Genomic DNA, 118,244 nt, shown 5'->3' with positions numbered 1-118,244 from the left:
CCTAGGAACGGGACATGGAGGCCTCCCAAGGGTCCGAGGGTCTCGCAGCGGGGCAGCAGGGGCCTGGGGTCCCAAGGTGATTCTGCTCCAAGGCCAGCTCAGGACAGAGGCCTGGCACTCCCCAAGGGGGCAGGGTGTCCCCAATTCCTCATCTCCAAGTGGCCTCCAAGTGTCTGTCTGCGTGGAACTAGGCCAGCACCCACAGACTCTTAGCAGGGCCCCCCAGGGAGCCTGGAGTCGGGCCAAGCCCAACCTCACATCCCAGAGGAGCCTCTGCCTCAAACCCTCTGCCATCTGTCCCAGCCCTGCCTCTGGCTCCCTGCTCCCTCCCCCTATGCTCCTAGGAGCACTCCCTCACCACCTCCTGCCCTACCAGGAGGACCTCCTGCTCTTATTCCTGGGGACCAGGACCCTTGTGGTCCACTGGCCCACCCTGATCCTCAGGACCAGGACCCTTGTGGTCCAGTGGGCTGCCCTGACCCTTGGCCAGCCTCTGTGTAGCTTCTGCCCACTGAGGCCCGCAGACTTCCTGACTGTCTAACCTCCCATGTGTTAGACAGACCAGCAAGCAAGGAGGGTGGGCCAGGTACAGAAACTCGCCAGGGCAGAAAGCCCCGGATGCCTAACAAGGGGGAAAACTGGGAAAACAAGGACCTTGTCCCCTGGGTAACCTAGCCCCCCCTAGCATATATTCCTCATGCCATTTAGACCCCCTGACTTTTCCACCCTAAAGATAACATCTAGGCCTCAGCTGAATTTCACCTCCAGGCCCAGAAAAGCAGCAAAACCACACAAGTGGCACCTCAGAACCAACTACATTGACTAATGACCCCCTGCCCTGGCACCAACCGATCAGTGGCGGCTGACTCTGAAAATGCACCCCTGGAAAGCCCATGAATATTCTATTAAGACACTCCCCTGAGACTCCCCTAAGATTTCCCACCTGCAAGAAAAAGGTAAATACGCTCAGGACAAAGGACCCAGCGAGCCAGCGTCATCTCCTTCCCCCTTCTTCCCTCCGAGGGGACCCCACGAGACTTGCAACCAGGGGAGCAATGGACAGCAGCAGCTCATCCCGGGCTTACCCCCTGAGCCTGTCTCCAAGGCCCCTTCTCTCTCTGGCTTCTCAGTGGCCAGAGCAGCCCAGCCTGGGCCCACCTGTTACTTCCATGCCCCTCCTTGTTTCACCATCCTAAGTATATCTCAGCTGCCGTCATGGATCCAACACCCATTGCTGTGTAGCCCTTCCCTTCAGATATCCCCACCCCCCATCCCCTTTGCCCTAAATAAATTCAATTTTTCTTTATTCGCTGTGTGAGATGGCTATTGAGCCTGCCCACGCACCACCCACCTTAACCTTTCGCCATGCATTTTCCCCCATTCCTGGAAGCTCCGCCTCATTCCTGGAAGCTCCACCCCAAGCCCTTCTGCTCTGTTGGGGGACCCCGGGAGCACATGGCCATTCAGTTCCTTGACCTCTATGGTGGCCTTTCACGTCATCTCAGCCACCAACTCTCAGGGCCACAGCTGTGCCACATGCAACTGGCCCACCTCTGAAACCTGAAAATCAGATGCCCCTCTCCCAGACTGGACCCTGCTGTCTTTCCTGCTGTCCCTAAAGTTTTCTTCCTCCAGTCCCTTGTCACCTTCCTCCTCTCCCCACCTACTGGCCCCTCCTGGCTTCACCGACCTCCCTTCCGAGCTGCATTCACTTCTGCATCCCTGGCCCCTACCCAGTCACCTTCCATTTCCTCCCAGCCCCTGACATCAGCTGAGCTTGCTGCCCAGGGATGGGGACAATTCAGACCACCACAGCCTGGCACACACACCTCCACTCCTGCACCCAGCATCCCTAAGTGGCAGCCACAGATTATCCCTCCCACTGGAGCAGGCACTCACCTTCCAGCATCAGAGACAAATGTTTCCATCAGGGCTCTGTGTCTCCCCCTCTTGCCTCCCCAAAAACCCTGCTCCAGGTGTCCCCCTCTTTCCTTGGTCTCCACTGGATCCTGGCCCTCAGTCTGAAACCATCCTGGTCTCCCTCCTGTTAGAGACACTGACAATACCCCTCCATGGACAGGTGGCCCCTCTAGTTCCCACCCCAGACAGACACAGGTCACGACGCTGCCAGCCACTAACGCGCACACACTGTACATTTCTATTTATATGTAATTACAAAAAAGGCCAAACTAATCTGTGCTATCTGTGCTGTTAGAAGTGAGGATAGTGGTTACCCTGGGAGGAGGGACAGGGACTTCTGGGGAGGCTGCTCACGGTCTGTTTCTTGATGTGGGTGCTGGTTATGTGGATGTGTCCTTATGATATGTGGGCATGTGTATGTGGATATTCCATTTCAAAGTTGTTTTTTAAACACTAAGGTGATGAGACAGAGATGGGGGTGGCTTGATGCTATAGGTAGAAAGATCAGGGAGGACTTCTCGGAGGAAGTAAAATTTCATCTGAGACCTGTGGGTAAGAGTCAGCCTAGGCACACACTGGGGAAAGCACTCCAAGCACAGGGCCTGGCACGCGCAATGTCCCCAAGGCTGGACAAAGCTGGGCACGGTGGAGGAACAGCAGAGGCCCATGTGGGGGGCCTTATAGGGAGACTGGATGATCGGGCACAGCCTCCTGGTCAGGTAAGGGGTTGAGGGTTTTACTCTAAGTGGAGTAAGATGTCATGGAGGGTTCATACGGGAGACACGCTGTGATCTGATCCACCTTCTGGCCTCTGAGGGGAGAAGAGATCCTGGGCTGAAGCACCGAAAGTCACACACGAATGAATGAAGATGGGACACGCTCAGAGAGCGTGAGGACTGCGGGGCCTTTCAGGCCCTTTCCCAGGTGAGAAAACCTCTCGTTCACCGCAGGGAGGCCTTCAGCGCACTGGGGACGATGTGGCCTCTGAAGGAGGGGGAAGGTGCCACAGTATGTGGGGCTGAGGGCTTTCCCTCGTTACTTTGGTGACTGTTATCACCAGGTATCATTACCGTCCCTTACATATGGGCAAGGGGACCAGACACACAGCTGGGAGTGACATAAAGGGGACTACAGCCTTCTCCTTCCCTGGAAACCCTCGCACCTTGAACCCGGCCCCCTTCCTTGAGCCTCCGGCCTGTCACTCAATCTGTCCCATCTCTGTGAGCCTGTGAAGTAATATGTAAATGTATATGGTCCCATTTTGAAGTCCTACTCTTGTTTTACTTTGTTTTTTCTTTCTCATGATTTGTGTGTTTTTTTAAATAACCCTTTTTTGTGATAACACATGCATTTTAGGAAGTTAGAAAATAAAGACAAGCAAAAAAATTTTAAAGTAAAAACAGCATTCCTACCACCCAAGAATCAAATATTAATACCTTACTATGTGGCCTTCTTTTTACTAAGTGATAGATTATCTGCAATCTGCTTTTTCAGTCATCTGCACTTTTTCATTACAGTAAGTTTTCATCTCATCTAATATTCAAACTATATTCAAGTCTCCCTGGTTGACCCCAAAACCACTTTTATAACTGATTTACTCAGAACGACGTCCAATCCAGGATCATGTATTGCGTCTGCTTATCGCGGCCCTCTGTTTTTTTTAATCTAGCAAAAGTCATTTCTAAAAAGATAATACATGTAAGAAAAAAAAAAGATAATTCTTGTTTAAGACCCTAGGCCAGCTGTCCTGCAGAACATTCCACCTTCTGATGTCCTGTTATTGCTTCCTTGTGGCGTCACTCCTCTGATCCCTCAGCCCTCTTAATTTTCTGTGAAACGTTTTTTTTACTAGAATAAATAATTACCACTGATCTTGTTACTTCATATAACACTACTGAAGACACACCCTCTTGCTAAACATTAGGAAACCACTAGCAATCCAGTTCCTCACCAACTATTAGTGTAATGGTTTAACAACTTGATAGTCCTCACTTATTAAGGGTATGACAAATTATGCTTTTTTTATTTTTAATTTTTCGCCCTGGTGGGTGTGGCTCGGTTGAGTGTCCTGTGCCCTGAAGGGTTGGGCTTAGATTCCCCTCAGGGGTACACGCCTGGGCAGGGGGCGTGCAGGAGGCAACCTCTGGATGTGACCCCTCTCAAAGAGATGTTTCACCCTCTCTCTAAAAAAATCAACAACAAAAAATCTTAAAAAAAAAAAAAAATTAGGCTTTCTAATCCTCCATGTTTTCGTTTTCATTTTTTTTTCTCCCCTACAAAGCAGAGCGCTCCCTTATCAAATGGGACTCTTTGGTGATCCAGAGCTGAAGTTCCTTCTGGAAAAGCAGAGCACAGCTGCAGCTTTTCATTTTAAGTGGGGACCCTTTGAAATAATGTCCCCTCCCACACCGGGGTGCTACCAGTCTGGGGCATGCACATCCTTCGGTTTTGCGCGTGAGCTGTGGGGTGTTTCCCGCTGATTGCAGAGCTTTGCGGGCCCCTTCTGTGGGGCGAGTGGGGCCACGGCTCAGTTGAACCACCCGGGAAAAAAAATTAAAATCCGGGGAACCTCAAAGCCACAGGGGGCTGGAGAGGCCAGCTCGGCAGCCACGCTCTGGATTCGCGTCTTTTCGGCAGGGAGCCCGGGCTTTCCTGCTGCTGTCGCGGGCACGACGCCCGGGATCGCGGCGTGAACAGGGGACCCCCCCTCCCGCCCCCTCGGGGCTCGCGCCCGGTCTCGGCCGGGGGCGGGGCCAGGCGCACCCGCCCCTTCCCCTGCTCACCGCTAGGGGCCGCCCGCTCGCGTTTTACTAAACGGGACGTTCGTGCGCGCAGAACGGGACTTGAAACCCACATTCCAGAGCAGTGAGAAACTGGGCTCCAAAAAACTGTGAAAACAACAAAAAATCTGATGCAAACATGTCAGCCTCGGAGCAGGTTAAAATAACCTCTAGCCTTTGAAGGGACCTAGAGGAAAAGGGGTGTCACCGCCTGCCCTCCCGGCTAGCTCAGTCGGTAGAGCATGGGACTCTTAATCCCAGGGTCGTGGGTTCGAGCCCCACGTTGGGCGGCTCCTCCCTTGCTTTTTTTAAATTTTTTTCCCTCTTTCCTTTTTTTTCACCGGTTCGATCTCAGGCCTCATCTGGAGTTTCTTCTTTTCAAACAAGTCGAGACATAAAAAAAAAAACAAAAAACTATTAAGACTGAACTGGTTAAAAAAATAAAATAAAATAAAATTAAGTAAAATAAATAAAAAATAAAAATAAATTTAAAATAAATTTAAATAAATAAATAAATAAATAAATAAATAAATAAATAAATAAATAAATAAAAGACTGAACTGGTTAAAAGAGGGAAACACGAAAGGAGAGGGCAACTTCATCTTATAAACACACAAAGGTTAACTGGTGCAGAAAAATATTTGTTTCGGAGAGGCAGTGTTAGAGCCAAAAGCCATGGAGTAAGAAGACATAAGCATTTATGAAATTGTGGAGTTCATAAATATTGCTGAGGCGATCTCTGTCCAAACCTTTGAAATGTGTGTTTTTAACTTCATGCTATGGGATATTGAAGGTTTGGAGATCAGCTCTGCTTCGCATTGTTTAACTATGCATATTAATTTCATATCTGTAAATTTCTTTGAGTTCATGTACTTTCTGCCTGTGGGAAGGGATAGTGATCATTGTGGGCTGTTCAAACCATGGTAAGATTGGTTTAATGACTAATCAGGTAGCTCTGGTGACTTTTTTATTCTTTGTTTTCCCTAAATTAGGGATGTTTTCCTTTGGCCATTTTAGTCTCAAAACATATCTCAAAGCAAATAATTATATATTTCCTAAAATAATTCAATTTCTCAGGACAAAACTTTGCTTTTATGTTAACATCTGCAAATTCTTTCCTTGTCCTTAATATTTTCCATCCTTCCCAGCAATTCTCAAACATTCTCCACAATTACCATATATTGTTATTATCAGTTCAAGATGCAGTTTCAGACTTTGAAAGAAACACATGGAAATTTTCAGCATCAGAAATGAAGGCCCCTAAATACTCCATTTACTACAGAGTAGAACTTAGAGGAGATCTCTAAGTTGATGAGAAGTCAATTAAGATATCATACCTCCGTCTCAAATTAAAGATTGATGTTATGGGTTGAACTGTGTCCCCCTCAAGTTCATATGTAAAAGTCCTAACCTCTAGTGCCTCAGAATGTGACCTTATTCGGAAATAAGGTTGCTGTAGATGTAATTCGTTAAGATGTGGTCATACCAGAGTAGAATTGGCTCTTAATCCAGTATGACTGGTATCTGGGGAAATTTGGAGACAGACACACACAGGAGAAGGCCATGTGAGGATGAAGGCAGAAATCTGGGTGATGCTTTTACAAGCCAAGAAACGTCAGGGATTGCCATGCCAGCAAACTACCAGAAGCTGGGGGAGAGGCATGAAACAGATTCTTCCTCATGGCCCTCAAGACAATGATTTTGTTGTGTAAGCCAGTTTGTGGTGCTCTGTTATGGTATCACTAGGAAACTGATACAATCAGTGTTCTACTGGGAGGCAATTTTGATTTGAATGTTTTTATACCTCATATTAAGTAATCGTTATCAAAAGTCTTAGGCAAAGCAGTGGGGAATGGGCAGATAAGGGACTGAGGTGGGAAAGGGACTTTTCACTGTCTTCATTTTTTTGTTTTGTTTAAACAGATTTTTTTGCCAGTTGGAAAACAGGAGGAAAGGCATTTTATTTATTTTTTAAATATTTCTTTATTGATTTCAGAGAGAGGAAGGGAGAGGGAAAGAGAAAGAAACATCGATGATGAGAGAGTCATTGACCGGCTACCTCCTGCACTCCCCCAACTGGGGGTCCAGCCCGAAACCCAGGCATGTGCCCTGACCGGGAATCGACCACAATCTCCTGGATCATAGAGGCCAATGCTCAACCCATTAGCCATGCTGGCCAGGCGCTCACTATCTTCATTTTTATATTTTTTAAAATTTGAATTGAAACCGGACAACGAATTGGTCCAGGCTACCTGTCACTATTTAAGCCGATTAAGCAGAGATAGGGTTGAATTGTATATGAGCGTTTATTATAATAATGCCGGCACTATAGGAGAGCAGGAGGATCATCCACATAAAACCTGCTCTTCTCACCCCCACATAAGCCAGCCGCTTATATTGGGTAGACGGACAAAGATTACATGGGAAAGTAGGAATTACAGGCCTGGGGGAGTAGGCAAAGTATAATGCTAACAGGTTACAGGCAATTCGGGCTGGGGGTTGCAAAGGGTGGGCGCCTCCAGAACCCCATTGTTTCGGGAACAAGGTTGTTAATCTTTCCAAGACGATAGGCAGTTCTCAGAGAAGGAGAATGGACTGCACCCCAAGGTTAACTTCCACGTCCGGGGCGTACAACTCCCAGCCAGGTTCGAATGTGCTTTCTCTAATCAGAACAGAACAATCCTGGTTAACAGGGCATGATTAATATTTCTTTATAACTACAGCTAGTCTCCACTATTCTGTTTCTGCCCTTAAGAGAGTGATTGATTATTGAATTATTTTGAAGTATTTGTGTTCAAAAAAGTTTTAAAGAGTTTACTGGGGTCACAAAGAGGCTCCGGCCCCTTTTTGGATATTCTGAGGACTGGGACAGACAAGATGGTGTTTAGACAGCTGGAATGAGGGTTCTTGGGCGTCTGTGTTCAACGAAGGGCTTGTGTTAAATGGAAGATTGAAGGACGAATTGGAGCCAGAGAAATCCAGAGGCGTCTGGAAGTGGTGGGGGTGCAGAGCAGTTGAGAGGAGGGTTTAAGAAAGCCATGGAAACAAGAGTAAGGCCTAGAGGAGGTTGGGACCACTTGTGGAAGCACTTTGGGGCACGTTAATATGAGAAGCATTCAAACCTGCAGAGAATTTTTTATAAGTTTATTTGAGCCAAACTGAGGACAGTTGCTGGGAAGCAAAATCTCAATTTTGGATTGAGAAAATGCTCTGGGGAACGGCTGTTTTGCAATTTATTTTATGCATTACAATCAAGGGAGGAGGCGCAAGGGGGTTAGAGGAAATCCTTTGATGACAGATTAGGGAGGTAGGAGAAAGCAAAGCAGGAAAATCTCTCGGATTAGATAAAAGGTAAATATCAAATAAAACACAAACTTCTTTCATATTGGTGGGTATAGGATAATTAACACAATAACAACAATGAAGGGTTTTGTGGTCTCTTGGATGGTGCAGTAATTGTGCCCTGAGGGGGTCTGGAAAAAAAAGGAAATTACCCCACATTACAAAGATATGTTATCTCAGGTGCAAAAGAACAATAGGTTCAATTATGGTAAAGATTGCCTTCTCTGGGAAGATACCAGCCTAGGGCGGGACTACTAGCCATGACTGGCTTTTAGCAACAAAGTTTTAATTTCGCACCATCCTATGTGGTTCCTTTCAGAGTTTGAGGCCACCACCTTGCAGGCCTCCCCGAGCTTGCCAGGTTTAGTAAGGGGCCCCTTTTTATTTTATTTATTATGATTACTTTTTAATGTTTTTAATTGATTTCAGAGAGAGGGAAGGAGAGGGAGAGAGAGAGAAACATCAGCGCTGAGAGGTCAGGTGCCGCCTGCACGCCCCCGACCGGGGATGGAGCTGGAAGCCCCGGCACGTGCCAGGACCAGAATCCCAGCGTCACCTCCCGCTTGGTGGGTCACCGCGCAAGCCCTGGGCCACGCCGGGGCAGTGCGCCCCCTCCTTTTATCCTCCACAGGCTTTTATTCTCCTGTCCGTTGGTCAGGCACGTAGCCTTTCCGTGCAGTTCTCCCTGTACACCGGTGTGCAGCTGAGTGTACGCCCGGTAACGATTCACAGCACTGGGTGCCCGGGGCTGCAGGAGCGGGCGCAGCGGCGCCCCACTTGGGTGCTGTGCTCGGTGGCAGGCAGCGCTCCATGGTCTCCAAGGCCGAGCTCGCGCCTGCACCCTGCGGGGTCCGATCTGACCCCTGGGGTCCGCAGGCCGGGAGGACCAGCAGGGGCCGGCGGATCGCGGCCGGGCCGCGGGGCCACAGCGCCTCCCCATGCGGACTTTTCCTCGCAGGCCGCCTCCCGCCCCATCATGGTTGCCCGCGTTGTCCGCCGGACTGCACAAGGCGCCTTTCCCGCTCTGCATCGCCTCCCGCGCCGCCTCCCTCCCGCGCTCGGACACCGCCTAGAATCCATCCGGGCTTCACCCACCCCAAAAGGATGGGGGATGGGAGCGGATGAAAGGGGGACTCCTCCCAGCACGCGCGGCTGGGAACTACCGCTCCCGGCATGCCCTGGGCGGCGCGGCGCAGAGGCGCATGCGCGGCTGGGAGCGGTTGGCAACGCGGCTGCGCACTCGCGGCGCTGTGAGGTGTTTGGGCGCCGGCAAATCGCGCCCGGGATGTAGAGCTGGTGCTGCCCACGGCGTCTGACGCGGAGCTGGGTGGGGTAGCGAGTGGGGGGCGGTAGTCGGGGTGGTGGGAGAAGGAGGAGGCGGCGGCGAATCCCTATAAATGGCGCCGAAGCAGGACCCGAAGCCTAAATTCCAAGAGGGTGAGTCTGGGCCTTGGGCGAGGCAGCTAACGGCGGCGGGGCGGCTGGGCGGCGGGCGGGCGGGCGGCGCGGGGCTGGCGGCGCTTTGTGCAGAAGCGCATTGCGGCGCGGGCGGGTCTGGGCGCGGCCGGGGAGAGCGCTTTGTGAGCTTAGGGCGGTAGCGGCGCTGGCGGAGCCGAGGAGGCGCGGGCGCGCCGGGCCTCCCTCGGCGTCTGTTGTGAGGCGGCGGCGCGGCCGAGGGAGCGGCGGTGGGAGGGCCGGGCGCCATGGCGGCTGAGGCGGCGTGGGCGCGGGGAGGGGCGCGGGCCCGCCGCGGGTAGACAACGGCTGGCGCCGTGGGCGGCCGCGAGCCCGGGGCGGCGGCAGCGACGGGGAGGCGCGGGGCCCGGGCGGGGCGGGGGGGCGCGGGCGGGCGGGAGAGCCGCGCCGTGAAATGGCCGCCGCAAGATGGCCGCCGGCGTCTCCCCGCGGCCACCTCGGCGGGCGGGCGGCGGCCCGGGCTTTGTGCTGTCTGCGGGCGACGCTTTGCGCTCGGGACCGCCGAGGGCGCGCTCGCGAGGCTGCTGCTCGTAAAAAGATGAGGAGAGCCACTTAAACGCACTGTTACGAGGCCTCCGTTTACAAGTCCCGTTGCCTTCCTGCCTCTGTGTTAAATACCCCGGTTGATTGGCTAATTGCAATAACGTTTGATGAACAGTGATTTTTTTGAAAGCCCAGTCAGTTTGTATTAATTGGCTTTTGATCGACGAGGCTTTTGGCTGACGGTAGAAGAGGCTGCCGCCCCCCCCGGGGGGGAGGGAGCTCTTTAATTTCACAGTTACCGCCTCCGTTAGTGTGTATTAAAGGGGAGGCCTCGTCGTAGACTAAAATGGAAGTAAAAGGCTTTAAAAGTCCCTTCGTTGCTATGGTGGAGGTATGTGCTAGTTACCGTAAGTATTCAGACGCCTGCAAAAATTTTTTTGTAGTAGAATTTTCAAACTTGAATGTGCTTTAGAATTACTTAGAGAGTAATATATCCCAAACCCAAGTATATTATGACTCTATGGAGTATTTAAGAATTTTTTGAGGGCTTTTTTTAAAAATAACGATTGACCCTTTTTTTTTTTTTTTTAACTTCTCACCCGAGGATATTTTTTTCCATTGTTTTTCGGAGAGAGTGGAAGGGAGGGGAGAGCAAGGGAGGGAGAGGAGGAGAGAAACAAACATGGATGTGTCTCGCGTAGATTGGCTGCCTCCCCCGTGCCCCCCCACCGGGGCTCTTCAGGCCGAAGGCCGCGGCTCGGGAACGATGGACTCTTAATACCTTTCTTCACCTTGAGAAGCTGCCTGCCTCCTATGGATTTGTTTTTCTTACTAGGTGTTTCAGACCAGGGGTTCTTAATCTTTAGTCAGTGGGTGTAATTCAGAAGATTCGAGAACTTGGGCGGGAAAAATAATTTATTATCTAACATTGAATATTTCAGTTAGGGGTGAAGCGCTCCCCCCCCAAAAAACAACAAAAAACCCCAGTAGTAGTAGCAGTATGTGTTGGTATTCCGGCTTTGCAGTTGTGGAATATACATGCACCCCATGACTTCAAATTACTCTTATCAACTGAGTTCACGTAATGTCATAAAACATAATATTTAAAATGCTTTACTAACAGTTTCCGTATAGTTAGTTCCCTTTGTAATACTTTTTTTTGGTGTATTTATAAGAACATTCTGGGGAAAGGCCTGTAGGCTTCACCATACTGTCAAGGGTGTGACACAAAAAGTTAATATCCCCCCCCCCCCCCCAGGAGGAAAATCGTCTGGCCTTACCATCACTTTCCAGATGTTTTCTACTCTTGTGTCAAAGCTGAGTTGCTTAACCATCATTAAGAAATTATAATTATTTATATGACAAGTTCAGAGGATGCCTTGTAAGGAAAAAGGAATAGCCTGGCAGAATTGTAATGAAACACTGCAGCAGAATTGAGCTTATGTAATGGTGGAAATATGAATTAACAGAAATAGTATTTTTTTCATAATTCCTTTAATTCGAAAGTTTTTCTCATTTAATAAAGGTATAACATGTTATATAAGTAATTTTTAAGCACAGTGACTGTTTTGCACTGGACTTGGTCTTCCACTTGAAATTCCGTCAAACCATAGTGTAAAGAAAACTGTTGGGCATCTAGCCCATTGTCAGAGGGAGGGCCTGTTGCCTTGTCAGGAATTAAGAGACTGGCTGAAGCTGGCTTTGAGTGATAATCCTGGTAAGGGAGGGTGGTGAATTGGAATTTTACTAACCTTGAACTTGAGAGCATTGGGCAGTTACCTTTGTTCTTAGATATTAGAAAGGATTAAGAGTGGAGAAAGGTTTTTAAAAAACATATCTAATACAGTGGTTTGTTCTTTCCCCAATTACCGGACTTTTTCTCCACTTCATGAAAATCAGGCATTTGTTATCCTGGATCATACTCCTCTCAGCCAGCCTTATATTTTTTTCAACAGAATATTAGGGCCTTGTAGCCAGAATGGAGGTCTAAGGCCTTTAGCCTCAGTGCAGTTGTCTTTGGCAGCAATAGCCAAAAGGATGGGGGAGTAAGGCCATTTTTAGGGTGCCTTTAAAGTTGCCTGCAGAGAAATTAAGAGACACAGATCTGATCTTTGGTGCTATTAACTCTGTACCTTATCTGTATCCCCATGGTCTCCTTGCCCACGGTACTCAACAATGGCTCTAGCCCAGATCTCCTCAGGTCCAGACGTGTACTCAACTGCTTACTAGATGGCTCCTTTTTGGATGTACTGTAACCACTGACATATTCCAGGATTGATCTGAAACCCCCTCCCTCCGTTTCCTGTTCTGGTTAATGCTCCCAGCAGCCTGGAAGTCATTCTAAACTCTGTACATTTGCTTAGCTGTCCTTTTACTTCTGACTACTTTGGGTTCAGGCCCATTTAGCTTACCCCTGGTTGACTGCTTTCCCTTTTTCCAGTCTCGAGACCACTTTAAGCTCTGCATAGGCTTAGCGACCCCAGGCGGTGGTTCTTCAGAATGGACCTATGCAGTAAAGGCAGCAGTAATTTTTTAAAACAGTGAAACTTCTATAGTCTTCAGAATTGAGCTGGGTAGGCTGTTTTAATTTGATTTTAGAGGTAAAAGAGCTGACTGTATTGGACTGCTTTTGTTGCCTTGTGGGTCTGTTGAAACCAAGTGGAGAAATGTTTCTACTACAATAAAATGTAATGTTTAATGTTGAAGTACTGCAAAGAATTGCCTGCTTGATTGGTCTGGCTAGCAGGTTGGCTTCCAGATATTAATTTGGTCTCTTACATATTATTTAGTCTTGGAAGTCTTAATGGTAGGTTCAACAGAGAGTGCAAGTTCCACAGATTAGAATTATTGTGTAATTCTTCGTTCACTGAAGCAGCCTTGTGCCCAAAACGTCGTTGAACACACTGAAGTCATGAATACGAACCTCTTTAAAAACAAAAGGCACCCAGCCGTTTCTCATGCACATTGAAATTTTAATGTATAGATTATTATTTTTTAATTAATAAAAGGGTTGGAAGTGGAGATACAGATTGAGCATATGGTTTTAAACTTGGGATACATCTTTAAAGTTGTTTTTGCCAATATACATTGAAAAACAAAACAAAACCTGCCAATAGGTAGTTACAGTAGGTTTTATTTGCTTAGCGGGTAACAGATGGTTTGATGATTTAAATAGATTGACATTCCAGTACACTGTTTTTGTTATTTACATCAGATACTAGGGTGTTTTTGTTGTAGGGTACTTACTGTTGAAGTTTGATCTGAAGTGTCAGTCCATACATAGCCTTTCCCACTTTCCTGATTTTGTGAGGAAATACCATAGTTCACGTGTGGTAGCTCTCAGGTGTGAATTTTCTATGTGAAGGGAAATTGCAGTTAACCCATTACTCTTACTCTTACAGGTGAGCGAGTGCTGTGCTTCCATGGGCCTCTTCTTTATGAAGCAAAGGTATGAAACCTGTTTTCCTTTAGGAAGTTACGTGAAACTGCTGGTTAGATCTGACTTTACAAGTTACCTTTTCAATAGGTTTGTGGAGTTCCTCACCTTCTATTACTGGGTGTTCTACTGCTTGCTTCTGCTTGCTTAGGGTATCAAATAAAGCATGCTGTCTTGCCCCATTCACCCAGTAGTTGGAAATGACATTTGAGGGGAAAGACAGAAGATTGATTATTGATGGGAGCAGTAGCATTGTGTAGTTAATGACTTGTGAGAAAACACTACCAATGCCAATTTTATATGCAATTGCAGTACACTGAGTAAGCTCTGAGCTGATTAAATTGCGTTAAAGGTAAAGGCTAACATTAAAAATGAGTATATTTAGCTTTCATTTGTTGGTTTGTATGGCAAAGTTTGAGCCCTGAGGGGCTCCCTTTCTTCCATTGGTGTGTGCTCAGATTATAAAAAACTGATTTTACATTTAACCATAGGTGAATGGGATAATGCATCCTAATGTAAAAAATATTTCTAGTGTTTTCTTTCTGTTAACTTTTTTAGGACAAATATTAGGACTTGACTCCAGGAAGGGAAAGGGAGAGAGTTAGAAACATCCATGAGAGAAACATTGATCAGTTGCCTCCTGCATGCCCCCTGTTGGGGATGGAACCTGCAACTTGGGCACGTGCCCTGACTGGGAATTGAACCAATTACCTTATGCTTATGGTGCTTTGCTTTGTTGAACTGACAATTTGTGACAATTTGGCAATTTTATAACTCTTAATACTTACACAAGTTTAAATAATGTTCTTTTAGAGAGTCACATTTTGGGGGGTTCATTTTGACCACCAAAGAGTTTAAGTTTCAAGAGTGTCTTTGAAAGATTGGATATTTTAAAAATCATCCAGGTAGTCTCTCTTCTTTAATATTTCTAAGTAAAATTTTTTCTTCTTTATTTCAGTGTGTAAAGGTGGCCATAAAGGACAAACAAGTGAAATACTTTATACATTACAGTGGTTGGAATAAAAAGTAAGTATTAGATCTTTGAAAGCAGTCTTTTATTTATAATCCACAAAGTAACTTATGTCATAGACTGGCACAAGCATATGCTTCTTAATTCTTGTACAGTTTTAACATACATTTTGCAGCAAGGGTGAACCATTTCATTTGAGTATGATGGAAATGCAATAGAAATTAGGGGCGTGCAGCCATTTTATTTTAAAGTCTTTGGAGTATTTCTTGTGTTCTAGTTTAATGCCTGATAATCATTAGTCAACCAACTGCTTTCTTTTATTGGTTTTGGTGTATCTTATTTTAATTTTTCCATCACCATTTACTCTCTCTATGCCCATTCCCACCACTCCCAGGATCACCACACTGTTGTCCATGTCCTTGACTTACTTTCTTTTTTGCTCAATCCCTCCACCCCACTCCCCCAACACCTCCCGGTTTTGGTACATTTTAGGACAGCTTGATGTTTTTAATTTTTTATTTTTGCCTTAGCACAAACTCAGTAACTATGTATGTTCTATCAAGCCGTTATACTCAAAGCGAGTTGGATTTTTCTGCCTTGAAAGGGAAGGATGAAGGTTATCTGATGTGGAAGTGTGTTCCAAGCTTATGTTCTAACCAACTTATGTTCTGAACTTTAAAAAAATTCTTTTTAAATATGTTTTTACTAATTTCAGAGGCTGGGGGCAAGGGGGGCAGAGAAACATCAGTGAGGAGAGAGAGACATCACTGGGCTGCCTCCTTCGTGCCCCCTACTGGGGATCAAGCCTGAAATCTGGACATGTGCCCTGACCAGGAATCAAACTGGGACCTCCTTGTTCATGGGTTGACGCATAAGCACTGAGCCACACCGGACTGTTCTGAGCTTTGGGAACATAATTATTGCTGACAGAATGTGATTTCATTAGTTTCAGGTTTTTTTGTTTGTTGGTGTGTTTTTTTAAATCCTCACCCAACGATGTTTTTTCCATTGCTTTTCAGAGAGAGAGGGAGAGAGGGAGGGAGGGACAGAGAAAGACAGTGAGAGACATTGATTGGTTGCCTCCTGCCAAGGATCGAGCCTGCAACCAAGGTACGTGCCCTTGGCCACAATCGAACCCAGGACCCTTCAGTCCTTGGGCCAGTGCTCTAACTACTGAGCCAAACTGGCTAGGGCATATGTTTCAGTATTTACCATATGGTTTAATACTGATACAGGAATTTAATTGCAGGACTTAATTTTCCACCCTGAAGAGTTTAGAGTGTTTGTGTTTGTTTTTTTTTAAATGTTTTTTTTATTGACTTCAGAGAGGGGGGCAGAGAGAGAGAGAGAAACATCAATGATGAGAGAGTCATCAATTGGCTGCTTCCTGCACTCGTGTGTGTGTGTGTGTGTGTGTGTCTCTCTCTCTCTCTCTCTCTCTCTCTCTCTCTCTCTCTGTCTCTCTCTGTCTCTCTCTGTCTCTCCCTGTCTCTCCCTGTCTCTCCCTGTCTCTCCCTGTCTCTCCCCGTCTCCCCGTGTCCCCATTGAGGTCGCAACCGGGGCATGTGCCCTGAATGGGACCACCTGATTCATAGGTTGATGCTCAACCACTGAGCCACCCTTGCCAGACTAGAGTATTTTTTTTTTTTTAAGTAGTGGTGTATTGATTTGTTACTGGGAGTGGACAATGTACAGAATGGACACACTGCAGAATATCCAGCTAGTCTAGTGGAGCTCTTTTTCAGTGATGGGTATTTCTTCTTGGGGTCCACAAATACCACATCTAATAACTTAGTTTTGGTGCTTATAATTGAACATCCTGTGATTTTTACTATGAGAGATTTTAAATTACTTTTATTAATGGTGTTTTATCCATCAAAGATAGCTTTGCCAGAAAGTATAGTTGTTTCGGAGTTATTTTCTAGCAACTTTTAATGCTTTGTGTTACCTGAGCTGTGCTTTTGGTACCTGGTTCTCCATGTGAGCAGTGCCATCTGATTTGTCTAGTACTTTTGCTGTGAAAGGAGGTTTTCTCAAAAATGGTTACTGACTTTGGTCTTTTTTCTTTTTTTAAAAATTTATCTTTATTGTTGGGAGTATTACAGATGTCCCCTTTTTTCCCCCATTGACCCCTCCACCCTGCCTGACTTTGGTCTTGTTTCATGCAGTTCCCTACCCATGTGACCAACCCAGCTGGTTATATCTGTTAGAAAAAATTTTCACAAATGCTTTTAGCAAAATAATAAAAAAAAAAATCAAACTCTTAACTTTTCATTAGTATAATTGTAGAAAGGTGGAAATTTAAACCTGTAAGAGCACATTCTTACAACTTACGGATCCCCCCCCCCCCCGTTAATGATAATTGAAATATTTCTAACTTTGATAGGTAGGTAATACTGGTAACTCAATACTGTTAGATATGGACATAGCTTTTGGGCTTAACTCTTTCATGTGTAATAGATATTTTGCGTAAAACTACGTGTGGATGTGTGTATAACTTAAAGACTGGGTTTTAAGTGGCATTTACAGTTTGTAAGAAATTGTGAAAATATCAAATTCTTGTAGTTTCTCATTTCACTGCTTCAAAATAAACATAACATTTTTTTCCTTTGTAATATCATAGTTCACTAACACCAGTAAATGATAGGCTGCATAGATTTTGTTTTGTTTCCAACTAATTTTATATTAAATAATAATTGGCCCTAGGAAAAAGAAGAAATGGCACTAAATATTAGAGATCTTTATTAATATCTTTGTAGATATATTGAGGAATATTAATATACTGAGGTGTATGTTTTGTCATTGATTTGGTATGTAGACAAATATATGTAATTTTGAAAATTTTCATTTTAGTATTTAGGGAACCCTTTAAATAAACCCATTTAGCAAGCGGGGGAAGTCATTCCAATGCCTTGCATGTGTGTCAGGTTTTTATTTAGTGCTGTGTAAGCAGTACAGTGAATCGTGGCTTTGGGAATTCCTTACAGGCTACCTCTATCTAGTTAGCTAGCTAGCTAATTAATTTTTAAAATCCTCACCTGAGGATATTTTTTCCATTGCTTTTCAGGGGGGTGAGGGAGAGAAACATAGATGTGAGAGAGGCACATCGATTGGTTGCCTTCTGCACATGCCTGAGCAGGGCTGGTGATCAAACCCCACAACCCTTTGGTGAGATGGGCCCATGCCCTAACCATTGAGCCACACCAGCTGGGGCCAAGCTACCTTTAGAAAATTCTGTGATTCTTTTATGCTTAATCTATACATAAAAATTTCTGAATGTTTGGCCTTTACTGCCCTAGTAGTGATGGTCCTCAGAGCAAAAGATGTCACTTAATTTCCCTGTGGTTTAGTAAGAGTTTTCAGCTCCTGGCATAAAGAAACTCTAGAATTGATTTGGGTTTTAGATCAAGGTACTTTTTTCATTAAAATTTTTTTTTAAAATTTTTAGGTTGGGAAGAGAGAGAAACATCAGTTAGTTCTTCGACTCATCTATGCATTCATTGGTTGATTCTTGTATGTGCCCTGACTGGGGATCAAACCCCCAACCTTGGCATATCAGGATGGTCCTCTTAACCAACTGAGTTACCCAGCCAGGGCCCAAAGTGCTTATTTAGATGCATTCTATGTCAGGGGGGTAGTTTCTAAAATGAACTTTGTAATAAGTAAAAATTGACATTACATAGTCAATTATTCTCTCCCTTTAATTGAGAGAGAGTTGGAATAAATATAAGTAGATACATAAATAAAATCCTCATTATGAAAATGGTTTGTAGGATATCTTTTAGAAAATTATACAACAAAAGCTCAGTCTCCAAATTGGAGTTTTCTTAAACTTCAGTAAATTTATATATGGTTTTTAAAAGTACAGTAGGTAAGAGATGTCTAAATTTTCAAAAACCTTATTGCAATTTGTTGACACAGACATTTAAGTAATCCATTTGTAAATAAATCTTAAAGCTTAAGCTAAATTCTGCACCTAGTTTACTGAGATTACTTTGTACTGTGCTGTCTGTATCAGAAGTGCTGTGAGGCCCAGGCGCTCTGAAAAAACTTTGAAGACACGTGAGGATATTGTAGCCCTTTTTCCTGTTCCTGAAGGAGCTCCCTCAGTACACCACCCCCTCCTGACCTCTAGGTAAATGCATGTTTTAAAGTTTTTTTTAGGAAATCATATTGAGGATTGCTTCTTATTTATTCTTCTTTTGACTATCTTACATAAGAGGTCAGAGGTGGGAAATCATGAGGATACATCTAGTTGTGTCACTAAAGGAGCTCCATCAGCAGGAGGAAAGAGTTGCTTTGTGTGAGAAATTAAGCATTCCCTAAGAAATAATCTTGTTTTGTTTTCCCCTTTGGGAAAACAGACACCAGAAGTAATGTTTTTTTTTTCGTTTTTTTAATCCTCACTTGAGGATATGTTTTCTCATTGATGAGAAACAAACAAACTGATTGGTTGCCTCCTGCATACTCTCCAACCCAGACTGGGGATCACCGCCGCAACCCGGCTGTGTGCCCTGACCGGGAATTGAACCCGAGACTCTTTGGTGCATGGGACGGCACTCTTAACCACTGATCCACACAGACCAGGGCTGAAATCCTGTTTTGAAGGAGCTTTTATCTAACTGCTGGAATGCCTTAGAAGGTTGATATTTTAACAGTGGGTGGTTCCTACCTTTTGATGTTTACAAAGCCATCTTTTCGGTTATGCTTGGAAGACAGCGTATCCATTTGCAAGTGAGTGAAGGTTAAAGATGGTGTTGTCTGATAAGCCGTTGTGTGTAATGACTTAGAGTCCTAGCCGAGTCCCTCTAGATGGGAGAGTGTTGTATATCTCCTAATATGTTTCTGGCATACCTTGAGTGTTTGTTTATTTTTGTGTCAAACTCTGAAGTGTTTTACGTGTATCACATAATGCTTATAACAGTCCTGTGGCATTGGTACTATTATTCCCATTTTACAGGTGATGAAACTAAGGCACAGAGTTCTGTAACTTTGCTGTTACACACAGCTAAGTAGCCAGTTAGTTTCAGTTTTTCAAAAAGTCAGTTTATTGTCTCCTGTGCGTCTTTGTTTGAAATTAAAATTCTTTAAGGTATATTTATTCTGTAAAGATAATTTTTTAGGGACTCTTCTGTTAAATGCCATACTCTTACGCACTTTTGAAAAATGATTTGAATAATTTGCTTTTGGACTCTGGCAGTTTAGATTTGGACTGTTGCTTTTGAGAATATGAAGTTTATTTCCTTTATAGAAGAGAGATTTTTATTTTAGTTGATAGTGAATTTGTAGCTCCAGTTTATCCCAAGTCGTGTCTCGTGGATCTCTAAAAATAATTAGAGGACAACAGTCTGAGTAAAAATGAAAATATTTTTGAATGATGTTTTAACTTTTCTCTCTTTCAGTTGGGATGAATGGGTTCCAGAAAGCAGAGTGCTCAAATACGTGGACACCAATCTGCAGAAACAGCGAGAACTTCAAAAAGCCAATCAGTAAGTTTATCTTGCAACATGAATACAAGGAAAAATGCCTGTAAATTATTTTTTTTAAATGGGGTTAACAATAGAAATCATGTTGGCTGCCTGGCTATAAAATGATTCCTGACACTTGTCAGTTGCTGTGTTATGACCTTGACTTCAAGTAATCAGAGAAGCCTTTCCTAGGAAAACATGTAGCACACCTGTTATTTCTTGAATCTGTCCTAAGAGGTAGGTAGAAAACAATGTTAATTGAAAGTTCAGTAATTGGCAAACTCATTGCCATCTTCTCTCCTGGGCTCTGTGGAAGGTATAGTTGTGAGAGGGGGCAGAACAAGGACAAGAGGCATCCCCATAATTGTCCCTCATTTTTGGAAGCACATTGAGGAAAGGAACCTAGAAAGACTGGGTGGTCTGTAGGGTAATTGTTTTCTTTTAATTTCAAAGCTGAAATGTATGTCAAAATTGAAATGACAGAAGAGGTCAAATAAAATGTTGGGATTAGTGAATTCCAAAACACAAATGAAGTTTCCAGTTATGTGAGACACTATCTATTATAATCATTTTTTACTACGTTTATTTATTTATGTAAAAATTTTAAAAAATATATCTTTATTGATTTCAAAGAGGAAGGGAGAGTGGGGGAGAGAGTTGAAACATTAATGATGAGAGTCATTGATTGGCTGCCTCCTGCATGCCCCCTGGCTGGGGTTCCGGCCCGCAGTCCCGGCATGTGCCCTGACCAGGAATCGAACCTCGATCTCCTGGATCCTAGGTTGATGCTCCAAGGCTGGACCATGGCCAGCTGGCCTACGTTTATTTTAATTTTGCTAGATAAACAGAGCCAAATCTTCCGTCTTTTACTCTTCTTGAATTGTTTCATTTTTGTAAATATATCTAACTTGTTAAAAACCATGTCTCAGAATATATATGTATAGGCTTGGGACCTTAATTGGAATATAAATTTCAAAATGGAATCATGCTGCCACAATTTATTTATTCTGTGTGAGTACTCATTTTGTGATGACTATTGCAATTATTTTTGAAGGGAGCAGTATGCAGAGGGCAAGATGAGAGGGGCTGCCCCAGGAAAGAAGACATCTGGTCTGCAGCAGAAAAATGTTGAAGTGTAAGAAACTCTATCTTTTGTTTTGATTTTGCCCACTGTTTCTAAGTGAAATTCAAATACTATATCAGGATTTATTGAAAATAGAAACTGGAATATTGTAACTTTTTTTTGTTTTGTTTTGTTTTTGTTAATCGTCACTGGAGGATTTTTTTCCTTTTTTTTTTTTAAGAGAGTGGAAGGCAGGGAGGGTAGAGAAGGGGGAGAGAGACAGACAAACATCAACGTGGAGGGAGATGTGATTTTAACCAGCTATCAATGAAAATCCTCTGTCTGATCAGGAAACTTATTTGTTGCCTGATTTTATCGTTCAAGGCAGTATTTCTCTAGGAATTTATCCCTGATAAAAGGGAATTAGAAACAGGCAGTTTTACTAGCAATAATTATTTATTTTTCTTTTTTCTTTTCAGGAAAACAAAAAAGAACAAACAGAAAAGTAAGCATATTAATTGTTAAAAATATTTTATCTTTACAATACTGAATTTTAAATTGACTTAAAATTAAGTTATAAAGTTTAGAGTAAGCTTATGTTTATCGGTGGTCTCAAATATGAATCACAGCATTATGATAGTTATATAGTAGTGCAAACCTAACTGATTTTTTTTGTGTGTTTTGTTTTGTTTTTGTTAATCCTCACCCAAGGACATTTTTTCCACTGCTTTTCAGAGAGACAGCGGAAGGGAGAGAGAGAAACATCGACGTGAGAGACATCGATTTGGTTGTCTCCTGCACGAGCCCTTGACTGGGAATTGAACCCGAGACCTTTTGGTGCGAGGGTCGATGCTCTAACCCCTGTGCAGCGTTGGCCAGGGCGATACTCTTTTCACCATGGAGAAACCTCTAAGCATTTATTATTTTCATGTTCTTAATTCTTAATGACTAACCCTGGAGATAACTTTTTAAAAGAGATGTAAGGTGGCTGTATTAGAGCTGTGCATGAAAGTTGTTTTTGGTAGGAATAGGATTCTTTAACATAGATTCAAGTAACACCTATGTAATGGAAAAATGAAAGGTAGGGTGTGCTATGAGACACTATTTTTCTTAAAAATTTCTCATTTAAAAATCTCTTCCTCACTTTCAAATTTTATAGCACCTGGAAATGGAGATGGTGGCAGCACCAGTGAGACACCTCAGCCTCCTCGCAAGAAAAGAGCTCGAGTAGATCCTACTGTTGAAAACGTGAGATTTTCCTTAACTTTATGAATAGCATGTTAGAATTTTTAGTCTCACTCGTGTTACAACACAATAAATACTCAGAGCTTTGAGTCTCAAAAGCACTGCTAACATGGTTAGCTACTGAAATGAAAATATTCCTTTTGTTTGGCTACAGGATATATATACACATACATACAAATATATTTTTCTACTTGTAACACTAGGTATGTCCTTGTTAGATATCTCCCCACCCCCCAGCTTATCATCAGATACTTGTTTATGAGCTCTGTATTCATGTACAAGACAAGACTAAGTGTTTCTGTGGTGTTGAACTGGGCATCAGTTCCTTGAATAATGTAGTTTTGTTCAGACATTGTAGAGATGCCGTAGGAACTTAACTTTTGTTTATATCAATTAGCCTGTGGTCCAATTGGTTTTATTATACGTAGTTTTGCTTTGAAATCAGAGAACATATTGATGCCATTGAGAACTTGCTGTATAGACTTATCAGGTCGCTTTCAATGGCTTAGTGTGTCCCAAGGTAACTTAATAAATCATAAAAAATTCCATGGAAAACTATTCCATGTGTGTGTCTGTATGTGTGTGTAATAGCTTTGAGTTCTTACTGATAACCTTATTTCTTATTTATTATAACTTCCAAAATTATGAATTGTAACTTTGAAAGCAGGGTTATTATCTTTAACTGACATTTTATATTTCTGAAGCTGAGGTTATAAAGCAGTGGCATACTTATAAAGTGGTATGTTCTGAAAATCAGGCACCTTTGAGTAGTTATTGAAAACTTTAAAGTCGTAACTTTAAGATAGTTGTGTTTGGCATAGTCATTGAATATCAACAAATATGGAAACACTAATAAAAGCACAACAAATGAATACTAAAAGAGTGGTCATTTAAAGGAGATTTGTTAAAGAATCTTTGCCTTTACATGAAAAAGGCACTGAATAGATCAATTTTCTATAAGATGTTCCCATTTCCCATAGCCAGCTTTATGGTCTTGTCACAGTTTTGAAATGATAATGAGGCAGCCTGTTGGAGTAACTAAAGAATTTATACCTAGTTCCTCAAGGTTGAAAAAAGCCCTTTGAAAGTAGCAATTAGCAAGAAAAGACATTTTAAAATACTTTCCCATTTTCCAATTAGGAGGAAACATTCATGAACAGAGTTGAAGTTAAAGTAAAGATTCCTGAAGAACTAAAACCATGGCTGGTTGATGACTGGGACTTAATTACCCGCCAGAAACAGGTAACTTGAAAGCTGCACTGATTATAATCTGTATGTGTTCTTTCTAGTTTGAAAAAAAACTTTTAAAGGGAAAAGTTGTATAGACTAGAATATTAAAGAGATGACTGATGAGTTTTAATTCAGAGATTGACCAGTGTTATCATCAGGTAGAGTAACTTGGAGAGGAATGAAACAAAGGACAGATATAAAAGTCCTTGAGTTTATAAATGATTAAAAACAGGAGGGGATAATTCATTTTTGGAAGCTGTTAGAGCAGGAATCATCATTCTGAAAATTGGTAAAGACAAAGAAGCGTGTGTTTCCTGTTTTACTATCATCAGAAAGGGGGCATCCTCACATGTGTCCCGGCTACTGGAATGTAATAGGAAGCACACAATGCCACCTGCAAGGTATTCTCGGCCTCCCAAAGAACCAGTCGAGTTCCTAGGTCTAATTATTCGTGTGCAGGAAATGGGGGCATTGTGAGGTGCCTGTGTAACACCACAAGGGTACTCCAGAATGATAAACTCTGAGACAAATGAACCATTGTCTTAAATGACATGGGCAGGGCGGGGAAGAGTAGGGCCTGCTTGAGTATTATGAGACTTAAGAGAATGGTCATGTACAGTATGTGGACTTCATTTGATCCTTGATTTGGGTCTGGCTAAACTGCAAGAATTGAAACCTTGGCTCTACCGTTTACAATCTCAGTTAGCACAAGTTAGGTGTATTTTAGTTTCCACATTTAGTGGGGTAATGACACCTACCTCAGAGTTGATATGAGGATGAAAAGAAATTGTTCATGCTTCAGACAGTCTGGCACATAATACACACAACAGTAAATGATTGATAAGGTGGAGGTAAAGTTATGTGGTGCGTTCCACAGATAGTGGTGGTTTATGTGTGTTCAGTAGGTCACCAGTCTTTGGAGCTGTGCTATTCAATATAGCGGTCGTTAGCCATGTTTGGCCATGTAAGTAAAATTAAATTTTTAGTTCCTTGGCCACATTAGCCATGTTTCAAGTGCTGAACAGTGCTTTTTCCTATTTCATAATACTATTGGGTGATTTTTAATCATTAAAGCTTTAGAAAAATTACATTAAAGCATTAAAGCGTCATCAGTGTGATTTTTCTTTTAAAACAGAATACTAGTATTCAAGTGTGTTTTTGTTTTTATAGCTCTTTTATCTTCCTGCCAAGAAGAATGTGGATTCCATTCTGGAGGATTATGCAAATTACAAGAAATCGCGAGGAAACACGGATAATAAGTAGGAATATACACGTTTGAAGTATATTCAAAGACACCTTTTTTCTAAATATTCTTATTTTTAAATTATCTGAAATGTGTACCTACCTTAAAACAATACTATCAAACACTAGCAAAGTAGAATACCATTGTTTGACACGGGTTTAGCTGACAAACTTTTTCTTACAGGGCCATATAGTAACATTTCAGATAAAATTGAAGCTATTGTATGTAAATACATATATAGCCATTTAAAAAACAATCCTTTCAAAATGTAAAAACTGCCTGCTGGGCGTGGCTCAGCGGTTGAGCGTCCACCTAGGATCCAGGAGGTCCGGAGTTCGATTCCTGGTCAGGGCACATGATCCCCAGCCAGGGGCATGCAGGAGGCAGCTGATAAATGACGACACTCTCATCATTGATGTTTCAACTCTCTCTCCCTCTCCCTTCCTCTCTTTGAAATCAAAAAAGATATATTTAAAAAAATCCTTTAAAAAAAGTAAAATGTAAAAACCACTTTTAGCTGAGGGCTGTAGTTTGCTCAGTATTAATTTTTTTTGCAGAGTTGTGGTTTTTTGCTCTTGTTAAATCCCTTTTTAAAAAACCTTCAGTAAAGATTCATCCTCATTATCAGTTCAACCTTTAACTTAATCCCTTATACTCATGTTGGTTGGATTAATCCTCATCTCAGTTCTTTTCAGTGACTATTTTGGAAGTAAATTATTTTTCCCCAGCCAGTGTGGCTTAGTGGTTGAGCATCGACCTAGGAACCAAGAGGTCACTGGTTTGATTGCCAGTCAGGGCACGTGCACAGGTTGCAGGCTTGATCCTTAGTAGGAGGCGTGCAGGAGGCAGCCAGTCGATGCTTCTCTCTTACTGATGTTCCCCTCTCTCTCCCTCTCTCTTCCTCATTAATCAGGGAGTATGCTGTTAATGAAGTCGTGGCGGGGATAAAGGAATACTTCAATGTAATGTTGGGCACTCAGCTGCTCTACAAATTTGAGAGACCGCAGTATGCTGAAATCCTCGCAGACCACCCTGACGCACCCATGTCCCATGTGTATGGAGCGCCACATCTACTGAGATTGTTCGGTAATATGCCATTTAGAAAACAATTCAACTTTTTTCCTTTGGGCCCTTAATATTCTTGTCTTTCCTTATTGATATCAAGGAGTAACATAAAATAACATTCTGAAACATTGCATTTCAAGTTGAACTTCCATTTAAAATGACAAATATCGAACTTTAAAAGTTAAGAGTTTCTAAAATCACATATTTTAAAGCAATTGGTGATGGTTGCATTTGCTCACATAGTTAAAATATGCTTATAGTGCTACCTTAGATGTAAGTTTGACTAAATTATTTTGTTTAAATAGTTCGAATTGGAGCGATGCTGGCCTATACACCTCTGGATGAGAAGAGCCTTGCTTTGTTACTGAATTATCTTCATGATTTCCTAAAGTAAGTCTGAGGGTTTGCTTGACATTAAAAACAAGAATTGGTATAATCTACTAAAAATTACTCTTATGATAGATTGACACTATAGATACTAAATATAAAACAATGCATAAAACAATGGTATTGGTACAGGAGTAGATATGTTAATGGAACAAATTAAGTGCAAATGTATGGGAATATCACTCATAGTGGCATTAGTAATATGGGGAATGGTGGAGTACTCAAAAAATAGGAACAACTGACTAGTCTTTGGAAGAAAACAAAATTAAAGAGCCACACTGCTGTCATGCATCAAAATTCTAGATGAATCAAAAATGTAAACTATTAAAATAATGAAGGAAAATGTAGGGCAATATTTTTATGACTTTTGTAGTGAGAATGGTCTTTCTAAAAATTAAACCTAGTGATGGAGGAAATGATTGATAAATTTGACTACAAATATTTAAAATTCTATGTTATAAGAATATGCTCTTAAAAATGACGGGACTAGATGTTCCATATATGATAAAGGACCTGGTACCTTTAATACACAAAGAAGAGTTTGCAGTAAGGAACAGATGAACAAAGCACTGATAAGTAGGACATTAGAAATTCAAAGACATTGAAGTACAAAAAAATGTTCACTCTGACTGGACAGTTATGCTTCTGGGAACTTATCCTGTAGAAACACTTAAATGCACAGTGATTTCCAAGCAGGTTGTAATGGAGAGTAGCTGTGATCCCCCTCATTTGTAGAGAAACGTTTTCAATCTTTGGAAAAGGTCTAGAGAAGTCTGGTTTATCCTTAGCAATGGGTATTTCTTGTGTGTGGTACTGGGAGGAAAGGTTGAAGTTTTCCATTTCTTCTTGACTCATTTCTGTATTTGAGTTTTCTTAAACTAACACCACATATTTTATAATAAAATATTTAAAACTGCAATGTGAGCCTGGGAATCAGCTTTATAGTCTTAAAGAGCTAAAGAAAACACCAAAATGTTATTTGAGGGTAACTCCACCTGTTTTCTTAAAAGATAATAGTCTCAACTCAAGTCAGTATCCTGAAGATAACTCTTCTCAGTGTTTTGAAATACGGGGAGTGATTCAGGACTTCGTTCCTTTATGCGTTGTCATCTGGTGTATCACACTATTATCTGAGTTGTAATTACATCATTTTACTGCAAGGTTGTGATTATTTTCGTATAAAGAATGTTTTGTTTGGCTTGTCTGTCAAGGTATATTTCTTTTTTATTTGTAATGAATGACATTTTATTTTTAGATACCTGGCAAAGAATTCTGCGACTTTGTTTAGCGCCAGCGACTATGAAGTGGCTCCCCCTGAGTACCACCGGAAAGCTGTGTGAGGCGCTTACTTAGCTTACGTTTGGATCTGTGACACGTTTCTGTTCTTAGTCCTTCTCTTGTACAAATGATGTACTTTGAAAATGTTAGTGTATAACAGAATCGATGTTTGTTTCTGTTTGATTTTAAACAGAAAATAAAAGGGGTTACAGCTCCTTTTTCTTTCCCTTTTTTTCATTTCAAAGTTGCTACCAGTGTATTGATGGACAACGGAGGGACATACTGTAGAGTGTTCTATTGCCTAGTTGACAAAGCTGCTTTTGAATGCTGGTGGTTCTACTCCTTTGACACTACGCACTTTTATAATATGTGTTAATGCTATATTACAAAATGCTCTGATTCCTAGTGCCAAAGGTTCAATTCAGTGTATATAACTGATCACACTCATCCATTTGTACTTCTTTTTTTTATTGGTGCTTACAGTAAAGAGCTTATCCTTTGCAAGTCATCCACATTGTTCCTTAGGCATTTTATCTTTGCTCAGATTGTTGAAGAGTGGTGGCTTGTTTATGGTTTTTGTATTTTTGTCTAATGCACGTTTTAACATGATAGACGCAATGCATTGTGTAGCTACAGTTTTCTGGAAAAGCCAATCTTTTAGGAATTGTTTTTCAGATCTTCAATAAATTTTTTCTTTAAATTTCAAAGAACAATGTGCTTGTGTGGATGCATTACACAACCTTTGTATATTGTGTATTCCCTCTTGTATTTAGACTGATCTCTGAGGTGGTGGCTTGATTTTCTTGTTTGGCTTTTATGCAATGAGAAGTTTGGCTTCAGTACCGTCCTCTAATCTCAGCAGTTTTGGCAGTTTGCTCTCAAGTTCTGTTAAGTTCTGGCTAAGAAGTTAGAGGTTCACACTATGATTATTTTTCCTAAACTATGATTAAATTTGAGCATTAAGGGAATTTTCACCTGTGACAACTTTCTGTCAATAATTGTTTAGTTAGGGTGTTTATCAACATTCACAATGCCTAAAAGTCAGGGGTTTTAATTATTTATTAAGATCCCCTCCCCCCTTTAAATACAGCACATAAGTAGAACATGAAAGATTTGCCCCCCATTGATGCTAAAGAAGGCATTATCATCCCCAGACATTAAATACGTGTTTTTTAGTATTTTTTATTTAGTAGTAATTTTTTCTTAAATCGATTTTTAGACGGGGAGAGAGAAAGATGCATCAATGTGAGAGCATCCACTGGCTGCCTTTTGCATGTCCCTTACTGGGGATCGAGCCTGCAACCCATACAGGGTGGGGCAAAAGTAGGTTTACACTTGTTTGTATGGACAGTAATGCAATCATTAATAAATAATAAAAGAAGCCTTGGTCAGTTTTTCTCAGTGGTTAGAGCGTCAGCCCATGGACCAAAGAGTCATGGGTTTGATTCCTGGTCAAGGGCTTATACCTGGGTTGCAGGTTCAATCCCCCGCCCTGGTTGGAGTGTGTGTCAGAGGCAACCAGTTGATGCGTCTTCCTCACATCGATGTTTCTCTCTCCCTCCCTCTCCTTCTCTAAAAAATCAATGGAAAAAGTACCCTGGGTAAGGACTAACAACAACAAAAACAAAACAATAATACAAGAATAAACTGTTTTCACATACAGCTGTAAACCTATTTTTGCTTCACCCTGATTTTATAATTATACTAATATGCAGTTTTTTAAAGTTAAGTTTCCAAACCATTGTTGCTAAAATGGCACGTTATGTAATGCTTTAGTACGGTCTTAGTAGCACTCAATATATACATGTATGGAGAAATAGATTTATGAAGTTGTAGGCTTTAAGTTTATTATTAGGGGTAACATATACACATGTGAAATAGTTGTGGAGCTTTGGCACACCCATCCATTTGTGTGTATCATTACCGTGCCAGTCCCTTGTTTACATGTTAGGCATTTTAAAAAAAATTTTGTCCTATTTAATCAGTTGTGATTATTTTCACGGTTTTGAAATTAGTTCCTCAAAATTGAGACACTTTGCTCTTGCCTATTCCCTCTCCTCTTTTTGGCTTTTGCTGAGTGTGATTTTGTGCAGCGCTGTAACTGCCGTTGGTCTTATAGGCATTTGTTACTAGCCGCCACTTTGCAGGGCGCATTACAAGCAGAGTCAAGGTTGCCTAGGTCACCCCTAACCCCTCCCATTCTCCAGCCACACAGACATCCGTTCATTCTCAGAGTCTTATTAATTCTCAAATAATTTTCCTTTCTATCTCCCCCCCTGGTGTCTATCAGAGTGTGTTTTTTAATAGTTTCCTAGTCTTTACATTTTCCTACTGCCCCCCACATTCGTTCTCCTACTGCTGCCAATATTGTTTAACACAATTGTGCTACTTCACTCCTTAAGACTTTGTTTTCTCTTTGATAGTGTTTGAATTATGGGAGTGAAGTTGGGTTAGGTTAAGATTCACTCTTAAATAATACCACCTTTTTCTTCACTTGACTGTGGTGTTGTTGTTTGACTGTTGTTTTGTTTGTTTGTCTCTAGGCTTGTTTTCAGATGCTATTCAATGCAAAAAGCAAGTGGATAACACTATTACAGTGTATTAAAAATACCATATTTCAGGGATTATGTACATACGGTGGTTTTTTTTAAAAGGTCTGGAGACTTGTTTCAGAGCAGTATAGGAGTTGCAAATGTGTCATTTGAAAACTCCCACTACAGAATGCGTAGAAATGCAAGATCAATTATATTACTTCCTTGTAAATATGTAGATGGGCACAAAAAGAGACTAAAAAAGTTCAAACTCCCAAAGTTTGTCTACCCTAAATCTAGATAACAGGAATATTGTATATAACGCCTCTCTCAAATAATTGAAGAGAAAAAGAATTGTAAACATGAGAAAAGGAATGAGAGAGACTTCACAAAGGCACCATTGTAAAGTAATGGCACACTTGGTTATTCAGGCCAACCTACCACTGAGGATTCTAGGAAATGTGCAGAATTGTGAAATGTGCGTGAAGACATTGGAGACATATGAAGCTGGGGAAGACTTGATAGGCCAGGATCTGAGGGAAGACAGTCCCAGGGATGGAAGCCCATGTTTAGTGCTGCCTTTATCTTGCAGGTGTTAAGGTCATTGTGCGCCTGACAGACTGACTGGTGCTTTTGACAATCTCACTTGGGCTAAAGGACATGAAGTCGGGGGCCTGCCAAGGAATTAGGACCCCACAAGGTTATACCTTAGGGATATGGGTGAGTGAGATGTCATTATTTCTTCAAAGAATTCACAAATATAATGTTCACATAAGAACAAAGAAGTATGTGAGACAAAGAATAAAGAACAGAGTCTCTGAGAAACAGACTCAGGATACCAAATGATCCTCGAACACCCTGAGTCATTTTTTTAATAAAAGTTATTCACATATTGGAGTTATAAGACACTTTAAAGAACGATGCCTACCATATTCAGAGAGAGGTATCACAGTTGAGAATTTCAGCAGATAACTTAAAACTAAAAAGGAGCCAAATGGCAGTTATAAAACTGGAACATAGAATAGCTAAAATAGGGATTTAATAGACTAGACGCAGCTGAAAAGAAGTACACTGGAAGATAGGTCAGCAAGAAATAAGTATGTAGAGGGCCAGAGACAAAAAGCTGGAAAATAAGGTGATAAAGGACAAAGAACGTGATAAACCGATTTGGTCATGTCTAAGGTGGTAAGGGCTACATAGAGAGAGAGGGGCAGAGGAAGAATAGAGATTGCTGCCAATGTCAAGTCTAAAGATTCAAGAAACCCTCTGAATTTTTTTTATTCCCCAAATTCTAAACGCAGGAAACATTGTTTAAGAACTAAAAAGTTTCAAACAAAGCTGGAAAAATAGATCAGAATTTACAAGCAACGGAAACTGGGGAAAGATAATACTAGAGGATATAGTATAGAAAGTTGGGGAATTGCATAAAGAAGTAAAGCTCAGAGAAAATGATAAATACATGGGACTTTAATGTTACTGTATAAAAGTTATCTCTCGTGTTACTCTAACACTTAGTTGACTTAAAATGGATTTATTTCTCATGATTCTAGGGTTTTGCTGGGCTCAGCTGAGCAGTTCTGTTGTGGTTTTGTGGGGTCACTTTTGAACTAGGTGATCGGAGATAAACCCATGAGAATTCATGGGCTTGCTGCCACTTCGGTGATTTTTCTAGGGGTGCAGTGGTCTGGAGCAAGTTGGGATGTTCCCATCCAGATTGATAAGCCAACCTGCTGCTGCTTGTACTGCTCACCATGACACCTAAGGCAGGGCTTACGTGCTGGACCTCTTTGTGTTGCGAGGCTTCTCAGACCATGTTTGAGTGTTAGTGTTCTGATGACCTACTGAGGAGAACCGAAAAGGCTGCCTAGAAAGAGTTCTCAACAAGGACTCTAAAAAGCTTTTGTTTATGTGGGTTATATATGTTGATATTTACCATGTTAAAAATTAAAGTGAGAAATTTAAAAAATTTGTGAAATACACACTACCATAAATAGCATATTTGTCATTATTTTCCAAAAGAAATTCAGGAGAGAAAGGGCATTGTTCTATGTTTTTGCAAATAATAGACAACTCTGTCCTGCATTCATTGTTTTGGTTGCAGTACATTGTTTTGGCTGAGATACCTGAAGAAAATGCAGCCTTACACAAAAAAAGGAGTATTTTAATAGTTGTTTCAGATAATTGGGATATTCTTTGAGACTGCACCAAAGCTAAACAGTTGGCCATTTCTTAATGTTTCTTAAAGGTTAGCTGCAATGGGGAATGTGAAACCCTGTGAATTTTTTTTGCTCTATGTTGAAATCCTTTAGTCTTTGGATGCTAAACTTATTGTTTTATAACTGCATTGGTCACTTAGAAAATATTGGTTCACTGAGTTAAGAAAATTTTCCAAATGTTGACAGCTCTTTATACAATATGGAAGATTGGTGCAAGCATTTCTGGGTAAGAGTTATGTAGATGGGCCTCTGAATACATCTAGAGTGAAGATACTTGTGTCTGAGGGTTCACTACAGGGCATCTATGATGGACTGGGTTCCATGTGTCATCCCAGGTAGAGAGCACTTGTAGATGTCTTAGCCACAGTCCCAGCTAAGGCCTCATCACTGCCAGACGTGAGTGAGCGAGCCTTGTGATGACCATAACCCCTGCCTTCCACCTTCCCAGCTGATGCTGGATGGAACAGATGAGCTGCCCCCTCCCAAGTCCTGATGCCCAAATCACAGATTTGTGAGCAAAGTAAATGTTAATGTTTCAAGTGACAAAATTTTGGTGTGATTTGTAATGCAACAGTAGGTAAACTGAACACCTGGCTACTCTCCATTACTGGTTGCTGTGTCTGCCAGCCCCTGGTGAGATGCCGTCCTCTGGGGTTACCATCCGGTCACCTGGCAATGGGGCGATTACTTTGGATCTTTTCCATCATGGAGGGTGCCCCAGTTTATCCCCACGGGAACAGATGTGTGCTCTAGGTGTCTAGATACGGGTTTGCCTGCTCTGTAACCCTTTCACCATTGTCATCTGTGGACTCGGAGATCTTTACTTGCTGCCCATGGTATTGTGTACGACGTTTCTTCTGACAGGCCGCGTCAGCCTGAGGGTGGTGGAATGAGATACTGAAGCCTCCGGTGTGATGCTACTTGGGAGCGAGATCTAACTTTAAGGAGGTGTGGTATGTGCTGGTGATCTCAGAATACACAGGACTGGGAATTCATGTTGGGATAGTAGTGGCCTCAAAAACCAAATGTTCGCTTCCCATTCCTGCAACTTTGGGTTCTGCTGGTTTGGGGGATTTGGTTCCCCAGGAGAAATGCTCTCTCCAGGGGACATGATGGTTCCATTGGCCTCGATGGTGAGCCAGCATTTGGATTCCTCATCCACTGAACCACAGGTCAAGAGGGGCTGCTGTACTGGCTGGGTGATTGGCTTTGGTTCAAGGAGCAGGTGGGGCCAGGGAGGACCATGTCAGGGCCCCAGAGGAGTCTCTGGGCACCTCTGAGTACTTACACACCTTTAGGAAAACTTAAATAGAAAACTACAGAAAACTACAAAAGATAAGACCATTGAGGATTGAGACTGGTAAAAAAAAAAAAAAGCAGCTGAGAGGCTGGCAGAGAGCAAAGGAAACAATAGGAAGAAGTTTTAAAATACCAGCTATGGCCTTGTGAGAACTATAGAAGTGAGGACAAGGACAGCAGCGATGTGCATTTTCTTATGTTACGGAAGGTTGAGGTGGGACTATTTGAGTTAGAGGGGTCATTAACACGGCACCATGATGGGTGCAAGGGACTAGTTAGTTCACTGCCGCCTCTGGTGGCGAGGGCCAGTGTCTTCCTTGGTATGAAGGACATGGGCATCTCGCAAGTGGAAAGCTTGCAGTGTTGGCTGTTACTGTACCGTGGTCACGTGTGTTTCTGGTCAGGGGTGTGGATGCTGAGTATGAAGGGGAGGATGGGATTGATTGGTTCTGATACTGTTGGGTCTCAGCTCTGTTGGTTTTCAGATGCTGGGCTTGGGGCTCTAAATTTGGTTTCTCCTTTCTTGACTGGCTGCTTGTTAAGTTCTCCCAGTAGGTGGCATTAGAGGAGGCTAGAAGGTGAGAGTCAGGGCGTAGGATCTTTCCCTTCCTGGGGACTGGATTGAGGGCACTCCTGCTCCTTCAGGTACCAGCCCAGTCACAAAAGCAGTTCATGCTTTCATTCTGCCTCTTTGCTGCTTGTAACTCATATAGGCCACTTCTTGGGGATAGAACTGCCCACATTGAAAGGTATTTTCCTATAGTTATTAACTGTGTATTTTTTCCAGATGGGGAAGGATTATAAAAAAATAAATAGCCATGGGGTCATTCCTATCATGGAATATTACCCAATCATTATGGACAAAACAAGAAATTAAATTTGTAGAAGTTGATTTGTTAAGATTTAAATGATTTATTCAGGTAAAAACTGACAACATAGGAAAGTGCATAATCTGATCCTAGCACCTTGGAAACTCACGCATCAGACCTCCCCTCACCTTTCCTCATGACCCCTCACTTCCCATGACTGAGGATTTCAGTGCCTGGCCCTCTGCTCTCCTTTCCACACATGGTGCTGTCAGGTTGCTTAGAAACGCGCATCCTCATGGGGAATCCGTCCAGATTCTTGACCTCAACCTCCCGCCTGCCCCAGGGGTTCCAGACTTGTAAGTCCCAACTCCAGCAGTCCGGGGGCAGCTGCTGCCAGCTGGTCAACTCTCTTGGCCAGTTTTGGGGAGGAAAGTTGTATCTCCCCAACTTCCTATGGACACAAGGTGACTTAATTTGATTTGAATGGCAAGAAGGTCATGGCTTGGGCTAGCTTTGGCTCTGTCTGAAACACCCATCAAGCCTGAGCTGGGGTGAAGTTCCCCCTTCTCCCCATGACTCCTGCCCCTCTGTGTCTGCAGGTGTGACCCGTGGGTCCCCTGGGTTCCCAGTGAGGTGAGGATCCCTTGACTGTGAGGTCCAGCAATAAAGCGAATACACTATTTTCATCCCAGCGGCTCCTGTGCCCCAGAATACGAGCAACAATAGGGTGTGTGCTTTGTTGAAAGAAAGTCAGATAACCCAGAAGCGTGTCGATTCTTCTTCCTCACACCCGTTCCGGGCCGAGCACTGTTCACGGCGCAGGGCAGGTCCTCCCAGACCGCTCCCCGGGGTTGGGGCTGAGGGGAAGGTCACTGTTGCCGCTCCTGCCGTGGCACAAACGTTCACCTGTCCTGCCTGCGCTGATGAGCCCGACTGTCAGGTGGGGTTTGTGGGGCTGGGCTGGGCAGCGCCCTTTGGGGAGAATGTGGTTGGGGAAAGAACAAAGTTTCTTTATGTGTGTTGCTTGCTTGCATTTCAACATATAGAACATTGGAGAATGATACTAGAAAAGTAGGAATTGAAAACGAAGAAGAAAAGAGAGCTGAAGGGGGTGGTTTCAGAAGAACAGATGGATGTGCGTTCAGCCTTGAGAGGGACAGAAGGCAGCAGAGCGGGGGCCATGGTTCCTGCTACTGGGTGGGGGTGGGGCACACGGGTGTTGTGTCCAGGGCTGATTAAGGACAGACACAGGCACGCACGCGCACACACACTGTTGAGGCTGTGTGTGTGTAAGGAGAAGGGGGATGTTTGGTCTGTCCTTGACCTGTGCTCTCTGGCATGAGCTCAGACTACCCTGTGGGCCTAGCGATAGTACTGGCATTGCTGACCCCCTGCCCCCACCCCCGGTCAGCCGGAGTACCATGCTTATGACATAGGTGATGGCTCTAAGCTTTATTCAGGGACTGAATCATCCTGCCCTTCTTGGTCCCAGAGCAGAGACGCAAAGATGCCAGTATGGAGGACCGGTCTGGGACCTCAGAGGTTCCCGATGTGATCTGTGTCACCAATGTGGGACGCACTCTTTCACTGCTACTTCCCAGGTATCTGATAAGCACGGGGTCTCATTCGTCATTCTTGACTACCCCTCTGTCCAAGAATTTGAGGGGCCAGTCCTTCTACAGCCAGACCGAGAGACCAGACAGGTGTGCACAGTAAGTGGTCGTCGTGGCCACTGGTGTCGCTCTTTTAAGGGTTTCCCTACAGTCTATAGGCCTGGCCCACCCTGGGGCATCTGCATAGGGCGTCATGGCACCCCGCACTCCAGTACCCTAAAGCTGCTCCTCGGCATCATGTGTTCGGCCTTTTTCCTCAGAGCAGGATATCCTCCAAGGTCCCTAAGCCCTGAGGGGCTTCAGTCCATACTACCCTCTGTGGGACCCTGTCCCCATGGACCTTTGGATTCCGGACTTGGGTCAGCCTTCGGATCTCCTCTCTTCCCCTTGGGGAGTCCCCTATGTGCCTTTCCTGCCATGAGCCTGCTTACTCCATGGCGGTCCCTTGTCCCTGCCTTCACCTGGGTTCCTGGGCACACTGGCTTCCCCACACCTTGGGTCACATTGCTGAACTACACGCAGCCAACCAAGGATCGCGTTTACCCCCTTGGAACAAGCAGCTCGTCTTCCATTCACACGGCCACGGGAAGCTGGTCAAAGTGTGGCTCCATAATAATGAACGTCTTCTGTCTTTAGCCCAGATTCAGTTCTCTCACTTGATGTTAGAACACTTCCTTTAAAATACTCAAAAATATATATACTAAGAACTGTAAAAAAAAGAAGTTCATCTTAACGGTGGCGGGAGGGAAACCACAGGACAGATGGTGTCAGCTGCCACCCCTGGGCCTATATTTGAATTGCTTTGGAAAGGAGGCAGCAGAGGGGAGGGGCCGAGAGCCAACTCGAGCGAATCCTAACTGCCACTGGCTGATTTCTGTGGTTTGGGTATGTTGCTTAATCACACTCTGTGCTTCAGTTTCCTCATCTGAAAATGGAGTGTCTGCCTCAAAGGGGTGTGAGGAGCGGACATACTGGGTGTGACGAGATGGTGCCTGACAAGTCATGTGTAATAAAACTAGTAAGAAAGTGTCAGTGGTGAGGAGCCCACGTGAACTGCACAGCCACCACGAAAGGAGGCCACTGACTCCCACGTCCCTGGGCTCGGCCCCACCGGGGCTGTAGGGAAGATTCAGTCTTACCACCACCTCTCCCTCCCCCCGGGCACAGGAACCTTGGACTTGGCAGGCCAGAGCGCTCTGGAAAGATCCTGTCTGTCCCTCTGCACAGCTGTTTCCAGGAGGCCTGGTGATCCTTCTGAACCAGTCCCAGTGACACAGCCTCCTGCTGAGACTCATGTGAAATTGGGAGTCCGCTTGCCCCTCCCAACACTTTGGATGCTGAAAAACAGTCATTAAAAGTTTAAACTTCATTTGAGTTCAGAAAACTTCCTGAATGAAGTGACCGCTGGTGGGAATCAGGCAAACCTTCCCTTTCACACCCTCTCTGCATTTGATGTGTTGTCAGGAGACCCTCAGGGGATTTTTTTGTGATAGGAAGTTCAGAGTAAGGTGGCTTATTTGTTTAATGAGTTTCTGTACCAGAAATATTTATGTACCAACTCACGGGAGTTGGTGTATTTGCACACGTTAACTCATGTCTGTAGAGAAAGAAGCATTTGAAAAATAATAACTGGATTTTGGCCTGTTGGTGGTTTTGTGAAATAAACTAAACTCGACAGGGTTTACTGTGGAGGTGAGGTTCTCGCTGGTGGGCTGTAGTGGTGCTCGTGGGCTGGGCAACACAGTGTCTATGCTATTGTCCCAGCGGCGCAGGGAGGTGGCGGGAGGTAGGACATGTGAACCCCCAGGCCCCTTACCCCGTCAGAAAATGCTCTCCCCCCTGGGTCCCCCACCTGGCACCCACACTGTCCTCCCAGCCAGACACCTGGGCAAGCTCCACGATGCCTCCCTCTTGGGAAACCTGGGCCCCAAGGGCAGGCCCAGTCTGGGTTGCCTTTAGTCCCAAGCGCACAGCACACACAGCACTGGCCTGGCCTGGGGAGGTGCTCACAGAATGTTTATTCAATCAAGGCCACAAAGAGTCACGAGTGCTCTCCCCTCTGGAAATAAAGAACATTCTTGGTGGGTACGAGTCAGTTAAAAACAAGGCCTAAGGCACATGGCTGGTGATCACGTTTGGTCAGGAGATGAGGTGGGCTTGTTGCTGGAATTCCTCCTCCCGGAGCGAGGGCCCTGGGTGGCTCCCCCCACATCCTCTGGAGCAAACCGCCTGCCAGCGGCCCAGGCTGCCTGGGGTCCCTCCTTGTCTCCACCAGCGGGTCACTGCTGCGTCGGGGCTCACACCAGCGGGATGGGGTAGGAGGCGCAGGCGGCCAGCCCACACATGTTCTTCCCACGCTCAATGAGGAAGTACCTGGGCGGAGAGAGCGGGCTGAGGCCTGGTGTGCAGCTTCCTCACCACAGACCTTTCCGCAGTGTCTGGCTGCTCACCAAGATCTGACTCCAGGGATCAGCCCCCTGAATTATTCATAAAGCAGTGGCATCGGGCTTGTTTCTCTCCAGGAGGTCACAGGGCTGACTGTGAACTCGATCCATTTCTCATTTCTCCCGGGAATTTCCTGAGGGCCCCTGGTGAGCCCTTCCTGGGCCCTCATATAGTTATTTAGTCACCACTGTGTCTCCCCACCCCCAAAGGACGGACACGGAGTCTGGGAGGACACACACAGAGAGGGTCACCTCAGGATATGTGCCCAGGCCACATGGGTTCAGCCCCTTTCCCTCAGAAGGAGGGGCTCTCAACCATCAGGGACAGACTTGCTGCCTTGGTTTCCCACCAATGGACCCTCCCAGATGGTGGATTAGCCTGTTTTTCTAGCAGTGGCCGTGGGTCCTGTGGAGCCAAACGGACTCCTGTTCTGACTGACTTGTTAAGGCCTGGGGCCTAGCAAAGGAAGGGGGCTGCTGGAGGCGTCTCTGCATGGAGGTCACATTCTCACCCCACCCCACCCCCCACTCCCTGGCCTGGGCTAGGGCTCGGCTGAACCAGCTCCTTTCCTTTTTTTTTTTTTTTTTTTTTTTGGTTAATCCTTGCCCCAGGGTATTTTTCCATTGATTTGTGTTTTGTTTTTTTTTTTTTTTTTAGAGAGACTGGGGGGGGGGGGCAGGGGAGCTAGAGAGGGAGAGAGAGACATTCATGTGAGAGAGAAACATGGATTGGTTGCCTCTGGCCAGGGATGGAACCTGCAACCCAGGTACATCCCCTTGACCAGAAATCAAACCCGCAACCCTCTGGTACGTGGGCTGCCGCTCTGACCACTTAGCCACATTCTTGGAAGCTAAATGTGGCCCGTCTGGGGCTCCCAGACCTGAGTAATTCTGCCCCTGCCCAGCACAGGGTCCCGGGCACCACTTACCCGTTCATGCCCCACTGGGGGCCCCAGGAGTTTTTCACGATCCAGTAGGGTTTCCCATTTTCTTCTCCGTATCCAACAGCCAGTACGGCGTGGTTTACTTTGTCTGGAGTTTTATGGCAGGAAGTACTGGAACACAAAAATAAAAATGGTTTGAAAATATGGGAGGGATGAACGTGAAGTCATTCACATCCAGTGTCTCTGAGTGCTTCATGCAGTGTTTCCAGAAGGGAGGCCTTTAAGGTGAATCAGCTCTCCTTCCCTCACGGTGCAAGGGACGTGTTCTCTTAGTTGTGCTCACGCAACAGAGCCTTGGTTATCGACGTACTAGCCTGGCTCCCACCCTGACACTTGCCAAAGTCTCTCCCAGCGAGGAGAGAGGGGCCCTCCCAGTGAGAGCTGTAAGTGCAAAGGCTTTGTTGCCCTGGGACTTATTTTTAAGACTACCTGTATTTAAGGCAAATAACAGGTTTTCCACTGACAGTAGTGAACTAGTTTCCATGAAGAAATTTCAAGAGGTTCCAGAGGACAGACTTCTGCCGGGATACGTGTTAATTCAGCTGATGTGTATGTAACTGAGTTCCTGGTATGGGCTGGGCCTGGGACAAGGCACCGGCATGCAGAGCCCTGCTCCTGCCCTGGGGGAACCTTCGTTTGGCTACTTCTACACAGTGCACTGAGGGCCGGGACAGTGGGAAGCTGAGGGAGCCCGGAGGAGGGGATCTGACTCGTGGAGTACAGGGTGGGTGGGTCAGGAGGCTCCCCAAGAAGGGGACACACGTGGAACTAAAAGCTTTGGTGCAGCCGGAGCGGTGCATGGGGGAATGGGAGGATGGGGTAGGTGGTTGTTTTTTTCCCATTGATTTTTAGAGAGAGGAAGGGGGAGGGAGGGAAAGAGAGAGAAACATTGATGTGAAAGAGACACACATCGATTGGTTCCTCCCGCACATGCCCCAATCTGGGCCGGGGGTCGAACCTGCAACCCACGTATGTGCCCTTGAACAGAATCAGACCTGAGACCCTGAAGTGCACGGGCTGACACTCTAACCACTGAGCACACCAGCCAGGGCAGGATGGGGCCGTTTTGGTGGAAGATGAGCTTGGAGGTAGACAGATCAGCCGAGCTAAGGCTGCGGACAGTAGGGAAGGCTGACTTGGCTCCGAGGGGAGGACGGCAGGGCACAGGGACAGGCCAGTGAGGAGGCAGCTACAGGACAGGCATAGTGAGCTGGGGCAGCAACTCGGGGAGGTGACAGCGGCTCTGAGCACCGTTAACCGGGCAGTGTCCAAAGATGGGGAGGAGACACACAGGACCCGAGGCCATCCAGTGGGAAACGGCAGGTGGGTCTGCTGCCGGGCATGGTCGGACCCCACGTGGAAGTTCCCAGCAAACAGCGGGCTGTGGCGGTGGGGAGGGGAGAGGGCTGAGGTCAAAGCCCTGGTGGACAAGCCAGCATTTTGGGAGCAGCCGGAGAGTGAGAGGGTGACGGAGGTGGCTGGGCAGCTGCGGGAAGGGGCTGGGGGAGCCGAAGCGTGTCCGACGGGCTCAGGAGCCTCGGGGAGGTTCTGTCTGCAGAGGCCCGCTGTGAGCTGCTAGCTCAGGGCTCCGTCGGAGCAGCTACTCTCTCTTCTCTGTTTCACAGCTTTAGAATATTGAGCCTGGATCTTCCCTCAGAGAGACAAAAGGTCAAATTCTGTCCCTGCGCCTGGCCTGGCCTGACCTCCCTGCTCTCTGCGTCAGCACGGTGCGGGGGGATGGTGGGGACTGAATACGGTGCCAGCACGGGGCGGGCGTGGAGGAAGGGTCTCACCTGGAGTAGATGCCCTTCCTGTACAGCATAAAGTCACTGGTCACCTCGAAGGCAAAGCTCACGGGGTTGTACAGGGCCACTGCTTCCACCATGGCGTTCTCGTCATTCTGCGGACAGACAGGAAGACTGACAGGTGGACACATGTGACCCCTGTCCCCTCCCCACCCCACCTTCAAAATGTGGCTCTCTGCCCCGAGGTCGAGGACAGGCCCAGAGCAATGCAGATGTTCAGGAGGAAGGAAGAGAAGGCTGTTGGTTTTAGACCAAAAAGCAGCTGCCCCACACAGCAAATGTTGGGGGTAGTATGGGGACCCCCACCCTCCTATGTCGGAATGGCCAGGAACCCCTCTGGATTTTCTCTTTGGCTTACAGGTCCCTCCTCCCAAACCCTAGCCCCCCTGTGACCGCCCTGCCTTGACTAGCCTGGTCTGTCGGGTCATCTCTCGTCTCCTCCCTGCTATGTTCCTTGGGAACTCTGCACCCTTTGGGATAGCACCCCACTCACTTGTAACCATTCGCTGGGGTCTCATGAGCCAGAGAAGGGTGACACCCCCCCCACTCCATCCCTGAACCGCCCCTACCCCCACCCCCACCCCCAAAGCCAGGCTAAGGAGCTTTCATGGTGGAACACAGGGTTAGGAGTCCGTGAGCAAATAAGACCTAGCTGTTGGTGGGACCGAGAGCAGGCCCAGCGAAAGGCTGTGTGCCCAGGGAGGACTCGTCCCCTCTAGCCGGGAAGGCGGCGGGGGGAAATCAGAGGCTTCCGTGCACAGCGCGGCCCAGGTAAGAGCAACAGCCCAGGTAAGAGCAACAGCCAAAGCTACCTGGGGAAGTTTTAAAAAGGCCCCGGGGCTGCCCTGGCTGCAGCGCAAACTGTGACATTGGTGTCTTGAGTGGGTCCCAGGCGTTTATTGAAAGTGTCCCTGCTGGGAACCCACCAGTTTAGGTGAGCTAATGAGGCCATTCCTCTGGCCCTGGACCTTGGGGAGTGGACTTGAGGGTGGAGGTTAGGTGAGCTGAGACCAGGGCTCGGCTGAAGGGAAGGGGCGCCTGAGGGAACGGGCACCCAGCCTGCCCTCAGTCCTGCCTCCCTGGAGGGCTGGGCAAAGACCCAGCTGCAAAAAGCAAACAGCTGATGTCAGAAAAGGCCATGAGCCCAGACAGGCCGGGGAAGATGGAGGCAGGGAAGGCAGGAGGCTTGCCTGGCAGGAGCATGTGCCCACATTCCTGCCCACATTCCCGAGGCCATGCCAGAGAGGCCTGGATGCCAGTGCTGGCGGGCTCATCAGGGCCCTGCAGGCCACTAACAAGGCTCCCCTGGGAACCAGACAAAAGGGATTCCTTCGAGCCTCAATTTGCCAGTTGGTAGGATGTAAGTGGCCCCGAGCCAGGCAGGCCTTGGTGGGTGTGTCTAAGGGAAACTGGCTGTTTTCTAAAGATAAATTCAGGGCTGGCACAAACATCTGTGTTATGTGACACAGGTTCTGGGATGATATGATCTCAGCTCAAATCCGGCAGAGCTCTGTGACCTTGGGCAAGTGACCCAACCACTCTGAACCTGTTTCTTCCTCTGAGATGAAGGTAGTCATGACACTTATCTCCCAGGGCTATGTCGTCTGACTGAAGGAGATTATATGTGTTAAGTGGTTGGTATGGCACCTGGAAGTGCTCCATGCACTTCATCTCGTCACTGCTGCTGAGCAAGCGCTCTGCATGGACTCCATCCATGTGGTGGCCACTGCTACTGCACAGATAGGAGCTGCACACATCTGTGGACATGCATGTAGCCGGCCTCAGGCTCCCGAGTACACACATCACACCTGCATGCCACACCCCTGGAGACGCTCTTTGCCTTTACACACATCCTCACACACCCCGGGGTCACCAAGGCCGCTCCCACCTACTGCAGCTCTCCTGGAGAAACGGGAAGTCTGTACTTCCCCACCCACTTGGGGTTAGGCCTGACTGTGAGACTTGACAGTCACGATTGACCCCTCTTGCCCTCCTCTGCCTGGCTCCTGGCATAGCCCTGCCTCTATCGAGGGACCGGTCCTACAGGAGACACTGGAACTTAGCGTTCAGCCATTCAGGTCTGTGGCACAGTTACCGCATTGTAACCCAGCTCCTCCTAACTGGTGTATTCTGCTCAGTGAGGTCACACCCGGTGACATCACACATGCTCACACCCTTGTTTAATTCTTTACAAGAAAACAGGAAATGAGCGGGAAGACCTGTGCAGACCCAGATCAGAGTGGCTGTCTGTCCCTCCAGTCCCACCAGTGGTCCTTCCTTCAGGGGACTGAGTCACCATTAATCAAGTGACCTGCTGCAGGGAACGGCTGCCTGCCTCTGAGTGGGAGAGGGAGGGGCCGGTACTCACGAGGGTGATGTTGGCCACGTCCTTGACGAAAGCAATGGCCTTCTCGGGCTGGAACTTGCAGTGGCCATCCTGTTCAGGGTGGCAAAGGGCATGGAGCACAGGTGAGGGCCACCCAGCTCCAGGCCTCCCCCACATAGTCCTAACATTTACAAAACCAAAGCTACATGTGCCTGGGCCTGGGGTCACTTCAGATTGCGTGAGAGGTGTCGTTTTCTCAGGGAGCTCACAGCCCAGCGGCAGGAGATGGTCCTGCACTAGCCAGGGCCTACGGAGGCGGGAGCCTGGGAGGGGCCTAACCCTGCCCAAGGAAACCGGGGAATGGAGCCCAGGAAGAGCCTGCAGGGGAGGGGAGGTGCCAGTCTCAGTCCAGGGCACAGAGGAAAGTCCCACGGAGGGAAAGGAGGTCGGGTGATGAGAGCAGGAACCAGCGCGCGGTTGTGGGGAAGATGAGGTTTGGGAGGGGGAATGTGAAGGCTGGTGGGGGTGGGGGTGGGGCAGGCCTCGGAGCGCAGGCCAGAGGCTGGACTTGATCTTGTAGCCCTGAGGAGCCTTTGAAGACCTCTGAGCCAGGCAGCAGGTGGTCGGCCAGGTCTGAGAGGCCACGCTGGCCACGCTGGCAGCCCCAGTGGATGGTGCCCGAGGGGAGGCTGCCCTCAGTGACCGAGTATGAAGGAAGCCAAGGCTGAGTGGTGGCAGGACCACGGAGGAACCGAAGGAGCAGGCATGAGAGGGCCTGCGGTGGCCAGAAGGCAGATTGAAGTGAGGGTCTCGGGGGGAGACTGTCCCCAGAACAGACCATTGGTGGCCCACAGGTTTTGGGGGAGGCTGGTGCTGCTCATCACTGAGGAGATATAGGCGGAGCCACAGGCTTGGGGCTGGGTTGGGCTGATGGCAGGCGCACCTTGGGCACAGTGGGTGCGGGCCCAGGAGAGTGTCCCAGGAGTGAGTCTAACTGCGTGGACACGCTCCCGACGGATGGCAGGAGGGAAAGCGGTGGGTATGGTGTGGGAGAGGCGAGGGGGAGCGGTGGGCTGGCACAGATGGTGGAAGAGGCCCTGGGCTTGCCCGCTTAGGTGGCAGAAGAGGTGGAGGAGTGGACCCGAAGAGGCAGAGAATTCTGAGGTTCCGGCGGGAGGGGCAGCCCTGCCCCCGCAGGAGGCAGGAAGGGGTGTGCTCTGGGGCCAGGGTGGGCCCGTGATGGGAGCGAGGGTGCCTGGAGTTACCTTGCCCGTGTAGGGGTAGGTGTCCTCCCCCATGATGCCCTTGTTGTAGTGGATGTACTCAAAGGCCTGGCTGGGGAGGCCCCTGCAAGAAACAAACACAGAGGTGTCACCTGGGCCATCTATACAGGTGGGCCTGCAGGCTGGAGCTCGCAGACGCTTCTGGGCCGAGTGCCAGGGGCAGAGGCCCTCCTGTCAGGGACGTACCCTTGGCAGCCGTGGTTGTTGAAGGCCTGGGCACAGTCTACCAGCTGCTGTTCCGCCTACAGGAGCAAACACAAACCCGTGAGCCGACGGCTGGGCTGACCCATCTAGATGACCGATAAGTTCCCCCGGGGCAGGGACCCTCCCTGTGTGTCTGAAGCGGCAGCCCGGCAGCCGGCAGGTGTCAGGAGGGGCTGAGGTGCCACCTGGCAGCCAGGCAGGCAGGTGACAGCGTGTGGGTGGCCCTGCTTATCCAGGTGCTGGGCTGTAGGTGTGCACGTGCGTATGGTCATGGGTCCCGTCATGGCACATGGCACAGGAAGGGGACAGACCCTGCTCCCCTGCTCCCCTGCTCCCCTGCTCCATGCCGGCCCTCGTCCCCACAGGAGGCAGGGGCTGGGCACTCCCTTCAGACATTCTCCCTCCCTCTGGGGGGCCGGGTTGAATGCCCAGCTCTTTCCTCTGTGAACGACCTGGGCAGCCTGGGCATCGTTAGCTGAAGCCCTAGAGCCTTCTGGAGAAAGCCCTAAAGGTCCAGGCCGGGCCTCCTGTTCAGGCCTCAGGGCAACTTGCAGCCTCTGCAGGAGGTGACCCCACCCCCATGGCCAGTTGCTTACCAAAGAGAGCATCTTCCCCGTTTTGATGGCTATCGCAGACTCCAGGGCCCCCGTGGTGGAAAAGGTCCAGCAACTGCCACAGCTGCCCTAAAGCAGGGAGGGGGTTCCGTAACTGGGCCCCGCGAGACGGCCCCTCAGAACCTGGGCTCCCGGCCCGCCTTGGTGCACTCTGACCCTCACGAGCTCCGTGAGGCCGGCAGCCTTCTCCCCATGTCGCAGAGGAGGTGCCTGAGGCTGGACGGGCGCCCAAGCACCCTCAGTGCTGTCTCCCATTGACCAATGCCCTCTGTCCCGCAAGGGCCTCCCCCTTCCAGCCCTTCCCTCCTGCTCTCCTGCTTCTGAATCCCATACTGATTCTTCTTCCCGCCCTTTCTCAGCGGAAGGACTCACCAAGGTCCTGTTTCTAGAACCTTCTCTCCCACCTTTCCACCTCCCATCTCATTTCACCCCTAGTCCTAACCTTAACAGTTCCCCCAAACCCTGCCTCAGGGCTGACCTCCTCCAAGGCCCAGCCGTCCTGTCTCCCAGATGCCCACACAGGGGACTCCACCTGCCTGGCCCCATCCATCTGTCCATCCCGGCTGCCACTGCCCTGTCACTGCCCCTGCCCGGCCTCCTCACTCACGGCACCTGCTTCTGGCGATGGCTGTGCGCCCTGGGCAGTTGTGTCCCCCCTCTAGCCCCGTTTCATTTGCAGAACAGAAGCAGGGTGCTTGCATCATGGGGCTGTTGGAGAGGTGATAAGACCCTGCCTGCCCAGCTAGTGGTTCCCCCACGGGCTTGCAGTGCTAGTGCTCAGGGTGGGGGTTGGCAGGCATGTACCTGATTTTTCACTTCTGAGACAAAGTGTCCTTTTTTCCGCCAGTCCACAAAGGATGGGTAGGGACCAGTACCGCGAAGATAGTTACCTTTGGTGGCCGAGCAATTCTGCAACAACAAATAGTTTTTTTCCAGTGAAAATACAAAACCAAACCTTTTTCACAGAAATGTGTGTCATTAAAATGAAATCTCCAAGAGAGAATAAGAAAGACTGGCAGCTGCTGGAACCATGCGGCCCCCATGTATTTATTTTTTAATTAATTAATTTTAATTTGCTTTATTGTTGAAAGTATTACAGCTGTCCCTGGCCCCCATGTATTGGCTCAAATGCTAAATGTTCCCTCTGAGAGCCCAGTCTTTAGTGAGTAAAGACATAGTTCCTTCAGTTAAATCTGAATTGCAGGTAAGTCAAGAATAGCTTTGTGGTATAAGTATATCCCATGCAAGGTTTAGGATATACTTATGCTAAAATATTAAGCTCTTTAAAATATATGTTTTTATTGATTTTAGAGAGAGGAAGAGGGAGGGAGGGAGAGAGAGAGAGAGAAACATCGATGAGCGAGAAACATCATTGATCAGCTGCCTCCTGCTGGGGATCGAGCCTGGAACTGGGGCATGTGCCCTGGCTGGGAACTGAACCAGTGACCTGTTGGTTCCTGGGCCGATGCTCAACCGCTGAGCAACACCAGTGAGGCTATTATCCATTTTTTATCTGACATTTTATTTCAATTGGGTATCTGTATATTTATCTGGCAACCCTAACTTCAGGGTCCGCATCACTAAGGCGGAGAGCATGGGCTGAGGAGCTGCTGGGAGCTGACCTCTCTGGCCCCCCAAGCACCTGGGGCACCCCATCTGTGGCTGGGCCCCGAGCCAAATCAGCCTGGAAGCCGAGTAGGCCATGAGGTTATTCCCAAGGTCTGAGTGAAGAGACTCAGGTTCGGTCACAACGAATGACACCTACCTGAGGCTCTGACCAAAGATACTTCTGTTTAAATTCAGCAAACGTCATGTCTGAAAATTGGTTTATTCCCACTGGAAAAAAGAAAAAACAAAAACGAAAATGAAAACAAAACAAAAAAAGAGCTCAATAAGTCACTAATAAAGAAATAGAGAAAAGAATGAAAGACACCCCATGTTTACTTGTGTCCTTTACAGCCATGGCATCTTGGCCGCTTTACATTTTTCATTGTCATAATTCAGTGTCCCCAGGTCAGTTCAATGCATCAAGGTCAAGCCTCGCTGTGGGAAAGAATTCCCAGGGGAGCTGCATGCATCCCAGACACGCAGGTGCAGTGGGTCTGGGGTGGGGCCTGGGCACCCACTATTCCAGAGACCCCACTGGTGAGTCTGATGGACTCCCAGGTATGGAACCTCTGTACCAGCACCAGCCAGGTGCCTCCCCATCTGCTATTTCATTCAGTTTCACCTCTTACTTTATGGCCGAGTTACATTTCAGAGGCCTTAACCCTGCCCCAGGTCACACAGCAATGAGATCCCAATTCAGGCTTCCTTCCAGCTTGTGCCTGTCACCCACATCGCCAACTTAGCTGACACTGCCATCCTTTGGTGTCCTCGGTGGACACCCTGTGTTGCGTGGATTTCTAGCGACGCTGACCTGCAGGGCAGGCAGATGTCCCTGGAGGTTGCTCTGCGGAGACCCTGCACCCACAGCCCTGCAGGGGCTCAGCATCTATCTGGGCAGCACCCTCGGATGGCAGGAGCGGGCGGGGACCTTTAACAAAGCCTCCTGGACATGTCACACTACCCAGCATGGTCCTAAATCTGCAACCCATTGGATCTCACGGAGAGTAACGGCAGAGTGGGATCTGAGCCAGCGGAATGAAGCTTCAGACACTGGGCCTCCCCCCTCTGCTCTGGGCCCTCACGGGGCCTTTAATGAGTGGGTGGCACTAACTGATTTCCTTCCAGCACTGAGATGCTCCCCTCCTCCCAAGGGCGAGAAGCCTGCAGCAAAAGCATCCTCAAGGTACTTTTAAACGTGTGGTTCCTGGCGTTGTGGGCGTTGATCTTCCTCCGGTTGCTGGCAAAGGTCTCTAGCCTGTGCTGGTACTGGTCTGCGCTGTACGTCTTTCGGTGCTAAAATAAAACAGTGGCATTAAGTCCCAGGAACTGGACGTGGCTCCCAGAAGGACACAGCTTTCTTTTGTAAGAAGATGACCGATGGAGCTTTTATTTTTTTTGCTGCCAAAGATTCTCAGGCAAAAATCCGTGGCAGTGGGTGCAACCCTGTCCTGGGTCTCAGCTGTTGAGACCCATCAGGAAATTACAAGGCAAACCCCCTGCCTCCAGGGACCTGTGGCGGGAATGGAGCCCATGAAGCTACCTGAACGTCCCCCAACGGCCCCAGAGGTTCCGGTGAAGAAACCTGCCAAGTGCAGGTCACCCCTGGGTACCACAGCTGGTGCTGGGTCAAGTTTACAGCCCCAAAAAAACAATCACCGTTTTTCAAAAGCACACACACTAGTGTTCTCCAATTGACTTTGCAGCCAGCACATAATGTGATTTGAATACAAAATATGGAATGAACCCCAAGGCTTGAAAGGCTGCCTGCCCACTTCGCTATTGGGGATCTCCAGGAAGGTGGTCACTCAGCTGACCCTTCCTGCTATTTGGAAAGACCTGGGAGAGCACCGCTGGAAACCCCCCCTTCACTGTCTCAGATCTGGCACAGCTTGTTTTGAGAACAGGAAACTCAGAGGAATGAAAAACTTTAGAAAGAAGAAGTTGGGCACTGACCTGCAGCATCCATGACTTAAAGTGAAATGTCTCTGCAAAAAAGAAAAAAAAGAAAAGAAAAATCATGCGTTGGCGCCTGGCGGTAACAACGGTGAGTCACTGCCCCAAGAGCCACTTTGCATTTTAGGAAACTAGGTTAAACATAAAGCCCTGAGGATGGTGTCACCTAACGCGCAATACAAAAAACCGAATGCAAGCAAGCTGGTACTCAAATTGACTTTGAAAAGCCATGTGCCATTGACCTCTGGTGTCAAAGCCAGGAGAGCGGCTGCTCTTGGGGACACAGAAGGGGCTGCTGGAGTGCTGCTTGTGGAAATTCACTGAAATGCACGCTTAATAACCTGTGTACTTTTCTGTACGATAGTATATGTCAATAAGAACTTAATTTTAAAAATCTATAGACCCCCCTGCCCGGCCGGGCGTGGCTCAGTGGTTAAGCGTCGACCTAGGATCCAGGCGATCAGGGTTCGATTCCCGGTCAGGGCACAGGCCCGGGTTGCGGGCTGCAGCCGATCAATGACTCTCTCATCATTGATGTTTCTCTCTCTCTCTCTCCCTCTCCCTTCCTCTCTCTGAAATCAATAAAGATATATTTTTTAAAAAAATCAAAAAAATCTATAGACCCCAACAGTGAGCAATTTTTTGTTAAAAGGACAGAGTAAGTATCTTAGACTTTGCAATCCTTATGGTCTCCGACACAGCCGCTCAACTCCACTCTAGTATTTGGAAAACAAATGAGCGTGACCGTGTTCCGATTAAACTCTATTTACAAAAACAGGCCGGCCAGTTGTTTGGGGACCTCTGCTAATATCTCCACCCCCTTGTGCATTTTTGTTATCTAAAAATTCATTTTTTAAAACATTTTTAAAGTGTGCTTTTTATTGATTTTTTTAGAGAGAGAGAGGGAGAGGGATAGAGTTAGAAACATCGAGGGGGGGCCCTATTGGGGATCAAGCCCACAACCCAGGCATGTGCCGATTACCAGGGACCTATTGGTTCATGAGTCGATGCTCAACCACTGAGCCACACCAGCCAGGCTAAAAATTCATTTTAAATGGAAACAGCTGCAAAGGATATGTCCCAGCTTATTGTCCATATCGACATTTTGAAATAAGACTTAATCAATCATTCTTTTCAAGCTATCCAGTGGAATCTGTGTACCGTGATTTAATGCCCACTATCAGTAACATGAACCACCTTTTCTAGAAGAGTCGGATGTGTTACATAGTTTCTTTTTCTCCTGAACCCCCATCTCCTCCACCCAAACCTCACAAAATTTTACCCTAAGGGAGCATATGTTTATACCTGATCCCCCTAACATTATTTTGTGCAACAAGTATACACAAAAAGTATACACTTGAATTGTTTCTACCCCCTGTGACCCGTATGTCTCTAAATATTATACACATTTATTCCGGATTGAGTAATCATCATCATTATTATCAATACCTGATTGGTTAAAACATTTCAAATATACATTATGAAAAGTAACTGTTAAAGAAAGTAAACATTTATTGGAAATGCATCTCTTAATTCGATAAATAGTAAACTCACATGGGTTTATATATTCATGGGTGAATATTACCTTTTTTTTTTTTTTTTTATGGGTCACCATGAATTCTGGTCTTTGTTCTTTTATAGGTCAAAGGCACGAGGAATCCTGTTCAAATAAGCTTATTGCTCACTTATTAATAACAATAAGCAATAAAAATATTAGTGTTTATTTGCTCCTAGGACCAGGAAGGCCATTTTTAGATCAGTGTTCCTCAGTGCCTTGCACTCCTTACCACACCCGGATCACATGGTGCCGGAATAACTCAACCATATTTCTAAGGCCCCGTCAGCTGACACCCGTGGGTCCTCCCTCCTTAATTTCAGTTTCCTTGAAGAACTGACAATGGCCTTGAAGGATCTGTCTCCATGAGCCTTCCTGTTTGCTCCCTCCATGTGTTTATAGCCCAGGGTTCAGATTTAGAACAAATGAAAGGGAAGTCCACCCCCCCCCCCCCCCCCCCCCGCCTTCAGGTCCTTTTTTGGAAGTAAAGAGTCTGAAAATTGATTCCCAGCCTGTGTCAGAATCCCCTGGAATTCCTTTGTGCCCCCCTGCGGATCCACACCCCCCAGTTTGAAGATCTCTGCTGTTCAGCATTTAGATCTCTCTTTGTGGGTCACAGACCCGTTCCAGAAACCTGCTGGAAAATGCATGTCCCCCCACACCTGCCCTATGACAGGTTTCAGTGGGAGGACTGCAGACTCTGCCGCAGCTGCCAGTCTCGGGAAGCTCAGGACCAGGGTTTGAAGCAGATGGAACAGGGGACAACTGACTGGCGTTTGCCTCTGTCTGGGAGGTTTCAAAAGCAACACACAGGAGGCTGGTTAGTGGAAGAAGCCAGAGATGACCCTGGGGTGGGGCTCCAACCCTACTAGATCCATTTCAACACACTGTGGCTCGTGGGAGAAGTATGGTCCTGGAAGCCGCGGGGTGGGGGGCTCTGCGAGGAGTATCTAGAGCAACACAGTCACCAAATTGGTCTGCTGCCTGTTTTTGTGCCGTTTTTACACTTTTGAACCGTTGGACGGGGAAATTACAGTTTGCGGTACCTGAAAATCATTTGAATTCAAATGTCAGTGTCCATAAATCGTGGCTTATGGGGACATTCTTTTGCATATTACTACGGCTTCTCTTCTGATTCAATGGCAGTTAAGTAGCCGCCGCAGAGACCACAGGGCCCACAAAGCCCCAAATATTTACTCCCTGGCCTTTTACAGAGAAAGTTTGCCGAGCCCTGCCCTAGAGGTAGGAAGGCTTCCTTTGCCACCCTCCCTGATGCAGGCCTCACCACCAGGGTGAGGCAGGACCCTCCCTGGGGACAGCTGGGTCATCCTCAGGCTGGGACTGACCCGAAGCTCAGGTGCTCTCCAGGTTTGCAAGACTGGGGTGTTTCTTGTATAAATGGGGGTCAGAGCAAGGCCAGATTCTGAGCAGACCACATCTAGCCCGATCTTGGTCCTGTCTCCAGGCTGGTTTTTCTGTCCCCAGGGGGAGGGGGAGGTGGTCTTATGAGCTCAGAGCTTGTGGGGGCTGGGCTGAGGGTGGGCGAACGGGAAGTCCTGGGGCTTAGCCTTGCTCCCCGGGCCCTTGGAACAAACACCCTCGGTTTTAGGGGCTAAACACCGCTGCTCCTCCAAGCAGGAGAGTCCCGCCCCTTGTACCGACTGACTCAGGGCACATACGGGATTCCCCGGGTGCCAGGTCCAGGAGAAGCTGCCAGAAGAGGCTGGGAAAGCCCCGCGCTCAAAGCGCTCCGTGCGCCCAGGTCGGGGTGGAGGCACCGGGGGGTTGCGGGCGCCTCTGGTGCCCGAGGCTCTGCATCCAGCTGGGCAGTGGGGCCCTGGACACCTGTTCCCCGCGCCTCGGGTCATGCGGACCCCCTCCCACAACGCGGGGTACTCCTCGGGGCGCCGACCCCGAGCCCTGGGCCCCGCTGTTCCTCCCGACCCGGTGTCCCCTCCCCGGTGCCAAGGGCGCGGAGGCTGGACTTCGGACCCCGGTTCCCCCCCTCCGCGCAGTACCCCCGCCACGCACCTGGGGGGCCCACGGACAGGCCGGCGGCGCCGCGGGCCGCGGGCCCCAGCAGCCAGGCCCAGGCGCAGAGCAGCAGCAGCGCGGCCCACATCGCGGCGGCGGCTCCGGACTCCGGCGGCGGCGGGGAGGGGGTGCCGGCCGCGCCGGGGCGGGCGGGGCGGGGCCCCGGGGGCGGGGCTCCCTGGGGGCGGGGCTCCCCGGGGGCGGGGCTCCCCGGGCACTGCCCTCGCACTCCCCTACCCTCCCGGCCGCTGCCACCTCCATTCTCGCCCCTCTCAGCGCGCACCGCCCGCCTGGCGCACGCCCCCCCCTTTCTCTGCAAGGAGGGCGAGCTGGACCGCGGGGGGGGCTGGCCTCGCCCCCTCGCCACCTGTCTCCCACCCCCAGAGCCCCCCCGCCCGTCATTTCCCACCCCTGCGACCCCCATTGCAGGTACGCATTGCCCACGTTCCAGGGCAGAAGGTTGTCCCTAGGGTAGGACGGACAGCAGCTGTCTTTGTGAAGTTTTGGGTTTTTTCCCTCCAAAACAAGCATTTTAGTCTTTCTGCTGAGAAAGTCCTGTCAGCAGCTGGAGGGGCATTTTCTCTATTTTTCAGTCTGAGGGAAGGAGCATGAGATGCAAGAGTCTGGTGTCTGAACCCTGCTTCTTTTTTGCATAGTAGGTGAGCAAAGGATTGGTGAGGTGGTTGCTTGATGATTGTCTGTAGGGAGGCATGTGTGGGGGGCTGGATAGAGGAGCAGGGGGGGATCTATGGGAAAATGGCTTTATGGCCGAAGGAATAAATGGATGATGGATGGATGGATGGGTAGATGGATGGATGGATGGAAGGATGGATGGATGATGGATGGATGGACGGATGGAAGGATGGATGATGGATGGAAAGATGGATGGATGATGGATGGATGGATGCATGAATGGGTGGGTGGATGGATGGATGGAAGGATGGATGATGGATGGTTGGATGGATGGAAGGATGGATGGATGATGGATGGATGGATGGATGGATGATGGATGGTTGGATGGATGGAAGGATGGATGGATGATGGATGGATGGATGGATGATGGATGGTTGGGTAGATGGATGGATAGGTAAATTGATGGATGGAAGGATGAATGATGGATGGATGGATGGAAGGATGGATGGATGATGGATGGATGGATGGATGATGGATGGATGGGTAGATGGATGGATCAATGGTTGGGTAGATGGATGGATAGGTAAATTGATGGATGGAAGGATGGATGATGGATGGATGGATGGAAGGATGGATGATGGATGGATGGATGGATGGATGGATGGATGGATGGATAGATGGATGGAAGGATGGATGGATGATGGATGGATGGAAGGATGGATGGATGATGGATGGATGGATGGATGGATGGATGGATGGATGGAAGGATGGATGATGGATGGATGGGTAGATTTATGGATAGATGGGTGCATGGACAGGTGGGTGGATGGATGGATGGATGGTTGGGCAAGTGGACATAGAGGTGATTGATCAGAGAGTTTGCAGAGTGCAAAAGGTAGTGAGTTCAGGAGGTGTGTAAGTCTGTCACCAGAGGCCTCCTGTAATGTATCCCTGTTTCATTTGTAACGCCTGCCACCGCCACACTCCTCATCAGCCCACAGGTGAGCGCCCTGTCCCACGCACAGCTCCACCTCCAGCCCTTTCCTGCTGCCTTGTCCTCTCCCCTCCACGGGAACTTCGTGAACATCCGAATTAACTCTCCCCACCACACACTGTGACGCCTCATCCCTCGCTGGGTAGGAGGGTGTGCTGTGGGGCTGGTTGTTTCTAGCCCGTTTATACCCCCTGGCTGAGCGGTCAGTGCCCATGCCATGCTCGTGGCTCAGCATTTTGAAAATCAGGTTTCCTGTATCTTGCCCTCCTCGGCGACATGGGGGTGAGAATACTTACAGGTGCTTGTGCTCAAGCACAGAGCCTGGCACAGTGTGAGGACCGTGTCAGTGACAGCAGTAGCAGTAGTTGGTGTTATTAGTTATTCTGAATCCTGTGGCATTGAAGGTGATATTTGAGGGGCTTTGGGGCCTGGATGGGAGCCGTGTGGAGGTGCTGTACTCACCTCGTGATGAGGCCTGTAGGTGCCAGGAGAGGACTTTGGAGACTTGGGTGGGAGGGTTAAAGGCAATGAAGGGACAGTAAGCAGCAGTTAGGGCCCCAGAGAGGGCCCAGCCCCAGAAGAGGCCAGGACCTGGAGAGGGTCAGCAAACATGCCTGGACCCTGCCTCTCGTGCCTGAGCGGGACATTCCTGACTTCCCTTCCGGGCAGTGAGAAATTCCTGGCAGCGAGAACTGGGCCTCGAGTGTTTCTGGGTCATGAGTCACTTGGTCTGAGTGTGGGTAATAACTGCCCGGTAATCACACGTTATTGCGTGTGCTGAGATAAGAGCTGATAAGGGGCTCGGCCGGAGGAACATGGAATCAGGTTGGGTGAGAAGGAGCCTGAAGGATTGCACCATCAAACTGTGTTGTGGCACCTGGGGGTGACTCCTCAGCCACCCAGCCACTCAGGGCCCTGCCAGCCCCTCCCACCCGCCGCCTCCCTGGGCCCTGCTCCCTGCTCCCTGCTCCCTGGACTCCTCACATCAACCCTGTGCGAAGCCATCACTCAGAGTCTTCTTCATCCGAGATACCCCTCCCGCTCCCTCTTCTCAGCCACAAACCCTGTTTCTATTTTTCTTTTTTAAAATATGTTTTTATTGATTTCAGAGAGAGGAAGGAAGAGGGAGAGGGAGAGAGAAACATCAATAATGAGAGAGTCATTGATCGGCTGCCTCCTGCACGCCCCCTGCTGGGGATCGAGCCCAGGAATCAAACCGTGACCTCCCTGTTCATGGGTTGACACTCAACCACTGAGCACACCGGCTGCACTGGCTGTTTCTGTTCCCCCCAGGCCCAATTAGAGACACTTCTCTGACCAGCACCCCCCACCCCTATTTTACTGTTGTTTTTTTAACTGGCGTGAAATCTATGTAACATACAATTAACTATCCTGAAGTGTACAATTCAGTTCTTCCATCAACTAATTCATCCCTGACCATGAGTCCTTTTAATGAGCAAAGATGGTTCCCTTCAGTTCTGTCCTGTATTTTTTTCTTGAGGTTCAATTCACATAACGTGCAATTAACCATTTTAAAGTGTATGGTTCTGGGGCATTGAGTGCATTCACAGTGTTGTGCAATCACCACCTACCTCTCTTTAGTTTAAAACTTACTCACCCCAAAAGAGCACCCTCACCCATTAAGTAACCACTCCCTTACTAATCTGCTTTTTTTTTTGACTTTTCACTTGAAAGGATCATATATAATTTCTGACCTTTATGACTGGCTTCTTTCCCTTGGCATAATGTTTTCAAGGCTCATCCAAATTACGTGGCATGTGTCAATATTTTATTCCTTCTTAAGCTGAATAATATTCTGTTGCAAATATATACCCCACACTTTGTTAATCCACTCATCTGGGTTTTTGCCACCCTTTGGCTACTGTGAACATTCATGTTCAAGTCCCTGTGTGGACACGAGTTTTCATTTCTCTTGGGTCTATCCCTAGGAGTGGAATTGCTGGGTTACATGGTAACTGTATGTTTTTGTTTCTTTGTTTTTTAAAATGTCTTTATTGATTTCAGAAAGAGGAAGGGAGAGGGAGAGACAGAGAAACATCAATGATGAGAGAGAGTCATTGATCGGCTGCCCCCTGCTGGGGATCGAGCCCGCAACCCAGGCCTGTGCCCTGATCGGGAATCGAACCGCAATCTCCTGGATCCTAGGTCGATGCTCAACTGCTGAGCCACACCGGCCGGGCCATGGTAACTATATGTTTAACTTTTTGAGGAACCACCAGACTGTTTTTCTCAGCAGCTGTACCATTTTACACGCCCGCCAGCTATGTATGAGGTTCCCGTTTCTGCTGCTTGGAAAGTTGTTATTTTCCATTTTTACTTTTTAAATGTTTATCGTAGTCACTTGAGTGAATGGGAAGTAGTGTCTCATTGTGGTTGTGATTTGCATTTTCCTGATGGCCAATGTTGAGCATCTTTTCATGTGCTTATTGGCCGTTTGTACACCTTCTTTGGAGAAATGTTTATCTAGTCAAGTCCTTCGCCCATTTAAAAAATTGATTTGTTGTCTTTTTTGTTATTGAGTTGCAAGAGTTTTACACTATATTCTGCATACTAAACTCTTTTTGAAAACATGATTTGCAAAAGCGCTTTCTCCCATTCTGTACGTTGTCTTTTAACCTCATATACCCAGGAGAGGGATTGCTGGTGGTGGTGGTATTTTTAAATGAATTACTAAGTATTTTTAAAGTTTCCCCAAGTTTTACTTTTGGATACACAACTCAGGAATACAATTATATTGATGGAGATATAACCCATGTATGTGGGCTTTTATGTGGGGTTCTCAATAATTTAACAAAAAACCCTCACCCAAGGATATGCTTCATTGATTTTAGAGAGGAAAGGGGGGGCAGAGAGAGAGAGAAACATCAATGTAAAAGAAAAACATCTATCGGTTGTGTCCCTTACGTGCCCCGACTGGGGATTGAACCCGCAACCGAGGTATGTGCCCTGCCCAGGAATTGAACCTGCAGCCTTTCAGGGTACAGGATGATGCTTCAGCTGAGCCACCCGGCCAGGGTGGTTCTCAGTAATTTTTTAAAGAGTGTAGAGGGGTCCTGTTGGCCAAAACGTTTGAGAACTGCTGGTACAGGGTGGTGGCAGAGGTGGTGGGCAGCTGTCACCTGGCTGCAGAGGTAACTAGGAGGATGACATAGACTGTACCCGGTGATTCTTTGGAGGTGGGGGTCACGGTGACCTCTGGGATTCCAGCTTCTGCAACCGGGTGGAGTGCTGGGAGTGAGGGTGTGGCTGGAAGCTGGTGAGGTCAGTGTGGTCCAGCTGAGTCTGAGGCGAAGGTAGGGCACCCACGTGGAGCTGGCTTCTGGGTCGTTGGCACTAAGGGCCTGGAGCCTGCAGGGCACGGTGGCCTGGAGATGGAACTGGGGGCCCTTTGCTTTGTGGGTTTCCAGTCTCCAGCCGGGGCATGAACTCTCGGGAGGTCAAGAACTCACGACTGGGGCCGGGAGTGTGTGGCCGAGTTGTGCACACACAGGGCCTGACAAATTCCTGGGTGGCACCTTCATGCTCCCGTGACAATAACAACCTGGCCCTCCCGCCCCCGTAGCCACCAGGGCCTCTGCAGGGCCACTGTTGGGAAAGAGACCATGATCATTAAGCACAGGGTGAGCTCTGGCTGGTGTGACTCAGTTGGCGGGACATCATCTCTTGCACCACAGGGTCGCGGGTACAATGCGGGGTCAGGGCACATACCCAGTTTGTTGGTTCAGTCCCCGGTCAGGGCACATCCAGGAGGCAACTGATCGATGTTTCTCTCTCACATCCATGTTTCTGTCTCTCTCTCTCTCTCTCTCCCTTCCTTTCTCTCTAGAATAAATTTTAAAAAAATTCTCTGGTGAGGATTTAAAAAAAAGCTGTTGCCTTAAAATGTTATTGTTATTAATATTGTGGGTGTGATGTCCTGGGACCTCTGAGGCGAGGTCATTAGAAGCTTGGCGGCCTCTGCCTGAGTCCCTTAGGCCGTCCTTCAGATCCAGCTGCCTCTCTGAGAAGCCCGGGAAGCCACATGTGGATGGTCCGGTCCACGGCCCAGCGGGGCTTCAGAGGGCCCCAGCTCCAGCTGCTGTGTCGCCTGACCTCACACAAGACCCCTCCCAAGACCTGCCAGCTGGGACCTGTCAGCCCACAGCACAGTGAAACATGAGAGCAACTGTTTTAAGCCGTTCAGTTGTGGAGCGATTCTTTCCGGGCACAGTAGATAACCGAAGCCACCTCCCTCGTGAGACTCTGAGTCCCCACAAGGCAGGGATTGTGTCTTTTTCATTTGGGGGTCTCCAGTCCCAACCCAGGGCCTACTAAGGACCAAGTGCTCCCCCAAAGTCCCCCCCCCCAAGGGGATGAATGAGACCCGCCGAAACTCACCTGTTCACCCTGAGATAGAATAGATTTATTAGCAAGAGGTAATCAGGAAACATATATTTTTACAAAAATGGAAATTTCTTTTTTTTTTTTTTTCTCCTCCCCCCCCAAACGAGCCGTACGTGGGAATTATTCTGTAGGACTTGAAATCGAATTCTCATACCGCTGGGTATTGCTCACAGCCAAGGGGGCCCGTGCGCGCCGTGGAGCATGCCCGCCGCGCCCGCCGGCCTGTGCCATCCGTGGGTCCCGGACAGTGTAGAAAACGGGCGCGGCGCCCACGGACGGGCACCGGGCGCTGTATTCCTGCTGGAGGGCGTTCAGACGGGGCTGCGGTGGGAACGCTCGGTGGTTGGTTTCCTAAACGCTACGTGGGAACTGTTTTCACAAGGCATACAGACTCAGAGAGCATCTCAACGCGTCAGCTGGGGGGCACTGGGGGGAGGCGTCTGAAGGGGGGGGCAACCTTGTTTCGTGAGTGTTCAGCGGTTGGTGGGCGGGAATCGGCTTCATGTTACGATTTCTGTTTCCCTCGGCGAGGGCCAGGGCCCCATCCAGCTGGACTGAGGCTGCCGTCCGCGGGGCCGTCTGTCTGGTGTGATTCCCAGAGCAAAGGTGCCCCGACGGGGTGGTGGTGTTGGCGTCGAGGGGCGTGGTTCTCCGAGGAGAGGACCCCCCCCCTTCCGTCCAGGTGCTCAGATTCTGGCTGACAAAGCTGCTTTGGACATCAGGGTCACCATCCGCGGGAAGATCTGTCGATGGCTGGACTTCAGGGTGCGGACCCCCTCCCGCCTCCCCCCACCCCCCACCCCGTTATAACGATACAGGAGACATGCTGGGAGGGTGCTGGTGGCCGCTCAGCCCAGGGCCTGGGCTGGGGAAGGACAGAAGCGGGACGTTTCCTAAGATTCACATGTGCAAGGGTTCTGCCCCCCCTCTGAGGAGAGCGAGAGGGGCCGGGCAGGCCAGGCTGGGAGACAGTCTGTTCAGGAAACAGGCGCTGCGGGTGGTGGGGCGCTGGGGGGGCCGGAGGGGGAGTCGGAAACGGTGCCGAGAGTCATAGTCTGGTTCTACAGGAATCTAAGAACGGGAACAGGTCTGTATTCTTGGAGAAGCACATACTGAAGAAAAAAAATCCAGAGAGACCGAACGAGTATGTACAGTATTAACATAGCGCGTGTCCCGTGGGAGCGGCCGGCAGGGCCCGGGGGGCCCCCTCAGGTGGGGAGTTTGGGTTCTCTTCGCAGAGAAGACTCGTAGAGGCTTTCTTCGTCCATGACAAAGGACTGGTCCAGTAAATACTGGGTCACCTGAGAAAAGAAAGAGGGAAACAGGAATGTCGGGGTTCTGAGGCCTTCAGAACACTGCGACTGCGGACACTGGTGTCTGCTGGGAACCAGGCTCTTCTCCCCCCCCCACTTCACACTGCCCCCCAGACTTTTCTCCGAACTCCTGCGCATCAAAGGGACGGGGAAGGGTCGGAGCCCAAACCTTGAAGGCGGCAGCCCCAGCTTCAGAAAGAGCCTCCGAGGCGTGTTTGTTTCGCAGTTGCTTGGAATCAAAAGATTCAGTGCCCCCTGACCCCCACTCCCGCCCCCCAGAATCCCAGAGCAGAAGGAGGACAAAAATTATACTTCTAATCACATATCTGGGAACCTTCTGAGAGCTGCTTGAGAAAAATCAAGTCTCTTGAGTGTGTCTGGCTGGCTGCCCTGGGCGGGGTGGGACCCGAGGTCTCGTGTGCTGATTATGAGCCACAGATAAATGATTATGGTTCTGACCAGTGGCTCACGTCAGCCCCTGAAGGAAGAAGAGGTCAGATACCGCAGTCCAGAGGAACCCGTCCCCCGAGTTAAGGCAGGGCGCTTCATGGGAGACAGGCTCGTCTTTTAAAAAAAAATATATATATATATATAGATATATATATATATATCTATATATATATGTTTTTGTTGATTTCAGAGAGGGAGAGGGACAGGGAGAGAGAGAGAGACGCATCAATGAGAGAGAAAATCATCAATCATCTGCCTCCTGCACGCCCCCTACTGGGGATTGAGGAGCCTGCAACCTGGGCATGTGCCCTGACGGCAATCAAACCGTGACCTCCAGGCTCATGGGTTGACGCTCAACCACTGAGCCACACCAGCCGGGCAGACGCATCTTTTATGCCTCACCAGTAGCTTCACAGGAGCAGCCCTGTCCCAGAGCACATAAATCTGGACCCTCCCGACCGTTCCTCATAGTGAGCATGCTCAAGATCAATGTCCCTCTCAAGTGTTCTGCTTTAGGGGGAGACTGGCAGCGACCACCACCCCTCGAAGCTGTCAGTGATAGCATCTGAAGAGCAGGGACATTAATTTTTACCAAACATTGGAGCTCCAGGGAGAGTTTAAGGACAAGGGACCCAAGGTTCGACACAGCGCCTGGCACATAGTTGGTGCTCAGTGAACATTTGCTGAATGACAATAAATGAACAGCAAGGAAGAAGGGGCCCGGTTGGTTAGGCCAGCGATTTTCAACCTGGGTGCTGTGAGAATTTTTCAAACATGCAATACTAGCCCTGGATGGTGTGGCTCAGTGGTTAGGAGCATTGACCTGTGCACCCAAGGGTCGTGGGTTCGATTCTGGTCAGGGGCATGTACCTGGGTTGCAGGTTCGATCCCAAACCCCAGTCAGGGTGTGTGCAGGAGGCAACCAATTGATGAGTCTCTCACATCGATGTTTCTCTCTCTCTCTCTCTCCCCATCCCTCCCTCCCTTCCACTCTCTCTAAAAATCAATGGAAAAAATATCCTCAGGTGAGGTTTAATGAAACAAAACAAAACAAACAAAAAAACCCCCCTGCAATACCTGACTATTTAGTCAGGGGCACTGATCACTTTTCCCTTAGAATTTCAAATAAAAAAATGACAACAGCCAATACAACATCAGCCTGGTGTGAACAAATAACAATTATACCTACTTTTTGTTAGACTGGCAGATTTTTTGGTGTGCCACAGAATTTTAGTAATTCGTTCATGTGCCGTGAGGCGAAAAGCGGTGGGTGTGGAGGGGAAGGGGGGAAAGGGGGACATCCAGACAGAGCACACGGGTGCAAAAGCGGGGTGCCAGGCATACCTTCGCTTGGTGGTCTATTTTGTAGGCGGTTTGTTGAAACTGGCGAATCTCTCGGATAATGTGGGATATCTGTGGGAAGGAAGCGGAGGTCTCGATGAAGCCAGGTTCCTCTCTCAGGGCCACCTCCCACTCCACAGGACAGAAGGGCACCCACGGCCAAGGCCGCAGGCAGGATCCTGATTCCCTGACTCATCAGCAAAGGTCAGAGGCATCTGCCTTGCACCCTAAGTGCTTACCGTGTGCAGGCTCCCAGCCCGTGTCTGACAGAAAGACCCTTCCTATTAAAGAGAACCTCAGCCAAGCTGGTGTGGCTCAGTGGTTGAGTGTTTACTCATGAACCAGGAGGTCAGGGTTCGATTCCCGGTCAGGGCACATGCCCCGTTCGATCCCCAGTAGGGGGCGTGCAGGAAGCAGCCGATCAATGACTCTCTCATCATTGATGCTTCTATCTCTCCCTCTCCCTTCCTTTCTCTAAAATCAATAAAATGCACATTTAAATACCAAACAAAAGGCCTCAGGTGGGAGCCTGATGCAAACAGAGGCTACCTGGTGAAGGGAGGAGGGGAGAAGGGATGGGGAGCCGCAGGCTCCCTGCTCTGGGGTCCTCCTCTCCCCTCCAGGCCCCAGGTTTCTCGGGACATTTGAAACCTACTCACTCGGGAGGTGCGGCCACAGAAAGCGTGCATTCGCGTGGACAGGAGGGGACAGGAGGTGAATAAATGCATGGCCTTTGGACTCGGGCAGCCAGGGCTCCTGTCCCGGCTCTGCCCTTTACTGAGGGTTAACCCAGGCCACTCATGGGCCCTCCAGCCTCGGGGTGCCCATCCTTAAGGTGGAAGATACCAAGCCCACCTGCAGCTCAGACGGGGGGCGTTACAGGAGGAAGGGCAGGAGGGCTGGCTCAGAGGCCAGATGCCAACTGCTTGTTACCCAGAGCCACGGCTCTCACCCCCTAGAAGCCGGATCCAGGCTCCCCAATGGGTGCGTCCTACCTGGTGGGCCCAAGTCTGGGGTCTGGGTTCGGGGTGCCCCTGCCCTGCTTTGCCATGGGAAACGCACCATTCTCATCTTGGAGAAGTTGACCAGGCCGTCCTCCGTGTAATTGGGGGTCCCCTCTTCAATGAAGGCCAGGTCGGTGAGGTACATCCCCAGGTAAGGGACACACGGTGGGTCGCAACTTGGAAGCAAACAGCATGAACAGAAGTTTTCACTTAAAAACAGGAGCCCCTCTGAGCACACAAGACCCCCCCCCCTTTCTTCTCTGTCTCTCCACGGACACTCTCCACCCACACCTGACCCCGGAATCACGTCCCGAGGGCTTTGCAGCCCCCACCCCATTCCTGCCTGTCTCTTCCTGCCCCGTGGGGTGTCTTTAACTTGTGCCCCGCCGAGACCTCCTGCCGCCCCGCACTAGGGTGGGTGCCAGAGCTGGAAACCCTGCCCTCTGGAAGTGGTTGCTGGGGGGCAGCTTCCATGACTGGTACCTCTATGGGGATGGCATTTTGGGGAGATGGAGCTGTGAGTGACAGGCCCCTGTTACTGCTCCCTCGAGACCTGTCCTGGTGCCTCTGGGTGGGGAGCTAGGAAGGGGCTGATTCTGTGATGGGTGCATCCAGCTCCCTCAGGGGACTCCTCACACAGTGCTCGGCAGCCTCCTCTCGGCTCAGCACACAGATGCAGGTGGCCCCTGGTTTCTAGCCCACCCCGCCTCTGTCTCCTTGTGGCCCCTCGGCCATCCTGCGTGTCCAGAGGCGGGCGAGGCAGGGAGGACAGCTGCCGAGCAAGATCAGAAAGCTGGTCACTCGCTTGCTGTGTGACCCAGGGCCAGCTCTTTCCCTCGCACAACAGAACTGATGCTATGACAGTTTTCGGTGCTCTGAGAGTCGGTTTTAGGCGGTGCCCACACGCGATTAAATAACACTGGTTCCTACAGTAGAAACGCCGGATTGTCACTCTGGCCCATGCTCAAGGGGACCTCGCATTGGTGCTGGTCTGGCTTCCATACTTTCTAGCACTTAGCCATTCGCCTCTCACGCTTTTTTTTTCTTTTTAAACAAATAGCAGCAGGTCCGAGGACCAGAATGTTGCAAACATCAGGATCGGGCCAGAATTGGACAACAGTTTGTTTTTACTGTATTTGTTTAATATTAATGTTGTATTTATGGAGAACAACAGGCTGGTTTCCCAGTTACTTTCATGATATAGCATTTTTCCTTCCCACTTACATTTATTTTGGGGGGAAAGTGAGTTCATTTAAAGGAGACTGTGAAATAAACACAAGTAGGGTTGGTTACGTCCAATTTGTGCGAAGGGAGGAGCCTTGGGCGGGAGAGCTTTTAAAATTCTAGGTCTTGACCCTTTCATGGGTGTTGAAATCAATGTAGTGGGTGTGGACAGATTAAAAAAAAATTTCTTTTTTACAAAAGAAGTAGAAAATATCTGAGTTGGTCGCTTGGACCACAGGTACGTATTGCTTTGTAGATTTTTGTCACACACATGCACATTTGTATACAGGGCCACACTGTCACGTGATTATTTCACTGTGGGCTGTGACATAAATAAAAGAAAGGGTCATACTGGCCTTGGGAGGACACTCCGGTCCTCCTGCCCCACGCAGCCCTGGACAGTCACCCGCCCACGCCCACTTCCCGTCCTACTCATGCAGGCACGAGGCATGCGGATCCGATGGAGAAACAGCTCACACATCTCAGCAGCAACCTGCAGCTGGAGGGGGCGACCGCAGGTGCCCCCCACCCTCTGCTATCTCTGTGGGAGGCGGCAACTAGTCACCCTGAGGGCTCCCCGGAGACCTTACAGCGTCTCTCACCACCCGGACCAGTGAAAACACCTGAGGGTCCTCCAGTCACTTTGGGGGTTTTTCCTGAGCTGTGTGCTGAGGCTCACAATCCAGCTGTTTGCAGCTCAGTCCCCTCAGGTGGACGGCCAGCCCCAGTCCCCAAGTCTGTCCCTGTTCACCACCTTCCCAGGAGGGGCCTAGGGAACAGCACCCTCAACACACACACCCAGAGCCAAACCCAGAGCCACGCTGATAAATGTGTGGGGTTCCCCTGGCAGTGGCCTGTCAGATGGCCCCTAAAGGCCACCACGGTGGGGGACGGACTCGTGCTGAGCCTCTGAGGGCTTCCTGCAAGCAGTGTACCCATCTGCTGGCTCGGACGCTCACTGTGGGCACTTGACCCCGCTCCGGGGGGGCCCAGCCCGGGGTTAGGGCCCATCTCACAGAGTCGATAAGGGGGGTTTCCTCTCTTGGCAGCCCCCGCACATGCCTGTACCTGACGTCTTAGGAAGCAGAGAGAAGCTCCCACCCCATTCAAGAATTTGCTCTGCTTTGGGGGGCAGTGCCTGGGGCCCCCAGCATTGGGCCTCACCTGTGCTGTTTGGAGCCCCCAAACTTGATTTTCTCTCTACTGAGGAGTTCCTGCTGGGAGACTAGAGAGCAGCTAGTACCATGGCTGAAAGGTAGATGCAGTCACCTGACCAGCTCCCCTGCAAACCTGGGAACTGGGGACAAGCAGGCACCCCCTGTCCATGCTCTCTCCTCTCCTCCCCCGGCCCGCCCCAGCTGCGGACACACCGCTGTCTCTTGCAAGTCCCCGTGGGCACCTGGGGCTGGGCGGTGCGGGCTGGGACCCCTGCGGCCAGGGCACAAGGTTCCGGCACGCGCTGTGAGAAAATCAGGTGCTCAGATTTTGAAAAATATAAAAAATGTGACGAGGTGGGAAAAGGGGGAGGAGGGGCTCAGAGTCCTGTCCTGTTTTTGCCACCCGGACACTAGCTGCTCTGTTGTCTAGTTTAGCAGGAGACTGGCTGAGGGTGCAAGGGGATGGCCCGGTGGACAGCGGGCCTCTCCTCCACAGCTGATCCCCTCCTTAATTTCGGGGACACGGGGCGAAGGCTTTCCTTGCGGCAGCTGCAGTCGCAGCCTCTCCGTTTCCTATTTAAACTAAAAAAAGTGCAGATGTGCGAACGTTTTCTGGGTTGAAATGAGATGCAGACAGAACCGGAACCGACCCCAAAAGAGCCAGCCGGCGACCACATTTTATGGCCAAATTTAGCTCTTGGCCGAATTTTGTTGCAGGGACCCCGGGAAGGTTCTGATCTCTGGGAGGCTGAAAGGGGGACAGTGTCGTGGGTGTCCCATGAGTGCGGCTTGGGGAGGGAGAAGGGAACGTGCAGTCCCTCTCGGGTACTGGGGTGGAGGGCTGAAGGGGGCATTTAGAAGACAGGCTGGGGGAAGGGAGGGAAGGCTCGGGGTGCAGTCTTGGCTGGTAAGGTAGCAAGACCATTCACTGTCCGGATCCTGGCATAAGACTGAATATTCTAATGAAAGGCTGAAAAGGGGGTGGGTCAAGGAGTGGGGCCCAGGACCCACTCGGGGAGGCCCATCACAGCTCCCTGTCTGGGCCCACAGGTTGCCCCCCACGCCCTCTGCCCGCTGCCCCGCCTGGTGAGGCAGATGCCAGTGCTCCCAGGGCACACGCCCTGTGGCGCCCCGGTGGCCCCAACCTCGCCCTTCTCCGCAGGGCCAGCCCCAAGTCTCCAGGAGGCGAGAACCCGTCTGTGCCCACTGGCCCCCTGCGTCCCGCTTGGCAGGGACAGAGGCGTCTGGGAGAGGCACTGACACGGGCCCGCGGGCGACCTGAGAGAGGGAGGACATCCAGGATGGGGGCTCAGACAGAATGGGGCCACGGAGGCCGTGGAGGCGGCGGTTCGAGCGGCACGGGACCGGGAAGCCATGTGAAGGAGGCGGATGGAGGCGCCCCCGGGGGCGGACAGACAGTTGGCGAATGCACGGAGGGGCAGCTGCCCACAAGCACAGTCCACGGGGCTCCGGGAGCCCGGCGGGGGAAAGACGGCCGTGCAGCACACATGGGGGCAACGCTGTCGGGGGACACAACATGGGGATGGTCAGGCGATGGACACGGAGCTGGCGGGGGCACACCAGGGAGGCAGGGGAACAGGAGGGACCAGCGAGGCTGGCGGGAGGTGGGGGCGTCAGAACCACTGTTCCGGGCCCAATGCCGAAGGTCCTGTCACCAGGCCCCGGGAGTGCTGCGCTTAGGGGCCCTGTGTCCACAGGCACCCAGGGATCCCCGGGAGGACAGGAGAGGCGTCCAGGATTCAGGGTCTCCCCCTGTCTGTCCATGGCCCAGCCAGCAGCCAGCCAGGGGGAGCGGGCGTGTGCTCAGGGGCCCACGGGGGGCGCTGCGGACACTAGTGTGGAAACCTGAGTGCATGTGTAACGGGAGGGACGGCAAACTTGTTTCTTGTGACTGTGGCCACAGTGTGCGCCAAGGGGCCCGGCCGCTGCGGCCCTGACCCTCAGGCCCAGCAGAGCTCTGGCCTCAGGGGAGCCTGGGCTGAGGCTGGGCTGTCCTCATGGCCGTACATGAACCCTAAGTTCCTTGTCTGGAGACACTGGAGGGCGGACCCGTCCCACTGGTGGTTCTCTACCGGGGCAGGTTTGCCTCCCAGGGGGCGTTTGGCAATGTTCTGACACTTGTGGTTATTGTCACTCAGGGCAGGGTCGCTGGCATCTCGTGGGTGGGGGCCAGGCCGACTGCTAAATGCCCTACGGTGCACAGGACGGCCCCATGACAAGGAACTGCCTGGTCTAAGTGACAAGCTGCCTGACAGGCGCTGCATGCGCTGGGGAAGGGGGAGCGCTCTGGGGACCGAGGGGCAGTTATGGGTCAAATAGAGTTTCTTTGATTCTAAGATGCCATCGTCTATAAAGGCACTTCTGATGCCCAATTCCCAAGCACAAGAAGTAAACACACTCCTACTAAATAGACACATCGGCTTTAAGACACATCCCAGTGTCAGAAATATTAAAATGTAAAAAAAACCCCTAAAACGTGCATCTTAGAATCAAGGAATCAGGCACAGCTGCTATTATCACAGCTCCTAGGGCCTGTCCCAGGAACTGCCACCGAGATGGGAGACAAAGCTGACCCGCCCCCGGGGGATCTGGGGCATCTGGGGGGGGGGGTCTTGTGGCTTGACAGATGGACACACAGACAGACAGACCTCCTGCTCCACAGCCAGACGGGGGTTGTGAATGCCGCCGCAGTGCAGTTCGACACGCTAACGAAATAACGGTGACAGAATGACACACACTTACTTTTTCAGAGCTTCTCTCAGATTCTTAAATCTGCCCTCTGATGACACAAGCTTTTGGAGCTTATCAATCAAAGCTTTTGTCTAGAAGGAATTAGAAGCGTTTACTAGCACGCGGCACTCACGGGGGCCCACGGCGTCGGCCCACACTCCACGCACCTGCCTCCACGGCTCCAGAACCCGAACCACGTCCGCTTTGCCCCCTGCAGGTGGGTGGACTTGGGCACCTTCCTGGGTCTAGGAACCTTGACCCCAAACTCCCGAGGATCCTCGTGTCCGGTGCCTGTGCTCATGCACATGCCCTCCACAAACGCAGAAGTGGGGCGTGGGGCCCTGCATGTTGGGACCCCGAGACCCGGCGGTTGAGGAGGACCCGGTGGGTCACCCCTGGGGGCTGGCACCCAGAGCATAGAGAGTGGAGGGTGTTTCAGGATCATGATCTTTCTCATGAGCCACCCAAAGGATGTGACTGCTTTCTCACACCTTTACTTTTCTATATCAGGACATTACCCAAATTTAGGAATCAAGAAAAAAGATGGCAGCCTGGCCGATGCGGTTCAGTGGTTGAGTGCTGACCCATGAACCAGGAGGTCAGGGTTTGATTCCCGGTCAGGGCACATGCCCAGGTGGCGGGCTCGATCCCCAGCAGGGGGCGTGCAAGAGGCATCCAAAGGATGATTCTCATCATTTATGTTTCTGTTTCTCCCTCTCCCTTCCTCTCTCTGAAATCAAGAAAAACAAAAAAAATTTTATAAATGTTTAAAATATATATATATGGCAAAAAAGTCACCGGGGCCTTGGAAGCTGGCCCTGTCCTCCGGTGGTGCCCATCCAGCCTCCTGGACACAAGCTGGCTGTGGTTGGGGAACCAACTGGGTGTGCCAAGGATGTGACCCACATCCCCCACGGGGCCCTCCTTTCGGAACTGCCCCCTCAGGACCCCGGCGCAGGGAACCTTAGTCTCTAGGCAGAACGTTCCTGTGGTCCTTCAGAATCACATTTTGAATGAGTAAAGATCAGGTCCCCATTTAAGATCACCAACTGCCCGATGGGTAACAGGGACCAGCTAGTGCTCTGGTGGACAGAGGTTCGGCTAGATCAGAGTTCCTGGGGAGGGGCTTGCTGGATCACCTGAGCACCATCTCAGCAACCTGCAGGTCTGGGCTGGGGACCCATAAAGACTACCTTATACTTCCCACTTTGGGGTATTAATTCTTCAAGTGGGAATTACAGACCCACGAGTCCCAGTGCCACATCTGTGGGCCTGACACCTGGTCCCAGGTGATATAGGAGAAGAGGTTCTCTGCGTTGTACCCGGGAGTGCTAGGCCTCTCACCCTGTCCTTTGTCCACCAAACGGCTGCCCAGTGTCCAGCGCTCTGGACTCCCAGCCCCAGCCCCAGCCCCAGCCCCATCCCCAGCAGGCGACGGTGCCAGCTTCCTGCCCACACCTGCTTGGAGACTTTGAGCCATGTCTTTTTCAGCCGGAAGATGGCGCTTCGGTTCATGGACGAGGTGATCTCCAGCACAGCATTGTAGTTGTGCAAGCAGCGGCAGATGTCCGCCACTGCCACCCACTTCTCGATGGTGCTCACCCTCGCGTTGATGTCTTCATTCCGGATGATTTCGGAAGCAATCAAGTTACTGATCTTTAAGCCCATGCAATAAGATAAGAAAAAAGATAAGAGGAATAAGTATGATAAAGATGACAGATCACAATTATTTGCAGACAGTATGATCACCTGTCTGAAAAATCCCGAAAGAATGCTGGTGAAGGACTCAATATACAGAAATAAAAAGTTTGTTCTAATCGGAACACCAATTAGAAAACACCATTAAAAAGGTTTAGTTTTGAAATACCAGCAGGAATCTAGAAATGACCTAGGATTTATGTAGGATGGTATATGAAAAAATACACAAATGGTTACCAAAGGTTATAAAAGGTTTGAATACTGTAGAAAAAGATCAGATTCCCAAATGGAAATGGAGAGATGCCATCTTTCGAAAGCAGTACGTGGAGGGGAGAGATGGCAGGATGTGGTCAGACTCGGGCCTCACGCGTGTGTCCTGGGGCCTCACTCCTACTAGTAAGTGTGGCCCTCCCTTCTGCCACCGCTGTGACTGTGGGGCTCCTCCCCGCACGGCAATACCTGGGTCTCTCTTGTTCTGTCCAGGGGTGAAACGGGCTGTCAGGAGGCTGGAGTGGACAGGCGAGGTCCCAGGGTTTGGAGCTTGGGCAAATGTGGGGAAGTTTCTGGGACAATTTTTTCTCACAGCCGCCGGGGCTGTGCAGCATTGGGGGGCCTTGTGCTCTCAGACAGGACCTGAAATGCCTCAGGCATCTGCCCCTCGGAGCCCTGGTTTCCCTAACATGGGACCAGCCCCCATCTTTTGGGGTTGGTGTGGGGTCTGAATGAGTTGCAGTAAAGCCCAGTGCTGAGCATGATGCAGGAACTCAGCCACGGGGCGGGTATGATTTGTGTTCAAGACCAGAGAGAAAGTGGCTGTTTCCCATGATGTGCATCTCTCCCCAGACGACTTGGCGCCACCGGGGCCCCCACTCTCTGCTACTCCCACATTTCCCTGAGGCTGGCTCCGGGAGCGGCTGTCTGTGACACCCCCCATCCTAGTGCCCCCTCATCAGTGAGTCTACCCTTCCTGCTGCTGCTAGTCCCGGAGGAAGAGGGGCTGCAGGAGCCAGATGCTGGTCCATCCTGGTCCCTGCTAGGGACCCACACGAGCCCTCGGCTCAGACCCAGCCTTGCTTTCACCAGCTCAGTGGCCTCAGTCGCTTGTGTTGTCCCCTTGGGGCCGTCCTACCCACAAGCCAAGGCAGGAAGGGGAGTGAGAGCGTCGCTTCAGGAGCGTGGGGACTCCTGGCCAAAGCTTCAGGGTCTCCTGGGTAACATACGTATCAGACGGAAGTTGTCTGGCACTTTCCAACCAAATGTACTTGTTTCCGATAACGAGATACACAGCAAGGGGTCCTTGTTCCTGCAGACTCACCTGGAAGCAGCGCCCTCCTGGGGTCGGCCCCCTTTCACTGGGGGAGAAACTGAGGCTGAGACAAAGCAACAGCCAAGGTCCCCAGAGAGGGGGTGGGGGCTGGAGAGGTCCCTGGCAGCTGTGTTCCTCTCCACCCGGTGCCTCAGGTGTCCTGCCAAGGAAAAACCCAGGAGAGAAAGGCACCCCCGCCCCCCACCCCAGACTCACGTCGTTGAAATGCTTCGTGGTTTTCATGATGTACGGGGTCCTCTCGTTTTTTTCCAGTTTCATCCAGCCTTGTCCGAAGAACTCCCTGCAGGAAAGAGGGGGATGCCCAGGGCACAGGCGGTTAGGAGGCCTTTTGCTTTCCAGGGTGTCACTTTTAGGGGAGTGACTTTCTGCAGTGGGGTTGGGGGAGGGCTGGGCACCCGCACCCACTCACTCGTAAGGGATCTTTTTGAAGACAAGGTGGTCCAGCAGGGTCAGCTGCTCCGCGATCTCCAGAGCCGAGTGGCTCTCAAAGGGCTCGGCCTTCACACCAGCGGCCTGAGGGGAGCAAAGTCTGAGTTAGTCCCGCGAGCGCCACCTCCTGGCGTTGGCCCCGGACACTTCGACAAGGGGATCTCCTTCTCCCAGGGTCAGTCTGTAAGAAGCCAGTGTCTGTACAGCTGGAGTGGCGAGGGTGGGTTCTGGGCACCAGCCTCACAGTGCTGCCCTCAGTGGGGGGCAGGGCAGGATCTGGGCAGGGGTGACTGTGCTAATTTCGGAGGTCGGGTGGGGGGGCAGCCAGCCAGGGAAGGACAGGCCTGGCTCACCATCTGAGTGATCTCCTCCAGCGTGATCTGATTGTCCCCTGGGTCCTCCTGTGTCAGAGTCCTGGGAACAAGAAGGCCCCGTAAGACTGTGCCATCTGCACCCCACCTCACCTCGGGGCAGCCCTGTCCGTTCCCTGGACAGACGCCCTGCAGGCCCTCTCCTGCCTCTGACCTTGCTTTGGCCATCCCCTTTGCCAGGAGCCCCTTCCCCTCTCCTCCTCTCCTCAGGGTACAGCTCCCTGACCCCCATGGTTCGGCGAGGTCTCTTCCTGAGCTCCTGTGGTCTCAGCCCTGGTCTCTCCGTGTCTGTCCCTGGCCCCCTTGATGGCAGGGTGACATGAATGGGGGAGGCTGGGAATCAGGCCAGGTGGGGGAATGGGCAGGAGAAGTTGGCAGGAGGCTCTGCATTGCACCCCCCCCACCAGCAGCTCCCTAACCCTCTCTTGGGCCTTCCGGAAGGATGAGGGACACTGGGGGGGGGGGGGCTTCAGGATGCCAAGGAGAGGATGGTGGCAAGGGGCCTCAGGGTAGCAGAGGGGAGGGTCTGGCTGGAGGAAGGGTGGCGACTTGCTGAGTCAGCTCAGCTACGGCTGCCTGACCTCTGACCTGAGCCAAGAGGGGACGGTTCTGTTCAGCTCAGCTGGACAGATGTTCCCCGAACACCTGCCCACGGGCCAGCCAGGGAGCGCCGCCCACAGAACTCTCTAGAACGAAGGAATGTTCTGCATCTGTGCATCCACTGCGGAGCCACTAGCCACGTACGGCTCATGGGACCGAGGAACTGAGTGTTAAGTTTTGCAGAGGTTTAACTAATGAAGATTTAACAGCCATACGTCTATTCAAGGACATTGAAGGGGCGGCTGGTGGCTGCCACTAGGACGGCCGGACAGATAGGTGTTAGCAGCTGTGGAAACGGATGGGGAAGCAGGCGCCCTTCTTGTCCCAAGGAGACCAAGGGCTGACGGGCTCAGGGAGAGGGAGGAAGGACACACAGACCAGCTGCCCTGGAGCCTGGCTGCTCCGGGGGTGACGCCTCCCATCCCGGCCCCCACGCTCAGCCCCGACGGCCTACCGGATGATGTTGGCCGCGGCCTTCCGCTCCTGGGTCAGCAGCTCTGGGTCGTGCATCACCTCCTCCAGGAAGCCAATCACCTTGCCCTTGAGCTCCTCGTTGGCCTCAAAGTCCTGCGGGAAGGGGCGGCAGTGGCTGTGGTGACTCCGTCCGAGCTGCCCAAAGGGGCCCTGGCCCAGCCCGAGGAAGGGGCGGCAGTGATTCCCAGTCCCGCCCGAGGATGTGCACCCTCATCTCCTTTATACGGGCACCTGGCCGGGCACCAGTGGGGCCCAGACACCTTAGGGTGGGCGCGGGGCCTCGGCCAGGGCCCTGGGAGGTGCCGATGTGCAGACCCGCCTCTGTCTCCAGAGACAGAAGCCCCTGTCCCCTCGAATGTCCTTGGTCCCCTCCTGGGGGCCTCAGGTGGCCGGCTGGCACCCCTGCCCCCCCACGCCTGCCGTGACTGTGCCACCACCTGCTCCCGGGCTCAGTGCCCCCTGGGGCCCCTCCCACCTGCGAGTGCTTGGACACCCAGTGGCGCAGCACGTTCAGGACACGGTTGGTGGCCGCCCTGCGGATCACGAACTCTTTGTCTCCGTTCCTCTGGTCAGGGGGAAACCCTGGTGGCAGAGGGGAGCGAGGGTCAGGAGGACAGGGGACAGAGCTCCCACTCACGTCAACTCGAACCCCAGACCTGGGCTGCTCCCCGAGTTCGGCCGGACGCTGTGACATCCCTGAGGACACAGTCCGTACCCGCCCACCTGGACCTCACTCTTTGTGCCTCGGGGGCCACTGGGAGAGCCAGGCGGCCTCTCCGGGCCAGAGCCCCCCAGGGCCCCATCTTCAGGACCGGCTTGCGCAGGTGGGAGGGGCGGTGGCCGGGGCTCCGCGGGCAGCAGGCTTCACTCTGGGTACAAGGCTGCCCACGAGCAGGGGGTCAGCAATGCCCGAGGCTGAGCCGCCAAGCTGATCTCGGGGAGGCCCTGAGCGGGGCCCCCTCCTACCTGCGCTGGCCAAGGACATCCTCCGGTACTTCTCCTTGTTCGGGGTGCCCTCGTTGGCACCCGCGGTCGCTATGGCGAAGGCGGAGGCCGCCGACAGGCCGCTGCGGCTGTTGTCCAGCTCACGACAGGATGTCATGACGACCCCGTTGTTGTAGGAAAAGAGCGGGAACTCTGGAGAGGAAGGAGTGCCAGGGTCCCAGGGCAGGAACAGGCCCCACCTGCCCCCAGCGCTGTGCCCCTCTGCCTCCTCCTGTGGGGACGCTCAAAGTCCCGCCACCCTCTTGCTTCTGAAGGGGGTCTCCAGCCCCCCGCTGTCTCTCTGCTGTCCCAGACCCTGTCCCCGCTTCGGCCCAGCTGGGCACAGCCGCTCGAGGACAGCTGGAGGTTCTTTCCCCCATCCATTTGGCATCAACATGTAACCTGCCCCCTGTTCGTCATCAATAATCAATAGTAAAGGTGGAAGGAGGCAATATGGTGTGAAAAGCTCTGTGTCTGCCATGGGATGTCAGTGCTATTTAATAATAGCTTCTAGTAGTCACCGTGGTAGAACTGGACTCTAGAAGCCTGCGGGTTCCTCTTAGCGTCTGGGGAGCGATCGGTACTCAGGACAGAGCCGCTGCAGTGACACCGTGAGGGGCACGCTCAGCGTATTTCTTATTTTTTTTGATTAAATATGTTTTTAATGATTTCAGAGAGAGGAAGGGAGAGGAATAGAAATAGAAACATCGATGAGAGAGAGAGAGAGAGAGACATCGGTGGGCGCCTCCTGCACGCCCCCGGGCATGTGCCTTGACCGGGAATTAAACCGTAACCTCCTGGGTCATGGGTGAATGCGCGACCACTGAGCCACACCGGTCGGACTCAGCGTATTTCTGAGATTTGGCTCCCGCTGAGCTCTGCCTCGCACACCCGAGAAGCTGTGCTGCACCCGCCCTGTGCGCCCCCCAGCCACATCCTGCAGCCGGGTGACCCGTCACTTACTGGGTGTCTTCAGAAGGCCTGGGAGCCGGGGAGCTGGGATTCAGGCTGCACCTCGTGTGTGGGAACAGGGGTGGGGAAGGAGGCCCTGAGCTCGCGCCTCACCTCCGGGGGCCTCAGAGCCCCGAGTGCGGGGAGGTGCTTTATGGGAACAGGAGACCCAGACGGGTCCTCAAGGACCCTTCAGGATGCGAGTCTGAGACTCGGGTGGGCATCGTCACAGCCCGTCAGAGTCTGTTTCATTAACGGAAAAATGGGCCCTCGCGGGTGTTCCTCAGTGGTTAGAGCGTCAGCCTGCATATCAAAGGGTTGAGGGTTCGATTCCTGGTCAAGGGCATGTACCTGGGCTGTGGGTTCACTCCTCGCCCCTTGGTCAGGGCGTGTGTGGGACAACCAATTAATGTGTCTCTTTCACATCGATGTTTCTCTCTCCCTCCCTCCCTCCCTTCCACTCTCTCTGAAAAGCAATGGAAAAAGTATCTTAACTTGAGGATTAACCAAAGAAAAAGAAAAGAAAAAAGAAAAATAGCAATAACCAGGCCCCGTGACAGAGGCACATGACATGGAGCCCACTTAGGAGCCACCTCTGGACCTGGAGCGGCCCCCAATGCTGGCCTTCGCTCCGCCTGCGCCGGGTGGGCTGAGTCCTGTCTGGGGCCGGGAGTGACTTTGCTGGTGGAAGAGCAGGACCCACCCAGCTGGTGACTCAGCCCCACGGTCACAGAGTGTGAGAGCCACTCGCCCTCTCTCCATGTGACCGGCCGCCTCCGTCCCTGCCCAGACCTCGTGCCCACTCCAGGCATCTGTCTGCAGCTTGGGTTCGGTGACTCATACCTGAGGAATTTTTGCTCTTGACAGATTTTGGTGTCGTCGGAGATTTGGTCGGGGATGTCTCGGTGTCTGCATCGTCGCTCTGGTTTTGATCGGTATCGGACTCTTCCCTCATGGAGACGTCTGAGCCTGCGAGGAAACGAGATGATTTTGTGTTTCTCAAATGGTCACTGATTTTTGGATTCAGGCCTGTAATTCATTGATGCAAAACAGAGTAAGCGTGGGATAGACCGGCGGAAGAAAGTTTAAGGGCTTCGTCCGGCCTGGTCAGCCCTGTCACGTGCGGACGGGCGCTGTGAAAGCTCTACCTGGGCTTCTGCGACATTCCCCGCATACCTGGGGCTGGGCTGGGGCCCGGGGTCTGGGTTTCTAACAGCCCCCCAGGTGATGCCCGGGTTACGGGGACTCACTGTTCATGCACTTTAGGGAAAGCTGATGAGTTGTATTAAAAGTTCGGCTCTGGCCTATGGTGAGGCCTCTATCAGAAACGCGGCGTCTCTGGGCCTCAGTTTCCCCAACTACAGAGTGAATGGAGTTGCGTTTGATGCTTTTGAGAACTCGAAAGAAGACAGGTCTTCTCTTTAGAAAAGTGTCCAGTCCTGGACGGCGTGGCTCAGTGGTTAGAGCGTCGACCCGCCCACCAAAGTGGTCAAGGGTTTGATTACCGCTCAAGGGCATGTGCCTGGGTTGCAGGTGTGATCCCCGAGTGCGGGGAGGCAACCAGTCCATGTCTCTCTCTCTCCTCCCTCCCTCCCTCCCTCTCTTCCACTCTCTCTGAAAAGCAATGGAAAAAATATCCTTGGGAATTGAACTGTGACCTCCAGGTTCATGGGTCAATGCTTAACCTCTGAGCAACACCGGCTTTTGTCTTCAGCGTCTTCCCTCCTCCTGGAAACCTGGGTCTCATGGCTCCTCCCCAAAGCCTTCTCTGGCTCTCGGGGGGGAGGGGGATCCCCACTCTCCTCTGTGACCCTCCCAGCACTGCATGTACCATGTTTCCACGTCTGCCCCGGCCCCTTAGCTAGACAGTGAACCTGGAGGTGGGACTATGCCTGAGGCTGACTGCAGCCTGGCAGACACCCCCAGGGACTGGGGAGGAAGTTGCCGTCAGTACCCTGGGGAGTCTCCCCTCCCACACCCACACCTCCCCTCCTGCCCCATGGGGGCCACAGGGGTGGGGGCCGCCGGCCGAGTGGCCACTCACTCTGCTTGCTGAGGGCCGAGGGGTCTTCCGGCCTCTCGACGGCTGTGTCTGCCTCGTCCGAGATCTTGTTGGCGAAGCTGCCCGAGGACACGTAGAGCTTGCTGGTGTCCAGCGCGGCCTTGCTGAAGGGCGACATGGCCGAGTACATGCTGGTGTAGCCGTTGGAGCTGCAGCCGAGCGCGGCCAGGTCCAGGGCCTTGCCGCCCGTGATGATGGGGATGTTCAGGGACAGCTTGCGCCGGCGGCTGGGGGAGGACGTCTTGGTGAGGGACAGCGGTGGTGGTGAGGAGAACTTGCGGGTGGCACGTGGGGACTTGGGTGGGTCCCCATACAGGAGCTTGTTGTTCTGGCCGCTGGCGAAAAGGAGCTCCAGGGACCTGCAGGGAGGGCGGGGGGTGGAAAGGAAGGGTCAGCGGGGCCTGGGCAGGCAGTGAGGGGGTCCCCTGTGCCTGCCGTGTCCCCGGGCAAGAACTGATGGTTCTCAGGCATGTTCCCATCCCGGGCACGGGGTCTCTCCTGCTCTCTCAGGGCCCTTACGAAGCTGACTGCCTGCCCCGTGAGGCCCGAGCAAGTGGACAGTGAGCACTGGTGGGAAACACAGCGGTGTTCGGGCCTGGGCTCCGGGAGCAGAGGTGCGGGTGCGAGGAGGGATGCCCGAGCTTACAGGTCCCCTGCCCCTCCTCACGCCTTGGGCTACATTAGGGACAAGTGTGGCCTCCCCTTGGACCTGGGGAGATGGTGTGATTTAGGGCACAAAGAGCCCAGAGAGCCCAAGAGCCCAGTCTCTGGCCCCATGTCTTGCCTGGGGGGGGGGGAGCACAGCGTCCACACTGTCACCCAGACTAGGGCAGGGTGGCCACCAGTGGCCTCAGGGAGACCAGAGCCCTGGCTTTAAGTACCCCATTAGCCACAGACTTCTTTCTGGAGGCCGTGGGCAATCTCTGGGCCTTTCTGAGCCCCGGGTGCGTCACAAGGCTCAGATCCGCCCTCCACACACTGAACAGCCCTGGCTGCGCCGAAGGGACCCCTCTCCTCAGAGCAGGGTACAGGCTCAGCAGAGAGGGGGTAAGATTCTCTCTGTGTGTCTCCCCACACCCATCCTTTCCTTTTGCTTTCTTCCTTAAATGGGGAAGGTGTGTGTGCAACACTGTCCCGCCCGCCGGTGTGGCTCAGGGGGTTAGGCATCATCTTGTGCACCGAGAGGTTGCGGGTTCGATTCCCCACCAGGACACGTGCCCGGGTTTTGGGCTCACTTCCCAGTGCGGGGGGTGAACAGGAGGCAGCCGATCAATGTTTCTCTCTCATGGACGTTTCTATCTCTCTCTTCCTCCCTCTCTAAAAATCAATAAGAACATATTATTATCGCCCGGCCTGTGTGGCTCAGCGGTTGAGCGTCGACCTGGGATCCAGGCGATCGGGGTTTGATTCCCGGTCAGGGCACAGGCCCGGGTTGTGGGCTCGATCAATGACTCTCTCATCATTGATGTTTCTATCTCTCTCTCTCCCTCTCCTTTCCTCCCTCTGAAATCAATAAAGTTATATAAAAAACAACAAAACACATATTATTAAAAAAAAAAAAAAAAGAAATACTGTGCCTTGGAGAGGGGCGGGTTCCATGCTTCAAGGAGGGACAGAGCGATGTGTCCCTTCCCAGCTGTCCCCCACCCAGGAGCCCAGGGCAGAGGCAGAGCCTCCCGTCTGGCTTGGTTCCGGGGGTGCCCCCTGCCCTGGCTCAGGGCCCGGCCTCTCCGGGCCTCAGTCTCCCCCGGCCCGCGCCCACCTGGCGGGGATGGCGCTGATGGGCTTCCTGTAGATGGTGATGAGCTTGTCCAGCACCACCACGGCGGAGGTGAAGACGCGGTAGGAGTGCAGGAAGGTGTTGAGGAAGTCGATGCTCAGGAAGCGCAGGTCGGTGAGCCGCTCGAGCAGCCGCTCCACGCTGGCGTAGCGGATCTGCAGCACTTTGCAGGAGTTCATGGTCTTGCTGAAGCGGATGTCCACGTCGTCGCAGTACAAGGAGGCGTCCGACCTGGGGGGGCGGGGGGGGACACCAAGGAAACGGGTCTGATGAAGTCTGAGCTCCACCCCGGGGGGGGGCACCAAGGAAACGGGTCTGATGAAGTCTGAGCTCCACGCCAGGCCTGAGCTCCCAGGGGGCTTGCCGAGGCTGACCCCTCACTGTCTCCTGATGCGCCCACAGCCAGGACAGACAGACGGGCTGCTAAAGGGACTGGCTGGCTCATTAAGGAACAAGGAAAACTGGGAGAAAGACACTGAGGAAAAATGGGCTGCAGCATCTTTTTGTGTGTGTGTGTGTGTCTGTGCCCAAAATATCCCAAAACCAGCCCTTATTATACTCCTAGAAACACCGCATAAAACAGAACCACTTACAAAGAATGTGTTGCCGAGTTCACAAAATAGAGGGGAAGCCTGTCCACACAAAAACGTGACCACAAGTGTTCGTCGTGGATTTATAATCCCCCCCAAAAGTGGAAGGCGCCCAAATGTCCATCAAGTGGTGAAAAGATGAACAAAACCAGGTCCGTCTGTGCCTGGACATTTGCTCAGCTGTGGACAGGAGCGAGCACTGAACAGGCCACAACATGGATCCAGCTTGACAGCGTTGTGCCGACTGGAAGCAGCCAGTCGCAAAAGCCCACATGCACTATGACCCCACTTACACGAAATGCCCAGAACAGGCAAACCCTAGACAGAAGGTAGGCCGGCGGCCGCCAGGGCCGGGGAGGGGGGGGACTGGAAGCGACTGGTAGCACCTATGGGTGTCTGCTGGGGGGGTGGGAATATTCTGGACTTAGACGGTGGATGGCCACACAGCACAGCGAACCCGCTGACATCCACTGGTGGGTGGAGGCCTACGAGCCACCGGGGCTGGGGGCACAGGAAGGAGGGCCTGTCAGGGGTCGGGGGCCCAGACGCTGGAGGAGAAGTGACTGGTGCCAGCAAACGCCCCCCTCACCCCTGGAGCTGCTCAAACGCACCCAAGGGCGCTGGAAGCTTGTGTTTCTTAAGTTTTGTCATTTCATAAATGGGAAAAGAAAGTCATTACAAAAAAAAAAAAAAGTGCATAACATTTCATTCCTAATTTATATTTTAAACAGCCTAATACAAAAATCCACGAAGCCAAGGCCATCATCCAGATAGACATTAACTCGCCCTGGCCAGGTGGCTCAGTTGGTTAGAGCATCATCTCGAAACGTCGAGGTTGTGGGTTCAATCCCTGGTCCGGGCACATACCAGAGTCAACCAACGACACACAAATAAGTGGACCAACAAATCCATGTTTTTTTTCCCTCTCTCTCCCTTCCTCTCTCTAAAAATCAATCAATCAATCAATCAATCAATAATAATAGTAATAAACCCCACAAAAAACAAATAGACATGAACTCAAAACAGACAACAGATTCCCAAATGATGAAAGCAGCATGGTCGGGCCCAGTGCTGGCCGGCTCAGCGTCCCTGCCACGCTGTGTGGCCCGCAGTGGCCTGGCCCCGACAGGGTTAAGGGCACTTACTTGATCATCTGTGGCACTGTGACCTTGGAATTTTCCTCAAAGGCGTTCATCATGAGTCCATTGCACCGGATGTTGTCGACACACTGGAATCAGCATGGGGACCCCATATCAGAGCCCCCATCTCCATCCGGGGACCCAGGCCCAGTGGGGACTCTGCCGAGCGAGTCGTTCATGTGCCACCCCCACCCCGACACAGGTGGGCAGGGCCAAAGCAGAGCACCCCTCAGACGTTGGTTGGAAGACAAGCCCCAGCTCAGTGACCTTGTGGGGGTTTCCTTGACCTCCGTGAGCCTCAGTTTCTCTACCTGAAAAATGGGGATAGGGCTCCTCCCTCGCTGGGCTATTTGCCAATTTTGCTTTGAACAGGACGCACCCGCGCAAACAAAAAAGAAAAGGTATATCTCGGGGTGTCTGGGTGTGCGTGTGACTTTCTTCCTTCCCGTTGTCCCCTGACCAAGCCCTCACATTTCTGCCATGAGAGGGTTTCTCCTTGGCAAGGTGGGTGGCGGCTATGTGGGGTCACATCACAGAAGCTTCTGGTCTCAGGATGTGTGTGGCGGGAGTGGGGGTGGAAGTCACAGGGGTGTGGCAGACAGGCTGGTGCGGTAGAAGGTGGGTGTCCCTGGTCCTGATCAAGGCTGGGACCCTCCAAACCCCACTTTTGCAGCCCAGCCCTCCCAGACCATCCTCAGCTCTGGCTCTGCCTCAACCCTGAAATGCATCACCTTAGCAGACAATCTAGAGATAAGGGGTTCCCAGACCCGACTTCGAGGGCGGCCCGGGAGATGGGACGGTTGTGCCCGGAGGACGCCGGGCCTTTCCCATTAGAACCTGCTCGGGCGCGGAGGGGCCCCAGGCTTTTGGGAAGAGGTGGCGCCGCTCACCTGGCTGATGTCGCTGGTCCATGCCGCCTTCTCCTGTCTGGACGAAGCCACGAGGATGACCGTGAAGGGCGGGGAGTCCTTGGGCTCCACCCCGATCTTAAAATCCAGGTGGTCCATGTCTTGGCTACACCCTTTGGCTTCCAGTGGCAAAAGATGGAGTTAGCACAGTGAGCCCGGGCCCTTTCCGAGCCGAAACCACTTTAACGCTTTACCCGCCGGCGAAGGCGGAGCGTCGGTGGGCACCAGGACACTGGCTTTTCTCAGGACATTTCTTTTCTCCTAACATGAGGAATCCTTGAGGGGGGACCTCAAGGATGGGAGAACTGTGGCCCAGAGCACAGCGGGAGGGACTTTAGGAGTCACCGTCTAAAGGCCCAGGCCGGTCTCTCTGGGTCCAGGAGAGAGGCCACCTCACTCCAGGGACTCCCTCCCTCCCCCCGAGAACCACGCCCGGCCCAGCCTTTCGGGGTGAGCGTGTGCGTCCCTGCGCGAGTGGCTTCCACACCTACCTTCCTCCTCCGTACTCTCCGGGTCCTCCAACAAGGTGCAGTCGATGAGGGATACGACTCCATTCTGAAAAAGAGCGGGCCCAGGGCGTCGGGAGGGGGTGGCTTGGACAGTGAGCATAGTTGTGTTATAGTCCAAGTGGGCCTTTTGTGTTTTTTTTAAGCTGAGGGGCTTTATTTTCCTATAAGAAACCCAATGAAGCGGGTGGATCACACGGATTGTCTCAGAGAGCCTTCCCCAATGAAGGGAGAGGTCACTGGGGTGGGAGGTCACTGGGGTGGGCCTCCCCCCGGCAGGGACTCAGGGGCCTCTCCATGCCCCTCCCTGCAGCAGCTCCGAGGTGGCACCTAAATCCAGGGAAGCCTGAAACCCCTGTTCTAGGCCAGACCCCTCATGTAAACAACAGGGAAACAGGCCAGTTTCACGGACCCTTCGCAGGTTTTGTAATTCTGGTTTTTACAGGTGAAGAAATGGAATCAGGGGGTTGTGTCCCCCCAAGGTCAGCCCAAGGTCAGTCACTGTTCTTCAGTTTTTAGGAACATCTGGAAAAATGCCTGCTGTCCACGAGTGTGCAGGCCTCTCGGAGTCCCTTGCTACGTACTGAGAAATAAGAGTAAGCACAGCTGTGGTGGTCGTGAGGCACCCCCGCCGCCCTCAGACACCCTTCCTCTGAGTGCCCTGGGCTGGGCAACCTGCCTCTTCTGCTTGTTAGAAAGCAGAAGCGAGGGGTGTAGCTGTGGAGACACAGCCTCCTGCTGGCTCTCGTCTGGGTCACTGGCGCTGGGGGCGGTCGGGGGGAGCCAAGAGGACAGGTGTACAAATGAGGAGCTGAGGCCTCTGGCCAGCAGCCGAGTGGGTGGTTGGAGTAGGGGAGGACCCCTTGGCCCCCTGTCGCGCCTGGGTGGCACCTCCCCAGAAGCCCGGGTCACGTGGGTCCTGATTTCCTGACCCACAGAAACAGAGATAACAGATGTTTGTGAATTAATTTCCCTGCATGCGGCCAACCAATTTGTCGACACTTGAACATGAGCCGTGTGTGTCCCCTGATGACACCACCTGGTCTGAAGGAGGTGATGGGCTAGGCGTCCAGGCTGTGGAGCAATTAAGGGTGCTCTGACCCCCATGCAGGCCACCATGTGCTCGGATTTGAAATCCATGGAGGTGGGTGTCCGTAGGGTGGACACGGTGCCGGGGAGGCTGTAGCTCATCAGATGCTTCCTAATGACCGAGCAGGTCTGCGCCCACCTGCCAGCCTCCACCCCCCCCGTCCCCAGGTGAGGAGCTTTCCCAGGGCCCCACTTGTGTGAGAGACAAGTGGGACCAGGCTCTGAGCTCAGAGCTGTGCACCAGAGATGTGCTGTGTTGGGGGCACATCGGCTCTGCTTGGGGGTAGGTGTCACAGCAGGTGCCGTTTGACAGGCCTTGAAGAGTCTGCAGGAGGTTTGCAGGGGGTAAGGGGGAGGGGGGAGGCTGTGCAGCTGAGTGGATGGCAGGAGCCAAGGTCCTGGGGTCAGTGAGGATGCAGGAAGGGGTTGGAGGTGCTTAGTCCCCCCATCTTTTGGGATGGGCCAGGTAGCTGAGTGTGGGGTCTCCTGCAGGGCTGGGAGGTCCTGAGGACCGGTCCTGTATGTGAGCACCCAGCCACCTGCAAGCATCACCTGGCCCGGTCAGGGCTCTTGCTGAGGAGTGAGTGCTGACAGGGCCCTGGGAGGGTTCAGGCTGAGCTTCCTGTGATTAGAGATGAGAGGCTGTGGGCCTCAGGCAGGTGCCACCACGACCCTGCTCCCTGCACACAGACACACATGCACACAGGAACACAGGCACACATGCACACATGCACACAGGAACACAGGCACACATGCACACAGGCACACACACACGCACATAGGCGCACACACATATATGCACAGTTTAGGGGCTTGTTTAGTCCCCGGGGTCCTCTGCCCCACGCCCAGCTGCGGAGGTCCTGATATTCACCTTCCCGTTTCCCACAAATTCTGCAGAAAACCAGTCATTCCAACTGCAGTGAAACCAGGGCTTGTGTGTGTGCTCATGTCCCTGACACCCTTGTCCACCGTCCAGGCCCACGGTCAGCGCAGGGCCCGCTGTGAGCCCAGCCCACGGCCCGAGGCTCCTCCCGAGGCCTTACCTTGGTCAGGTGCAGTTTCCCGCCAGAGCCTCTGGTGCAGATGATCAGGTGCTTGGAGAACAGGAAGCACTGGCGCTCGCCCTCCTTCTTTAGAGACAGAGACCCCAGGCGCCCCCTGGTGATCTTGCCCTTTTCCGACATGGGCACCTGGATGAGGGAGCCTGCGGAAGGAGGAGACCCTGGCTGACCCCATCTGCCCTGGCCTCTGAGCAACTCTGGAGTCGATGTGGGACTAACTGGGAACAAGGTGATCCCAGTCCTAGTAGCAAATCTGCACCTGGGTCTCGCCCCCCAGCCCCTCCTCAGGGCCAGGTGGCGGGGACAGGGCTTGGGGGATGATCAGAGAGGCTCCATGTGGGACCCTGTGACTCCCAGCAAGGGCCAGGCCTCGGCGGGCAAGGAGCCCTCACGACACAGACCCTGCGATGAGAATGCCGCCTGAGGGGGATGCTTGGGGTGGCAGGAGGCTGAACAGGTGGGGGGCTCGCTATGGCTCAGGGGGATGAACAAGAAATGGCACCGGCTGCCACACACAGCCGAGGTCAGCATCACCAACCAATCAGACTTTGTCACAGCACCTCCACCCTCAGTACATCACCACAGAGCAGGTGGCCATGAGGGACCCATCTGCTGTTCCTACTCTGGCCCCCGCCCTTAATACTTCTACCTGTGAACTCCTACTTATCCTTCAAGACTACACTCCAGGCTGCCTCCTCAGGGAGCCCTCCCTGACTGACTGTCCCTGGTCCTGGTCTGCGCCACCCCTCTGCCTCCTGCCAACACTCATCCCTGCCGGAAGCCCTGCCCTGGGCTCGTCTCCTCATGACTCTGTTGCATTGTCCACTTCTGGGGTGGGCATTTATTCTCTGTGTCCCTGGATCCCCTTGGTGGCCTGGCATGAACCAGGCGGGCATCAGTGTGACTGAACAAGTGAAAAAGGCCTGCCAGGTCCCCCTGTCTTGTCTCCAGGCAATGGAGCAGATTCCAGGAATCTGTGGAGACACCGTCCACCCAAGGAGAGGTCATTCTTGGGGATACTTCCCACTTGGATCCAGTGCAGCTCAGGGGAGATGAGGGACAGGCAAGGCTGGCTCTGGGCTCCACAGGTCACAGGGTGGGCCTGGGGCACAGGGCCCCACATAGGGGCTTGGAAGGAACTCCAGGTAGACAATCCCCTTGCCGAGGGCAGCGGAGACCAGAGCAGACGAACAGGCCAGCGGCGGGTGCTGGTGAGCTTCTGTCTGGTCAGAGGGCCTGGGCCAGACAGAAGGAACTCGGGAGTCCACTCCGAAGCGGGGCCGCCTCCATGGCATCACGCAGGCCCCTAGGGTTCCACAGAACAAGGGGCCCGAACGAGGTGACCTTCAAATGCACCGCAGCGCTAACATGCCTGAGTTGGCATCAGTCCCTCCTCGACAGGGGCCTCTGCCGGCCCCTCACCAGCGGCCTGCGCCTCTCCACACTATTCCCCGGTGAGCTGAGGCCGAGGGGGACAGAAACCATCTTCCCAGAAGAACTGCTGTGGTCACAGCCTCCCCAAGGGGCCACACATGATGAGCAGGGGACAGAGGCCGACCCACGCTGACTTCCCCCGACGCTGAAATCGCCTGTCATTCACAGCGCCAGCCCGCATCTGTCCTCACCCTTTGCCCCTGCTCGCTCCCAGAAGGGACTTGTTTTGTTTACTAGAACCTCCAGCAGCCAACCAAGGCCACCTGAGAGAATTGTGTGCACATCTGGGGAGAAGGAAACGGAAAGCCAGTGACATCTGGATCTCTGCTCACAGACACCACCATCCACATGCAGCTGTCCCTCTCCTCCAGCAGCCCTGAGGACCCAGCAGTCACACGGGCAGGTGGGGCAGCTGAACCAGCCGGAGGTGCCAAGTGTCGCCTGCGCCCCCTGCCCCGCCTCAGTGCCGGGCCCCCCTGGGCACAGGCCTTACCTTGTCTCACAAAAGTCTGGCTGGTATCCAGCAGGATCTCGCAGCCTTCAATAATCATGCGCTCGATGGCCAGATTTTTCCGGATGTTTTCCGTCTCGCTGACTTCATCGTGCATTATCCTGTGGAGAAGGGAAACGACATGGTCAAGAGATGGAGGAAAAGCCAAATCTGGGAAGAAAAAGCCCTGCACCCAGGAATCTCGGAGGCTCCCAACGAAGGGGTCTAGGGCTGGAATGTACTGAGCGTGCTGGACACTGAAAGGTATGATCTCATTTTATCTTTCTGACCGCCCAAGGGGGCAGGTGATCTTATTTCAGAGCAAAGGAAATGGAGAGATGAACAGGTAAGAAGCAGGTCTCTAGGATTTAAAAGTCTGAAACGTGTGGGACACAGCAGCACTGGGAGGAAGATGGGAGTACAGGAGACATCCTTAGTTCACTAATATGTCCCTCATCCAACCAGCCCTATCCGTCCACAGAAGGAACAAACTTTGTTCCTGCCCCAGGGCCTTTGCGCTTCCTGTTTAGTGCCCCCCGAATGCTCTATATACAGCTGTTTTCTTAATAATGGCTCTGGAACAGCTTATTTTTGGAGGACGGGGCAATGCAGCTGGCTCAGGGAACAGTGACTTCAGTTATTTCTGTGAATTCTGGCGCATCTGAGAGAATCAGGACACAGCTTGCCCTGAGAGCAGACAGCGGTCCCTATCTGTCCCTGTTCCGATGGCTGCAACACCAGCCGTGTCCAAGAGGTGGCACCCGTGACCTGCTTTTTAGAAATACTGCTGGTGGGGAACAAAGGAAGAGGACCCTAAGAGAGCTGTCAAGGTGGCTCCGAGCCTTGATGGGTTCCCAGGAGCCTAGGAAAGTAGCGGGTCATCTATGGTACGAGGGGCCCGTCTTGGAACATACCACGTCCTTCTGCTCAGGCCCTTAGCACGTGCTGTTCCCTCCCCCTGAATGCTCTTCATGCGGCTCTTTCCTTAATACTTTCTCTGAAATGGCTTATTTCTGGAGGACCTGGCCCTGCAGCTGGCTCAGGGGAGACCGAACTCAGTTACCTCTGTAGGTTCTGGCACATCTGGGAGGGAAGCAGGACACACCTGGCCCCTAAATCTGAGAATACAGACAGCTGTCCAATTCGTCTGTTTTTGGGGGTGTTTTTCCCCGACTGCTACACCACCCGTGTCCACGAGGTGGCACCTGCGTGGGAAAATGGACCAGGGACTTGTCTACCTTGCTGAGAGCTCCTGGATTTCCAGGAGCCTGGGATGGCAGCAGGTAATTTACCCCGGGGAGGGGGGTAATGGAAAAACACACCACCTACTCCAGCTCAGGGTCTTTGCACTTGCCGTTCCCCCCCCCCTCCCCGAATTCTCTTACATGGCTGTTTACTTAATGTTGACTGTGGAGTGGCTTATGTTCCAAGGACCTGCTCGGAAGAAGTCCCTGCCTGTTCTGCCTCATGGCTTGTGTACTTGTGGTTTCATCCCCCTGAATTCTTTTATATGGCTGTTATTTATCTATTTATTTTATTAATCCTCACTCGAGGATTTTTTCCATTGATTTTCAGAGAGAGTTGAAGGGAGGGGGGGGAGAGAGAAAGAGAGAGAGAGAAACACTGATGTGAGAGAGACACATCGACTGGTTGCTTCCCTCACATGCCCCGACTGGGGCTGGGGATCGAACCTGCAGGTACATGCCCTTGACTGGGAATCAAACTCTTCAGTGCGTGGGCCGATGCTCTAACCACTGAGCACACTGGCCACGGCTTAATGTTCCTATTTTCAGAGTGGGGCCTTGAGATGGGGTCTCTTCCTCAGCCACCTCGGTTTCTCCCTCCCTCCCTCCCTCCCTCCCTCCCTCCCTCCCTCCCTCCCTCCCTCCCTCCTGGCAGTGCTCTTACAGAAGCTCGGCCTCAGCCCTTGGAAAGATGCGGGTGAGGGAGGCGCCTTTCAGGGGAGTGTGTGAATTCCTGGGATGGGGTTCATTTCTGGAGGTGACCCAAGGCCATTGGCCCCATTTCTCTTGATCAGGGTGGGGTTGGGCGAGGAAGGCTCCGTCTGGTGGAAAGCGAGGGAGGGGGGATTGCACAGCAGCAGCAGTTCTGCTGTCAGACCCGTGTCCCTGCGGCTGCCCAAGATACGTGCAGTCCCTGGCTGGGTTCATGTTGGGGGCCAGGGGCAGGCCATACCTGCAGCTGGGGACTCTGGGAAGGCAGCACGGCTTCCAGGGCCTGGGGTTCCTGGGGGATAAGCTGGGCAACCACTGATCCCAGGAGATGGGGGTTCAGGCAAAACAGGGCAAAGGCCAGAGGCAGGGGAGAGCCAGCCTCCGGGGGTAGTATTCTGAGCATGGCATCCAGCACTGGTTATCTGAGAGGAGCATGAAGGGGCTGTTGTCATGGTGACAGGAAGCCCTCCGCTGTGCTGGGTTCGGGGCCAGGGGCCGGTGATGCGTGGGGGAACAACCGAAGAGTGGGCTGCACACTAGGACCCTGGGGGACAGGGGATCAGGGCCTGTGGGGGGCAGCACCTCCTCCCTGGCCTCCCCTTGCAGAGGGAGGCTCCCCCAGGCTTCAGGGGCTGAGAGGAGGCTGGCGGGGGGCCTTGAGTTGCCCACGTATGCTGGCTGGAGCCTTGGGCACATGCCGGCCCGTCTCCCAGAACCCCCTCGGGGGGCACCTATAGCCACAGGCTTTGACACACTGATGATGGAGAATAGGGTGTCCTGGGAGGTGGGCCCTGCCTTGGACCCCAGTTGCACTAGGGCAGCACCCCAGCTGTGCCCATGTGGGCTCGAGCTGCAAACCGGAGCACTGCTCCCGGGGACTCTGCTTCCATGCCCCCCTGGAATCCTACCCTGAGCATGCATGTTACCATGGGGGCTCAGCACACTCTGGGGGGCATCCTCAGCCCGGGACTGTGCCCGGGGTGGGGCCCTGAGCCGGCTCACCTGGACAGTTCCTCTAGCTTGGACTTGGCATAGTCCAGGCTGTTTCGCTCCACGTGCTCGTGAGGAGTGTGGGCCAGGAGCTCGTGCAGCGTCAGGATGTACCTGGGGATCTGCGGCGAGGAGGGGCAGGGGACAGGGGACGGGAAGGACAGGGGGACAAAGACAGAGCAGCATTGGGAAGGGTTCTCTCAGCTCCGAGGACACCTGCAGGAGGCAGGGCCTGGGGTGCACTGGGGCCAGGAGGGACAGGGCACCCGAGGGAGCTGCCCCCTCGCCTCCCCACGACGCCTGCTCCGGGGGGCAGGACGGGCCTCACCCCGTTCTCCAGGCCGCCCTGAGCGGGCAGGGTAGGGCCAGGGCCCTTTCAGAGGCCTGGCTCTGGCAGCCTCAGGGGTGGTCGGGACTGGCTCAGCCCACCTGGAACATGGGGTAGGTGAGGAAGGTCTCTAGTGTCCTCTCCTCGCAGTCCGGCTTGGCCTCGTAATGCTTGAGCAGCTTGTCGAAGTCGCGGTTCTGCTTGCAGTGGGCCAGGATCTGCAGGCTGTACTGGTGATTGCGCACAAACTCCTGGTAGATGTTGAGCATCGGCAGCAGGATGTCAAACAGGTCGGCTGGAGGGGGGGGGGGGGATCGGCGGGGTCAGCGGACACCCCCGCCCCCGCCCCGAGGAGGCCCCTGCCTTTTTGGCGGGGTCTCTGGCCAGGTAGGTGGCCCCAGACATTGGCACTGCACCAGAATCTCCGATGTTGAGAGCTGGGGCCCTGTCTAGTCTGACACGTGCCCTGGGGGTCAGCGAGAGGAGGTGTAGCGGGTGCCCCCAACCCCCTCAGCACCCAGGCTCGCCGTCTCCAGCTGCCGGGGTGGCTGAGGGCTCTCAGCTGGGTCCTCCCCGGCCTGCTCTCGGCTGAAGGAGGCTGCCTCGCATGAGTCACATCCCACCCAAGGGAGGGTCCAGGTTGGGGCGTAAAGGCCAACCCAGTCCCTCACTTAGGGAATCCTTGAAGGGCCATCCCAGCCCCCCAGCTTCCACGGGGCCAGCCAAGGGCCTGGCAGTACCTGCATCAATGCCACACTCCCCTCTGCCCGTCCCCCACGGTGTGATGCCAACGGCTCTCCAACAGGCCTCCCTGCCAGTGTCCCACCTGTGACAGCAACCTATCTAACGTCACAGGCAGGTCAGGAGGTGGCCTGGATCTGGGTCTCCTGACACCCCCGTTCCAGGTCTTCCTACCCTGAGACACAGCCTGCCGAGTCTCTGTCCCTTACCCGTCCCCTCGGCCATGTGTCCCTGTCCCCACAGCCCCAGGCACTCAAACCAGCCCTGCCCTCTTGACTGGGTGGGCTGGCCCCATGCCAACCTCCACCGACAAGCCCCGGGCTTGAGGGCACCAGAGCATCGCACCGCGGTCAACGGGCACAAGAAAACACATGCTAAAATGGGCAGTTTCAAAAGCCGGCAGCGACATTCAGATTCTATATTCAGCATGTCCTCAATTATGCAAAATGGGGAAAGAAAGAGCCTTGAGATCTACGCACGCACAGAGAAAAATTGGAAGAAAACACCCAAGTGTTTACTGTGGTATCTTTGGGAGGCAGAACTACGGTTGATATTTTTAAAATGTTTTCTACTTTTTTTGGTTTCTCAAGTTTTCTCAAATGGGTCCGTAGATATTATTTTTAAAGGGAAAAAAGCAGATAAGGAACTAAAAATATATCGCTTCCTCCTAGAGACAGAGCTTTCTGCCAACGTGCCTTTCCTCCTGGGCTCCCTCTGAGGGCTTCTCTGTGGGTTTCTAAAGGGCCACTTTGTGTCACTCTGGAAGGACCGATGTGCCTCCAGCCTGGAAGGATGGCCCCAGAGAGGGACTCCATGGGTGGAGGCTGGGGCAAGGGGGCTGAGACTCACCAAGGACCAGAGTGGGCCAGCTGGAGATTCGGGCCTTCAGGCCCTGGTAGAAGATCTGGTGCAGGAACATGATGGTCTCGCTGCAAGAGAAAGGGAGGGTGAGGAGGGCAGGGAGCTCCTCCCCCGGGTGCACACAGCTCGGGGGCTCCCAGGGGGACTCCAGCAGCAAACCCCTGTCTCAGGTGAGACCTGCTGTGAAAACCACTTCAGTGGAACAGACGGTGTAATTTGCAGGATCCAGAGCAGAACGAATGCTTGAGACCCCTGTTGAGAATGGACTAGGAGTTTCTAGAGGTGACAGCAGAGCATTGGGGTCCCCTGCCCGGGAGGGGAGGCGCCCCGAGGGATCCTGGAGGAACCAGGAGCTCACTCAGAGCAGGATAGCCGCTTAGGGACATAACAAGCTAGAACTATAAGAAATAGAGTCCATGAAGCCTCCCCCTTTTCAGATAGACACCGAGGATCTCACCTGTCATCATACTATCCAGAAATTACTGTTGTTACCTGTCTAATAAACCCCATGAATTTCTGCTTTTTTTGTAATTGGCCAGTCATGTCCACTTACTATTTTTTTCTCTAATTTTAAATAGTATCCTACATTAAGCACATTATCTGGCCTATACACACACACTCATAGCCATTCTTGCTCAGCTATCTGCCCATTGATGGCGTGTCTGGTGTTTGGGGCAGTTTTCCCATTTTCTTTCTGCTTCGTGCTCGGGACACTGAGGCTCCCACTCCGCGGCGTGGCTCCCGCTCACCGGTGTCTTATAGTTTCATCTTACACGTAAATACTTAACTAGAGTTTGCTTTGGTGTAAGATGTGATTAGGGTATAAACGTGACAGTTCCCCAGACTGGGCAGCCAACTGCCCAGTTCCATTTGTCAAATATACCAGCTATCTCTCCGCTTTTGCTAAGCTGCCTTTTATTTATTTTTTATTTATTTTATTTTTTTAAAAGCAGTGTTTTTTAAAAAGTTTTTATTGCCCGGCTGGGCGTGGCTCAGCGGTTGAGCGTCGACCTAGGATCCAGGCGATCGGGGTTCGATTCCCGGTCAGGGCACGTGCCCTGGTTGTGGGCTTGATCAATGACTCTCTCATCACTGATGTTTCTATCTCTGTCTCTCCCTCTCCCTTTCTCTCTCTGAAATCAATAAAGATATATTTTTAAAAAAATGTTTATTTATTTTTAGAGAGAGGAAGGGAGAGGGAGAGAAACATCAATGGTGAGAGTCACTGACCTGCTGCCTCCTGAGCGCCCCCTGCTGGGGATCGAGCCCGCAGCCCGGGCCTGAGCCCTGACCGGGAATCGAACCTGTGACCTCCTGGTTCACGGGTTGATTCTCAACCATTGAGCCACACTGGCCGGGCTAGGCTGCCTTTTATATTACTGAATTCTCATACATCCCTAAGCCTGTTTCTGGACCATTTTACTTCTATGCTCTATTGGTCTATTTCATTACTGTTAATATACTTATAAAGCTTTACATTTTAATTACAAGCAGGGAATGTTTCTCTTGTCTTCTTATCAATCATTCTTATATAGTTAGTATTTATTCCTTCAGTTGAACTCTGACATCATTCTGTGAGGTGGCCCTGGATTGGAATTGTATGAAACATATAGCAGGTTTTGGGTGGGAATCACATCTTTATGACATGGAATCTGTCCGTCCAGGAGGCTGGCCTGCTGCCTGTCTTTGTACAGCCTGTAAGCTTGGAAGAATTTTTACATTTTTAAGTGGTTGGGGGGGAAAAATCAAAGGGATGTTTCCTGATATGTGAAAATTATGTGAAATTCACATTTTAGTGTCCATAAACAGAGTGGGGACAGCCATGCCGATTAGTTTATGGATTATCTGATTGCTTGTTTTATTTTTTAAAATTTATTTAAATACTTAAATAATTTATTTAAATAGAAAGAAACATTGATTTGTTGTTCCACTTAGTCATGCATCATTAGTTGATTCTTGTATGTGCCCTGACCAGGGATCAAACCCGCAACCTTGGCATTTTGGGTCAACACTCTAACCGCTGAGCCACACCGGCCAGGCTGACTGCTTAGTTTTGACGGAGACCGTGTGGCTCACGAGGCCTAACATGCTGACTGTCGGGCCCTCACAGAAGTTGGCAGGTCCCTGGGAGTGGGAGTGCAGTGCACATGGGTACAACTGTCCTTCGTGGGTGTCCCTGTCTCTGTCCACAGCACGTGATTATATTCTAATGGGGACCCAGACACGAACGAAATCATCATCCGGGTGTGGTGGGCGCTGCTACAGCGAGGCCCTGGAGCGAACAACCAGGGACATGACACCCGAGGGAAGAGGTGGAGAGAGAGCAGGAGATGGACATCGGAAGGAGGGTCGGGTGGGCCCAGCATTCCAGGAGGGGCAGTGACGTCCACGGGACACACTGGGATGCGCTTATCTTCCTGGTTCCCTCCCTGAGCCCTGACCCTCCCCGAGGCCAGTCCCGGGCACGCAGGGCAGTGCCCAACCTCTCCTCTCCCGCCCCACCGTCTGCTCAGCGCCCTCTGGGTTGAAGCGCCCACCCTCCTGGCTCCCAGCCCAGGCAGGTGACCAGGTGACACTGCTGTGTTCCCTGCCAGGCTTCATTCTTCTCCGTCCAGGGCTCCCAGCAGCCACTGCCAATCAATCAGACACCCACCATCTGTCACCCGGGCGGGATGCCTTTCGTGGCGCTGGGAAGCGGGAGTGGTTCCCAGCGTGTGTCCGTGTGTCGCCTGGCCTGGCTGTTGGGAAAGGGGGCTAGTCCACATCTGTAAGCTCATCTTCTGGGCTGAACGACCCCTCCCCCGCTCTGCAGCGGGCAGCTCAGCCCCCTGTTCACGCCCAGGTCACGATTCGGGAAAAGTAACCGCTTTATGAGCTGTGTGGATAGTGGGGTTCAGAGCAGCATTCAGAGGGGCCTGAGGAGTCTCAATTCCAACCTGGCCTCCGGGTCATGGCGACTGGATCCGAGTAGGAGAGTGGGACCTAGTTGCCTTTTTGTAGCTTGGTGCACAACCGTAAGCACCACTGATGTCTTGGGTGGAACAGTCCTTTGTGGGGGGCCTGTCCCCGGTCACTGTGGAATGTTTAGCAGTCTGGTCTCTACCTGCCAGATGCCAACAGCAACCTCCCCCCCAGCCCAGCCGAGTCCTCACAACCAGAAATGTCCCCAAACATTGACAAATGTCCTGGGGGGGATGACATGGCCCTGCTCAGAACCAGCACTCAGACATCTACCGTGTGGGCCTCACGTTGTTGGGGGGCCGGCGTGACTTCAGCCGCGTGACCTCGGCACCTTCCTTCCTCCCTGGGCCTCAGTTTCCTCGCCTGCACTTGGTGGAGACTAGATGGGGGCGAGGGCCCAAGCTGGGCTCAGTGCAGCCGGTGCAGGCCCCGAGGTGGGGCGCCCGGGGGGTGCTCACCTGTTGAGGAAGATGCTGCTGACGTCGTCGTGAGTGATGGGGGGCTTCTTGGAGCTGGCGGCCATGCGCAGGGGGCGCAGGAAGTTGTTGACCAGGATGTGCAGCTGCTGCACATACTCGGCCTCCGCCTCCAGCATGCTGAACACGACCTGGTTCCTCTTGCGCATGCTGTCGGCGTGGGGCGAGCGGATGTAGTCCTGGATGATGGTCTTCCACTTGCGGCGACACAGCCAGCCCCGCAGGAAGCTCTGCACCTGGGCGCGCACGGGGTGGAGGGATCCTCAGCGCGGTGGGGGGGGGGCCTCCCAAGGGCGGGGACCGGGGCGCTGTCAGCCCCCCAGGCCGGGTGCGCAGAGACCAGAGCGCAAGGTCCCCGGACAGGGCTGCTGAGATGCTGCTGGGCCGGTGCCCAGACTGGCAGGCTCAGCTGGTCAGAAATGCAGCCCCCCAGCCCCCTGCATGTTAACAAGCCCCCCTGGCTCCTTCAGAAGCATTCCCCGAAGGAGGACAGTGTGGCCCCAGCCCCGTAATGGGAGGTGGGGGAGGGCAGCGGGTGCCAGGCTGCTGTGCTGGGCACAGCTCACACCTCTTCCCGTCCAATCACTGGCCGGAGAGCCCAGAAGTTCAGTTACAGCTCATCTGGGGAGAGGGAGATTATCAAATTGAACCGAAGATGGCAAATTAGTTACTCTCATGCCTCGGCCTCATCGAGTGTCTCTGAGAACTGGCGCTTGCCCGGAACCTCCCCTCCTGCCTCCTCCTGGAAATGACACTTGTCTCCGATTTGGGCGCCTCGTTTTGGCAGGAACTTGGGAAGGGCCTCGATTCACACACAGAATTGTTCTAAGAGGCACATGCTTCGGATCAAGGTGCCACCTACGTCCCTGCTACCCAGGGCACCCGGAGCAAGGGTGCTGGGCAGTGCCTGGGTGGGGGCTGGGGAACCAGAGGTAGCACCGTGCTGGTCAGACCTGCCAGCGGGGGGTTCACCCTGGAGAGGGGAGGCCAGGCCTGGGCCCTGCAAGGGCTCCGAGGACAGGAAGGTGCTCTTGTGAGGGAGCCGCTTGCTTTGAGGCTCCAGGAGGTGACAATAGAGGGAAGGAGGTGGGTTTCAGATGGTGCTTAACAAAAATTTCCAACCAGAATGGCTTCTCTAAAGTGGGCCAGGAAAGCCCAGTGGGGCCACAGCTGAGAAGGATGGCCTGCTACCCTTCCCGGTGCATGAGTAGCAGGGACGTAGGTGGCACCTTGATCGGAAGCATGTGCCTCTTAGAACAACTCTGTGTGTGAATCGAGGCCCTTCCCAAGTTCCTGCTGGTGGGGCTTGGCTCAGACCTGGGGGGCAAATCCCACTGTCTACAGGGCCTGGCAGGGTCCTATAGGGCGCAAAGCCAGCTGGGTGGGGACCAATGGGGTCACACCTCCTCACCTGTCGGTATGTGGGAGGTGGACCCTGGGGCTGCGGGACCTGCCTTTCCAGGACGTGGTATGTGCCAGGGACCAGGGATGTGGGCTCTGGAGCTTGGGGCCAGGGTTTAAATGTCACTCCTCAAACACCTGTCTGTGGCTCAGTTCCCCACGTGTGAGATGCAGATAATAAAACCTCAGAGGGTTGGCCGTTAGGAGTGAATTTGTGGGCTATAAAGCTCCTGGAATAGTGTCTGGCATACAGAAAGTACTGTGATAAGTTTAGTTTGTAAAGCACTGGCCACAAATGAAAGGAAAGAGGAAGACAGCTTGTGGGCTCAGAACCCCAACATGCCAGAGGCCGCGGCTGGCCCATGGGTCCCCTTGCCCGCTAAGCAGGTGGGCTCTCTGGTTTCACTTGTGTTTCTTAGGGTGAGTCAGGCTCCCTGCAACAGGCCTGGAAAGCTGCAAGTGAGTCGTGAGCTTTCCCTCTGAACCCCCATGCGGTGGCCCGGGGTCCTGGTCGCTGGGTGGATGGACCCCCGGTACCTTCTCAGATGTCTGTCCCTCTGGACTCTAACAGGGCAAAACCAGTGGGGTCTCAGAAAGGCCAGATTCCCATGCCGAGGTCTGCTGGGGACTAGAGGGGACAGTTGGGTGGAAATGTTGGCTGACAGTGAGTGGGGCATGCGGGGGGGTGACCTCAGGGAGGTGGCCTGGGGGATCTGGTCCAGGCTGCGTGGTGTTGTGAGGAGAGCTCTCTGCTTAGAGTCCCATGGCTGGCCTGGGTTCCTGTCCTTTCTTTCTCAGAGTCTCTGTTTTCTTCTCTGTAAAATAGGCTGAGCCACCCTCCTCCCAGGGACGACCTGAAGAGATGTCTCAACAAGGTGCTGCTATTTAGGGGGCTGTGTCTCTGGAGCTTAGGTGAGGGGGGTGGCCCTGGGGACAGGGGGCTCTCTGCAGAGGGCTGGGGTGGTGGCGCAGCCCAGGGTGTGGGACAGACCTTCTTGATTTTCTTGATGTCACTGTCCTCGTCGTTGGGGGTGACGGTCTGGGTGGACTGGATTCGCTCGTTGTCCTTGAGCAAGGACGCGATCTGCAATGGAAACAAAGGTCAGCCACCTAGAGGGTCACCGGCCATCAGGCACCGTGTGGCAAGTGGGTGCCCTGCAACTTCCTCCCTGAGGGTTGGCGGCACTGAAGCCCAGGTCCCTCGCTCTGTCCACCTGGGGTCCTGACAGCTGCACGCTGGCTCTGAGTGACCTTGGGCGATGCCTTCCTCTCTCTGGGCTGCAGGCAGCCACCTGGGAGCTGTGGCCTGAATCTGTGAATCTGCTTTCTACTCTCCAACCATCACTCCCTTTGCTCTTGGCTTTTTATTCTGGTCAGATACATGGAACATAAAGTTTACCATTTTAGCCAGTTTTTTTGGTTTGTTTGTTTGCTTTTGTTAATCCACACCTGAGGGTATTTTATCTATTGCTTTTCAGAGAGGGTGGAAGGGAGGGAGGGAAGGGGAGAGAGAGAAACATCGATGGGAGAGAGACACATGGGTTGGTTGCCTCCTGCAGGAGCCTCAACCAGGGCGGGGGAGTGAACCTGCAACCCAGATACGTGCCCTTGACTGGGAATTGAACCCGAGACCCTCTGGGGCAGGGCTGCTCTAACCACTGAGCAACACCAGCCAGGGCCATTTTAGCAGGTTTTAGGTGCACAGCTCAGGGGCATTAAGAACATTCCCATTGTTGTATAGCCATCCGGATCTTCCATCCATCTCCAGAACTATCTCACCTTCCCAAAGCGAGCCTCTGAACCTATTCAGCATTAACTCCCCCTCTCTCCCATAGCCCCTGGCAACCACCCTTCTCCTCTCTGTCTCTATGACCTTGACATTCCAGGTCCCGCATCTCAGTGGATTCAGTGTTTGCCTTTTAGTGACTGGCTTGTTTTACTCATAATCACGTCCTCAGGGTTCATCCCTGTTGTAGCAGGTGTCAAAGTCCCTCCCTTTTTTACGGCTGAGTAATATTCCACCATCCGGAGAGACCACATTTTGTAATCCATTCATCTACTGATGGATACTTGGGAGTCCCTTTATTTTCCAAACCAACCCCACTGGCAGCCCAGTCTGTCGCCAGAGAACACAGGTGGCTGGGGCAGAGTCCTGTGGGCGTGGCTGTCCCCACCCTGGGCAGGCCTGAAGCACTTCTCTAACCAAGAGCCCTCTTTGGGGGCATGACCTGGAAACCACTGGCCTAGAAAATGGGTCAGCCTGGGAATGAATGTCAGAGCGACCGTAAAAACCTCCATTTGCCTGCTTTGGGGGTCAGAGAGGTGGGCACAGCTGGCACCCCGGGACTCCTCTGGTGGACAGGCCAGGGCCCCTTCCCTTTACCCCTGAGTCTGCACGTCTTTGCTGGGTGCCCTTCACCGGGGCTACCTCAAGCCTTGGATTTTCCTGTTCAAATGCAGTACCTCTCATTTATTCTCCATCTTTGCTGTGAGCTCCGTGGCGGGAGGACCGAGACCCTGCATTCCTTAATGTGCTCCCATGCCAGGCACAGGGCTGGGCACTCAACACATACTGATGGCCACATTAATAAATGAATTAAAAAAAAAAAAAAAAAACTAAAAAAAAATTCAGAGCAACCAAAACCTCAGCCACAGGAAAACACCACAGTTATTCAGCCCCACACAACTAAAAGTAGCAGCTCAAACCCTAGTGGGGAAGCTCAGCTGGTTAGAGCATCGTCGCCATACGCCAAGGTTGCAGGTTTGATCCCCGGTCGGGGCCCATACAAAGATCAGCCAATGAATGCATAACTAAGTGGAACAAATTGATGTTCCTCTCTCCCTCCCCCCTCCCTTCCTCTCTCTTTCTTTTTTTAAAAATAATCAATCAATAATTTTTAAAAGCTTAAAGGTAGCAGCTCAGGGAAACATAGGGAAACTGCCACAAAGCTGGCTCCCCCTTCAGGCCACCGACTGAACTGCAGACCGAGTGGGCTCCCGCAGTTGAGCGAAAGCACTTTGAGAGCAAAATGGAAGTTACCCGCTCTCACTCCGGGTTGCTAAAATTACCTGCCGATGCTTGAAGAGTGGCTGAAAATATCAGACTGAGAAATATTCAGTGCCCACAGGGGAGCTGCTGGCTTTTCTCTCCCCAGCTGCCCCGCCCCCTTTTTCTTCGATTCTCTTGAGAACATTTGCACATTGAAATAAAAGCTGATTCTTTGATGTGGACTCTCAAGGCTAAAGGAGACACAAACACACACACACACACACACACTCCTGGGGAGCTCAGAGACTCGGGCACACTCAGTGAACACCCTCAGCCTTGGCCTGATATTGTCACCTCCACGCCAGTCTGCTTTCTTTGCAAGTTTTGGGATTTGCATCCAGTACCCTTTTGCCTTTGTTGGGTGACTTTTGTGTGTGTGTGTGTGTGTGTGTCTGTATTTAAAATTGATGGTGCTCCTTTCAGAGAGAGGCATTCCAGGACATCTACTCAGCAGGGACCAGGGCAAAAAATAGATGCAATTAGGCCAGGAGCTCTGCAACACGCTCAGGCAATACGGGCAGCCCTGGATCCTTATTTAAGCATCAGGCCGGGTGGGCAAAGCTCTGCAGAGCTGGGAGCCTGGGGACCAGGCAGGAGTCTGGGCCAGTGTCAGGATGGCACAGGAGCCCCTGGGAGCTCATGGAGGGAGCCTTTCTCTCGCCCGGGCAGGCCCCTTCCTGAGTGGATTGGCTTTGGACCCTGGTTTGTTTGCTTGACACCCAAGAGCTGCCTCTGTTTACCCTTGTCCATGGGTGGCCGTGGAGAATGGGGACTTTAGTTCACAGCCCAACTCGCTGGCAAGTGTCCAGCTCCGGCTGCCCAACCTGGCTCAGTGGCAGGCGTCTTGGCTGGCCACTCTCCCTCCTCCACAGAGTGGCTTTCTCGACCCTCCTTTGCCACACCCCTTGGGGCACGGTGCACTGGCCCCACCCCAGCATCCTCTCTGGACACAGTTCCTTTAGTCCAGAATGGGTTTCATCAGCAGTCACTGATGATAGGATTAATCCAGGTTTTTTTCTTTCTGGTAGCAGCCAAGGTTTTGCTCAAGATCACTGCCACATAACTCAGTTCTTTCTCCTTCCTTCAATTCCCCGTGGCCTCTTCCAGGCCCAGGAGACGCCTGCCCATCTCTGTCTCCCTTTGTGCCAACCCGTCAGCATGTCCTGGTGGGGTCACTGTGTTGGGTGCCGTCCTTAGCAAGGTTGAGACAGCACTGGAGGTTGAGAAGTCAGAAGGGTCCCTGGAGGGGCTCTCAGCCTCAGAAGTGGGCCGGACATCCACAGAGGCAATCTTTATAATCCAACAAGGCAAGGCCAGAACAGAGATGTGCACACACTGCAGTGGGAGGTTTCACCACAGGCATAGAAAGGGCTTTTCCAGAAGAGGTTTTGCAGGGCAAATAGGAGCCCAACAGGTGGCTATGGAGCAGTAACTTGCAGGGCAGGCAAGGCCAGGGGTCTGAGCCAGAGATTCAGACCTGGGCCCAGACTCCAGCCCTGGAGGTGATCTTGGATAAGTCCTTTCCTTTGTGGACCTCAGTGTCTTCAGATACTTCCCAGCTCTGACCTCCTAAGATCTCGTCTCTGTCACGAGGCCACTCATTATTTTCTGGCTCCTTAGTGCCTCCTGCCACCTGATGGCCCACTTCCTGAGCAATGGGCTTTGTTTCCAGCTTCCTGGAGCCCATTCAGAGTGAACAGGTGCCCTGTGCCCTGCGGGATGTGAGTGTTTGAGAGACACAGAGAGACCTCAGCCAGAGAGCTTGACCAAACCGGCCTTTCGGAGTCTCCTTGAAAAAAATCTTTGCCTGGGAGGGTGATGCACTCAGTTGGAAGCATTGCTCCAAATCCCACAAATGGATTTCTGCTGCCACCCTGCCACACGCACACACACGCTCTCACAACCGACCTGCTTTGTGCTCCCAGCACCGGGGGGGTTCCACCCCTGCACCCACCCATTCTCTGCCCTCCAAACCCCCGAATCCCTTTCAGGCAGAAGCAACACAAACCCACACCCACATTGGCCATAAAATGACTCACTTCCTGACTTGGGTCCAGACCTAAGCTCTATTCTCGAGCTAACAGCACTCCGTGAACCACGCTCAGACCTTAGGGGTGGGGACGTCTGCTTCTCTAGTGTCCACCGCAGAGCCCGACGTCACTGACTCAGGAAGCCCTTACTGAGCACCTACTATGTGCCGGGCTGGGGGCAGGCTGAGGGTGGGAACCCATGGGAGCAGGGCAGGGAGTCCCCAGGAGGGGGCCTTTGAGCCTGGGAGGGTCTCCCCGGCAGGAACGCACGGGGGCTGGCGGTCACCTCTGCCTTCAGCCGCTCAATCTCGATCTCCCCGTCCTCGATCTGCTGCCGCAGCTGCTTGGCCACTGTCTTCTCCGTCTCCACGATCTGCAGCAGGTGCAGGTACTTCTGCATCAGTGCTTCATGCTCCGTGGCCAGCGTCCGGTAGCTGTGGACAGATGGCCGCGGCAGCAGGTGAGACACAGCCACCTGGCCCCTGGAGATCCAACCAGAGCAGCGCTCACCTCCCACTGCGCTCGGGAAAGGGGCCCGGCTCCCAGGCCCGGTGCCTGGGCCTCGGCCGGACTGCTGCTGGTCACCCAGCCCCCTCCCCACTCTCATCTCACACTCTGACCTCTGGTTCCTCTCACAGACCCCCCCCCTCTGCCCCCCACACCCCAATTACTATAGCATTGGCCAGACTGATTTTTGGGGGGTGGAGGGGTCCAGTTATTTGTGTCCCGATTATCAGAATGTGGAACAAATTAGGATTCTAGAATGCTTCAGAGCCCCTCACATACATAATGTCATGTGTTTCTCAAAACTACCCTGCTCTCGGTTCTAGTTAACTGCTGGGGAGTCTGAGGTCCAGCTGCTGCCCTGACTGGGGGTCTCCCCACTCGATTCCATGCTCCAGGACGTCAGCAGTTTCCACTCCAGATGGTAGCTCTGATGATCATGCTACATGCCCCCCTGGGTGTAAATCCTTCAGTGGTCCCCCCTGTTCACAGCAGAGAGATCAGACATCTCGGCTGGGTATTCCAGACCGGTTATGACCGGGTTCCAGCCCAGTGTCCAACCTCATGTACCTTCTGACGCCCAGACCTTTTCTCTTCATTACTCTTGGAATTTTCTTTCTTATATCAGTGCCTTTATTTAAGGCTTTTGAGAGTGGAATCGCTCATATCTAAACTCATTAAATCTGGTCCCATTTCCCCTACTCAGGTCAAAAGTCACCCTATTTCCAGCTTCCCCAGATTCTCCGATTTCCCTGCAGATGAAAGTAACATCTCTCTCCCATGCTTCTTTGTTCTTAACCAGTCTCCATGCTCCAGAGCTGTTTGCACATATGTTTGATATCTTCCTAACTGGACTGTGATGTCCCCGGGGGATACCTACACTGCGCCCATCTCTGTATACCCAGCTCCACACTCACTCTGTTGGCTCATGTCCGATAATCTGGCTTCCAGAGCTAGACTAGACACTCCTTGAGGACAGGGATTGAGACAGCCTTACCTCAGGGCCAAGGTCAGTGCTATGGCTAAAGGGTTTCTGGTGAGCTATCTTGATCCAAAGATCAAGGAAGGGCCCTGGGATCCATCCACCCATCCATCCATCCATCCATCCATCCATCCATCCATCCATCCACTTATCCCCCCATTCACCCATCCATCCATCTACTACCCATCCACTCATCCATCCATCCATCCATCCATCCATCCATCCACCCACCCATCCACTCATCCATCCATCTACCCATCTACTCATCCCCCCATTCACCCATCCATCCATCTACCACCCATCCACTCATCCACTCATCCACCCATCCATCCATCCATCCATCCATCCATCCATCCACTCATCCATCCATCCACCCACCCATCCACCCATCCATCCATCCATCATCCACCCATCCACATATACTTTCAACACCTGTCCACTTACCATTCATCTGCCCTCCATCCATCTTCCTTATATAAACTCAACACCCATCCTTGCATCTACCTCCTCTCTATCCATTCATTCATCTTTGCCTTCTTCCAACCCAGCCACCTTAGCTGAGCACCTGTCTAGGACTTCATCAGGCCCTGGGGATACAAAGAGTTGCACTGGTACCCACCCCCAGGAGCTTACATTTTACAGGGAGGCAGACACAGAAACATCAATATCCACCAAGCCAGAAAGATCTACTGCTCGGAGGGGCGGGTCTGGGTGTCCCTGCCCCCAATGGACATCAGTTCTGCCAGGGGATTGTAAACTCTGTGGCAACAGCCCGGCCACAAGCCCATTATTTCCCCAGGAGCCCTGCAGACTCAATCTGGCTTGGAGCCTCCATTCTCTGCAGTAAATGCTCTCCTTCTGCTTTCTGCTGGGGCCCAGGGAGTCTTCCTCATCAGAGGGGCACATGCTGTAGGGAGTGAGGGGAGCAGCAGGGCTACAACCCCTGTGTCAAAGCTCAGAGAGTCTCAGGTGAGAAGGAGGCCCCGAGGGCACAAAAGACTGGTTCATGGTAGTGTAGCAAATGGGAAGCTGCAGCCCGGGCTGGTGTGGCTCAGTGTCTGCGGGTGCACCACGGGTTTGAGGGCTCAGTTCCCGGTCAAGGACACGTACCTGGGGTTCAATCCCTGGCCCCAGTCAGGGCGAGTACAGAAGGCAACCAATCACTATGTCTCTCTCACATCGATGTTCCTCTCTCTCTCTCTCTCTTTCTCTGTCTCTCTCTCTCTCCTTCCTTCCCTCCCTTCCACTTTCTCTAAAAATCAATGGAAAAAATATCCTTGAGTGAAGATTAACAACAACAAAAAAATTGGTGGTTACATCTGGCTTAGCCCCCTGGTGGCCTCAGGCTGTGGTATCTATAACACCCTTCACCCAACCAAACGGTGCTCGGTTCCCTAATAGAAAAAAAGGAGTGAGCCTGGTTGAAGCGTCTGGGAGGAGGCAGTGGTGCCCCTCACAGCCTCTTGTTCGCTGTGGCATCCGGGGAGGCACAGACCCCGAGCTCCCTGGCTCTCAGGGAGACCCTGTCGCACGTCTGTCCCCCCTCCTCTCCTCTGCCAAGTCCCTCTTCCTAAGGGGTGGGTTTGCCAGATGGGCCCTCGGATTCAGGACCTGGCCCATGGGGCTGGGGGAGACCTACCTGGCATGAGCGATGGCTGCCACCCATTCGTCACAGTCCTTTGCATCCTCGGTCCTCAGCTCCAAAGCCTTCTGGTTCTCATGGCTGAAGTTCACCGTGAAATAATGCTGCACCCAGAAGAAATACCTGGTTACCGGGGCGTCTGTGGAACCAGCAGCGCCGGCAAATCTAGCTGTTTGCAAAGCGCTCGTTGCCCCATCAGCCGGGCACGGATTCCTTATTTGCGGCTGTTGCAACGCCCATCCAGGCAGCATGCTCAAACTCTTGATTAAGGCAGGCTTTGTGCGACGAAACAGAACCCATGCTTAGGGTATTGTAAGAACCCACAAAGCCCTATTTGCCACCAAATTGCAAAACAGCCAGTTTGGCCAGCTGGTGTGGCTCAGTGGTTGAGCACTGACCCATGAACCTGGAGGTCATGGTTTGATTCCCGGTCAGGGCACACGCCTGGGTTGTGGGCTCGATCTCCAGCAGGGGGCGTGCGGGAGGCAGCTGATCGATGATTCTCTCTCCTCATTGATGTTGCTCTCTCTCTCTCCCTTCCTCTCTCTGAAATCAATAAAAAACACACACATTTAAAACAACAACCACCAACCAACCAACCAAACAAAACCCAGCTAGTTTTCCACCATCTGGTGTGCTAGAAGGAAGGCAGGGAGAACACGCAGGAACTGGGTACCCATTCAGCACACCTCAAGTTTAAGTCACTCCAAAAAATTCACTAAGCTCTCTCCTAGGTCCTGGGGTCAGAGCAAGAAGGAGTCAGACATGGTATGGTCTCCACGAGAGCCCACTGGAGGAGATCACCTCTGTGTTGGGTGCAGGTGACTGGCTCAGAGCTGGTCACTTGCTGGGCCTGTCCCCTAAGCTCCCAGGGAGCAGAGGATCCAACGGAAGACACACACCTGTAATGTTATGTGTGTTGATATACAAAGAGCTCTTAGAACAACGCCTGCAGCCCGTAAGCACACGGCTGCTGTAGTTACTGGGGTGCAGTGACCCTCCTCGCTGCAATGGAAGCAAAGGGCTTACCAGAGGGGGATGGAGGGGGCCGTGTGGTGGGAGTAGGGGTGCCAGGACCAGGCTGGGCATGGGGACAGGGCAGGGTGGGTGGTGGACTTGGCAGAGGGACGCGTGGGAGGAGAGAGCCAGAAGGACAATTCCCAGGCTCCTGGCTTGAGCACCTAGGTGTGTGTGGGGGGGTTGTGTGCCAAGACTGGGGGGCACTGGCAGGATAAAGGGTAGGTTTACCAGGGTGGGGTGGGGGATGGGCTTGCAGGCACGCCTGCCCATGGCCTTGTCTCTTGAGGGGCCAGCCTCAGGCCGAGAGGGAGCTGGGAGATGCCTTGGTGGGACAGGGTGGCGGGGAACATGCTGGGGCAGCCTGTGGAGGCCCCTGGGTCTGGTCCTGGAGAAGCCGGAGGAGGCAGGCAGGCAGTGGGTGGCAGGGCAGGACCTTCAATACTGCCAGTTCAGAAGAGGTCACGGCCGGGGCCCTGTGTCAGAGGGGGCGCCGTCCATGTCACTCCGTCCCTGGGTGTCCGGGTGGCAGGGAGCAGCAGTACAAGGTGGGGCGTGTGCAGTATTTTTAGCTTCTGCTGACATTTACTGTATTTCTGTTAATTGTCAATCTGGGAGGCTGCCAGGGTGCGCGTGCATGTGTGTGTGTGTGTGTGAGCATGTGCGCGTGTGCATGTGCATGTGTGCGTTTACATGTGGGTTGTTGCAGTCAATGTCTCTCACTTGTTTCCTAGGAAACAGATAACTGGGGCTATAGAATGAAATGTCATCCACAGCCTCAAATAACTGAATTTGGGAGGCTCCAGTGGGCAGTCCTCCCCCTCAAGGTGGAAGCAGGTAGAAAACGGAGCCACAGGTGGGTCCCTAAGCGCTTCCCCATCTCTAGAGAGATGCACCATCGTCTCCCGGGATCTGCTTGTTCCCACATTCCCCAACTGGAACAGGGATTATTATCTGTTTTACAGTGGATGAACCTGAGGCTCAGAGAAGCTGAGCCACTTGCTCAAGGCCGCACAGCTAGAAGGCAGAGGAGCCAGGATAACAAACCTTCACTGAGCACCAAACCGTCCGGTCAGGCACTGGACTTGGCGCTGGGATGTGGAGATGAAGGAGCCTGTGGGCAGGTGAGACTCGGGGTCCTAACTCAGAAACAAGGACCGACCTGCTGGACAACTTACACTCACCCAGGCAACGGGAGGAGGGGAGGAGTGACTGCAAAGTCAGAGCTGAAAAGCCTGGTAAAAGCCCCGACCCTCAGGGTCAGCCTTGAACAAGGCTCAACCCACAGCCTAGGGGCCTGGGGTTAACACATATACTACTCCAGACCACAGATGTCACACTTGGCTGGACCTGCACCCACACCTTTCTGTCTGTCATCACAGCTCCCAAGCCTGTCCCTCACCTTCCCACCAACCGCCTCTCTGGATGTTCGCCAAATGAATTCATCTGGACACATCTGCCCTCCAGCTTCTGTTTGTAAAAAACAAAAGATGCCATTCAGTTGCTCTTCTAAAATTAATTTTGAAAGGCTTTTATTTGAAGGTCTGAGTTGGATTTTCCAATTTGAAAAACATAAAAACTCAAGTAGGAAGTATCTTTTTTTGGAAAATAATTATCTCACCCTTTAGGGGAAAGAGGTTGCACTAGCTCTGCTGGATTAGTAAGATCCAGTCTTTAAGTGTATAAATTGCCAAATTTAACAGCCGGCCTGTATGTCCACAGGCCTGAATGACCTAGAACTGGGAGGCCTGGTTCAAATTCTGACTTGGACATTTATTAGCAGTGAGAACTCGGGGTCCGGAAGAAGCAGATCCTGAAGTTTATGTTGAGAGATGAGCTCCATCTATCTGACTGTCACCTGCCAAATGAGGAGCCTATCTCGGTATGTCCCACAGCAGCTGCAGGGTTGCTGTGGTGCTGAGATGACATGCTCAGTGTGGAAAGGACTCTGTGGGCTACAGTCTGAAAAGGTGCTTGTTAGGGTGCCTGCTGCATAGGAAGGTATGGACCCAGCACTTGGAGCTTTCACAGGATGAGAACTGGACACTCCGAGCCATTTCCCACTAAGCTCAGGATGCGCAGCTTGGTTGTCACTGCAGCATAACCCAGCACATCCTGACTAGTGTGCTGGGTAGGAGGCCACCACCTCAGTCCAGTTAAGAGATGATAGCAGCCTGGACTACAGCAGTGGAGGAAGAGAGGGACATAAGTGGGTGGGTCTGAGAGAGGCTCAGGAGGTCAGACTAACAGGGCTGGTGACGCTGTGGCCACCAGGGAATAAGCAGGCTCTTGTGGCAATCTTTTTTCCTTGTGTAGGGGCACCTTGCTCAGACTTTTTTAGAAACCCACAGGTTCTTTATGTTAAGATGTGCCATCCTATCTTTTTTGTTTGTTTGTTAATTCTCACATGAGGATATTTCCCCCGCCATTGGTTTTAGAGAGAGTGGAAAGGAGGGAGGGAGAGAGACAGACAGACAGACAGACAGACACACACACACACACACACACACTGATGTGAGAGTGACACATGGGTTGGTTGCCTCCTGCAAGTGCCCCAACCAGGGCCAGGGATGGAACCTGCAACCCAGGTACATGCCTTTGACTGGAAATCAAACCTGTCACCCTTCAGTTCTCGGGCTGGTGCTCTAACCACTGACCTACCCCGGCCAGGGCGATGTACCATCCTATCTTTATGCCCAGGATCAGGGCTCGGTGTTCACTTGCTTCAAACCTGCCAGAGGCTCAGGTGACCCACTGCTTCCCTGAGGAAGACAAGGTCACAAAGGTGAAAGCTGGCTCTGTAACAGCTGCAGTTTATCAATAAGACCTGCATTATGCTAGGACTTGACAAAGAGCACCGAGTTGACTACTCAGCACAAGGGCTGCCAGGCAGTCTCCATCTCCCAGATGGGGAAACTGAGGCCCAGAGAGCTTGAAGACCTTCCAAGCTAGGAGGTGGCAGAACCAGGATCCAAAGCCAGTCTGTATGGCTGGAAACCCATGGCTCTTCCCTAACACTGCCTCGTCTTCGGAGGCGGAGTAAGCAACTGCTCAGTGAATGAGCTGGGAGGAGAAGCTGGGTGCATTTGGGGGGCTGCATGGTCCCCTCTAAGTGGGGGATGAGTAGCGGGGGTGTCCAAGGCTCCCAGCTGCTCCCTGCACAACAGTCACCCTCACAGAGGTGGCTGGGTGTTGGCAGGGCTCTGAGCCCCTGCCAAGTCCACGAGGCACAGCACTCCTGCATAAACACCGGGGGTTGAGGCCTGTTCTTGGCGGCTTGCACGCAGGCACCAGCTCCAGGCTCCCACGGAGTTCAGGGAACAGGACCCTGGGGCCCACATGCCTGCCTTGGTGAGTTTTTTTTCACCAATGCTCATGGGAGCCAAACAGAAACAAAAGCCACCTCGCAGAAGTCACCAGACGGACGGTGACATATTTTCATTGCCGTTAATTTTTTTCTCTCTGCATTTATCTTGGCAGAGAGACGGTAAGCTCAAATAGCCCCCCACCTCCAGCCCACGTTTTTATGGGGTTCGTGGTTTAAAAGCTCAGGTTTTTGGAGTCAGGCAGCCCTGGGTTCAAGTGCAGGCTCTGCAGCAGGACACTCTGCAACCCTGAACAAGTGACTTAAACATCGCTGGGCCTCAGTTTTGTCATCTCAAAAATGGGTCAACAGCGATAACCTCCTAGGACTGATGGGGTGAATAGGGAAGGTGCAGTAGGTAAAACACGCGCTCGGGTGCCAGGCACACAGTAGGTGCTCAAAACTGCATTGACCGGTATTTTTGGTCTGGTTTTTGAAGCGCTCCGCTGCAGGACACACGCATCTGACCCCGCGTTCGCACCCTGTCGCGGCTGGAGGACACGCAGCTGTGGGTTTTGACAAAGGTCAGTCTTTGCCAAACGTTAATAAAAGAGCTTGTACGCGGCTCCCTCACCTGCACGCAGTCAGAAGCGAGGCTACTTTGATTGACGGGTGTGGCCCTCAGCACGTGCCTCCCACGTGCCTCTGTGGCGTCTGCTCACGTGACCTGGCCAGCGGACAAGGCCTTTCCTGCCCTCACGCGGCGCAACTTTGATCTCGCGAGACCCTGCGAGATGGGCGTCATCACCACGGCGGGACCGCGGGCACCGGGCCCTGCTCAGCGCACACCGCGCGGCTGCGGCCGCTGACCCGCCGGCCCTCGGGGCGCGCGCTGCCGGGTGTCGGCGGGAGTGGCTCAGGGTTCGCCTCGCACAGCGCGACTCCCGTGGACCCCGAGTTACCTGAGCCGAGCCCCGCGGGCCACCTTCGCCCGCGTGAGGAGCCTCGACTGGACTGGTGAGTGAGCGCGGGGAGGAAGGTGCGGGGATACCCCGCTGAGGGGGGCGGCGGGGCGCGGCCCTGAGGTGACGGCCCAGTGGGGGAGGGGCGGGGCCTTCGGCTCAGGTTTGCGGGGTTCCTGAGGGCAGTGGGAGCCCCTGACGCGTCCATTGGCCCAGTGCCCTGGTCTCGGCCTGACTGTGCTTTAGGGGATCCCTCTGGCGGCGGGCAGGGCACGGGAGCTCCCGAAGGCGGGGAGACACAGATCCCAGCACGTGGTCATCGCTGAGAGTGACCCTCAGGCCGCCCCCCGCCACTGGGAGGGCTCGGAGCACAAGGCTCAAGGCTTCCTTGTGGTTGGTCAGAGGGCCGAGCGCAGGCGTGGCCCCGATAGCCACTAAATGGACTACAACTGTGTGCCCCGGGGGCAGTGACCTGGTATTTGTTGTCCCCACTTACGGCCTAATCACCGAGCTAGAAACCTGATTTCAGCTTCCGGCAAGGTGGTGGGGTGGGGTGGGGTGGGGAGATGGGCACCACACGTTTAATCCTGCGGCCTCTGGCCTGCAGGACTGGGCCAGGTCTGGAGCCGTGGGGCGGGCAGTGTGCTGGGCTTTCCACGGGCATCCCTATGCCCAGTCTGAGCTGCTGGCACCCTACGTGTGTTGTGTCTGAGGGGTGCTGCTTTGAGCTCAGCCTCTTCCCCTACATTTGGGTTCGCCTTCTCCCCTTTGCTGGAGAGGCTGGGTGTGCTAGAGCACCAGGAGGGTGAGCTGTTGGTGACCATGGGCGTTTCAGGGTCAGAAAGCCAGAGAATGCCTCTGGTTGCAGCCACTGCCTTGCAGGGTGGTGCTGACCCTCCTCTGTGCACCAGGCACACTCACAGCCTTAGGGCACCAGTCCTGGGTCGAGGACCAAGAGTGGGCTTCCTCTGGCCTCCAGGGAAAGGCACCCACTGCGTGGACAACAGGCACTATGGGCCCCCCAGCTTCCAGAGCCTCCACCCACACCAGTGCTGACGCTGTGGCTGCGGAACCTGTCTGTGGACGTGAATCAGGAAGAGCCTGGGGTCCGCATTGTGACCCCTTCTGGTTGGGGGGGCGTGAGGGGGAGTGCTGAGTTTGGTTTGGTCAGGTCTCCCCATCCCCCGCAAGAAGCTGGGACCGGAAGGTTTTTTTAAGGGGGCTTGGAGTGAGGGTGAGAAAAGCCCGTTTGGGGTAACTCCATGCCGGAGCAGGGCAAGGGACACCAAGGGTCACCCTCTAGGGACGCTGAACTCTTACTCTCAATTCAGGAACTTGTGCCTCCAGTGTGTGGCTGTAGGGTTGGGAGGAGAGGGGGTGAGCACTGAGTAAACAGGGCCCAGGCCAGGAAGGGGCCTTGCAGTCGCCAGTGGGCATGGGAGCATGGCTGTTCCAGTGTGACTTCATGAGGCCTGGGGGTCCCAGACCTGAGCTCCAGGATGCTGGGGCTGCAGTGAACACAATGCATCATGTTAGGTGGGCGTGGTGCTTGGTGCCTTCATATCCTGGCACCCCGCTTATCTCACTGTCAGAGCAACTTTGCATTTTAGGGGTCAGGGACTATGACAATCTGGCTTCATAGAAGCCTGTGGCGCAGGGTAGGGACTGGAGCCTAGTCAGCCCTTAGGATATAAAATGCGGAATTAACGTGATACACCAGCAAGTTCATGCTCAGTAAGCATTTCCTGTGCACCTACTATGTGCTCCATCCCTGATCTATTCCTGCCATTGGGGGGCTCCCAGTCAAGATTGGGTTTCTGTTCCTTCAGAACCTGCAACCCTGGCCTTTCCAGGTGGAAGCTGCCTGCTTAGACCTGGGTAAAAATGACGTCTTGCTAACACCACATCTTCGCCAGATAGCCAATCCAGTCAACCGGTCAGCCTCTTTGAAGCCTCCTAGTGTGTGTGGGTGCTCTGTCACGTGCTGACAGGTTTTGAGTCAAGGCTTCCTGGGGGCCCAAATACAAGGCAAATGTAGCCAGGCATCTGGCCAGCGCTTTGTAGGGGCCATTGGGCACCCAGGTCAAGGGGAAACATGGAGCTGCTAGGGCCATCCATTTAACTCAAAGATTTAGAAGGGCAAAAGTTATAAATTTTTGTAGACACAGGTGAAAGCATCAAGATCCCTTTTTTCCACATGTGCCAAACTCTCACTCTGGAGTCAAACGGAACATCTGTATACATATAGGAGACAGCGTCTTTGATGGACATTTGTACCTGAGCTGGGCAGCACCAGACCACCACCCACTACTTTCAACCCTGTTCTGTTCTCTTATGCCCGGTGGGCCCCTCGGTGAACATGTTGAGCCTCTGACTGGTGGTGTTCTGGGGAAAGGGCTCTGAACATGTATGCAGAACATCAATTGGGTTTGCACTTGTTTTCCTCCCATAACCCTCTGCTAGCACAATTCAGGGCCTGAGCCACGAGCTGAATGATGTGGAACCAATGGAGGATCTCATTTTCAGGAATTCTTAGACACGGAATGAATTCTAGGTCTGATTCTGCCACAGATTTATTCTGTGATGTTGGGTAACTCCCTTCTTCCTCTCTTGTCTTCAGTCCCTCTCTCTGTGAGATGGGAAGGAGGGGCTGTACCACGTTTCTGAGGTTCCTTTCAGCTTTTACATTTTGTGTTAGACATGTATCCCCTGTCCAGGTGGATATAATTCAGATTCAACTACAATTTATCTAGATCTGACTAAAATGCATTGTGAGCATACGTGCATATACATTACTTAATTGTATTCACAAAGACCCCAGAATGCAAGGTGTTATGATCACCATTTTGTGGATTACAAACAGGATCAGAGAAGTTGAGTGTGTTAGCTGAAGTCACACAGACAGGAAGTTGCAGAGCTGAGATGCAGTCTCAGGCCTGCTTCTGGCTTCCAAGGGGCGGGGAACAGACACTGTGATCCCAACAGCAAGTTAGCTTCCTCCACCCCTCTCTCCCTGCCTGCCTAGGGCTCTGGGCTCTGGTGTAGGAGCTGAGGAACGGAGGTGGGTTCCTGCTAGGGCAGTAGGCTACTGGTAGTACATACAGGTAGGTGGGCTTTGGCTGGTGAAGATTCACAGTGTTCTGGAAAGCTAGGAGGGGCAGTTTATCAAAAGCAGAGAGCAGCGTCTCTAGCTGGCCTGGGTCTGGCTCTCCCAGGTGGGCCTCTAGACACCATGTGTGCTTTTTCAGCTTAAGGAGCTGCCTTCTCTTTGTTACCTGCTCTGTGTTGCCATCTGGGAGCCCCTACCGGCCATGTGGCTTGTAATTCCCAGAAACCCACCTTCAAATATTCCTGTCCACATTCCCCAGCTCCTACAGGCTAAGGGCAGGGAAGGAAGAATTGTGCTGCAGAGACAGAGCTCAGAGCTGCCTCGACAATGAGGGGAGCAACTTCAAGCAATGCTTTTATTTCACCCAGTTCAGCATCCCCCCACCCACTTCCATTCCCACACCTAGTCTGTATGTAGACCCTGCTTCTGAGATCACAGCTTGTTTCTCAGAACCCTGAGGTAGCCTCAACTCCTGGTATGATACTGGTCAAGTAATTTTCTGTCTCTGGCATCTATGTCCTCATCTAGCTAGTAACCAGCTGGTTGGGCCTACATGCACCTCTTAGGTTCTTTCCAGCGGTGACATTTCAGGATCTGTCTTTCACTTTACCTTCCCAGGGGCAGCAGGATGGACCAGATGCCTTTGGAGAGGGCATTGAGCTTAAAAATCACTCTCTCCCGGTCTGGTTGTTTCCACTCGGTGGCTGCAGGTGCTCATCCCTCCCTCCACACTGACAGCCCACCCCCACTGCTGAAGGCGCACCCTCCACGGGGCCCAAGCCCTGGCAAGTACAGGCCTGGCCCCTTAGCTTGACAGCTCCGGAAACAGAGCGCAGCCCTGTAGCCCAGACTGCGGCTGTGGTGGCAGGAGGCGCAGGGGGAGGAGAGAGGTGCCCACTTGTCCCGCCTCCAACCTCCGCAGCAGCAGCACTGGCCCAGCGAGTCAAGTGGGGTGCTTGGAACCCCTCGGTTTGTTGATGGGGCCTGGAACTGGCTGGGAGACCATCTCTGGTCAACTGATCCTGCCTGCGGCTGCAATCCTGAACTTGGCAGAGCCAGCGAAGGTGCCTCCTAGCTTCTGGCTGCTGTAAGGCAGGGGACGCGGTGTTCCAACGCATCCATCTCACCCTTCCCCTGTCACAGTGTGGGGAGTTACACCTCCCAGGTCTGGGCAGACAGTCGGGGCTCTCCCAGTCTGAGGGGTGGGAGTGGGGTTGGGGAGCACCATTTTGGGCTGGATGTGGGTTCACATTCATCACCTCTGTCAGGCTCCCGAGCCCCATCTCCTTTCACATCTCCACCTTAGGTTCCCTCTGTCCTGCCTCCACTGAACTTGCGATTGAAAGGCAGCCACAACCGCACCTACTCCCTGTCCGCAGCCCCTGCGCTTTGTCAACCACGGGGTCACCCACCCGCTTGGGCCAGCCCTCTTCTGCGCCAAGGGCTCAGAGAGTACAGGGACCAAAGTTTGGGTCCTATCAGCCAGCCAAAGGCCCTGAGCCCCGGCGGCGCTGAGAGGTCAGGTGCAGCAGCGCTGGCCTCACCTGTTTCTCCAGCGGCTCCTTGGCTGAGAGCGCAGGCTTGGGGGAGGGCGCGCGGTCGCAGACGCAGCCCTCCAGCAGGTAAAGCCCTGAGGGCCTCGAGCTCGAGTCGCTTTCGAAGTAGAAAAGCAGGTTCTGCAGCAGCGCGAACCACTTGGTTTGCCATTTTGTGTTGTCCGAACTCCGCTTGCTCAGGTAGCCTTTGCGCGTTCCGTCCTTGCGCGCCAGCAGCCCCAGGGACGCGACGTGGCCATCGTTCAGCCGGATCCCCTTCTGCATGGTGCTCGGAGGCCAGCTAGACCCCACGCGCTTACATCTTCTCCGGCAGCCCCCAGTCCGTGCGCGCTGCGAGCTGCCTCTATCTGGCGCTCGCTCGCTTGCTCCTCGCACTCCCCTCCCCCTTCAAATGTCTACACTCCGGGATCTGGCGCTGAGCCACGGCTTCTGCAATCCAGATGTACCATTCTACTCCGCAGAGCCCCAGGGCCCAGGAGATGCCCCGCGACCCTGCCCCCTGGCACCTGGGAAACCGAGGGAGCAGGAGCTGCGCTGGGCGCTAGCGAGGGACGGGCGGAGTCATGTGACGCTGATCCCTCGAAGAGCCCGTTTCAGCGGCGCGGACAGGGACACACGCACACGCAGCCTGCGAGGCGCAGAGCCACGCAGGCTGTACCTTGGCGCCTCCTCCCTCTCCTGGACACACACGCACAAACACACACCCTGGTCTCCCCTCTCTCCTTCGGGTGTTAAAAAGGAAATCAGATCAGTTTTCGTTAAACCAGTGGAACCCCGAAGGCTCGCCATCCCAGAGTTTGCATCTTTTGCCCCTTTGCAGGACGCAGTCATTTTCTCCAAAGGTTCCTTCCTGTTTATTTTTCTAACCAGAGGTGGATGAAGGTGGATGGAAGGTGGATGTAAAAGAGCTTTCAGTTCTAATCTTTGCGTAATCCACCGGTCATATTCATTTCGGCATCAAGCCTCACTCGCAGTGGCTTCCCCAGCGACATAAGGACAATACAGGGAGTGAGGTGGGGAGGGGGAGGTGCGCGTTACTTTATTGTGAGTGTTGCCATAATTATCAGCACCACCCCCAGCACCCTGAGGTCTAGCTGGCTAGCGCTGCTGGGAGTTTTCTGCAAATACCCCCCAAAGCCTGAGGGCGGGCTTCAAACGCAGGCGCTGGGGACCATGGGAACCTTCAAATAGCTGTGCTGGCGCAATGATACCTTAATGATAGATTTTCCGTTCTTATTTTTAGCTCTCGTTCGCCTACACAGTTACACGGCATTTATGTGAGAACGTCACAGCGCCTGCATGCTGCACCGGGAGGGCGCGGGCTGCCGGCTAGCCAGGGCGCTGAAGCGGGGAGCGCGCTGCTGTCTGCCGCAGAGGCAGCGGCAGCCTGGGACGGGAGGGCGTCTGGCCCGCCGCTGGCCTGTCTGCACCGGGGATGGCCTTGCGCAGCGGCTGGAGGAGGGAGGGAGGGAGGGAGAGACACCATCTTTCAGCACCCAACCAGCCGGCTCCTCTTTCCAGACACACACGTCTGGTGTGCCACCGAGAGATCCACCGGGGTGGACTTTTAGCTGCCCTGTCCTGGGCAGAATGGAGCAGGCCTGCATTCCTGCGGGTGGGGGTGGTACATTCTGGGAGAGCTAATGACCCTGTGAACGTCAGTCTTTCCTCTGGGTATAAGGACCAGATAAGGCTGATCTTTCTGCAAGCATCTTGTTGACAGTGAGTTAAGAGCAGATAGTTGTCTGTGAACAGAGCACAGTATAGTGCAGTAGGCCAACTGCCAGTGTGATGAGTTTTGCTGGGCATCTCAAGTTCACCACTCCACACTTGCTCCCTGGGCTGCCCTGCTCTGCCCTTGGAGGCTGCTATCAGTCCCTGGTCTCAACCCCATGAAGGGTTTCTGGTGTTGACCCAAGAGAAACGATTCCTGGAGGGAAAAGTGAGGTTGGTGCTGTGTCTGTCCTGTTGGGGGCACTGCCCACCCAACTCTGTGTCTGTGTTCCAGGGACTGCTTCTCCCCTAGTTCCTCAGGAAGGGGGCTGGTACTCAGCAGAGCATCTCTGGTGGTCTCCCTACTCCCAGCCAAAACCTTTGCAAATAGTTCCTTTATTACACTCCTCTCATCATCCAGTTCAAGTGTTCCCTATTTCCTACTGGACCCTACCTGATTCAGAGCTGGTAGGAACACTTAGGAATAACTCAGGCCAGTTGCCGCCTCTTTTGAGGAAAAGTCACATGCTCAAGGCCACAGAAAGTCCATGAAGGCTGGCTGAACCCAAACCCAGGTCCCTGGGGTCTCAGAGTGCCAATCTTGCTTCTCCAGTGTTCTCTTTCTGGATCAAAACTGGTTACATATAGAATGCTAGGAATGACTTATAAACGAGGAAGAATATAAAGAACAAGTCAGAGATTTGCCACCCCCTCCATTGGAATCTGGCCCAGCTAATGTGATCTTTTGAATCATTTTTGGGGAGTGGGTGGGGAGGTAGGCATATGGGCTCTGCTTTGCGTTTGGAGTTTTGTAATAAAAAGTTGCTGTAAGACAGGGACATGCGTAGACTTTTGAGAAATACTTTCAGTCAGAAACTTCTGGTGCTTTTCTTAAAATTGCAGGCAGATCGTCAGCTATTCAGAGGGTTTACCTGTCATGATGGTGCAGTTCTAGAGAGTTCTAGAGTGTGCTGAAGGAGAGATGTTACCAAGTTACTACACGAGGAGTAGTTCCCAGGCCCCAAATTGATTCTGTGGGGTAGGTTTGTTGCACAGTCCAAGATGGGGGAGAGAGGCTTTTAAGAAATGGAACTCAGAGAGATTTAAAAATCAACCTATTTGTCATTAGGCTGATTTTAGTATTTTAAGTAAAAAAAAAAAAATCAGCAAATTTCTCATTATTGGTGATAGGAACAAAACTGGTAGTCACTTAAATAACTTTTCAGGATGCCTCACCCTTCTGAACCTGATACTTTGTGCATTCCTTGAATGCAAGGCAGGAGGTGCATTTTCTCAAGAGAATGAGTCCCCCAGGGCAGCTTCAGCTTTCGCTGTACCCAGTGAGTCCAAAAGATTATGCCTCTCACATTGTAAAAGCTTGGTTCTCTCTGATCTGATAGTCCCGCGTTGTCTTAGTCTGTTCTGGCTGCTGTAACAAGATACCAGAGATTTGGGTGGTTTATCAACAATGGACATCTATTTCTCTCATTTGTGGAGGTTGGAAGTCCAAGTTCCATGGTGCTAGCATGGTGGGTTCCAGTGAAGGCCCCTTTCCTAGCTGCAGACTTCTCACTGCTTTCTGTGCCTGCTCATGGTGGAATGGGCATGGGAGCTCTCAGGGTGTCCTTTAAAATGATCCTAGGCCCATTCATGGGGGCTCCACCCTCAAGACCCATTCACTCCCAAAGGCCCCACCTCACCATCACATTGGGCATTTCTGTATATTAATTTTGGAGAGCCCACTGTTTGCATCTGTCTTTCCCAACTTCTTATTCAGTGACATGAAGTTGGTAGCCTGACAGTGGCCATGGCAGAAATATTTACACCACAGAAATTGGGAAACAGTACAGGCCAGGAACCATCCCCATGGTCCTAAGAGCAGATTGTTAGCTTTTACCAGCATGCTCCCATCTCCCAAACTTCTGCTCCTATCTCTGGGGAACCTGGCTGTCTTGGTGGGTGAGTCTCTTCCTGCCCATCCAGAACCCAGAATAAGCTGTCTTCTTGTGCCCAGAGCCCAGACTTAAGAGAAATCAACTATGTCATTGCCCCCTGGGGCAGCCCTCAGAAAGGAGAGCCCTGCTGGCTCTCTTTTTGAAATGCGTTTTTATTGATTTTTAGAGAGAGGAAGGGAGAGGGATAGAGAGATAGAAACATCGATGAGAGAGAAACATCATTGATCGGCTGCCTCCTGTACGCCCCCTACCGGGGATGGAGCTCACAACCCAGGCATGTGCCCTGAGTGGCAGTTGAACCTGTGACCTCTTGGTTCATGAGCCACACCCACCAGGCCCTGCTGGCTCTCTTGAAAGGAGCAAGTGGGGTTCCTCTCACTTCGTTTTCTGCAACTTTTTCCATCGGAAGAGCCTGCAGTGTCATAAAGCACCACTAAGGTGCCCACTGGAAGTCCTGCTACACGGATGTTCCTCCTGCAGCCCCTGGTCTCAGCACAGCGAGTAGATAGTGGATGGAGGAAAGTTAGACATTCACTATATTCAACTGCCCCAAACTTTCAACAACTCTCGCATGCTGCCCCGCCTTGTGCACACTCCCACAGGGGCCCAGGCCCCTTTGCTGCAGCCCTGCCCTGACCTCTTGGCTTCTGTAGCTCTTTATGTAACCAGACACTGAATGTTCTATCTGGGAGGCTGGCTCCAAGGAATCTCTCATTTTCAGATATTTATGCCTGAAACCGAAGACCAAATACCTCTAGTTCCTGTCCCCTGTCTTCTCTCGGCATCATTAGTCGTTTTTCAGGCGCTGCGTTCTGTAAGTGAATCTGCCAGCTCGTCACTGGTGGGTTCTGAGTTCCCAGTGGCACTTGAAGAAATGCCCAGAATAGCTTCAGCCAGCCAGCAATGCATAACCAGGGAGA

General features: G+C 51.9%; 3 protein-coding genes and 1 non-coding gene across 5 annotated transcripts; 2 read left to right on the top strand and 2 right to left on the bottom strand.

Moving 5' to 3' along the window:
* The first annotated feature begins 4,913 nt into the window (after positions 1-4,913).
* Positions 4,914-4,990, top strand: TRNAK-CUU (transfer RNA lysine (anticodon CUU)). Its single transcript has one exon. It is a non-coding gene; the product is annotated as a tRNA-Lys (tRNA).
* Positions 4,991-9,424: 4,434 nt separating this feature from the next.
* MORF4L1 (mortality factor 4 like 1) lies at positions 9,425-28,099 on the top strand. Of its 2 annotated transcripts, XM_087829117.1 has the most exons (13): positions 9,425-9,479; positions 13,403-13,449; positions 14,396-14,463; positions 18,426-18,542; positions 19,810-19,896; positions 20,930-21,010; positions 21,418-21,443; positions 22,098-22,186; positions 23,324-23,425; positions 24,584-24,672; positions 25,570-25,742; positions 26,027-26,111; positions 27,364-28,099. In XM_087829117.1, exons 1-13 carry the CDS (start codon positions 9,440-9,442, stop codon positions 27,446-27,448), a joined length of 1,089 nt encoding a protein of 362 aa, XP_087685243.1. In that variant the 5' UTR covers positions 9,425-9,439; the 3' UTR covers positions 27,449-28,099. The 2 variants fall into 2 exon arrangements, with proteins under 2 accessions (XP_087685243.1, XP_087685244.1); XM_087829118.1 differs by lacking the exon at positions 18,426-18,542.
* A 9,635-nt stretch (positions 28,100-37,734) lies between these two features.
* On the bottom strand, positions 37,735-52,712 carry CTSH (cathepsin H). The gene is made up of 12 exons (XM_087829081.1): positions 52,622-52,712; positions 49,036-49,067; positions 48,270-48,375; positions 47,240-47,310; positions 46,279-46,383; positions 45,457-45,543; positions 44,843-44,898; positions 44,639-44,720; positions 43,416-43,484; positions 41,036-41,142; positions 39,228-39,353; positions 37,735-38,227 (listed from the first exon to the last, which is right to left on the bottom strand). The coding sequence occupies exons 1-12, from the start codon at positions 52,710-52,712 to the stop codon at positions 38,152-38,154; spliced, it is 1,008 nt and encodes a 335-aa protein (XP_087685207.1). The 3' UTR covers positions 37,735-38,151.
* A 6,964-nt stretch (positions 52,713-59,676) lies between these two features.
* RASGRF1 (Ras protein specific guanine nucleotide releasing factor 1) lies at positions 59,677-113,938 on the bottom strand. The gene is made up of 27 exons (XM_016217959.2): positions 113,645-113,938; positions 103,706-103,812; positions 100,867-101,014; positions 96,493-96,585; positions 94,083-94,336; positions 90,652-90,731; positions 89,163-89,356; positions 88,746-88,855; positions 85,792-85,910; positions 83,847-84,007; positions 81,700-81,763; positions 81,191-81,327; positions 80,307-80,389; positions 78,554-78,802; positions 76,774-77,150; positions 75,573-75,698; positions 73,761-73,931; positions 73,270-73,376; positions 72,775-72,887; positions 71,703-71,763; positions 71,330-71,433; positions 71,116-71,200; positions 69,354-69,551; positions 67,908-67,987; positions 62,822-62,939; positions 61,763-61,831; positions 59,677-59,956 (listed from the first exon to the last, which is right to left on the bottom strand). The coding sequence occupies exons 1-27, from the start codon at positions 113,918-113,920 to the stop codon at positions 59,864-59,866; spliced, it is 3,777 nt and encodes a 1,258-aa protein (XP_016073445.2). The 5' UTR covers positions 113,921-113,938; the 3' UTR covers positions 59,677-59,863.
* Positions 113,939-118,244: the final 4,306 nt, after the last annotated feature.

This window comes from Miniopterus natalensis, chromosome 22, assembly GCF_054644295.1.
Source record: "Miniopterus natalensis isolate mMinNat1 chromosome 22, mMinNat1.hap1, whole genome shotgun sequence".
In the NCBI taxonomy this organism is placed as follows: domain Eukaryota; kingdom Metazoa; phylum Chordata; class Mammalia; order Chiroptera; family Miniopteridae; genus Miniopterus; species Miniopterus natalensis.
This window is presented reverse-complemented; position numbering and strand designations above follow the sequence as displayed.

Coding starts and splice junctions, on each gene's coding strand:
- MORF4L1 (XM_087829117.1), top strand. CDS start 9,440: ATGGCGCCGAAGCAGGACCCGAAGCCTAAATTCCAAGAGG. Junction 9,480..13,402: donor GAAGCCTAAATTCCAAGAGG/GTGAGTCTGGGC, acceptor TTACTCTTACAG/GTGAGCGAGTGCTGTGCTTC. Junction 14,464..18,425: donor TACAGTGGTTGGAATAAAAA/GTAAGTATTAGA, acceptor TGTCTGTATCAG/AAGTGCTGTGAGGCCCAGGC.
- CTSH (XM_087829081.1), bottom strand. CDS start 52,712: ATGTGGGCCGCGCTGCTGCTGCTCTGCGCCTGGGCCTGGCTGCTGGGG. Junction 39,354..41,035: donor AGGAAGGGCATCTACTCCAG/GTGAGACCCTTC, acceptor TTTGTGTTCCAG/TACTTCCTGCCATAAAACTC. Junction 38,228..39,227: donor CCCCAGTGGGGCATGAACGG/GTAAGTGGTGCC, acceptor CTCTCCGCCCAG/GTACTTCCTCATTGAGCGTG.
- RASGRF1 (XM_016217959.2), bottom strand. CDS start 113,920: ATGCAGAAGGGGATCCGGCTGAACGATGGCCACGTCGCGTCCCTGGGG. Junction 90,732..94,082: donor AGCAGCATCTTCCTCAACAG/GTGAGCACCCCC, acceptor TTTCTCTTGCAG/CGAGACCATCATGTTCCTGC. Junction 78,803..80,306: donor ACAGTGCCACAGATGATCAA/GTAAGTGCCCTT, acceptor CCGCCCCCCCAG/GTCGGACGCCTCCTTGTACT.